General features: G+C 41.8%; 4 protein-coding genes across 4 annotated transcripts; all 4 read right to left on the minus strand.

Annotated features, from left to right (window-relative positions):
- Positions 1–531: 531 nt before the first annotated feature.
- Positions 532–20,116, minus strand: LOC104032096 (cytosolic phospholipase A2 epsilon). Its single transcript, XM_075713026.1, has 22 exons — positions 20,113–20,116; positions 18,960–19,048; positions 18,232–18,315; positions 15,434–15,506; positions 14,321–14,457; positions 13,802–13,933; positions 12,286–12,326; positions 11,111–11,153; positions 10,264–10,339; positions 9,907–10,076; positions 9,689–9,769; positions 8,892–8,929; positions 8,078–8,213; positions 7,276–7,412; positions 6,631–6,853; positions 5,815–5,929; positions 5,290–5,427; positions 3,934–4,041; positions 2,534–2,725; positions 1,817–1,983; positions 1,254–1,440; positions 532–740 (listed from the first exon to the last, which is right to left on the minus strand). The coding sequence occupies exons 1-22, from the start codon at positions 20,114–20,116 to the stop codon at positions 532–534; spliced, it is 2,580 nt and encodes an 859-aa protein (XP_075569141.1).
- A 2,653-nt stretch (positions 20,117–22,769) lies between these two features.
- On the minus strand, positions 22,770–60,444 carry LOC104032097 (cytosolic phospholipase A2 epsilon-like). Its single transcript, XM_075713147.1, has 21 exons — positions 60,349–60,444; positions 58,992–59,090; positions 50,614–50,686; positions 44,008–44,144; positions 43,381–43,512; positions 42,191–42,231; positions 41,020–41,062; positions 40,119–40,176; positions 39,502–39,668; positions 39,298–39,384; positions 38,116–38,153; positions 36,033–36,180; positions 35,017–35,153; positions 33,825–34,047; positions 32,255–32,369; positions 31,052–31,189; positions 29,511–29,618; positions 28,119–28,310; positions 27,161–27,327; positions 24,681–24,867; positions 22,770–22,978 (listed from the first exon to the last, which is right to left on the minus strand). The coding sequence occupies exons 1-21, from the start codon at positions 60,442–60,444 to the stop codon at positions 22,770–22,772; spliced, it is 2,595 nt and encodes an 864-aa protein (XP_075569262.1).
- An 8,361-nt stretch (positions 60,445–68,805) lies between these two features.
- Positions 68,806–106,295, minus strand: LOC104029347 (cytosolic phospholipase A2 epsilon). The gene is made up of 20 exons (XM_009480663.1): positions 106,269–106,295; positions 103,937–104,009; positions 88,899–89,035; positions 85,271–85,402; positions 84,121–84,161; positions 83,629–83,671; positions 82,245–82,308; positions 81,548–81,711; positions 81,183–81,275; positions 80,636–80,673; positions 79,838–79,973; positions 76,729–76,865; positions 76,029–76,251; positions 75,353–75,467; positions 74,681–74,818; positions 71,949–72,056; positions 71,190–71,384; positions 70,611–70,777; positions 69,233–69,419; positions 68,806–69,014 (listed from the first exon to the last, which is right to left on the minus strand). Exons 1-20 carry the CDS (start codon positions 106,293–106,295, stop codon positions 68,806–68,808), a joined length of 2,427 nt encoding a protein of 808 aa, XP_009478938.1.
- Positions 106,296–110,363: 4,068 nt separating this feature from the next.
- LOC104029348 (cytosolic phospholipase A2 epsilon) lies at positions 110,364–135,718 on the minus strand. Its single transcript, XM_009480664.2, has 20 exons — positions 135,692–135,718; positions 134,032–134,104; positions 125,825–125,961; positions 125,368–125,499; positions 124,103–124,143; positions 123,114–123,156; positions 122,460–122,523; positions 121,167–121,327; positions 120,872–120,964; positions 120,203–120,240; positions 119,364–119,520; positions 118,740–118,876; positions 118,028–118,250; positions 116,717–116,831; positions 115,930–116,067; positions 115,111–115,218; positions 113,765–113,956; positions 113,142–113,308; positions 111,472–111,655; positions 110,364–110,602 (listed from the first exon to the last, which is right to left on the minus strand). Exons 1-20 carry the CDS (start codon positions 135,716–135,718, stop codon positions 110,364–110,366), a joined length of 2,469 nt encoding a protein of 822 aa, XP_009478939.2.
- Positions 135,719–136,240: the final 522 nt, after the last annotated feature.

Genomic DNA, 136,240 nt, shown 5'->3' on the forward strand with positions numbered 1-136,240 from the left:
GGTCAAGCAATGGAGAACTTCACAACATTCTTGTGATTTCTTGGTTGATCTGGTACCCATGGCCTGTGTCTCCTATGCCTCTGTCCAAAATCTCCCTTGGACATGATCTGTTCCCACAGGATGCCATATGACATGTTCCTTTCTTTCTTTAAACACTTGCCCAGTCACAAACCTGGCCCACAGGCTGCTGCTTGCCTCAACACCACCTCGCAAACACAAAACACAAGGCAAGTTAATAAAATATGCTTTTAATATAGTCTGCCCTGAACATGTTAGACTTAAACATATCAAACTCTCAGGGCAACTAGCACCATGCTCATTATCATCTTAGCACCTTCTTCATGGCTGCCCATCCTCTGTACTCTGTGAAATTTATTGGATAAAAAAGTTTCTCTTCAATCTCTTCTTTGTTCATCTGAGATTGCCATTTAGTTGGGTTGAGCAGGCATCCTTTGAAGCCTGCTCACCAATTGTAAGGGAGCTTCAGTCTCTCAGCAGCTTAGGGGACACAAAAGCATCCTCCCTTGTCTGTCATTTCTTTTTCTGCCTTTTCCGTGCCACTGCTGCGTGCAAGGCCTGCATAATGAGGTCTTTGTTATTCAGTATGTTATATTCACCCAGCTGAACCAGACGGTCATATGCTTTCTCAGTGTATTGAACTGAATATGTTGAATAAGGGGAACAGCAGCCATAGAGATCAACTTTGCCATCTTCCATCTCAGACTCTGAACGCTTCTGACCTAGGAGGAAGGGGTGACAAATCACTGCTGAGACATATGAGTTACTCTGGTCATAAACAAGCAAACTCTTAACAGAGCTGGAAAAGGAGATATCTCTCCACAGAAAGAGTTCATAATCTGAATTACTCTTGTGGGTTTTAATTTTTTTAAAAAAATAATTCTTTTTCAAACTGACAGCTCAGTTCCTGGCTCAGGTGGATATCAGCTGCTTCACATGATGAGGGAAGAAAAATGGTGATTATTCCTCTTACATGGGTCTACACTGCAGTTCTGAGCTGTACCTGTGGCTCACATAGATACATCAAAGTTACCTGCAAACTAACTAGCTTAGGGTTTGAAACAGCATAGCCATGGCATCAAATCTGACATGGTAAAAAAAATAACTTTAAGCAACAGATAGGCTGATGTATTGAAATGAGCCATAGTGAAGTTCAAGGGTTGGAGTATTAAATATACTCCCTTTAATAGCCTAGCCATGATGTCAACCTTTTTTTAATATGTTTGATTATTTACCTGGTGCTTTGTATTTTTGGAAGGTATCATTAATTAGTGGGAAAAATAGCAGTACTGGTGCTCCTGGAGTCTCAGCACCATCAAAGAGGTAACACTCCTTCAGGTTTTTCCTGTCTTCTTCACTCAAGTCCACCGTGGGAAAAAGGATTCCCTGCTCCGAGCAGTACTTGCAGGTCTGGTCCAGAGCCTGGATCAATGAACAGAACAGTACTAAGACCTAAAGAGGATTTCAGGGCTCAGGATTTCTTGGAGTCCAGTAACAAAGTGGGTGTTTTCCAAGCTAGCTGTGTGAAAGCTCTGAAACCCCTATTGGAAAGCACTGAGTCACTGGAGAGAAGGTTTATGTTTTCCCTGAGTTCTTAGCACAAAACAGTTGTATCATACAAGAAAAACAAATGAGAATATCTACAGTCTATAAATGAAGTATCACACTGCAACATTAAGCTAAAAATGCTAGTGGTTAAGACTTTTAGTAGGAGCAATATAGAAAGCACGTAAGTGTTAAAAACTTCCAGGTATACAGCTATTGAAGAAGAAATAGAGACTGCTTCAATTCCTCTCACCTGTATCTGGGATCCTGCACTGTAATTTAAATGCAGGATGGCGTCCACCTTTCTCTCTGGTTTTAAAAGTGGCATGACGCTTGTATTGATGAAAAATCCCGTATCTACCAGAGACAGGAATTCCTCCGATTGTGTCAGCTGGTTGGGAAATGTGTCTAACACAGTATCTAAAAGGAAACATTTTTAGAATCATAGAATCGTTTAGGTTGGAAAAGACCTTTAAGATCATCCAGTCCAACCATTAACCTACACTAACCTTTCATGCTCTAAGTGCAATAGTGCAAAACTGGTTAGCCTGTTTTCCACTCTTACACCATGACCACAGAGTCCTAACTGGTTACCGTCTTTGGGGAAGGGAGATTCACCGTATCCCTTCTGCCCTCCCAACTCCAGCCACATGCAGTTTTGGACCTGCAGTGGCAACATTCATGAAGGGGGTTTCTTGTGCCTCCCCACCAAGTGTGTCTTCAGAGAAAGGGACAACCACCATCAGGACCTGGTGCCCCTGCTTCAGGAGGTGTGTGCCACCAGCAAACCATTGGCATGGAGCTCAGCACCACGCTATGCTACATCCCGGTGTGCCACAACTGGTTGATCTAATAGTGATTCTGCCTAAACATGGCCCTTAACCTTGGACAATGGGTTTAATACCAAATCTGGCTTTTCATTTTGTTCTGCTTGTTTATTCTCTCCCCAGGCACACAGGTCTTCTGTTACCTTTCCATCTGCAGAAGTGCTTGTTCTCCAGGTAGTCATTATGCATCTGGAAACCCTTTAAGAAGTTGTGCTCCTGGGCAATGCAGGGGCGGTCGGTGAGAGCGCTGCGAAGAGCGCTGCCAAGGGGGCCGGGAGGGGTGAACAGGCGAGTCCTCAGCTCATGCAGCTTCAGCGGTAGGTGGGGTTCCTCCTCTGCACAGGGAAAAGCTGTTAAATTTTACCTGCCTAGAGCAAGGACATCCCCCAAGATGTCAAGCTAAGTAATAAAAATCAGTGTTTTCTTTATTTAAAAGGCCTATGATGAAAAGACTTGATGAGCACAAATGACCAGATAAAAAAAGAAAATAAAATGCTACTCTTACCAGCCAAATATAATTTCCTTATACAGACCAGACTTGGACAAAAAACAAGGCTCAGTATCAGGCAGCAATAAAAATCTGCACCAGACAGATGCACACTTGTGGAACAGACTGAATGCAGGCTTTGGAAAAGGATAACTGTTGTACTTACTTGTATTATAGAAGCTCCTACTTAATATAGTCAAAATCATTTTGCTTTATTAATCATTCATAGATCAATCTTATTACTCCTGAACATTTTACTCATCTTCCAACATCAGTGTTGAGCCCTCAGTGAGCACATAGATCACGGGACTGGAGATTTTTAAATTATCCAGTTATGCTTTGCAGTATGAGACTTTGAATCCAATTCCTTCCAGAAAGACAATGTGGCTTTTGAAGAAACATTCAGAAAAATGCCAAATATACTGTGCACATCATAGAATCATAGAATCGTTTAGGTTAGAAAAGACCTTTAAGATCATCCAGTCCAACCATTAACCTAACATTACCAAGTCCACCGCTATACCAGTTAAGGGTAGAGTAGCAATTTCATGTTTCCTGGCTTGCTGGCTGGATCATTTATAATGAAAGTAAAAACTAGGAATCATTAAGATTGGAAAGGACCTCTGAGATCATCAGTCCAACCATCAACCCAACACCACCGTGCCCACTAAACCCTGTCCCAAAGGGCCACATCTACCTGTTTTTTGAACATTTCCAGGGATGGTGACTCCACCACCTCTCTGGGCAGCCTGTTCCAATGCTTGACTACCCTTTCCGTGAAGAAATTTTTTCTAATATCCAATCTAAATCTCCCCTGGCGCAGCTTGAGCCCATTTCCTCTCATGCTATTGCTAACTACTTGGGAGAAGAGACCAACACCCACCTCACTACAGCCTCCTTTCAGGTAGTTGTAGAGAGCGATAAGGTCTCCCCTCAGCCTCCTCTTCTCCAGACTAAACAACCCCACATCTCACATAGCAGATGGGTGTGATGGTTTATCTAACATTAACTCTATCTACAATAAATAAACAGTAACGAAGAAGTATGATAATTTACCTATATTGTCAATTTTGTCCCGGGTCCACCTGTGCCAGAAATCTTCTGATGAATGGGACAAATTCCATATATATAACACATTCAATGAATATAAACTACTCCATATGCCTGTAAAAGGAAAGAGCTTTCTAACTCAGACATTCACACATCATGAATCGCAAAACTGTTATCATGAGATGAAATTCGCGAGGGTTATGCTTTTCCTTAGTTTGTTTCAAATGGCAGATGTGTCACTTTTATTTGGCTGCTGGGTTTTATACCTTATTTTGGTATCCAGTTTTTGTCTTATGGTACTTAGGGTTGAATATATATTTTAACGAATGCTGAGATTTTGGTGAATTAATATGATTTAAGAAGCTTGGGTTTTCAGAAAAGAAAAACAGGTATCACAAGGCTTGTATAAAAAGAAAGGATGAAAGTTTGCAATCTGAGAGATTTTATGGGGAATTATATTGATAAGGGTCTAACTACAACATGATCTTACAGCCCCTGCATTGTAGGTTTCCCTTTTGGAGAATAAGCCTGTTAACACACTGAGGGATTGGTTTTGACCATGCATTTTTGAGCTTGAGAAACAATTTCTTTGGTTATCCTATAGGGCACAAGTTCTCACTCTTTTTTGGTTCAGGAAGTGCAAATGTATGCACATCCAGCATAGGCTTAGGCTAAAATAGTACAGTGTCTCCCTCACTCTAAGTGAAGTGGCCAGTTGAAAGGAAATTTGCATCTTGAACCAGTCACAAGTTAACAGCTTGTCTCTTTGTCTGGAAAACATGTGTCCATGCTCCACTTCAGTCAATAGCAGCAATGCTTCTGGATATGACTATGCTGTTTTCACCCCAGGATTGCCCAAGCAAGGTGGAAACTGGAGCCAGTGATCTGTGGCCAAAGCAGACTCTCTGGAGCAGCGGGGAGCTGGCATGCTTAAACGCACCCCAATGCAGTGCATCAGCATGAAGGCTCATGTAAACTGTCTATAGGAAGCACACAAATTACTGACTACCTGTAAGACCAGCAAGAGGCTCTGGAGATCACCCTTCTTGAGTAGCACGAGTAGAACTGTGGATTCCCAGGGACCTGAATTTTATTATTGGACTGGAAGCAATACTATATTTTTATTCAAAACTAGCTTTAAAAATGAAAATAACTATTTGTCTGTCACTTTGAATTTTCTTTTTTACAGTAAACTGAATCCATTATAGTAAGTATTAATTCAGCAATGAGATATTTATCATCTCTGGTGAAACTGCCCTGTCAGTCATGCACCAGTGCTTTATTAGTGCTTAGTTTATATGGCTCACAATTAAAAAAAAAAAAAAAATAAAAATAAAAAATCAGATCTTTTTAAGAGCTTACCTTCTAAGAAGCAGATCCGGGGTTCAGGGATCTTCTTCATCAACCGACCCATGAAGAACTCACTGCCAAAATCCTCAGCACGAACAAAAGCTCCATATTTTTGCAATCCCACCTCATAAGGGGTGAACTCCACCCATTCTGTCAAAAGGAACATAAAGAAGAGAACAATGTTTTACTACAGCCCCTTAGCTGTAGATAAAAATGATGTTGCTATCATGGGAATGAAAGGAACTAAAAATTGAAATAATTTCTGCAGTTAATTCTAATAGTTCAGACCAAGAGCAATGAGTTATAAGCATGGTACAAATGAAAACTAGTGAATGTGAAAAGTCTTTGGAATATTTTTGAGTCTGTTGCATAGACAGTCAAATTTTTACCTGACCACAAGGACATTATACGAATACACATCAGCTGAGGTTCTGGTCTTTAAATGAGAGGGCTTTTTTTAGGCTATCTAAAAAGACTGTCCCAGGATTTACCAACTTAAATATAAAGACAAATGACTCTCAGAAGTCTCATAATTACCTTTGAAATCCAGAGTGCTATAGTTGCTCTTGACATTGACTGCAGTATAGATAGGCAATGGGTTCTGACCACGATCAATGGCCCGTTGCTGATCAGAGAGTCTATGGTTGTCTTTCTGCGATTCCAGAAATACAGTTACACTGAGATGAAAATTATCACGGGAACGTTTTCCCTGCATCTAAGCTTGTAGATCAGAAAAAATTGTGCCTCTAATGTATAATGCGTGCTGGGCTTAAATTCTGTAATGTTCCAAATTTTTCAAAATTCCTGCAAGAGTTCTGTTACTGAAATATCTGCAGGCATCCAATCTGATGCCAGATTATTTGATGACCCATAAGGATGAAAATGGAAGGAAATGATGAAGAGCAGAAAGCAATACTTTTGGTATAAACCAGCTTAATATGTTATGCTGCAAGTTTATGCAAGACCTCTCACATATTTCAAAAGTTTGCAGATCCTTTGGTATTACCTCTCATGGGCATTAAGATAATGTCTGTAATTTTGTTATTTCTAAATAAAATACTTGCAGAATATGCAAAAAAAAATCTTAAAATATAATATTTTTTCAAAAACATTAATCTGGGATTTGTCTCAGAAAAAGATATCCAAAATCCCACAAGCAAGAATGCTGATTTCCACCATGGTTGGGTATCTAAAAGGCTGCCACCAAATGTTTTGGAAATGCCTGTGCATTTGCATACACACAGTCACGTAACAAACTACTTCTCTCAGAACAAACAGGAAAATATCTTCTCCAAAAATTAATTTTCAGAAAATTGTAAGCCACTGTAAATGCTGCTTTATGACATACTGTACCCCATCATGCAACAAAGATTCCAGGACAAGCCCCCAGAGATCTATAAAAGATGTTTTGCGGCCCTCTCTTTTCCGTTGACACAGCTGCTTTTTGTAATACTTCAAATACTCCAAGGAAAGGGAATTTATTTTGCATTTTGTCATATGTTTTCGAGCCTCACTGATTTGCTTGTCGAGATCCTTTTGTGACCAGTCAGCATCTCTGTACAAGTTTGACATGGTCCTAGGAAGAGGAAATATATATTGAGGAGAGAAAAAAAACACACCAAGGTTTGAAGCAGGCAATGGCTACTTTTTATGTTTCTATTTTAAGTTCTTGAGTTGAAATTAAGTAAAGGTTTCCTGTCTTCAGTTCCCTAAGAAACTAGCATGCTCCCTTTGAAGTCACAATCATTATCCCTGTCAATATGGCGTGAGCAATTTTCCATAAGCTGTTCTTAGAAAAACACCTGTTTTCATGCTGTTGCAAATAATGTGACTTGCCCCCATGGAAAGACTTTGATCTGTCAATTTCAGAAGACTATCAGAAAAACAGGACTGCTGAGAAGGCATTATAGGTAGACTACTGCATGTCAGCCCCAGCCTACTTCACTGCATCGGTGTCATCAGGAAGACTCCAGCCAAGAGCTGCCCAGTCCAACTTACCATGTAGTACCAGACAAGCCAGTCAGGTATGTGGCACAGTCCAAGACATTGAGTTTCTTGAGCCCCCGCAGACTGCCATACAGCGCAGTCAAAGATCTCATCCCTCCTCCCGTAGTCATAATGGCCACCACTGGGGTCTGTGCAACACACAAACAGAAAGGGCTGGTGTCAAACAGCAGACTGCAGCTGACTATAGCTCTCAGCAGAGACGTCCTACTACACAAAGCCTAACACCACCACACGTGCCCAAACAGACTTCTTTCCAAATTATTTCTACTGAAACATAAGCTACCATTTATTTTATAAAGGAGAACAGGAATAAAAGTAATGACAATTTTTGCTTAGATAACCGACGCTTGTCTCCAATGTGTTCAATTCAGATGTTTGGTGAAAAACAAATGAAAATGCATTAATTCAAAAGAAAAGAGACAGTAAGAGAGAAAAAAATCAGTTGTAAAGGCAGGAATTAAAAAGAAAGCTCACAGGTCAAAGAGAGGAAGAAGGATTATCAACAAAGATAAAAATCATAGGGTAAAGACTGTGGAAGAAGCCATTTCTGTACAAGCAATACCTAGCCTGGCTTGCAGAGAAGGAGGAGAGTTAAGCTCAGGACAGTAACTGCAAAGGACACAAACGGCAGGGTGAGATTAGAGGTACAGGGCAGTATTGGAAGTGTACATAAGTTTAAAGATGAGGAAAGACCAGAAAAAAATTTAGCTGGGAAGAAAAAGAGGTCATATTATGCTGTTATGCCCTGACTGCTAAACACTCGCTAGATATTTTGAATGTTTGCCCTACAGACCTCATGGTCCAGCAGATCCTGTTCCAGCTGCAGTACCTTCTTCAGAGCAGGAGCAACAAACTTCTGCCTTTTGCACAGAAAGTCTTGCTCCTGCATGCAGAGGTCAAACCCTAAACGCACATCAAGGTGGTCTGGGCTGGAGCAGAGATCAGAAAAAAAAGAATATTCTTTTTTATTATTGTAGACAAGCTCAGAGTTTCCAATAAAAGGAAATAAACCAGACCCACAAAGTACCGCATTTATAGGAGGAGCCTTTCCTATACTCCCAAGCAGGTATGCAATGCTGCATGAAAGAAAGGTAGAAAAGGGGACTGCTAAATTTCTAAGCAGTTATCAAAAGAAAACCTAAGGAAAGACATTCCTGCAGATAATTTCTGAGACATCTGCTGTCTGGATTCTCTCATACTTTAGCCTGCACTGAGAGCTGTAGGAAAAACTTCTCACATTTTTCTTGAAGTAGGCGGCAAAGTTTGCCTATTTCATGACCAACAGTACCAGGTGATCATCGTCACTCTTACACAGTGTTAAAGAAGAGGTTAAAGACTGCTGAGCATAACACCGACTAGCATAATTAGCTTGTAATATATTTCTTCTAGTTTATGCAACTTCTTCATTGTTCATGTCTCAGTATGGATTATCTACATGTATTGTTAATTTTACACACATAGTTTGCTTTCAGCTCATGTGAATTCCACATCCATTGGTCACACAACCTACTGTCCTACTGCGAATGCTTCCTCCCCAGTAAAGAGCCAAGGGTAAGATGAGTTCAGCTAAGAATGAGTTAGCCTCCAAGAGTGGCCAAGTCTCTTACCAGTCTTCTGCCTTTGCGTATAAATCAAATCCTTTATCCTGGAAAGCAAGAATACAAACTGTAAGCATGACAAAGTGCTTTAGCACTCCTCCCCTGCAGCCCCAGGAGGAATTTTAGCTTGTGCCATCCTAGCAATGTGGGTACAAAAAGGGAGCTCTGAATAATCCAGCCAGAGTATCTGAATTGACTACAGTGGTTTATTTTCGGGGAAGTTGTTCAGTAATTCCCAATGTTTTCTAGTGAATGTAACATCTGAGGAAAACTGCTGTTTACAGAGAAAAGTAATGACAATGTATACCTTACCCACCTCTACTAACATTACCTCTCTTAGGCAGCCAGCCAGGCTGCAGCCACACTACTATTCTACGCAGCAGCATTTGCTCCTCCCTTTTTGTGGCTTATACCCCACAACAGCTGTGATCCTTTCATTCCATATGGATTTTTTTAACCATGAATCTAAAAGTGCTTTGCAAAGCATGGTCAGCATCAACAAGAGATTGGTGTCACCTCAGCTAGTTCAGGTGCCCCACTGGTGCATGAGAAGGGGAAAAGCAGAGCCTCAAAATTTAGCATGAAGTAAGGTCAGGATGGAGTAACAAGATCCCCTGTATTCCCACACCAGTTCAAACAGAACAAGGCACAAACTGGCCTTATCACCTAAAGACCTACCACTCTTAGATTGTGGCATTTTTGTCTGCAGGCTTTCATTGTCAGAAAGTACCCTGGTAATCATCAGGGGGATGCAGACTTCCATGCTCAGGTTTCTCAACCTCTCCCACAAAAGAGGAGGCACTCACCTCTGCTAAGAGCATGTTTTTTCCACTTGGAAGGGAGTGAAGTTCCACGTTTGGAGAGCCTGTATCATACACACGGGAGTGCTGACAAAATACAAATATATCCAAGTTTATACTGTAAGGAACGTTACTCTCTTTCCACAATGCAAATTGTTACTATTTATGGTGCATGTTACTTTACATGCCATTATTATGTTTTATCAAGTCCAGTTACAACATACAAAGGAGGGAGGTCTTTTCTTCCCCGGTAGAGTAACATCCAGCGTTGGCTGCTTGTATCTGGCATAGTGGAATTTGGCAGGAGAGGAGGAGCTGAAGACCAGATCAGATCCCAGCATAATGTCTTGGGTGCCCTCGTAGGAGCCTTGTACTTTAAAGGAGAATTCTTTCTCTAAGGAAGCAACACAAAAGCAGACACAGAGTAGTTTTCTCATCAAAATTGGAAACAAAGGTTCTTACAGAGGCCATTCACATCTTTCAGATTTGTTGGGGTTTTTTTTCATTCTTACATAAGCCAATTGCCTTCATAATATTAGCACATTGTGATTTTAAAGTAGCTGATGGAGAAATAACCTCACTTGATAAAGATTTCTTCTCCTTTTTCGTCTTCTTCTTCTCAACCACCTGTACTTCCAAGCAGCAGATTTTGCGAGACTGTAAGAGACATGAACAGTAAAATTCCTCATGGCAGGGAATTTTCCAGTCTGAGATTCTGTTTCCTAGTCTAAGCTCCTACTGATGATTATATGAATGCTATACAGGCAGTGCACTTTGTCCCGAGGAAAACATTTTCTCTCAACCATGACCTCGATTTCAGATGCTGGCTGGAACAGGAGGCGTCTATGAGAAATTGGATGCAGCCAGGGCAAGGCTGGGGATGCAGCATGGATGAAAAGGGCTTGCAGGAGGGAGAAGGTAAGGGCAAAGTGAAAAACAGCACTCCCAGGATCCTGACAGAGATGCAGAGGACTGATTTAAACAAAAATAATGAGGAAACAAAGCTAATAAATAAGCAAATGGCATGGTCAGAAAGTCCCTGTGTAAAAAGCACAGTTATGAATGCAGGAAATTATGTGTGCCTGGGATGGGACAAACCCCATCACTTTTGCAACATGGGAATTTAGGAGGAGTGATGTCCAAGGGAGAGTTCACCACTGCACCAATGTCTCAAACCTAAACCACTTCCATGTGTTGCCTTTGCAACACCAGAGGGTTGCTAGCATAGGAGAACTCCCCGCTGTTCCAGCTGCAGTCTCTCCACAGGTGCCATCTACAAGGATGTGTCACGAGACAGACGATGAAGTGGGAAATCACAGTGTTTCAGTGCTGACTTTGCGCAGTCAAAGGGTATGCTGGCCTGATGACTGAGTCAAGTGAAATGCGTGTGGCAGCAGGGCAAGAAAGATGACAAAACATAACACTCACCACTAGTACTCCATTAGTAATGATGGTTTCAGGAGGGCCTGAACTAGGAAACAGAAAGAAAAATACATTTTTAATAACTCAGCATAATTACAGTATAATTCATGAGCCACACCCTTCTCCTGATTTCCTCTTGCTTATTTTTAGCTGCATATTGGATTTGAAAGAAAAGTCCCAGGAGACTTGTGGTACAAGTTTCCTCACTCTACTCTGTCAAGGCACAATCATCATCCTACTGGTTTGTCCAGTCCTGGAGCTCAGCAAAGAAAAAAAGGTACTGCAGAGCCAAACCATGTAGTGATTTTATGCTGAGCCCCAAGCTAAGGCTGCAGATGGTTTCACAGAGTCCAGTTTTTTTAAAAAATGCAGTTTGTCGGAGGATGGGACAGAAAGGGCTCTAGATCAGAAATCCAGTGTGTTATTCCATGCTGTGCTTTGAAGGGAGGCAAACACCCCTGCTGATCTCAAAGACAAACACGTTACAAAAGAGCAGTCCCAGTATTCCGGTCCTAAATAGTATTCATTACACTAGGTAAAGAAAAGGTTTTCGGGTGTTCTCCCTGTCTGCCTGAAGTTCATGGGAGGTCATCCTGGCACCCACCAATTCATCACACAGTTCATAGCAGGGATTCCTTGGGAAACCATGTTCATAGTCATAGAATGCTTTGGGTTGGAAGGGACCTTTAGAAGTCATCTAGCCCAACCCCCCTGCAGTGAGCAGGGACAGCTTTAACTAGATCAGGTTGCTCAGAGCCCCTCCAACCTGACCTTAAATGTTTCTAGGGATGGGGCCTCCACTACGTCTCTGAGCAACCCCTTCCAGTGCTTCACCACCTTCATCATAAAAATTCTTTTCCTTATGTCCAGTCTAAATCTATCCTCCTTTAGTTTAAAACCATTACTCCTTGTCCTGTCGCAACAGGCCTTGCTAAAAAGATTGTCCCCATCGTTCCTATAGGTCCCCTTTAAGTACTGAAAGGCCGCAATAAGGTCTCCTTGCAGCCTTCTCTTCTCCAGGGTGAACAACCCCAACTCCCTCAGCCTGTTCTTGTAGGAGAGGACATCACCAGCATCATCAAAGAATGATGCACTCCGGACAATTAAGACTAGATTATTTGATGCCTCTGAATTGTTATTTCTTTTTGCTGCAGATTATGTTGCATTTCTTGTTTACTCACATATTATCCAATGCAAATCCCACCTCTAGCTCCTCTTGTCTCTGGAAAATAAAGAAAGGAAAATGGTTTTGGCACTAGTCTACTGGCAGTTCTCATAATGCAAGTTCTCACACAATATAGGTAGGCATGCACTATTTGTGACTGGCAGAGCATTTAAAATAGAGGCACCCACCACCTCACATCTGTGTGTCTTGAGCCTCAAGATTCTTTATCAATAGGAAGTTTCTGGATGGCTGTGATAGCAGTTTTAAACAAAAAAAAAAGTAGTTGGCTTGCCTGCTTCTGCTGGGACACAAGGGACAGACCCAGGTGGAGATGCTGTCTCATACCGAGTCTGCCAGCAAAGAGAAAGAGGATCTGCTGAGGGGAGTGGCCAAAGCCTTCTGGTGTAAGGAGGGGAAATGGTGACATGCAAAGTGGCTGTGGAAGAGGACAACCACTTTGTTTGAGGGCATTGGGGCAGAGTTACATCTGACATTAAGGCCTGGTCTGTGGGGTGGTGGAGAAGAGTATAATCCCCAGGAGGAAGAAAGCACAGGAGAGAGGAAAACAAAGGTGGGGATAGAAGGGATGAAGAACAGAGAAGTGAGATCATGCTGTAGGTTACTTAGTTGCTCAAATTACCTATTGCATTAAAGACACCAGAAAGTTACTAATATGGGACAAAAAAAAATTTACAAAGGCCTGAAGAGTATGAGCTCTAACTACTGCAGCTGTGTAAACACAGTAATGAAAGGCTTGGATATGGCACCTCTAACCACCCAGACAGTAATGAGCTGGGTTACAACTAGCCAAATATTTCTATTCTACCAAGGGCTAGTGGAAGTCCACACACTGCTCCTCTGGTATTTTGCAGAGAAAAAAATGGTCAAATAAGGCACTTAAAGATAATGAACTGCAGAGTGGAGTTTGGGTGTGTGTAGGTAAGGTAATTAAGCAACTGAATAGTGCATTACAGATGCACAAGAGACAGGGACGGAACTGGAAGAGGAGAAGGATGGATAGAACATACTGGGAGGTAGGATGTGCGACTTTCAGAGCCTCCCTGGGCATTCAGAATAGGAATATTTCTTGTTGCCAAGCTGAGTGGCATGACTTAGACACCTTATTTAAACATCCATGCCACAGTGCATCATTAGTAACTAGTCTAGTTTGACAGTTGGTTCCAATCGCAGAGTTATTACTTCCTAATTACTAGGTTAAGTAACAAGTTATGACAAGAAGCATCATGTATGGGCGTGGACACGCTCCTTGATCACTCAGCAAAGTGACAATTTTGCAAAGACACCTGGAGTTTGTGAGCCTCTGTGGCCAACACTAAACTCTTCAGTGTGCCTACCGACCCAGGTGTGAAGAGGCTTTCCCATGTCAGAGTGAAAAACAACTCCCTTTTATGTGGCTGGGCAGTCCATACACAAGAAGGAAAAAAAGAAAGATTTTGCAAATAACATTTTAGACAGAAAAGCAGGCAAATGTGTTCTTGCCAACCTATTCCATTTCTTATTTCAGACCTCACCTGTGAATTGCACTTGAAGTGCATGAAAACTTGCTCTCCCAGGGAAAGTTTGGCTATATCAAAGTACACTGTGAAGAGGTGGTCATCTTGAGTAACCATGTCCTTATCATAGAGCGCCAGCTCCAGCACATTCTGGGAAGGGAAGGACATTAGAAATGTGTCAGGTTTCATTCAAAGCAGAAGATCTTGGGGACAGCTGTTTTAGTCAGTGGGAGGACGTAAAGAAAAAGAGCAGGAAGGGAAGGAGGTAGAGGGGAAATCAACTCCATGCAGGCATCTGCCTACGAGGAGGAATGAGAGAAAATCACAGACATCTCAAAGGTCATACTCTACCCATGGCTGAGAGAGATACTTGTCTTTCATGGCATGGAAAACCATTATAAGGATATGTGTTATTCTCACATCTTTCTGCATCTTTAATTGCCTCTTGAGAAAATTACTTATATCCCCTTCGCAAAAGGATAAAACCTGGCAGTTGCTCCCTAGGTCATGGTTAACAGGGAAGTCCCAGCTCAGTACCTTGACCTGACTCTGGATCCTGAAGTAGAATGTTTCATTCCAGACTGGATCTTTGCAGTTCTTGATGGTTTTAGTCTGAAATTTGTCAGCTGAAGCAGTTGGCAGCCACAGGCTCACGTAGCAATCAGTCTGGCTTACTGTATGTTAAAAAACACAAACACATCTAAAACTGGGATTTGCTCTAGAAGAAAGAATGAATTGAACAACATGAAGCTTTGCTCTCAAAAAGAGACACTATGATACATGATGACATATTTGTCCAACATAGACATTACAATTTAGATAATAGAAATGGAGAGAAAAGAAGGACACGATTCTTCTCTGAATAAATGTGATTAGAGATATAATAAATGTATTAAAAAATGGTTTTTCTCCTCCTCCTATGTCATCAAGCAACCAGTTTAGCCCCAGATAAAATAATTCGGGACAACCACAGTACCCTATATGTGCAAGGGTTAAGGAAACAAAGTGATAGCTTCTATTCTAGCCAGACAGAACATTAAAAAAAAGCCCAAAACACAGGAAAAGAATGCTTCTTGATTTCTGTGTAAGTAAAGCTATAATCTTCTATTATATTTCGGTTGCAGGCCATCAGAAGTGAACCTACAAAATATTACGATACCTAACGGGGTTTTATCTGTGAGAGCTGGTGCATGGGGTATGGTTATTTGGATTACTTGGCCTTGAGAAAGCTTTGAGAACAAGCTAAATTTGAGATAAGGCTACTCCACTTTCAGTATTTGCTCCATTATCCCAAGCAGTTTGTGTCCTTTGTTACATAAATATACTCCAAAGGAGTTTTTCCAGAGGAAAACACAGGAGATCTTTCTGCATTTCTTGCTTCCAACAGACTGCAGAGCTTTCCCTGCTCCCTTTGGGGATGCAGAGAAATATGTGCAATAGGTACCGCTCTGACCTTATAGAGTTACCTCTGCACAGAACAGGCTGATGCAAAGAAGAGCGACACACTATGTTCATTGCTCTAACCAGCATGCCAATGAAAGGACTTTCTCCATCCATGGAAGAAATCTAGAAAGCACTTTTTCTTGGAGCAGGACTAGCTAGTACCCCATGAAGGTAAAGGGGACTGTACAGAGCACTACAGATACTTACAGACATCTGCCTGGTGGATATTTCTTGCTCTTATGACTCTTACAGTCAGTAAGTAACACAGAGATGATTCTATCTGCAGAGGAAAAAAAAAAAAAAAAAACATACAGAAGACTGGAATGAATGCTAAAGGTAGATAGCATATTTCAAAGATAGAAATGATCAAGAGAGAGAAATATCCAAATCATTAACAACTTAGGTGTATTTTTCTATGTGACTATGAAATGGCCAATATGTTTATTTTCCTACTAATATCTAAATCAAGTACTAGACTGAAAGATGTCTCTACTTTTACAGCATGATATGTAGATTCGTATTATTATAGCAAGTTTATTTGCTTTCTAACTAAAATCTAGCTGTACGAAGTGGTAAGATTCAGACTCAGCTTGGGAGGAGATTTACTTGTTAAATTTCCAAGGTAGAAAATGAAAAGGTGCCTTAGGCTTTTTGCAAGTGATAAAATTAACACTGTGAGAATAACCTCCCATCCAGTCATTACACATGTTCAGTCTCCTGGGCTACAGGATATGATTTTCTTATGTTCCTGCTCTTTCAAATGTACAGTACTTCCCAGAGTTTAAATGCTGACCTCTTATCCCCACACTGTTTTTAATGTCAGAGGAAGAGATTGCTGCTTTGCACTTCCACCATGCTACTCACTGTGCATGTGTTTTTCATTTACAGGGACGTAAATGCCCCTCTTGAGCTGAGCTCACCTCTGACTTTTTCTTGTAAGAAGTTTTTCTCTGGTTTTGAACCATGTAAGCTCTTTGTGTCTGGAGTTTCTTTGCACTGCTTTGCATAAGAAATGCAAACAATATTTTATGCCTGATAAGAAACTCTTGTTGTTCCCTTTGGCTTCCCTCTTTCATATTAGCCCATGTCTCTGACACTAAGGCCTCATGCCTGACTTCTTGGCCTCTCATATTGCTGTTCTGGTCTCATGCTGGAGCCTGAACATCAGCCCATATCCCTTCTCCTTTTACCATAAAATAAACAAATAAATACCATTAATCTCCGTTTCCACCTAACCTTTTATATCTACAGTCATGGAAAGGGGGAAAAGACACAATATGTTGGGATATAAATCAGCAGGAAAATTTTGCTCCAAAAGTTCTAAAATGCAAAAGGCATTTAGTGCAACTACAGGGCCACAGACAGATAGTGACACCACCTGCTCACTCCACCTATACTGGAAAATGACTATAAAAAGACCATTGCCAGTCCTCAGACGGCATTAGCCTGACACTGACCTCATTAGTCCCACTGAGAAGGATGTGTGACACAGGTACTGTGGGAAAGGAGAGCAGGACTTTGGCTCTAGTTGGCCTGAGCAAAACAGTTTGGTATGTACTGTGTTAATAATGTGCCATGCTTACCGTCCATAAAAAGTGAAGTGCATTAGTATTCATAGACTCGAGGAATATGTGTCCATGTGATGTCTCTCATAATGTTTAACCTGAGTGTATTAATGCATGCAGCTGGGGCTAATGAATATATGTTGTTGAGATGGGGGGCAGTTAGCAAGTAAACTAATGAAGAAATAGGTAAAATTAGCCTCCAGGTAATCAAAGCACACCATCCTAGGAAAAGGCACCAATGACATTCATGCTGTTCAGCTGCACAGCAGGTGACCGGGTGTGCAAATCAAGGATGTCAAACCACTGCTAAGAGTCCAAAGAGTAGCTGTGGGTAAGACCATCAAAGGTGCTTGTATCTGTGTCTAAAAGCTAACTCCTAAGGCACAGAAATGAGGCAGGTACAGGTGGAAAGTGTTCAGTAATTACAGAGCCAGTAACTAGTGCTGCCAGCAGCTAGCTTTGGAACAAGCACTTTCCTGGAAGGGCTCAACTCAGTTTCAGGGATCAGCTTGTGGTGATCCCAAAGCACCAGGGAGTGGGTGCAGACTGAACGCAGTACTCAGGCATGTGGATCTGCCCAGTCATAACCAGGGAGCCTTGGCTTTGACATCACAGAGGTATAAACAACAAATGGCCAAAATCCCATCAGTGGTCTGAGTTTTGCCTAAAAAAATTGAGAGGTTTGGTTCATTCTTCTGAACCTGCCATGATCCCTGCAGTGTAGAGAGTTGCATTTTAGGGCATATTTTCTCGTCTTTGGGTTTTCCATTCAACTATCAACAGAAAGGGTTGGCTATTCCTTAAACTGTAAGTACAACACTTGTTGCTCAGCAACTTAACTCAGCTCAAAACAGAACAAGGAAGAGTTCCTAATAATTGCTAAATGGCCTCAAACTAGAGAGAACAAGGTCAAAAGTCTTTTTCAGCACATCTGGTCCTCCCATTTCCTAGAGTAAAGATTTAATATAACGTGTCTGAAGTCTCCTGGAAAACTATCAGTTTTTTGTAGAGGCCAGAAGAAAGATTAATCCAGGTAATCAGGTGTTGAAAATCCACTTCAAGATTGTGCCACAAAGAAAGTGGCAGGATTTCACAGCTATTACTACCTACACTGGCAGTAAATTTGCCCTTGTGCTTTAGTATGACATATGTAGCAGAAAGCCTATTCAAACCCACCCTTTTAAAGATATTAGTCTTGCTAAAACAGGGTTCATTTCCCATGTGCTGAGGATACAAAACAGCACTGGAACTTTAACATGAAGCAAGACTGTGTAAGTAAAGTGATCAAAATGATAAGCAGGACACTGTTTCACAGAGGGAGCTAGATGGTAGCTGATTAGACTGTTTGGCAGATGCTCAACCCTGTCTGTTCTCACCCAGGCTCCACCCAGCAGAAAAGTTTCTTTTACAGTTTTCTTTTGAAATTCGCCTTTGCAGTACCTTTGTAACAGGAGTCCACTGTTCCCCATCAGGATTCAGCTGCATAATTCCTTCTCCTAGCCGAGCAGTTTGAGTGACTAGCTCCTGCAACAAGAAGGGCCAACATTACCCCTGGGAAAACCATCCTGTCTCTTAAAAGCAATCGTCATTGGGAATTGAGAACAGCAGTGAAAGGGAGCCCACAGTCAGTGCTGGCCGTAGAGCCCTGGCAGCTACAGGTGTTTCCTGCTGTGCCAGGTGCCACCGCCTGCGCCGTGCTTGCCCCGGTAAGCCTGAGCAGAGGCGTAGCAGCCAGGTAAGGTCCACCCTTTGCATGACACATGGGTAGGGAAGGTAGCTCCTAGCCCTGGCTGTTAAAGGAACAGCAAACGTGTCTTCTGTAAACACACCCTGTCATTAATCTTTCACCTTGAAGCACATCTCCATGCTATTTAATACGTATTCTAAGGCTGCATATATCATATTTCTAAAAGGAAGAGAACCCCTAAATATACAGAATGCTCCCTTTGTAAATAAACTCTTACTCCGCAAGTAGTTTTCACTTCCTTCTTATAGTTTGCTATAATTTTTTAGGTTTTGATGATGAGTTCTTGAGGCACTGTCTGTCTTCATCCTGCAGAGTCATTTATAGTCAATGGAAGGTCAAGAAAGTAGTGCTATCTTTGCACTATGTGCAGCATAACCAGCTGAGATCCCAGATGCCTTGCTTTGCTCTGCGCCCTTCTTACCTGAGATAAAACGCCATCTTGCTCCATTGTGGTCACTGTTACGTACACGTCTAGTGTTATCTGTGGCGATGCAATTTCACATCTCCCAGCTTCCACAGACACCAATAGTTTAAATGTCTCATATGCAGGTGAGCAACTGCTTTATAAACTGACTCAGAGCCCCACCTCTGCTTGATTTCTTAAACCCAGTTATTCCCCTCCCATTTTCTTATGCTAGGAAGCTGAGTCCTGTGGCCAAGTAAGTAGGAAAAATACCTTTGCCTGTACAGTAGGTGGAAGTATGCTCTTTGAGCCACTTTGCCCAATACTGGCCAATGGCAGGTTTATACCTAAGGGTAAGAAAAGGATGCCCTTTTATCTGAGCACTGAACTTTCCACTTACCAAGACCTCAAAGCCTACAGAAATACATACTCTGCAAGAAGATATGGCAACAGTACATTAAGTGGATTGAGGTTATCCGTGACAGTAAGGAGATTGGATAAAACAGCTAATGGAAAAAAAAAAAAAAAAAGAGGGACAACACTATTGCTCTCAGACTAAACTGGTTCTTGCAAAAGCCAGTTTAAGGCTTTCTGTACCACGTGTCCCTGCAATCCCAGGTCTACGTGAGCATAGCAGACACACTCATATGGTGGTTTATACCTACTCAGCCTTGGTCCAGCAAGGCTGGGTCTCTCCTCAAATCATTGTATTCTTTCCTCCTTCTTTCCTATGGCTCGTTATTATTATTTTTGTTTTAGATGAAGAGTCCTGAAGTAATGACTTTCCTTAGCTTAGCTCCACCCCCTGTGAATATGTCTGCACCACTTTCCAGCTCAGACTGACTCTGGCCATAATCTAGCTGCATTTAAGTGCCTGTGTCTGACCGAATGAACCCTGCCAGCCAGAGGCAAAACTCAGCACCAACCACACACCACCCTCTGCACACCTGAGAAGCCACCACCACACCACCGGTGCCTGCCCGTGTGAGCACCCAGCTGACCCCTATGCCATTGAAACTGGCACAATTCCCAGCTCACTGGAGCAGGATTAAAAAGGGCAGCCAAAGACCATTGTATGTTCAGCAGGTCATAACAGATCAAAATCTCTGGGGGAAGGGAATCCTTTGGCTTCCCTGCTCTCTTGGTACATTGTCCATAAGCAAAAAGTTACCCATTCCCTGAGCATTCTTGAGCTTACCCAGTTAAATGTTGCTACCAGCTAGCACAGTTCTCCTTTGCGCATTCCTATGCAAAGCAATATCAACAGTCATCATGGTCAACTTGGTAGAATAAATTTTTGCCATAGGCTATATTATTTCACAACACCGTGAAGGGCTGTGTCTGCATACATGGCATGTTTCCTCCATGTGCCAGCTGCAATGACGTAGCTTGATGAAATGCATTTTTCATTAGGTCACAGAAAAGCCTTGGCAGCATCAGCATCTTTCAGTCATAGCTAAAGGCAGTGCTTTATTATGACATCTCCATGGAATGCTAAGCTATAAACCAGACTGTCCACCAGGACTGGGGCTCTGAGACTGTTGCTCCCACAGTGTCACCAGTGGCCAAAAAGCTCTTGTTTTCATGACTAACATTTGCAATCCATATCAGAGACAGCTCTTGCGGGAGGGAGGGACTGTGGCTCCCTTTGTACCCCTGCAATTGAGACATTCCTTTATCCACAATGCTCACAGCAAATATTTGGTATGCTCTTATGGTCTTTGCAGAGATAACAACAGTTTTGTTCTCCTGGAACAAGGAACACACTGTGAACCTGGAGCGTATTACTGAAATATCTGAATATGTGGAGCAAGTCAGAATTTTCATTTTGCAAACAAGCCTTTATTGTCCGGTATTGTATACACTAAATATTTGCATGTAAATAACATTTCTTCAGAGCTGGAGGTGGCATGAGTTTATGGCCAGAACCTGTGTTTATTTTTTCGCACCAGGGATTTCAGGTTCAAATGGAAGCAATTCCCAGGGTTATATGCAGAGCATATTTCTGATTATGACTAGTGAAACTACCATAGAACAAAAATACCCAGCAGAAGTGTGTATTTATTCAAAACCTAAAGAGTTTCAAATGTTAATATTTATGCTCAATCTTTAGGCTTGCAACATTAGGCTACGGTTGCACAAAAAAGTAAGGTTTAGTTTGACATCATAAATGACAGAAGTATTGGCAAAAGTCATTGTGAACCAATTTCTAGAGACAATTTGTCACTGTTCCTTGTCAAAATGAAAACCCTCAGAGTGTCATTTTGCACCAAGCCACACATATTATTTGACTGTGAACGAAACCTGTTATTTTCAGGTTGGGTTCCCTGGCCTGACAAGGTGGGCGTTCTATTAAAAATAAGCTAAGTTTCAAGGCAAAGACATTTTGTAAAATATTAACATGAAATGTTTCAACTTACCCAAGCATTTTCCCCGCTTTATTTTAGCTCCAGATTGACATCTAGTTGATAGATTTTTTTCACTGAATAGACTGTGTTAAAAATTTTCCCAGTTGTCTTAGGACACAAAACTTATTAATTAAAAAGTGTATTTTCAATTTGACTTGCTCTTGGAATGCAAAGGTTGTTATGGATTTATAATTTTTACAGCTCAACCTCAGCACTTTCAACAGTTCAGAAAAGACACTTTCCATAAAAGGGAAAATGAAGAAAGTTTAAAAATGCAAACCCACAACAGATGTTATTGGTGATTTTGTGCTAGATCCCATGAACGGTCTGTTCAGATTGTTTTAAGATGGTCTTAGTTGTTGCAGACTACTAACTCCTGCTTATCTGCACAGTTTGAACAGGCAGAACTAAACAAATAAGCATTTTTGTTGATGAGCATATATCCTAAACTGTTTAAACAAATTGCATTGAGTAAAACAACAAAGTTTTCATTGTCTAGTGGAAATAAAATATTTTCATTTCAAGCACCTTTTATTTTTAATCTAAGAAAGGAAGTTTAATATGAGAAGTAACTCAACTGGGAAAAAAATTCTGAGGTGTTTTATTTTGAAAGCTTCAAAATAAAATATTGGCTTTTTTATATACTGTCTCAACACAAAACAATCAAAACTGACATAAATTCACAGGAAATTTTGATGTGCCCAAATTACACCTTTCACTTTAAAAAATTTTTTTACATGAAAAATCTTACACCACTTCCTCTTAAGTTGCTCCTTCCCATCTACATATGATTCATTGACAGCCCAGGAGACCCCAGCAGGTGGATGAGATTCATGGGGCTGGCTGTGTGCACACACTTGTCCCTCTTACATTTCCAACCTCTGTAGCTGCTCTTCAGGACACTTGCAAAACAAAGTTGACCCAGGGATCCAATGCCAGCTTCCAGTTGTGTCTCAGGTTTTCTTCATTTTCCAGGGTTGGACGCACCTTGTGTTCCACGAAGAAGATTTGTGGGGAGCAGAAGTTTATACTCCCTTCTTACGGCCTGTAGGTATATTGGCTGGGTTGTATTATTGTAGCACTGTGGTGGTAAAAAATGATTTTCCTATATGTCATACATTATCATAAGTTAGGCTTAAAATAACACTATTTTTAAAATCTATCAAGGATTTTAGGTGAAGAGTGTTGTACAGACAACCTTAATTTAGGGAACAAAGCATATGTAAAAATTTCCCAGGCAATGTCTCTGCCTATAGAGGCCACTTCTTGGGAATGGAAAAAAACCCAACAAACCACTGAGCCACCTGGGGTAGTTTCTTTCTGTAGTGCAGAATGGCCAGTGTTTACAAAGATATGTCCCTTCTGTGTCCTAGAGCATAAAAAAACTCCTCTGAGAAGATAGGGGCAGCTGGATGGGTGATTAGCACATGTTTTGCCTTCTCCTTTGCATCGCTATCTGCAAGGCCTGCATAATCATCTGTGAGTTGTTCAGGATATTGTATTCACTGAGGTTCAGCAGCCGGCGGTAATTCTCATCGGTATACCTGACCGAGAACATGCAGTAGGGGGAAACGCGACTGGTCAAATCAAGCTGTCCTCCCTCCATCTCTGAGCAGCAGCGCTTGACACCTGGAGAGAAAGAGAAGTTGCTGTTGTGACATGGTGTTTATCTCAGTCAGTGACAAGCTGTCCACAGCAGCCCGAAGAGGGGGGCACATTTCTCCGGAAGAAAATTCATAGGGTTTTGTCCTGGTTTTGGCTGGGATAGAGTTAATTTTCTTCCTAGTAACTGGCATAGTGCTGTGTTTTGGATTTAGTTTTAGAAAAATGTTGATAACACACCGATGTTTTAGTTGTTGCTAAGTACTGCTTATGCTAGTCAAGAACTTTTTCAGCTTCCCATCTCTGCCAGGTGCACAAGAAACTGGGAGGGGGCACAGCCAGAATAGTTGATCCAAACTGACCAAAGGGCTATTCCATACCATATGACATCATGCTCAGTATATAAACTGGGGAGGGTTGGCTGGGGAGCAGTAATCGCCATTTGGGAACTGTCTGGGTATCTGTCAGCAGGTGGTGAGCAATTGCATTGTGCATCACTTGCTTTGTATATTATTATTATTATCATTACTATTTTACTTTCTTTCAATTATTAAACTGTTCTTATCTCAACCCAGGACTGTTTCTCACTCTTACTCCTCCGATTCTCTCCCCCATCCCATCGGGGCAGGAGTGAGCGAGTGGCTGCATGGTGCTTAGTTGCTGGCTGGGGTTAAACCACGACAGGTTCGAATGCACAAATCATACAGGTCATGTATCTTCACCCCTAGTCAAGAGAACATCATGTGCCTGAAGTGATGAGGGCAGAAGGGAGAAGTGAGGGACAACATTGTAATGGTCATCCACAGATTACTCGTAAACATCTGTCTCATTAAATCCATGGGTCAGTCAAGGATATCAGCCTGAAAGGGTACTCCAATAGCCACTGCCAGTGCACTGCAGGTCTTATCCTGAGTAGCTGGGACCTCTACGAACCTTAGCTGAGGGAAGAGAGTTGCTAGTAACAGAATAGACTTTAAGTGAGAAAGGAGTAATAGAAACATATGGGAACTTCAAGTTCCTGCAATCCCAAATGCAGTCTCAGGAAGCTTGCCACCAGGATCCATCTCTGCGTTTCCATTTCTCCCAAATTCCACAAAAGCAGAATTTTAAACTTTACTTCCCTGCTACCAAGGAATGAAGAAAATGCATACTAGTAACTGGCAGTAAAGGAGAGGAATAAAAGCAGGTGGCCTGGCAGAAAAAGAATGACAGACCCTTAGCACAGCACAGTCAGCAAAAGGACTTCTGAGCTGATGCTGTACCAAAAGGAGACACACTGATCTTGACATTGCAGGAGTTCAGCCTGAACGCCAGGTTCTTGCTCCCTCACCATTCATACATGACACTATGCCTCCTCAAGTGTAGAATGAAATCCCTGGACAACAGACAATATATGCAGAGGAAAACAATCTGAGCGCGCTAATACTTTCCCCAGGAAAAAACTTTTCCAATTAACTAGCAACACTTTATGTTACAAATGGGAGAGATGTGAAGGTAAACATCATCCAGAAGACAAGGGCTGTGTCTGTCCTCTTAAAGCCACAAGGATGACATAAATGAACCTAGTAGCTTTGGCAGGGATGGGGAAAACAAGTTTAATGAGCTAAAGTGCTCCCCCGTGAACACAACCAACAAAGATAGCCAGCAGCAGAGAAAAAGGCTCTGTCTGAGTCAGGGAAGCAGGTAGTGGTGTCTTTTCTTTAATGCTTTGCCACTGCTTGTAACTTACCAGGTGCTTTGTACTCCCGGAAGGTATCATTCACAAGGGGAAGAAAAATCACGATCGGACATCCTGGCAAATCTGAGTCTTGGAAGATGTAGCACTCCTTCAGATTTTTCTTATCTTCATCAGTCAAGGAAATTTTGGGGAATGGGATTTTCTGCTCTGAATAGTATTTGTACGCCTTATCTAGAGACTGGAGTATCACAGAAATGGTCAGCATTGGAATTCAACTTTGTTGTCTTAAAGCCCCTGAAATTGCTACCTAGTATTAAGGTTTAGTGACTCAGATCGATAGGGTGAGTTTCTTCTTATCAAGGGTTACTCTACACATAATTACCTCACATAGTAACCAGAATGCTAATCACAAGCTGTAAACACAATTTCAGAGTTAGAGAATTCATCCAGGACACTGCTTTTTAAAAAAATGGAAGCAATTTGCAGAAGTTTAGGGTAAAGCATGTAGTTTTAGTAAATGAAACAGTCTGTGTTTAATATATTGTATAGAATTAATTAGAAAAGAAAACAACAGCAAGAAAATGTTTAAGGTATCTGACTACATGCTTGGAAGCCAGGCGATAAGAAAGTTAAGTTTGAATGTGCAATTATGTCTCTGCCTGTGCAGGCATTATGGCACAGTGTTGAGAATGATATCGTACTGAGAAAGTCTGAAGTACTAGGCTATACAGGCTTTTCCCTGAAACGTTTAATACAATATCATGTCCTACTATGTACTGTGTTATTTAGTCTGCACCATCTAGTAGCGGACACTCTCAAATAGGAAACAGTTTCTACTGAAGTGCTTAAAATTGCAACAGCCTTTCTTCATAAAATTAATCCAGACAATGAGGCTGAAATTAATCTTCATTACATGTATGTCTCATGCATCATATAGCTTATTAACAGTAGCACAGCTGTTCTCATTCACAAAAAATAATTCTGCTTAATCGGGCCAAGATGCTTAATAGCGAGTTTTAAACTAACCTCAGTTTCTGAGATATAAAGACCCAAACTTCTTTTCTGCAAGGCCTTGCAGACAGCTGATTAACTTTATCTCCATGAAACTGGAGTTTCTGCAGGAAGAAGCTTGTCATTGAATTTTCCTAGTAGCATCTTATTTGTCAGCCCGGAAATGATCTGCCTCTGACTATTCACGTAACACGTTTTATATCCTAACTTGAGTCAGGAGAAATTGCTTCCTCATCTTTATGCATATTCCTGTGCAGGGTCTGGAAACCTGCTTGATTCAGCATAAAGCAGAAGAGGCTTTTCCCATCATTCTGGAATAGACTGTGCTGATGTCCTCTTAAATAATTCAATATATTCATAAACAAGCAAGAGAGATTCCAGGAGTGGCAGAAAGAAATAGGAACAATATTAATCATAGAATCATAGAATTGTTTAGGCTGGAAAAGACCTTTAAGATTACCAAGTCCAACCGTTAACCTAGCACTGCCAAGTCCACCACTAAACCATGTCCCTAAGCACCACATCTACAAGTCTTTTAAATACCTCCAGGGATGGTGACTCAACCACTTCCCTGGGCAGCCTGTTCCAATGCTTAACAACCCTTTTTTTTCCTGATATCCAATCTAAACCTCCCTTGATGCAACTTGAGGCCATTTCCTCTTGTCCTATCCATTGTTACTTGGGAAAAGAGACTGACATCCACCTTGCTACAACCTCTTTTCAGGCAGTTGTAGAGAGTGATAAGGTCTCCCCTCAGCCTCCTCTTCTCTAGGCTAAGCAACCCCAGTTCCCTCAGCCGCTCCTTATAAGACTTGTGCTCTAGACCCTTCACCAGCTTCGCTGCTCTTCTCTGGACACACTCTAGCATCTCAATGTCTTGTACTGAGGGGCCCAAAACTGAGCACAGTATTCCAGGTGCGGCCTCACCAGTGCTGAGTACAGGGGGACAATCACTTCCCTAGTCCTGTTGGCCACACTATTTCTGATACAAGCCAGGATGCTATTGGCCGCCTTGGCCACCTGGGCACATTGCTGGCTCATATTCAGCTGGCTGTTGACCAATACCCCCAGGTCCTTTTCAGCTGGGCACCTTTCCAGCCACTCTTCCCCAAGCCTGTAGCATTGCATGGGGTTGTTGTGACCGAAGTACAGGACCTGGCACTTGGCCTTGTTGAACCTCATACAGTTGGCCTCAGCCCATTGATCCAGCCTGTCCATATCCCTCTGTAGAGCCTTCCTATTTCAAACAGATCAACACTCCCACCAAATTTGGTGTTATCTGCAAACTTACTGAGGGTGCACTTGTTCCTCTCATCCAGATCATTGATAAAGATATTAAACAGAACTGGCCCCAATACTGAGCACTGGGGAACACTACTTGTGATCACTACAGTGAAAAACATAGGGGAATGTAGTAGTTAAAAACTGAACAGCTGAAATAACTAGCAGTTCTAGGCATTATAGGATAGACATTTACAAGAAAAAGGAGAGACAACACATGGTAACAAGATCCTCCTTACCGACGTATGTGATCCAGTAGTATAACTTAAATATATGATGACATCCACTTCCCTCTGTGGCCTTAAAAGTGGTGCACTGCTGGTATTGATGAAAAATCCAGCATCTATCATGCCCAGGTGGTCAGGATTTTGCATCAGCTGGTTGGGACGCGAGTCTAACACAGTGTCTAGAAGGAAAATATTTCTTGGAATAAGAAATGATCTGTAGTTATTTTGACTGGAAAAAGAAGTGCAAGGTGGAACTGACCATCCCAGAGGCCTGGTTTAATTTAATTGCCACACTACTGGATTGGCAAATAGGCATCGGAGGGACTGCAAAACACCACCTAAGTTCCCGTTCTGAAAAATCTCCCATGTTGAGATTCCAGGCAATATATTCCAGTAACTTTTCATATTCATTAGTGCCAGTAAGCTACTTCTAATATGTAACCTAAATCTGCCTTGCTTCATTTCAATCATTGTTTCATCTTTTATCCATCATTGATTCAGAGAACAAAATATTCCCATCCCTTTTTACATTCGGATTTATGCTTCCCTTTCAGTCCTTTCTGCTTTGGACTGCAAAGCCCCATTCCTTTTCAGCTTTCTCTCATAGGTCATATTTTCTGGGATATTCTAGTTGCATTTGAAGTTAGAGGCACAGTCTTGCCAAATTAAGATTTCTCCCATGTTCACTCTGCTATTTGCTACTTAAATTTGGTTCTGTCGGCTGCAAGCCTACCCTCTCAGTCTGGACCACAGAGATCTCAGCTAAAACACATAAACACATACTTATATTTAAAAACAGTCTTAAATAACTGGCAACACTGAAGTCTTAGTCTCTTCTCTCTGTTCAGAAAATAAATGTTCTTTCAGGAGATTTTTTTTTTCCCCTGCCAAACCTGACAGGGTTCTTCCCTAAATTCCGCACCCCAAAACCACCTGAAAATGATGCCTGTTAAATATTAGTCCCCATTACCTTTCCATCGACAGAAGTGTCCATTCTCCAGGTAGTTGTTATGTAGCTGGTAGCCCTTCAGGAAATTGTGGTGCTGGGCGACGGAGAAGCGGTCAGTCAATGCTCCCCGAAGGGCGCTGGACAGGGGGCCAGGAGGAGTGTACATGCGAGTTCTCAGCTCGTGGGGTCTTGTAGGCAACACGGGGTCTTCATCTAGACAAAAGAGAAAAATCAGTGAACTGTTCATTTTTGGTTGTCCTGGTGTGTAGGGGATCTCAGGGATCTTCTGGGATGAAATACGAAACACACAAAAACTATTCTGAAGGAGAGGAGTGGCTGCTGGACAAAGTTCTGCTGATGGCCTTAAGCTTTGGCCTGAAGACAATTCATCACAAGCAGTCTTTAGTCCTGGAAAAGGGACAACTTAACGGAACTAAGCAATTCAGAGAATGTCCTGTCAGAAAGTTATAAATCCTCACAGGAAGATATCATGAAACAGAGGCAAGCATGGAGAAAATGGGGCTGAAGCAGATGCTCCCACTCAATCAGATGGGCAACAACAGGGCACCACAGGGTCTGTTGCAACAGTGACAGCTTCTACCTGATAATCATCCATGGCTACATGAGCATATGCTTAATCAGTAGAATGAAAGCATCCCAGGAAAACCTGGGTCACACATTCATATTTTGAAACTACAGGTAGTTTTCAGGGTGACTATATGGCAGCATATGTGGGTGAAAAGTAGAAACGGCACAAGGTGTGGTTTCTTGAAATCACAACCTGCTTTGCTGGACCAAACGGCTGATGGTGCAGCAGGAGAGACTTGGTGGTTTCCATGATTGCACATCTGTATTTCTTTATTTTCAGGATGTCTGTAATTATAGTTACTATCATATTAAATGATTTAGCAATAAAACCATGGTTTCTGTATTGCTTCAGAAAATACCCTCTGGGCCTCATTTACCTTTGTGCCAGGATGAATCCAATGCAGTAATTACTGTACTGAGTAATAAAATAAAACCCCAGGAAATATTGATTAACCAATTGATATTCAGGTTTATTCTCTGCACAGGCAGTAAAAATTACTTTATTCTCTGCTGCTGGTTCTTGGTTCTGTATGACTGAGTGAGAATAGGCAATGCCAAAACACTTCCTGAGAAATGTGTGACCTCCTGTAAAACTTCCTTGTAAGGGCAAAGCATTCCTTTTAATCAGTAGGGTTTTAGTAAGTCTAGTAATGACAGCAGCATTTCCCTGATTACCCTCTTCCTCTTAGTCTTTACAGTGGGAGGGGAAGTCCCTATCTCTTAGGAGGATCCTGTGATGCTGGTTTCAACATAGTTGACAGGATGATGCCAAAAGGCATCCAGAAGACTAAGTGACCATAAATGAAAGGCTTAATAATTTCTTACCAACTTCTTCTATTCTGTCTTGTGTCCATCTCTTCCAGAAGTCCTCTGAACTGTGGGACAGTCCCCATATTTGTAATAGGTTCACAGAAAATATACTGCTCCACATACCTGTAAAAGGAATTAGTGAACACAAGAACATATTCTAACAAGAAACTGCCTTTTTGCTTCTGTTTTGACCTCCTGGATTGATTTTTGAATGGGCTTAATTTGAATATTTCTAAACTTCTTGGCTGTTAAATTCCTCTTAACTTTCTATGACATTGGTTCAGGTCATGCTGCCGTCAGTTCTGTGTCTAACCTATCAAATGGCTCTGCCTCACGGTAAAGAGAGAAAGAATGGGAGAGAAATAAAGGAGAAAAAAAACACTCGCTCAAGAAGTGAAATAAGCTCTCAGATAACGCAGACATCACAAACACATCCTTTCCATCCCTGTCTTCTTTACTCCAGCTTCCCTTTTTCCGCACACACTCTGGTCAGCTTTCAAGCACCCTGAATTGTTTCACAGCGGGATGAACTGGCTCTTCAGCTGTTTAGTTTGTAAGAGAAGGTATCACACAGCATGTGAAGGCTCATAGATGCAGTGGGCTCCTGCTCTACTGTGCACTCTTTTCTCCATCCAGGATTGCCCCCTCTGCCTCCCTACAGGGGCACTGGTGGCTTTGCTGACAAAACACAATGCCACCATTTCATCTGCCATTGTAAAGTTAAATATGTGTTCAAATTAGTCTTACCACAATTGGACTTCTTAATTTTCAGTGGGGCACAGAAACCAGTACAGCATACACAGTACGTAGAAAATTAATTTCCCAGTAGTGGAACAGGTAAAAAGGGCCAGCTCAAGAGGTAGTATTTTCAAGATACTCCTTGGGATTACGGACTGCTTAATATCACAGCATGTTTACTGAAACCAAGGAACTTCTCAGCAGCACAAGTGTAAGAAGACATGACTGAAGCCAAACTTGCACTGCTCTGTGTTCACCTGCCAGTGATTCTGACTCCTTGGTAAAGGGATATTATTACTTTTACATGCAACTCATCAGTACAAGTCAGGGACTGACCAGAGAGATTCAGAGACCCTTCGCTTCTGGTCTCATTTTTCGTCCTGGGCAGCCTGCATCTTTAGTAGATGGGATCCTCTCTACATGGAGTTGAAGTAAAATCTCACAGTGGAAGCACAGCTGTAGGTTTCCTGCTGTCTCAAATTTTTTATAAGTTGGGGTGCATTCAGAGAGGAATCAGAAGAGCAACCAAAGAAGTTGGAACTATTCCTTACAGTGAAAGAATTAAGGAGCTTTATCGATTTCATCTATAAGACACAATGTTAAAAAGTTTGTGCATACCAATACAGTGACAAGAAACTAAAAAAAAAGATGTGGGATTTTTTACTGTATTCTTTTGGACAAACTACCACACACACCAATTTCCCGGCAGGTCATATCATAGCAGCATTCAGTATGTTAGAACAGAAATATCCACCCTCTGGTTAACAGCATTGCACCCCTCCAAAGTGCCTCTGCGCCAGGACAATGCAATACATCACCTTGAAGGTAGCAGATCCGGGATTCCGGGAGCTTTTTTAACAAGCGTCCCATGAAGAACTCACTTCCAAAATGCTCTGTGCGAACGAATGCGCCGTACTTCAGAAGTCCCACCTCGTAGGGGGTGAACTCCACCCACTCTGCAATACAGCCACAATGGGACACTTAGGGGGGGTCTCAGCTGGGTGTGGAGAGAGAGGCAGCTAGGGCATACATTGGTCTGACTTCTGTTGGCCATGCTGCCTTTGCAAAGCCTTGCTTATAAATGACTGCCTGCAGGGCCAGGCAGCTGAGTTCAGACACTGTGACTACGGGTAGGCAGGAGCAGTTCATGGTAGAGCTCAAGGCTCCATCTCTTACACACCCTGTCTGCAAGCACCAGCCCAGGGTTCTCCAGTGCGTATGAGGTTTCACTCTGCCGTTGCATACATCACATCTACGAGAAAGTACTTTCACTGTTCTTAATACAGTTAACTTCCTTCGGTTATGTACAAAGACAGGTACTCAGCTCTTCAGAAATGAGTTTTTTGTAAGAAGCCAATTATACTCTTTATGTGTGGTACTAAGGAAGACAGAACTAGTCCTTGACTTTCTTGGATATCCTCTCCAAGTGAAGTGCAGTTGTTTGATTTAACTGCAGTGTGAGCAAAGACTGGAACAGAAAGGTCATGGACCATAATTTCCTTTTTGTTCAGAAGTTGTTCATTTTTTCACCTCAATCATAAAAAATTTGATCTGAATTTCTTCTCCACCTCTTCTCCTCCTCCAGCTGCTTCTCCTCATGGAAAAATATAACCAAAACAATGACCAAAGCAAAAGATTCAGCTGGGAGTAGGTTGGACGTTTTCCCAAACTTTGTCATAACTATGTGGTCTTTCTTCATATTGAAATTATAACTGGGCATTGACAAAAAGCAGTATTTAATTCTTGGAAAACTCCAATACTTCTTATTCTAGTTGGATCAGATAATATTTCAAAAATGGCCTTTCTGGCAGGATTTCAACTGTGTATGTCTAGACAGTGAAATGCTGATCTCAAAAAGCTCTTGTATTAAAATTGTAAGGCATGGAGGTGATGGTTATTTCTCCAAAAAGGAGCTAACACACCAGGACTGTTTTCTCCAAGGGCTACCAAGCAGAGAAGAGTGAATCACAGGAATTCAGTTGCCAGTTTTAGCCCCACAGCATCTGAAACATCATCCTTACCTTTGAAATCATTGGTGCTGTAGTTGTTCCGGACGCTGACTGACACATAGATGGGCAGTGGGTTCTGGCCATCACACAGTGCTTCTTGCTGCTCCGAAAGTTTGTGGGGGTCTTTCTGGTTTTGAAGAGAAACAGTTATGCAAGAAGAGATGCAAACGACGCATGGTGAATTCAACAGCCCCAGTGCTGGAGGAGCTGGACGACTCTGCCCCCAGCATGCAGGACATGCCACGGCAGCTTCATTGCACAAAGCACTGCAGGCACCCACCCACTGGTGACGGAGCGGTCTCCCAGGGTCTGGCCTGACTTTCTGCACAGGTTCACAAAAAGACGAGGAGAGGGAAAACTACTTCTGCATACATGTCTGTATGTATTAGAAAGTACTGCACTGGCAAGTAGGAGAAGGGGCAAGTCCTTGCTCTCCTGGGGCTGAAATAAACCCTTGAGCATATCAACATTGAGTTTCCTTTCTTAGTATACAACAGCTATCACAGTCCAGCCTTGCAAGGGAACTAGAATTTGGCAGGAAATTATTTGCATCCCACGCAGCTTCTTTTCTGGAAAAGCACATTCTCATTGAAGAGGTTTGTAAAAAACATAAAATCTCATGAACTGCTAACAAATTTAAGAGCAGCTAGTTCTGGCAGATTAGGGAGAGGTTAATGGCTACATAGCAATAGACAGCACTGCTCCAAGGGGAAGATGCTTGGCTAGATTGTGAGGGGGACCTCGTCTAGCTGAGATTTAAAGAGAGGCAGATATTCAGCTTATACCTTTGTTTAATATGTAGTATTCCTCTCTGTACGTATTTATTTTCTGTTTACATGTATATAATACTATATATGCACTTATATAAAAATAAATAAATAAAACCAAATGAATGGCTGAATGACTGCAGCATTTCTGCCCCCACTGGAGGACACTTCTTTTCAATCCTCAACAGCTCATCCCTTCCCACTTCCCAAATGCCAAAGCATACATCCTTGAACTATGGTCCAGCAGGAGAGAAGAGGGACTGGACTGCTGTACTGTAGGCGTAGAAGCCACTTCAAATAACAGAAAAGCAAATTTATTATTGCTTGTAAAAATTAATATCACTTAAACCTGCTTCTGTCTGCGCAGTCCTTCTCAGCAAAAGTAAAATATGCATTTGCCTCCAGTATACCTGCAGATCAAGTTACCTGCCAGTGGATGCAAATCACCAAGCACTCTAGCTGTTTCATGCTTGCTTTGGATAGTTTTCCCATTGTTGAAGCTACTCTGCTTTGCATCTTGAACTCTTTTTGCATGCATAATCTGCATCTTAGGCAGACTGCCCAAGATTGCCTGCACTTCTATTTAAATACCAGCCAGAGTTCAAATGGCTACATCCACAACCTAATTAATTAACATACAGGATGCATTTCTCCTTAGGCAGACTATTAAAGGAAATAAAAAAATCTGAGAGTTTGTTGACATGGAGAACTCCACTCTGTTTTGAGGTATGTTCTCTGAAATGATGGGCTAGTTTCCTCTCCATTCACTAAGAGAAAAATACGTGGTTCTCTAAGAAAGGGAATATACATCATACCCCATCATTTAGTAAGTACTCAATCATGAGCCCCCAAAGATCGATAAATGATGTCCTATATCCCTCTTCTTTCCGCTGACAAAGCTGCTTGTTGTAGTACTTCATGCGATCCATAGAGAAACAGCCCATCTTGCATTTGGTTGCTTGTTTCTGGGCTTCACCAATATGTGAGTCTAGGTCCTTCTGTGACCAGTAGGCATCTCTGTATAAGTTGGCCATGGTCCTGGAGAAAGATAATAAAGACAGCAAAAGTCAAAAGGAGCAAAAAAGTCTTGAAATTTTGTGCCTTTGGGGACAGAGGTTTACATTTAGGGATTCACTTCTGCTCATACATACTCTGATTTTGCTGCTTCATCTAGCAGAATGAACACTCTAGAGTTTCTATGACTGTTTTAAAGATGGCCCTGAAGGATAAGGTATTTTTTTATGTTCTTGACTGTTTTTTTAAAACAGAACTGGCAGCAGCTTAAAGGATAAAATTGCCAGGTGTGAACATGGGTACATTTCTGAAGCACAGATTAGGCAAAAAATTATAATAAATTTTCTTTGCTTGTTTTCTAGAACCATAAAGCAGTTCACTCCAGCTTCTCTCTTGGTTTTGTATCACTTAGTGTTAATCTTATGGTATCACTATGCTTTATTTTTACCCCATCCTCTACTTTACCAACCTTCCCTATGTGGGACCATCAGATGTTGGGCAGTTGTATGTCCTGTGAGCATGGAATAACGCTGCCTGGGGAACTCAGTCCTTTCCCAGACTGACAGGTTACAGGGGTAAGTGTGCACTGTCCTGCAGTTTTCTCTGCATGACCAATTAGAAAACAGATCCAGTCTGAGAAGTTATTGGGAACAACAACAACTGGGACATCAGCGGAGTGAGGAAGAGGCGTGATGCTATGGGCATCCACAGTTTCATCTACAGTAACTACTTAGAAACCATTTTGACAAGTGTAATTGTCATATACATATTCAACTGCTGCAAACGTGGAGTTGAAAAGCATGGTAAAGAATTGCTAATAAAAAAATCAGTGCCTCAGATCAAGCTAATATTTAATGGCCTGTTACAGAGAAACAGCTTGTTTCTATGATGTTTGAAGAAAATCTCCTGATCTTGTCCGCTTTCAGAAGCTTCTCTGTGCGGCAGCATCACCCTCAAAAGGCCTGGTCAAGCCTCCTGCATGAGGTGGCTTACCACGTGGTGCCGGACAGCCCGCTGATGTATGTTACGCAGTCCAGGAGGTTTAATTTCTTGAGTCCCATGAGGCTGCCATATAGTCCTGTCATTGACTTCAGTCCTCCACCTGTCGTGATGATAGCCACAACGGGGACCTGTTGGGCAAAGGAGGATGGGACATTCACACTGACAGCATTCAACATGGCATCCCAGACTGCAACAGGTCTGGCCACCACACCCAGCCCAGGTCCAGATCTCAGAGCCTGGGTCCCTTTTTGGAAGGAAAGGCTCCAAAACCAAGCAATGACTGCTACTGCTGCTTCCCTTTGGATAAACATGGGTTCAGAGATTAACCCAAACCTGGTTTCTTGCCCACCTCTAAGGCAAACAGGGGCACACATGAATAAGAAGAGACCTTTCTGTGGAGGCAACAATGTATTTTCTCTACATTTCCCACTCCTTTGCCACTTTTTTCTTATTTCACACATCTACTACGACTGTATGAAAATCCACATGACAATCCCATGAAGAAATACACTCAGTTCACAGCCAGTGTTGTTAAGCTACCCTTATCAATGCTGTTATTCTTCAGTATCGTGAAGTTACTTTAAAATTAATTATATTTATTTTAAGGAATTTCAAAACTGCAAGAAAGGGAAGATATTATAAATAGCACTCAGAGATGTTTAAACTCTCACAAAATTATGAAATCTGAACAAGGGAAGAAATCTTTGCTATGTAATCTATTTAATATGCACACTGTATTTCTGAACCAAGTCAGTTATAGCATAGGGTGGCAGGGATGAACACACCTCAAATCTGACAAATTCCAAATTGACAGTCATGAAGCATGCAATTACTGCAACTAGTGTTTCTTGCAGTAACAAACCTTGGCAGCAGAAGCAAATGTACTACGTGGACAAGCTGGTACCCACACAACAGATACATGTGGCCCATTTTGCTGACCACTCATCTAGAAAAGAACATGAAGGCACTAGAAATTCAAGATCTACCCCCCCCCAACACACACATACTTCATGATCCAGCAGATCCTGTTGTAGGTGAAAAACATTTTTAAGGGCACTTGCTACATATCTCTTTCTTTTCCCCAGGAAAGCCATCTCCTCTGAACATAAGTCAAACCCAAAGCGCATGTCCAGGTCTTCGTGGCACGAACAATTACTAAGATAAAAACAAGCACATATTTTACATTTTAACACACCCATATCAATCTTAGAACTTTGATTAAAGATAATCTACAACACCCTTCCCTTCAAACAGAGTGATGCAATGTGACAGGAGCAAGAGAGAATATTCTAACTAATTTTAAAAGTAAGAAAACTTATTTCAATTAGTAAGCTTAACCAGTGGCATTATACCCCATTATTACTAATTGATGGAGAAACAAGGTGCAATATTTACAAATGAAACAAAATATTTAAATGAATATTCTAAAACAAAAGGAATTACAAGTTTAGAAAATCTGTGCAAATGGTCAAAAGTCAGTGTATTGATTCCCATTTGACGGGTTATTTTCTCATTCTAAATCTAAAATAAAACCCAATTTTCAAATGTTGGCATTTCCAAAGTGAAGGAAAAAAAAAATCTCGTTCTGAGCAAGTTGAGTGGGAACGCAACCCCCTCTAGCGGTCAGCATCGCTGGGGAGGAAACCCATCCACCCGCCTGCCAGGCACGGGTCGCCGTGTAACCCTGCTCGCTGGAGGGATGACCTTGGTGACATCCAGCCCCTGGATGGATGGAGATGGGTCACTGAGTTTAGTGGGGCAGGATTTCACCCCCGCTGCTCTGATCTGTCTGCACTTGCACAAGCTGTCTCAAGGGTCAATGCTGGCAGTTGTATTTCATGTCAACCTTAACTCAAAAATTGTAAAGCATGATATTCCTCACAGGAAAATTTCATTTGCATCAATTTTGAATTTTAATAAGTCATTCCTTAAAACTTCACTGTTGTAACTTATTTCCCTGGGCATTTGTGCTCTTCTGCTCACTAACCTCCCTCCTGTCTCTTCCTGCCCTGTGCCTAGAAGACATCAATGTGCAAGAGATCTGGCATGGTATCTTCAGGCCAGAGCTACCTGTGGACTCCCTGGCTGGCCAGCTAGCCCTGGCCAGGCATGGTAAAATGGCAGCATTTTGTTTTTTCTTTCAGTGACAGAATTTCTGTCTTCTACTGAGTCCATAATTTCACTGAAACTAGTAATGAAATTTATGAGACTTCTCCACCATCAGATTTGGCTAAAATCAGCCAAATGATTACAACTGTATTTGTAAATGAAGACACACAAGGGGAATTGAGTTAGGTGGAGCTGCAAAAAACAGTTTCTGTTGTAAATCAAGACACAAACAAACTGCTTTTAAAGTTCTCTGAAAGTAAAATAAATAAGCGGGAAGCATTTTTCCTGTCTTGGAATAACACTGGTTTTCCTGTTGTCATTGATCACTTGCCTTTCTGAAATGAATGATAGAAAACTCTGTTTGAATTCAGAATTAAGTTATTTTTCACTTTTATTTCCTAGTCAGGCACACACACAAAAAGATCAGTTTGCCCAGTTCTGTGCGTTACATGTAGTTATGGATAACATGAAATATCTTTGTGTTTACTGATGAGTATTAATGAGCATATCTACAGATGTCAAATCACTAGCCACATTGTCTACTTAGTTTCTAGTTAATATACAGTATAACTGGGCTTAACAGAATACAAGGTTTATCACTACTGAATACTGAAAGTTAGGCAAAAAATAAATGTTCATAATTCCTGATTGAGTTTAATGTTTACTCCTGTCATTCTGTTTTTTTAGTCAGTTTTGGGTTTTTTGTGAATTTCAGAGATTGGCATTGATCAAAAATAACATTCTATGGTCAGAAGGGAAGGGATAATGCTAAAATAAATACATGTTTATCAACATTTATTAATTAAAGCCAAATCTTCCTAAGGCTAATTACGTATAATACACTGTGCATGTATTTTATGTTTGATTAAAAGCATGTTCTAGTTTTCAGACTGAGAATCCCTGCTTGTGTCATTTCCATATGGCTAAAACAATATCAAAATCAATAACCCAGGTCTTTAGGAATAGAATAAGATTTCTTACCAGCTTTGTGCTCTCACATTCAAGTCAAATCTCTTCTCCTGGAAAACAAGTATGTGTACTGTAATTTTTTAATTTTAATTTTAAAAATTCTTTTTTCCCTTTCTGTCCTGGGGTCAGAGCTTGATTTAGACCCCAGCAAGGTCTTGTAATCACAAAGTTAAATGTCTGAGATCTCAGCATATATTTCCAAAAACATTCACTTATCCTTAGTGGAACATCCCTACCCACAGATCCCAAATGCTTCCAGGCTGCAGAAACCATTAACCATCTTGGTATAGGAGGTTCCTGAGACTCATGCAGTAGGTCCCATTTCCTGTGTTATTCACAAGCTTTCTGCAGCATCCTGAAGTACCATGTTTGGCTGTTTCCCGTTCTTTATGCTCTAATACACAGCAGATCTTTGACATCCTGGCCACAGTCTCACAATGAAGAGACTGCAAGTCTGCATTTGCTTCTGCCAAGACTTCATCCTGTCTTGAAATTGTTATTGCAACCTTCATATTAACTGACAAAAAGTGCTCTGTTCTGAGAGGATGTTTTGATGGCCCTGAAATCTGATGTTCTCTTACTTCTTCACAACATAACAACTAATATTTGGACAAGATTGTCCCTAATAATCTGGACATCTGTAGATGTTTCTTAGCAGAAACACTTCTTTTTATAGTAAGGATCTTTTTCTTCTATTGTTGTCATTCAAAATTATCCAGCCCATACATCCATTTCAAGCAATATTGTCATTACGTTCTTTAAAATCCATACGCTATGTCTGATGTTTTCAATACATTTTAATATATTGTCCTTTGAAACACATGGTTTACTAAGGGCAGGTTTATTGACTTTTTCCAAGCTTGTGTCCAAGGAGCAACTTTCAGTTCGGACCCTAAGCAAAAGAGGGGTCAGTGAGTTTTGGGTAAACAGGGAGAGATATACTGAAGGAATCATCATATTTTCTGACATCCTTGTTGGTCTCTGTATGCACTACTGGCACATAATAGAGACTAAGGGAGGGATAACCTGCTTCTGTGGACAAAAGAGCTGGAGAAACAAAGCTCTTGTTTGTTCAAGGTCTGAGAAAAAATCAGAACATTTCTGACTCTCCTAGCAGCCATCTGGGACAATATTATGGGGAATGGTTTCTATCTGAGTGACCTTTTATTCCTAACAGTTGGAAGTGATGCTCACCTCTGCAATGGTCGTTTTCCTTCCCATAGGCAGCGAATTCAGCATCACGACTGGGGAGCCTGTCTCTGTACTGTACTTACAGCTCCACTGGGAAAACAACATGTTTTAGGACAAAAACAGTAATGGGTTTACCCTCTCCCCCTCCTCCCACTTTCTAGAGAGGCATTCATGGTCAGTTCATCATTAAGGTCACTTCCAACATACAGGGTGGTAGCGCCTCTTCTTTGGCAACATGACGTCCAGCGTTGGCTCTGCATACTTGATATAGTGGAACTTGGTGGGACCTGATGGGCTGGCCACTCCGTCCGGGCCCAGTGTGATATCCTGCGTCCCCTCAAAGGAGCCCTTCACAGTGAGGGAAAGCTCTTTCTCTAAAAAAGCAAAACAAAGGTAGTGAGAAATGTTACTATGATTTAACCGGAAAATTGTGCTGGCTTGATTAAAAGTGGGGTGCAGGTAGCAGAGCTGTAGAGTTTGGACCACAGTCTAGTGGAAAGCGCTCTGAAGGGAGCACTGGCAGCAAAGGGAAAGAAGCAAAGTGGATGCTATTTTCATAGAAAGGAGACTCCGAATATTCTCGCTGTTACATGGAACTGGGATTTCAACTTTAATGGAGGTCTAATAGACTTTATTTACATATACCTAAGGGAGTATGAGATGCAGTCATTGAAGTCTATAATTACCTAGTGTGTTTACCTGGTGTTAACTGCACTGAATACTGCAAATACTATTTATTCCACTAATACATTATATGAAAGGGGCATCCTCTCATCAGTAAGCATGCAATTATTGGTAAATTGATAACAAAACAATAACCTTACTTGATTTTTGCTGCATCTTCTCCGACACTTCAACTTCCAAGCAGCAAAGTTCACGGCACTGTAAAAGACAGAGAACAGGAATCCGTGAGGAAGACCATCACATCCCTACCTCATTACGGGGAGCTGTGAATCACTCAGCTTTTGGATATGTCTAGTTACCTGAAGTGCCTAATTCTCTGGCATTTCTGAGCTTTTGCCCAGTAGCCACTGACTAAGAAAAAGGAAAAGCTTTACAGGGAGTTGTAGAGCATCCTCCAGTGACAATGACATACAATTTGGCACAGTAAACGGAAGATACGAAGGAAGAAAATCAGGAGCATTTTCAGGATAGTAGCATAGATACAAAGGGTTAAACTGGGAAAAACATAAATGGAAGATATGCTGCTGAGAGATCAAGAGTCAGCAGTAGAAAAGGTTTTCTGAAGAAGCATTGCTATTAACATTTTGGGTTGTTATTTTTTTTATGGAACTCACTCTTCTTTCACATAATGTAATTACGACAGGTCAATACTTAGTGCTGAGCTTACCCACCAGGCATGGCTCATCTCCTAGGGGAGGAGAGGGCCGGGTAGTTTATCAGCAAGTGGCTTTACAGTCTTTTATACCATTGTGCTTTGATAGACAGCAGTACATTTAGTACATTTTTTGAAGGAGTCCTGGTACCAGAGGAAAGCTCTCTGTGCATGTGTGTGTGTGGTGTGTCAAAATACAGGACAAATGGAAAATAATGGGATATCACCAATGAACAGGACAATAAAATATTCCATTCTCAAAGTTTCCAAATAGGACAGAGGGAAAAAAGAGAAAGAACTGACCTACTGGCTTCCCTAACCCCCACCCTCCCTTCCCCTTTATATTAAGGAAACACTTATAGAAAATTTATTGGGAAAAAGACACATACCACCAGGACTCCATTAGTAGCAATGGCTTCATGAGGACCAGAACTGGGAAACAAAATTAAAAACATGGATTTTTTAGATCAAACAAATGCCCACTCATCCTTGCCCAGGGTGTTGCCCTTTCTCCCATTTAGAAGAATGACAGCCAGAGGGACCCCAGCAGGTATGTAACAAGCTCCTTTTCATGCTTGCTGGGACTGAGCACTGCTCTGAGGGAACTTGCCTCTGTACCAAAGCTGAGTAGTGTGTATCATGGCTACTTTGTTTGCAGTGCAATCTCATGATCATCTAAAATGGAATCTGTGGTTACGCAGTCATATTCTTCTCCTCACTATAACATGTGAAGTGCATGTGTTTCAGTGGTAACATGCTAATATGCCAGCATATCCCTGTTGGGGAGCCCAGTTCTATATATTTGCTAGTATGCAAATACAATCAAAGGGGTACAGGGCAGTGGGTACCAATTACATGGGGGAAAAAAAGCTTTCCAGATCATTCAGGTGAAGTCAGGAGATGGTGTGAAGTGACTTGAATTCTGGCCTTGGCTCCCCATTAGTATGAGGGCTGACCTTTGGCTGGTCACTTTATTTCTGCTGTGCCTTAGTTACCTGCTGGCAACACAGAGACAAAAATACTGATTCATATGGATGGATGGCTGATGATGCTGGAGGAAAAGCCCTGCACTGGAGCTTCCAACACATTATCATTGTGTTGGACAGAAAGAAAACAGAATTACAAGGACCAAAACAGTGCTGCAAGGGAAAATCGAAGGAGTCAGAGATACACTGGAAACCTAACCAGGAGGGTTCAACATTAGGAGTCTGTCCAATGCATAAGCTGAAACAGGCATGAAAAGATTGATAGATATGCATGCACATAGGCGCATGCACACAAGTGCATGCACACACACTCAGAAATTCTGAAATGTTCCCAGGTAGACAAATCTGACATTGTGGATAGAAGAGACAATGCTGGGAGGTGCGTCTTTTAAAACAACTAAACTACAGAACAAGCTGACTGGAGGGTTTAGCCAGGTGTCTGAGACTGCAGTAATGATGTAGAAGTCTGGCACTTTTTTTACAGAAACCCCGCAAAGTGTGACTTCTGATGTTGTTTCTTTGTTTTAGCATTTAATGATTTTTGTATTTTTAAAATAATCTGTATATGACTTACGCGGCCTCCAATTTGAATTCAACCTCTAGCTCCTCCTTGGCCTGAAAGCAAGAACAAGATATGAAATTAAGTAGCTACATAATGCTTTCTTCCTTGTCTAAACTCAGGTCCCTGGTATCCAATATTGAAGTAATTGGTTGCAATGCACAGCCTGTGATAAATATTTCAGACTGGAATGTCTGAAACAACATTTCAAACCAGATAGTTTAACAATTCCTTCCTCACCTCCTTCTTTCTTCAAGGTATCTTCAAAGCAACATGTACCTTTTTCTCTTAGTGTGAAGCTGCCGCAGAAAGACAATAAGCAGCTTGCTTTGTCTTCTGAATTCTACCTTTTTCTCCTAACTATTCCTGGCAGTGTCCTACCGTGACTTACTGTACTTGCTATTAGCTTGGAAGTTAAAGATACTTTCCACCCATCACTTTAACATAATAAACAGAGACTGGTATTATTGAGTGATTCAGAGTTACAGTTATGCAACCCCCTGTAAGGCAGTGTTGATATGTATGAGCTACTTGTGAGTGACCTAGTTTGTGTACCAGAAGCAATCTGCCCATGGTAGCAAGAAGTTGCATGTGAGATATTTCACTGATCTCATCCGTAGATCTCAAAGAGAATCAAAACTCTTTTTCCCATTTTATAGCTGGAAAACTGAGAAACAGAGTAAATCAGTCATTCAGAGATCCAAAACCTCACTAATTCTGATAGATGACTCAGCAGGCTCAGCCTTAGCTGAGGTATCACTGCAGAGGACAGTGCTGGGATACACACAGGGACAACTTCAGTTTTGCCTTTGAAAGTGATGAAAGGGGTGAAAGTAGATACAATTGAAGGGGCAGGGGGTAGTGGCTATGAATTACATGGAAAAAAAATTTACAGATTATTCACCCTGCAACAGCTGTGCAGCCTTGGTGTTGCTCAGACATAGCTCACAGTCAGATCCCTCACCTACCTACCGCACTGTTTCAGTCATGTGTTCTTTAATAATTTACAAAAATACTGGGAGGAGGGGCTCAGACTCTCAAACCCATTCTTTTAACCACATTTTTGTATTTATATTTTGAGTGGCAATTCATATACACATTATTGGGATGTCATCCATGGTGGATTCAGAAAGCTCACCCCAAGATTTTGAAAGTGTTGTATAACTTTCCACTGGTTCCTTAGTTGCTTTATTTTTTGCTCTCACCTTCGCACTGGGCTTAAAATACAGGAGCACTGTTCTTTCAATTGGAAGTTTAGCGGTATCAAAGAGCGCACAGAGGAGATGGTCATCTGGAGTAGCAAAATCCTCATCATACACTGTCAGCTCCAGCACATTCTAGAAAAAGAGAGAGAAGGGTTTTTTATAGTTCCTACAGACTGGACATCATTAGCTCTAGGGAAGGAGGAGTGTTGGGGATGTGGTTGAGAAGAAAAATGGAGAAATTAAGTATCATTCCCCTTTGGAAAAACATACTGTAACTCATATATTCATTCTTCCCTAGTTCAGTTTAATTGCTGTGGCATGAGTGATACATTGGCTATACCTACACTACAGCTTAGTTAACTCCCAAATTCTGTATCCATCTTGCACTCATTGATATGAGTCTCTAGTTTCCCTAAAACTTCAATACTGAGCTCAGTTTCTGGCCCTTGTAAACAGCACAATTGAACAGGCATTGGAACTCAGTCATCTCTGCTGTTAAAAAATTTGAACAGTCCCTTATGATGTGCCATCTCTTAAACAATTCTTGGGCACAGGTCAAGAGATAGATAGGACCCACCATACACAAAATCTTCCAGCTGCTTCAAGCAGACAACTTTGGCTCCTTACCTTGACCTGACTCTGGATCCTGAAGTAGAAGGTTTCATTCCACACTGGATTGTTGGAGTTTCTCACAGTTTTAGTGCGGGACTTTTCACATGTCGCCGTCGGCAGCCACAATGACACGTAGCAATCAGCCTGGCTTACTGGGTAGGGAAAGAGGCAAAACAGTTGTTAATGTGGCAAAGTCAGTGGTGCTGCATGACACTGGAAAGGTTACTGTGTGGTACCAACAGTAAGTATGAGTTATTTAAAGGAAGAAATGCCTGATGCAATGTAACACTTTTCAAGATATCCTTCTGAGAGGGGAAAAGCACAGACCATAAGATGACCTAGAACAGGAGGTGGTTTCTGTTCCTCCTTGCATGAGTTACAGACAACAGCGATGTTGTGTATAAAAGAAGAGGGTGAGAATTTCCTCTTCTAGTCAGCCACTTTCCTCAGTTTCTCAAACAACAAGCTTTCCTGTGCTCATGTGTGCATGCACACACACACACACTAACCCTCAGCTGCTGTCTGATGAGAGGGGCCTGGGAGCCTTCTTCACCTTTTGAGAACAACTGCAAAAGGTCTCCATCTCTGCCTTGCCATCAGTGATTTTCTTGGTGAGGGTTTGTGAAAACAGCTGCAGAACTACCCCTATTGTAGGAGATGGCAGAGGCTTCCTCCAGAAGGAGCTCAATGAATTAGACATTGGATCTCAACTAATTGCCATGTCCAGGAAGAGAGGGACCAAATCTGTCTCCAGAAATGCACTGGGAGAAGGTTAGTTAAGGATTTTCCATCCCATTTCTCAAAGGCACCTAAATTAAACTGTATCTCAAACAGCTACAGCCAAAACCACGATGTACTGTGTGCCAGGGGAATGCAATGCTTCTTCATGCAGGTTACACAAAATACTTTAGCGCCTTGAAACTCTCTCTTGCACAGTTCTTAACAATAAAATGATCAGGTATCATGTAATGCAAGAGGTAACTAACTTTGAGAATGGATGTCCTTTGTTATGGCACTTTTGAGAGAGACAAGTGATGGCAGCAGTAAATGGAAAGGACCCTTCAGCAGCAGGTAAGGACTCTGCAGGTAGGTCAGGAGAACAAGAGCTTGCACATCGACTTGTGGGGAAAGGCAAAAACTCGCCTGGTTGCAATATGAGCTTTTTCTTGTCTTCTCCTTTTCTTTCCTTCTCCACCAGGTTTTGCCAGGTATCGTGCTACAGCCATTGGCTCTGTCTCAAACTGGGCGGAGGTTGCATTTTGTGTTGTTGAAAGTGTATTTGTTCAAAAAAGCTTGCTGCTTTTCTGTCCAAGTCAGAATGAAGAACTGAAATTCAGAACTGCTTGAGAAATTACATAATGCATTGTGATACGTCAACTGACACCTTAATTATTGGTTTCCTACTTTTTAAAGTTATAATGCAGAAACAGAAAAACATTTTAAATTCTGTCAATTTTTTCCTAAAAAAATTGTGGAAAAATCATCACATTCCTGCGGAGTCAAAAAACCAATATTCCTCTAATGGAAAAATTTGTTTGGAAAATATTCAGCAGGCCCTAGCCCTCTCCCTCTCCTGCTCTTTTCTACCTTCCATATCATATTTTGGATTAAAAAAAAATTAATTAAGGTTCTGACAGCAGTTTAACTGTCCTTTTCTGGAGTAGTATCTTCTGCTTTAATTTACTTCTACCTTCCCATCACTCTTATGTCTTAGCCTCCTTCCCTGTACTTTCTTCCTGACTGTGTTAGTTGAGAGGACATTTTACCTCCAGCATTCAGGTTTCCTCCCCTCCCTTCCTCTCCTTTTGGAACAAAATCCTAAAGAGAAGGAAAAGGGCTGCTACAGGCTGCCTTCCTGCTCTGTGTTCAAGCCCACAGGTGGAAATAACAAAAATTACCAGTAACAGTAGCATCTTAGCATCTGTTTCCCTCACACAGATGGCCCGACAGGTTTTGCAGACTGATGACTGTGAGAATCGTGATTCCCACGAATGTCTTTTCACTTCAGACATCTTGGTTGCATGCTATATCCCTTTGCTTCCTGTTCTACTTACACCCATGCCCACTTTGCATTGAGGTCTGGGAGACGTATCTGGGTCTTCACCATTCCCATGGGTACAGGTAAACAATAAGCAGCATCAAAAGCCCCACAATTTAAGAAGGGTGTGAAGGCCCTTGAATGCGTCCAGAGGAGAGCAACAAAGCTGGTGAAAGGGCTGGAAGGAATGGCCTATGAGGAGCGGCGAAGGACTTTGGGCTTGTCTAGTTGGAGAAAAGGACACTGAGGGGCAACCTCATTGCTCTCTCCAGCTTCCTGAAGAGGGGAAGTGGAGAGGGAGGTGCTGATTTCTTCCTGGTATCCAGTGATAGGATGCGTGGGAATGGTTCAAAGCTGTGCTGGGGGAGGTTTAGACTGGACATTAGAAAGCATTTCTTTACAGAGAGGATAGTCAAACACTGGAACAGGCTTCCTAGAGAGGTGGTTAATGCCCCAAGCCTGTCAGTGTTTAAGAGGCATTTGGACAATGCACTTAATAACATGCTTCAACTTGGTCAGCCCTGAAGTGGTCAGGCAGTTGGACTAGATGGTCATTGCAGGTCTCTTCCAAGTGAAATAGTCTATTCTATTCTATTCATAAACAATGCAGAAACACATCAGAATCTCTCTGAAGGGGAAACAAAGTGTCTTATCCGCACCTTCTCTTTGTAGAGGAAGTTGCTTGTCTTTATGTCATTTGTAGACAGAGTTGATTTAAGAACTAGTTTTAAGGCTGCCCTCCTTCTGTCTTAAGACACCACTTTTAACTGCCTACTACTTGTCAAATTCCAGCATTCAGTCTATGCGTTTCCAGGAAGTATGTCTGTCTTCGACTGGACATTTTGAGAAAGTCTCATCTCGAAGAGTTTAACTTTTTTCCAAGGACGAGACAGAAGAAAAAACATTAGGCTTTTTCATGTTAAAAAAGAAATTCTTAATCCTTTCACTGACAGGTAATAGCCCTTCTACACCTTGCTCCAGAGTAGAAGAAACAAGCTAATCCTAGAGCAGTACTGCACCTGATACACCGTCCATCATTCAGGCAATGTCAGATAAGGGTCTCCCAAATCAGAGTTTGCATTGAGAGTACCGTGCTTAATAACCCTTGCTAGACTTATGTTCCATGAATAACTTATTTTTGAACAGATATATTTTAACATCTATACATTCCAGTGACAATGAGTTCCACAGTTCACTTGTATATTCCTTTTCTTCATTTTAAACTTCCTGTTTGATAGTTTTATTGGGTGCTGCTTTACTCTAACATTGTGAAAAATAGTGAAAAATTACTCCTCATTCACCTTCTCCCTCCTATTCCTTTTTGTAGAGACAGCTTCCATGTCCTCCTCAATAATTTCCCTTCCACTCTTAAGGCCTGTAGCCTATTTAGTCCCTCTGGATGTAAAAGTTATTTCAGACCTGTCATCATAATTGGTGCCTTTCTACAGCTTCTTTTGTTACTCCATTTCCTGAAGTGTCAGAGGCTTTTGCAGTGGACCTACTGAGTATATCCCCCTCAGAGAACTGTGTGAGCATTGATTTGATTCTGTATGACTGTTCTTTTCTTTTTTTTCTCTTTTTTTTTTTAATCTGGGAAATTCTATGCAGATAATAATGCTTTGAAGAATTTTGAACCTGCAAAAATAGGTATTTGAATACATTTGGAGATCCTAGAGGTAATGATACTGATTTTAAAATGTTTTAAAAGTAATTCTGTATGACTACTGCAGCTCAAGCTGTGCCAGGGGAGGTTGGATATTAGGAAAAATTTCTTCACGGAAAGGGTAGTCAAGCATTGGAACAGGCTGCCCAGAGAGGTGGTGGAGTCACCATCCCTGGAAGCATTCAAAAACCAGGTAGACGTAGCACTTTGGGACATGGTTTAGTCTAGTCTACCTTTAATTGCTTTAGTGTGGACTTAGTAATGTTAGGTTAATGGTTGGACTGGATGATCTTAAAGGTCTTTTCCAACCTAAACAATTCTATGATTCTATAATTCTATGACTTTAGGTTTATCACTGGAGATCAATGACTGTTGGCTCTTTGGCTGGCAAATTACTCTGTTCTGCTGATGTGATTTGTTGTATCTTAACTCTACTTTGAGATACAAAGCATATCAAACAATCCTTAATTATACAAGTAGATGCAGGCAAACTAGTCAGCTGTGTATTTAATGCAAAATATTGCTTCAGTTCTGCTTGCACAATCTCTTACTGCAACCTAGTTATTTGTGATTTTGTCTTGCCACCTGACACGCAGAAGATCTGAGATGAGTTCTTGATGAAATCTTTCTGTGTTATTGCATCATCACGTGTGTGCCACAGCCATGGACCAGGAGGGAGGTGCAGGTGCAGAGAGTGCAACCCAATGATATGACCTAAGATATGGCTAGTATATCCCTCACTTGGAGCTGTGACACAGGGAAGTCCTCTGATATACCTTCCAGAAAAACATGTGACAACCACAGGGTAAGATAGGAATGGTACTGCATGGTAAATCCAGATCTTCATCTTTCAGAGCATCTTTCCTGGCTCTTCCCGTGCAAGAGACTATAGTGCCGATTGCTGCCACTCACAATGAAACGGGAGAATCAAGAGAGATGGCAGGGGTACACCATTGGCTTTCTATGAAGGAGTGACTGCATCAGTGGACAAGGGAAAAGCAATGGATGTCATCTACTTGGACTTCTGTAAAGCCTTTGACACAGTCCCCCACAACATCCTTCTCTCTAAATTGGAGAGATATGGGTTTGATGGGTGGACTGTTCAATGGATAAGGAATTGGCTGGATGGTCACATCCAGAGGGTGGTGGTCAATGGTTCAATGTCCAAATGGAGACCGGTGACAAGTGGGGTCCCTCAGGGGTCCGTACTGGGACTGGCGCTATTTAACATCTTCATCAATGACATAGACAGTGGGATCGAGTGCACCCTCAGCAAGTTTGCAGATGACATTAAGCTGAGTGGTGCAGTTGACACACCAGGAGGACGAGATGTCATCCAAAGGGACCTGGACAAGCTGGAGAGGTGGGCCTGTGTGAACCTCATGAGGTTCAACAAGGCCAAGTGCAAGGTCCTGCACCTGGGACGGGGCAACCCCCGGTATCAGTACAGGTTGGGGGATGAAGAGATTGAGAGCAGCCCTGGGGAGAAGGACTTGGGGGTACTGGTGGATGAAAAGCTGGACATGAGCCGGCAATGTGTGCTTGCAGCCCAGAAAGCCAACCATATCCTGGGCTGCATCCAAAGAAGTGTGGCCAGCAAGTCGAGGGAGGTGATTCTGCCCCTCTATTCTGCTCTGGTGAGACCTCATCTGGAGTCCTGCGTCCAGCTCTGGAGCCCTCAGCACAAGAAGGACGTGGACCTGTTGGAGCGGGTCCAGAAGAGGGCCACAAAAATGATCCGAGGGCTGGAGCACCTCTTCTATGAGGCCAGGCTGAGAGTTGGAGTTGTTCAGCCTGGAGAAGAGAAGGCTGCGAGGAGACCTTATTGCGACCTTCCAGTACTTAAAGGGGGCCTACAGGAAGGATGGGGAGAATCTTTTTAACAAGGCCTGTTGTGACAGAACAAGGAGTAATGGATTTAAACTAAAGAAGAATAGATTTAGACTAGACATTAGAAAGCAATTTTTTACAATGAGGGTGGTGAAGCACTGGAACAGGTTGCCCAGAGAGGTGGTAGAGGCCCCATCCCTGGCAACATTCAAGGTCAGGCTGGATGGGGCTCTGAGCAACCTGATCGAGTTAAAGCTGTCCCTGCTCAGTGCGGGGGGGGTTGGGCTAGATGACCTCTAAAGGTCCGTTCCAACCCAAAGCATTCTATGATTCTATGATTCCCCTTCCATGCTCACCCTAGAGCTAGTTTCAGCATCCTTTCACAGGTGGTCACATAGCTGTATTGATTCAAACAAAACAAACTGTTAACTTGTCTATTTTGTGTGAAATGCCTCTCCTCACTGCACATGTGGGTAGTCCATGTCCTTTAACTAAACAGTGGTATTTTCTTTTCCTGCTCACTCATTTCCCACCACTTTCCTGCTGTGTGACTCACGCACAACTGCAAGACTGCTGCATGAGCGTTAGAAAGGACAAGGCATGCAGCCCTCAGTCAGCATGGTTTTTTGACAGTCAGGGTAATTAATAATGGCATTAGCCTGGTGGTAATGATTTTAGAAAGTTTTTTCTTGTTCATTTCATCTGTGTCAGAACCAAGATTGGGCGGGATGAAAAAGTTTGCTCCTCCCAGCCACAGTTCCTAAGGTGCTACAACCCAATGGTAAAATCACCCCTTCCTTTTGAAAACATGGGATGCAGTCTTTTTCATCTACCTGCGTCAGAAACTCTCCTTTCTTTGGGAGAAAGTACTTATCCTCAAAATCACATTCAAGTCTTGAAACCAACCAGAAAGCACAGGAATAACATTCAATGAAACAGCAGCAAGCAGCAAGGACTGACCCTGTTTATAACAATTAGTTTATATAAACACTGGGTTATTTCAGAAACACTTGGAAAAGTTTGCTATATAATTATAAAAGAAAATTTGCTGCCTGTACCCTGAGATACCACTAAGAATGGAGACACTTACAGGTGTCCACTCGCTGGAGATTTCTCATCCGGATGATCCTTACGGTCAGCAGGTAGCAGGGAGAGGATTCTATCTACAAAGCAGAGTATGAATAAGCCTTCAGTGGGAAAAAGTATCAAATGTGCAAGCTAACTGAGTGCTACAAGACAATAATAGTCAGTAAAAATTGTGTCAACCATCTCACTATTCTGCAACATAACCTTCTGCTATTAAACAATTCTTGTTTTAACATTTTATACATTTCACTGTCTTTTTGCTGGGTTATCTGAGAGTCTGGATTGCTCATCATAGCAGAAAAGAAAGGGATAAATCCCTGTCAACTGATACTGTCTGTGAGACGCTTGCAAAACCTCTTGCTCTGAAATTGCAGTTTAGCTCTACAACATAGCTACAATAAGTCTTTTAGAGTAAATGCACTGGTGCGCACACGGTGGAGCTGTCAAAATACCAGCAGTCTTACTCAAAGTTACAGTCAATCCCCTTAGTAACCACCCATGACATCTCATCACATTGAAAAAAGCACTGTTGTCACTGATTCTTATGGGATAAACCTGAAGTACAACTCTCAGAGAGGTGTTTTTGCCTTCTGCTTCAAAAACTTTTTTTTTTACAATTGTACAGGAAAAAGAATAACAATAATCTGAGCTTTTGTAAATCACAACTATGAGATAAACCAATGGCTGAGAATTGTTTCCAGAGGATTTAGGTGGTAAACAATTAGGTATTGGTTGCCTTTGAGGAAAAATAAAGAAAAATAACCCCCTCCAAAAAATCCTTAAGATTGAAAGTGCTTAACTTCCTTTGGTCCCTTTGAATGCCTCCACCATAACCTTCTATAAAACAAGTATCTCCAGTTTTTGTGACTGCAGGAACCTCTTCCTACTTGTTATTAGAGGATAATGTGATTTCCTTCTTCTGAGGAAGGTGATTTCCTGCTGGCTCATTCCATAAAGCTGCCTCTGGCTCAGACCTATCTGCAAAAGGCTACTCTAACAAAGTCAATAAATAAATCAGCATTTCCTGTGGCTGTGACACATGGTCACTTCCTCACACTCCTAGAAACATTTCCACCTGCATAAGTGGTTACAGCAGAACCCTCCAAATCATTCTTTTTGACAACTGCTATTTTTATCAACTGATTTCCTCTCATTTAGGAGCATCCTTCTATTTCTATAGCACTTCAGAGACTTCCTAGAATGACTGTAAACAAGCAGACAAAGTAAATGTTAAGGCAGATAAAGAGAACCTGGAAGAACCTCACTTAAAACAATATGTGTAATGTTGCCAATTATTTCTTTTTAAGAGAACAGAGCAAAAAGGACCTTATTTGCCGATGGGAAGACAATTAGGCTTCCTTTGTCACAAGAAGTTACTTTTTCAAGTTGTGTTTAAAACCCTCTCTTCTCTCTCCTAACACGTCATGTTATGTTAAAATGTTTTTGCTGAGATCTTAAAAAGGGTTCCTGCTTTCACCCCTCCTGTATATGCCTCAAGAATTCTTTATTTTCTTCCTTCTTCAGTACTTCTTAATGAAATTCACCCTTAGCAATCCATCCATCTTCTATTTCAAGTGTTCTCAAAGGAGAAAAAGCCTAACAGAAGCTGCAAAATTTGCAAACAACAACTGATGGAGAGGTATGTCCTCAGAGCTACCCTACGCAAGGACACTGGTTCACATTTCAGAAACAGTATAGCCGTACTAATACAGTTCTCCACCCAGTTAATTAACCCTTCTTCTCAGCTGGGTAATTAGCATAGGTGAATCACCACACTCACATGTTAGGAATGAGCTTGGGCACCTCAGCATATGCCCTAGAAGGCAGAAACTCCTTGCTCGGTAGGATCTGCATAAGCATGGGGCAATTCTTGCAGCCATTTATCTCCAGAGATTGCACAAGGTGCTGCCAGCTCCTGGATCAGCTCCAGCTATGCTTCCTCAGGCAAATGGCATTGCTTGAGTGAGAACCGATGGATTCAATATTTGCAAAGCAGTTTGAGATTTTTACATAGGAGGCATTAAGGAAGTGTGGTGGGTTGGGTTTTTTTTAATGATTATTACACCATTTCTGCCATCTGATTACCTGTCATCTGGTTCCCATGTAATGACTTTCTAATGTGTAAACCAAATTTCCCTACCTGGCATGGGGAAATAAATTCTCAGAGATATGGGTTTCACAAAAAGACTTACTGAAGTTTCACAAAAAAAAAAATCAGTGGCTTCACAGAAGCTACAGAAATCAGGACCTGTGCTTGCACTGGGGGAGAAGCAGATGCCACCAGCCAGTTACCCAAGGAAGAGGCAGCAGCCAGGAGTTAGCTATTCTGGCAGCCCTGGCACCTGCCAGTGGGGGTAGAGAAGACAACAGGGAGAGCAGAAATCACCTGGTAATCAGGCCTCACTAGTTCTACTGCTCCCAGGAGGATTTACTATTTTAATTAATTCCAGTAACATATTAAACAAAAGAAATATATTTACATAGCAACTGTGACAACCATAACATGATGTACTAGGGTCTAGTTATACAAACAAAGAAAATAGCAGCTATGCATGCATAAAGCAAAGGATAGAAGTTCTGTTATTCTGTTCACTTAAAACCTATTATGATCTCCTTAACAAAAAAAGGCTGCTGCTATGTCATGATGTTCCACATACAGAGAGGTTTCCACCACAGCCTTGAGTGGTGGAAGACCCCAAGCAGCCTCCAGGGCTAACAAGGACATAAAACAACCATTTAGCGCTGTCACATTGTAGCTTTGCTTTTGGTAAAATCAAGACTGATGTAGCCACTCTGCGACTGTTTCACTGATTGTCAATCTGTTGGCTTGTCTTCAGTGCGGTACTTCTCAAATTGTGCATGTGTGCTTCATGTACACATGTGTATAACACAGCTGCATGCAATATAGCATGCTGCGATGCCAGTGCACAAGCAGGGTGTACACTGCTAGTTTCTCTGTACTCCCAAGGCACCAAAGTTTTACTGGGATTTTCCAAACAACAGCTCCATCAAATGTAGCCCAGACCTCATAGACCCTTCTTCCAATTTTCTACCACATCTTGTAAAAAAGAATAACATGGTACAAACTTGGAACCGAGTTACTGTGTTGGTGGAAGTAAAGGATTCCTCTGTCATGTGAATGATTCCAACTTTCTCCCACCTGGGGTAAGTAAGAATTTGAAAACAGAAATTTCTCTGTCTTGAGCACTGTGAGGATGCAGGCTGCCTGCATTCCTGGCAGATTTGTGCCTCTGTAGGTCTATCCCAGCCCTCTTTAAAGTCACGCTTATGTTCAGAGGTAGGTATGTGTGGCATGCATCCATCTCGAGAAGCACTGCTGTAAATTCCTCCACTAGTTTAGCCGTATAATACATCCTGTCACATCACAAGTGGCTGTGGAGATCCAAAATGACAGTATTCCTTAATGAGACAAAAGTCCATGAGACCAGAGGACGGCTATTCTTCTTTACCTTTTTTAACTTGTTTTTGTCTCAGTACCTTTCTTCAGCCTCTAGGCTTCTTCATCTAACAGGCTCTTCCAGCATGGGCTGTTGCTAGCAGCATCTTCCCAGCTTGCAATATCAATGGTATGGACATTCACCACTCCACCATGCCTACTGTAGACTACCTCAGTCTCGGAATTCCACAACAGTACAATCAAGTGTGTGCTGGGTCAATGCATATTTTGGTTTTCAGTGCTAGCGCCCTGTTTTACCCTAGATGTTCAATGAGCTAGCAGAATATTGTAGTTGCCTTCCCAAAAGAGAGAGCAGTTATCCAACAACACTGATCCAGAGAGGAGAATTTACTCTTGAACCTCCAGGGGCAGCCAATGCACTCTTAGTCTTGACTGTTGCCCTTTTTAGATTGGTATTTGTTCCAAAGCAATCATAAACTAACAGAAAAATAATGCAGAGATCCTGAAATTAATTTTCAGTGTGTGTGATGAAAACTATATCATCACCAAAAAGCAGCTGTCCTCCAAGCAGGTGCCCAGATGTTGCTTTTCTACAAGAAACATGAAATGCCTTTCATCTGGTCTTGTGAGGTGGTCTTTGTCGTGCTGGGTGAAAAATTTTGACAAGGGAGCTGAGAAAACTATTTGCCACAGTGTGCTGGTACCATTACCTATTTCAATGCAACCTCACTGCATGCTATTCCACAAGCCATCCTGCAAAGATCAGATGAGATTTAAAAATACCTTGAGGACAATTAATTTATTTTTTCAACAGTTGAAAAAGGCCATTCCTACAGACCAACCTGAGAAAATTTGTGTTATCTATGACAACCACGAAAAGAGCTTCCTCTCCACCCACACATTTTTCCTGCAGTCACCCAATAATGCCTCTATCTGTTTCTATGTCATCTACTGGCACAGCAGCCTTTCCTGGCAGAGATAGCTTGCCTGCCTTGACTAAGGTTCCCCTGCATTCCTGGCTGGGAGAAGCATTCTGCTGAGATTAAATCACTCACAGGATGTCACCGGGGCACTCCTTTCTTCATCTCCAGGTGCTAATTTAACTAGATGGTAGCCAGGCACCAAACCAAAAGAACTAAAATACTTTGCTGCTGACGATGTATCTAGAGCTGGTGGTGTGTGAAGTGCCTACTTTGAGCTGTCTGAGTCAGGTCTCCTTAGAGAATATGCATCCTCAAGTTTTTTACAGTTGTAATCGGGATGTTTCAGGCTGTGAACATCGCTCAGCCAAGCCCTGCCCCAGCCTGCTGGAGCCTATCTCCCACTGCTGTGGGTCTCCACTGGACCCCCCGCCCGACATCAGCTGCCTGGGCTGAGCACGGTCGGCTACTGCATTTGGCCATGTCTTTGAAGCTCTTCCTCATTCTTGACAAACCCAGGCTCCACACTGGAAAAGCATCCGCTCTAATTGCTTCCTTCCTTCACTGCCTCCAGGTGCTGGGGCTGCAGCACCTCCATCGATGGCTGTAGGGCTGTGTGGGGGCTGGGAGAGTGTCGAGGACTGCTGCTGCTGCTGGCTGTTTTTCACAAGCTGTGTGTTTCATGGTTTTCATTAGTAACATAACTTCCAATCAGACTGCCTTTTCACCAGAATTAGCAGAAGTCTTGGTTAGATATTGGTGAATTAGAAACTCCCACAGCTGGATGGAAACACCCCTGTCATGCATATGGCCACAGTAACCCTGGTTTCAGCAGGGAAAATTTATCTGTGCCCACAGGATCATGACAGGTATATGCAAGGCCACAAGAATTGTATTCTTCAGGTCGTTGCTTCCTCATATGTCCATCATGGGACTCTGAACACTTTTGATGAATAAGACTGTGCACATCATACTGTGCTTGAAACACATTTTCAAAAAGCAGAACTTCAAATATTGATCAACACAACATGGATACTCTCAGTGCACAGTCATCCCGCCTTCTGCAGAGATCTATTATTTGACTGATAACTCAGGCTAGTTGCATAGCCCTTTCAGTACTGTTAACATTGTCCTCCATCTTTTAGTGTTCCCAGATGTTAACAACAGGATTTCTTCTGATTTTGAAAAATAGGTCAATTTGAAACATAGAGCATTCAACTGCGTGTTCAAAATTATTTCCATATGTAGTACTGTAGCCAGGGGAATAGGATAGTCCATCTATGAAGAGACAGAGCCCTCTTATACTGCTTTGCCCTCCCCAACCACAACAAATATGAGAGAAAGAAACTCGACTGAGCATTAACCATCTGAGGGTTGAGACTCATCACACCCAATTCCAGATAGCTGTAAAATAGGTGTTTACATCTGACAGCTGTTAGGCATTTCTGGAGTTTCATCCTAAGGTAGACATTACCACAGGACATGCATCACACCCTGAAAATCTCTATTTCTGACTACTGATTCTCAGAGGAATCTAGAGGTCTATCTCAGACACAGATGTTTTACATTTTTAATGTCAAATGTGGATAAGACAAACCATATTTCAAAGTTATGAGCTGATGGGAAGTGGCCTCCTTTGACTTTGTGAGGTTTATTTTTGAAGTGGGAGGCATGCTGGAGCATGCCATTTCAGCAGTCTGTAATTTAGGCATCCTTATACCACTACTCGGGGTGGAATGGTAGGGAGGCTCCTGGGCTCAGAACAGCTTCTGCAGCTGACCAGAGCCACTGCTGGTGCCATGCTCCTGCAAGCACCACGGGGCTGAGGGTGGCTCAGGAGTTGTTGCCTCCTGCCTTTCCAGTTGCTGCTGAGCCCAGGGCTGGAGATGCTCCTGACAGCAGGTTCTTTTCCTTGTGGGAGACAGGGACCCCATGCCTGGCACCTGCGGGGACCCAGTCCTCCTGCCTGCCTCCGCTCCTGGTTCCTATGATGGAGTCCCACTTGTATCAGAGGCGGCAGATGCAACCTCCTCCTAACCTCACCATGCAGTGTGGCAGCTCCCCACTCTTCCCATGATCTCAGGAGCTGCTTCCAGCTTCCAAAACCCAGCAGAAGCCAGAGTTCCTGCTTTGCACAAGGGCGAGAGTTTAACCTGCCCCATTTCTGGTAAAGGGCTGCTGTTCTCCCAGCTGCACAAACCCTGCAAGAACAAGGAGCCCCTGCCTGGCAGGGAAATGAGGTACCACTTGACCTGAGGTATGAGGCTTCTTACCCTTGTTAAGACATTGCTCATGCTGAATTCAGAACTATGCATCCAATTTTTCCCCTCCCCTTCCCTCACATTAATTACTGTATGAGACCTGCTGCAATCCTTACATACTTTAATATAAGCACCGATGTCTGAAATACTAGAGCTGGCTCTGCCTGCTGCTTTAGCATGGGGCAAAGTACCAGCCAAAGCCTGAATAAAATAATTTTCCTAATGCAGATAAAAATCAGCATGTTGGTGTAAAGGCATATGCAGTTGCTGGACTATGCTGTGCTATGTTTCTAACAGATGATCCCTCTTACCTGGCAGAGACCCTCATATTTAAGTCTTCTGGTATTTTCAGTGATGAAAACTTTACATTTGAAAAAAAACCTGAGCAGAATATAAGAGCATGTATGCATCCTTCACATAAACACATGATATGCTGCAGTAATTGTCATGATCATGCAAGTGCATGATAGAGTGCTATGTTCTGAACAAAGAAGAAAAACCAATGACTATGTAACCAGATGCAAGAACAACAACTCAGTCCATCACCAATGGATTGTTATGAATTTTTGGAATTTTGAAACATGAAAAATAATCCTTCAGTGAGAGACAGGGGCAATGGAGTGGTCTAGAAGAAAGTTATCGTCCCATACACATAAGATGATTCTTCTGATCCATTACTGTCACGCCTGCTCCCTCAAAATTTCACGACCCTTAAATGTCTTTGATCTAAGCTTATATCCTGCGCAGATAATGGAAAAACAAACACATCACTGTGTGGGATTAAGAAATGGAGACAAGAAGTTACCTGTCATATGTATAATTATCATAGATAATTATAACCCAGGAGTTGAAATCTTTTTGCTTTCTCTCATCATGATTTTAGGTTCCTTACCCCTTGTAAGGAGCAGACGTTATACCAAAGACTGATCAATTCTCAGTGCCTAAATTGTACCAGGACTACCTAGTAACTAGCTTATCACAAAGCTCACCTGTCTTCCTGTTTACAGTATTACTTCAGCTTCTAGATAAAGCTCCTTTTCAGCTTCATTTGGTCTCAGTATAACTGTCTGCATGGATTATAATGCAAATTTCTATAGAATTACCTGGCTCAGAAGCAGACACTTCTTGGGACAACATTGTTATGCAAGTCAAATTTAAAATTCTCTACTCTTGACAGATAGGAAACAATGCCTGTACTTACTCTACAGCTAGCAAAGTAGCAGAATGAGAACCCCTATCAAAATCAGTAATTTCTAACAAAAATAAACCTATGACTGATCTTGAAACACAAGAAATAGATTTAGCACTTTCAAGCCTCACTACTTTCACACAATCCCCTGTTACAGTTTTTTTCTGATGGAGCACAGAACTGGTGAAAAATCAGGGTTCAATAATCCAGGACTCCCCCAAAAATTACTACGATAGAGATTGCACTGCCGAAGTCATTACAGTAGAACATGCATCACTGTTACTTTTGTCCCTTTCAGTTACAAAAAGCACTGTGGAACAGAAAGTTCACCAATTAATTTCTTTCACAAGTAAGTGAGGGATTAAAACAGGAGATATTCTGCATGCTCCCAATAAAACATAAGAGAAATACAAGAAGCAATTCTGAAAATCATAAACGTAAGTGGAATAACATGATCCAAACAATAAACTTAAGGGTGTTTTCCTTGTAACACTCAAACTGCTGCCATCTTATTTATCTACCTGAGCCTTCTCCCCTTTTGAGAAAACAAAACCCTCAGCCCTGTTTGGTTTGAAATTCTCTTGTTCATAGTACCTTGAAATCACCTTTGTCTGGTACACTACTTTCATCATTTTCTTCATTTTCTTCTTGCGGTTCGCCATCTCCAAAAGAATCGATGTCTGAGTCTTCATCCTGAAGAAAGAAATAAATGATAAATGATAACATTAAAACAACAACAGCAGCATTATCAGGGTAGATAATTAATTCCTACTTGCAGTAACTTATGCTGAAACCCCAGTTAGAACGGCTGTTGGTTACACCCAGTTGTGTTACAGTGCTCAGCAAAATGAACAAACCACCATGTGGTTCAGCATGCGCTGGTACAAAATCCATGTGCGGGTTACCCTTTCAACGAGTCAGTGAAGGAAGACACATTTCAGCTGTGAGATACCCAAAAGGTGCCTCTGCATTTATTCTGTGAATAAAGGTTTGCTTTTTGTTTTGAATGTGATCATTTGTCAATCTGCCCCTGCTCTCAGGAATATTAAATCTCAATTTATAAAATCCCAGAATCTCTTCTCTGGGTTTGAACCCAGAGCATGAAACATGTTGCAATTGCAAAATTTTAAATCTAATATTTCAATTTTTTCAGGAAACAGAAGCTCCAAAATACTTCTACAGTGTAGGGTGCCCCCTTTTCAAATGCTTTGTAGGAAAACACCATTAAAGGACAGTTCCTATAAAAAAATGTCAGAAGTATTCTGTTTCTGTTTGCAGAGTACTTCCTGAAGTGGTGTGCCTTCATGCAGTCAAAAATCACACAGAAAAATGTATGTAATATACTACAGTTAAAATTAAATGTAAATCTTGAAATGACCCAGAAAATGCAAAGCAAAATGGAAAATTCAGAACACAAATGGAGTGCAGAAATAAAATTCGATTCCCTATCTCTAGTGTCTATCCTGTCCTTATCCCTTTTCCAATAACAAAAAATTGGGTTGTCACATTAATACACATGGCAAAATTTTGCTATTGATACAGAAATATTAAGGTTTTAATAAAAGTAACATTTAATTATGGAAGAAAAAAGATTTTTTTAATTCTGGGTCTGGATTCAGGCTGATAATTCAGTCCCCTAAAATTTGTTTCCTTCCCTGTTCATTTTTTCCACTTTCTCGTCTTCTTTTGTCCCCTTCTTACACTGACTTCTCTCATTTTGCCTATGAAGCTGAGATATTTGGCTCCAGTAGAGTCAGGAGGACTTTTGCCACTGATAGCCATGAAAAGAACATTTCACCTTAAACTCCTTCAGGCAGAGACATTGCCACCTAGTTCCCGTCAGACAGTAAGTTTGTACAGTAGCTTGTATATAAAAATGCTCACAAAGTAGGATTTTGGTTTCTGTCAAATGCAGTGGACCTTAAGCAAACTTTTAAAGCCGTTTTCTTACCTGTAGTGCTTTTGCATTTGATGGCATCATGGCCTTCCCTGGATTCATGTAATAGAATGTTTCTGGCACCTCCACGGGCAGCACTTCCTGAGACATGTTTGCAGGATTTACTCCTGTAGGAGTCAATGACAAGTTATTTTATAAAATGACCTGAGGCCCCACCCATCTCATCTCTATAAGTAAAGGACTCCCCTCCCATTGCCGAAGACGGTGGAGCGCCATGACTGCTCCAGGGAAGGATCTTACAGGACAAGCACAACAGCCAAAGAGATGCAGTACCTTCCTCTGGCTGGGCTGGGAACTTCTCCCAGCCTGTGCTTATCCCTTGGGTCCTACACTGCTGCCACCCTTTTTCCGTGATGAGCAGAGTCCCAGGCCGTCCTGCCAAGCAGAGGAGAAGCATGAAGGGCACTGCTGGAGCCTGCTCCTTCAAACCCAGCTCTTCCCCAGCTATGGCACAGGGACCCCCCGATCAGACAGCAATGGCAGGTCCTGTGTGGGGGAAACTGAGCCTGGAAAAATTCTGTGTGTAAATAACTACCAGTGATGTGCCTGCATGCAGGCACACATTTGTCGACTTTGGTCAAAGCCTCCATATAGGTGGGGAGACCCAAACATCACTGCCTGTAAAGAGGCGCTGCCCTGTACCATGCAGTAACCCCCCTGGAAAGGGCCACCTCCACCACCTCACAGGTTACTGCATGGACAAGTAGCTCCCAGCTCCTCCTGGGCTGCTCCTGTTTCTTCTTCCCGGGGGAGCAAGGCCAAGGCATGGGCACGGGGCTGGATCTTCCGTTTGCAGAGGTGAGCAGTAGGTGGGGGAGGTGAGTGAGGGGCATGGAGTAGCAATACCAGATTGTGTGCGATAGAATGGCAGGGGAGAAGGAGGTGGACACTGGCAAGGTTTAGCAGAGATCTTGAGGTCAATACCTATGGCTACAAGCATTATCCAGGACTACTACTGCACCTGGCAGTACCTCAAATTTGACAAAAAAAGCAAGGAAATATCTAATAGCTGTGCAAAGCAGATAAGAGTTATGTTTTTGTATATTTTCCAAAGAAAAGCAATTGAACTTTACACAGCAACTGCAGGAAACTCACGTGAAGATGAATGGAATATAGTGTCCGTGGTTTAGTTTTATTAGTTTTATTTTACAGAGATTTTGTTCAACCAAAGACATGAACAAAAGAGCACATTAACATCTCCAGGCATACCCAGTGGAAATTACCATCTTCAAACACAGAAAAACAAATGAATAACAAACTAGCAGCTCCAGTAACAGTAGGCTGTGTCATAACATCTGCATTTCCAGCATGAAAAGTAGCTCTGCCCACACTTAAAGTACAAGAGCATCGTTTGGCTTCAGGTCATGGACACTCTGAGCTGCATCCTGGAGAACTCCTCTTGCAGCTTAATTCAGAGAACAATCATTCATCTTTTTTTTTTTTTAGCCTCACCAGAAAAGAAGCCCTGCCTGACCTTGGAAGACCTGCCACAGGACACTAAAAATACCAGTATACTAGTTATTAGAGCAGGCCAGCTTTCCCAAGGCTGATTAGTTCAGAGGACCATTAGCATAAGTGATGATATTCACCTAGAAAACCCTCTAAAGGTGACAAATCTTAATAAAGCTGAGATTGCCTGTCCTCGAGGAAACCTGTGAGGAAGAACAGGCAGCTTCTGTGTACAGACTTCCACGTTTGCGGACTTAATTCCCCATTATATGCACACTCGGCCATCTGGACTGATCTGTATGGCCTTCGGCTAAATCAAGGTATTCTGCTCCCACCTGAGTGACTCCACAGGGAACGCCATAAAGAAAGAAAACTCCGAGGCTCTCATTAACAACTGAACTAGTGTTATCTAATTTAAAATCTGAATATACAAAGCCAGATGGTCTCAATTTATAAAATGAAAAGCAGAGGCTCCAAGTGGAATGATTTTATTTCTTTACATTCATATTTCAGTAATTTAAGGATAGATGAAGCAAAATAACCCATCTGCTTCAAAGATCTAACTGTAGTTGCTCTGGCAGCAAACAGCACACTACTCTCATCATTTAGTGCTTACTAGACCTCATACTCCTTCTAATACTTAGATTTCTTATTCACACTACAACCCAGTTTGTAGAAGCATCAATCACTTGGCTGATGCATATATGTGATGAATATAAAGTGCCATACTTTTCTCAGTATGATTGTCACATCCTAACAGGAATATATTCTAGTACTTTTAAAGTCTTTGGTTAAAGACTTGCTTTAAAATTAATTTTCCAGAAAATTCCTTCTTATCTGTGACAGGGGTAAGACAACAGACAGCAGTAGTGCCCCTGCCTCCTGTGAGTTTCCTCTCCTGCTCCACATCTCCTTCCTTCACTAACTGCACAAGTGATGGTTTAAGACTCCACTCCTCCTGCATGAAGAGGACGTAGCTGAGCCAGAATGCCCATCTGACTCTGCTCTCCAACGCTGTTTTTTGTATAGAAGTATCTATATGTCTGAGAGCAGTGAGGTGGTCACAGCCAGTCCTGGTTGTGTTTCCAGCTTGCCAGAATAACCCCAGGCTCATTTTGCCTGGCCTGTTCGAAGGCTAGGCAAGGATATACTGTTGGAAGGCATTTAGGGGGACACTGGCTATCAGCAGTTTCCGTCCAGTCCGAGACTGTGATAAAAGAAATCACAAAGCTATATTTGAACAAGTTGAAAAATGTTAAGCTTGTCATGGAGCTCCATTTCTCCACAGCCTGTCTCTGCAGTCAGATGTAAAACATTTAATCTGTAACAAATTCTAGGATATCGTATCATCTGTTAAATCTCAAAAATAAACTACATCATATGTTTACAAAGTAGATACCAAACCAAACCAACTGCAGCTCAAGGAGGAATTTGGAGCATGGCTTACTTTCAAGACTGGTTGGAACAATTTTGGATGTCAGCCAGCTGAGTAGCAGAAATTGCAAAATTGAAAAAACAACTATCAATTGCTCAAGATTTAAAAGTGTGTATTAATATACGTAGAAACTTGTGGATCCTTACCTGATAGTTATCAGCCTCTAAGGATGCCCCATTACCCCAGCAGAAGAAAGGAAATAGGAGGGAAGCTAACATTTCATATATTTACAACTAATTTACGGATTATTATGTGAGAGAGAGAAGGGTGCAATAAGCAGCAGCTGGCAGGAAAAGTCATACTGGGAGGGGCCAAGGGACCATCTTTTCCCAGTGTTTAAGGGCAGAGCAAAGAAGAGAGAGCTGGGAGCTAGAAAGCACTCTGTGGTAGGCTGACCCTGGCTGGATGCCAGCTGTGCACCAAATCCGCTCTCTCTCTTCCCCTCCTCAACTGGACGGGGGAGAGAAAATATAATGAAAAGCTCATGGGTCGAGATAAGGACAGGGGGAGATTGCTCACCAACTACTGTCATGGGCAAAACAGACTCGACTTGGGGAAATTAGTTTAATTTATTACCAGTCAAATCAGAGTAGGATAATGAGAAACAAATGCTAAATCTTAAAACACCTTCCCCCCACCCCTCCCTTCTTCCGAGGCATAACTTTACTCCCAATTTTCTGTACCTCCTCCCCACCAGTGGCTCAGGGGGATGAGGAGTGGGGGTTGCAGTTAGTTCATCAGATGTTCTGTCTGCTGCTCCTTCCTCCTCAGGGGAGGACTCCTCACACTCTTCCCCTACTCCAGTGTGGGGTCCCTCCCACAGGAGACAGTCCTCCATGAACTTCTCCAACATGAGTCCTTCCCATGGGCTACAGTTCTTCATGAACTGCTCCAGCGTGGGTCCCTTCCACGGGGTGCAGTCCTTCAGGAGCAGACTGCTCCAGCGTGGGTCCCCCACAGGGTCACAAGTCCTGCCAGCAAACCTGCCCCAGCGTGGGCTCCTCTCTCCATGGGTCCACAGGTCCTGCCAGGAACTGCTCCAGTGTGGGCTTCCCACGGGGTCACAACCTTCTTTGGGCATCCACCTGCTCCAACGTGGGGTCCTCCATGGGCTGTAGGTGGATATCTGCTTGACTGTTAACTTCCATGGGCTGCAGGGGCACAGCCTGCTTCACCATGGTCTTCACCATGTGTTGCAGGGGAATCTGCTCTGGTGCCTGGAGCACCTCCTCCTCTTCCTTCTTCGCCCACCTTGGTTTCTGCATAGATGTTCCTCTCACATATTCTCACGCCTCTCTCCGGCTGCAATTGCACAAATTTCCCCCCTGCCTTCTTAAATATGTTATCGCAGAGGCACTACCACTGTCATTGATGGGCTTGGCCTTGGCCAGCGGTGGGTCCATCTTGGAGTCGGCTGGCATTGGCTCTATCGGACATAGGGGAAGCTTCTAGCAGCTTCTCACAGAAGTCATGCCTGTAGCCCCCAAGTCGCAAAACCTTGCCATGCAAACCCAATACACACTCACAGGGTGCGTATCAGGCATCTGTAAGCCCAGAGTGGTCAGAATCTCAGCAGTAGGATTTAATGCCATCACATTTTCTGGATTATGGTTTTTTAGTTGCTATTCTTTTTAATGGAACAGCATATCAAGACTGCTTTAAAGAAACTAGAGGAGGGATATAGCTTTATCTCCATCTTAAATGTTTGTCTCTACCATCTCTTTGTTCCTGATTTCCTCTTTTCTTCTTTCCATTCCCTGTCATCTTTTGTTTCCCCGTTGACTTCTTGGTTTTACAAAATATCCGTTTCCTTCCTTTGTCCATCTCAATACCACATAGCTATAATTCCCTGTGTTAAAGGGAGTGCAAAGGAGACCTCAGGACCCAAGGAGGAGGAAACTGGAGGCATGAAAAGACATCCCAGGGTTTTGATATGAAGAGCTGGAGGGGTGGGAGGAGTGCTAGGAAAGTGCTTTATGAATGCTGCAGGTGTGCTGGGCTTCAGTGGGAACCCTGCAAGGGACAGACTTTCAGGAGAAGCTCAAAGGTACAAAAGCTCAATGGCACGAAAGACACACAGCTCTCATTCGTTGCTACCTGTTGACCAGCATACCATGATGAGGGCATGAGGAAACCAGCCCTGCTGGAAATGTGGCCCTGATAGCCTCCTCTGCAGCATTATCAGTCTAGCAAGACAGTGGGATATTGCACATGCACAGCAGAGTTCCACATGTTAACAGGTTTTGGCACAGGATTTCTCAGAAGGGAGTCCTCCTCTACCACCCACATTCTCCCATATCCGTTGTGACAGACACATTTCCCATCATTCACATGCTGCAACCTGTAGTCTCACAAACTAATAGCTCACTTCACTCAGACTGTTTGCGGTAATCTTTTGTTTGATCAGTCTTTGGGCCACAGAACAGCGTAAAATGGTGCTGCCAACCATCCCATTAGCTTCTGCTTCCTCAGCGGCACTCACCCAGCAGGACTGTCTGAGTACTCACAATGCCTTGCGAGGGGTTCAGAAGCCCCACTGCTGCTTTTCTTAGGTTCCTACGGGCTGACTCACCTCACTGAGCTGCCCAGTTCTCAATGCACCTTTGTGATAATCAGAAAGGCTGGGGCAAAGGTGCAATTGCATGCTAATCCCTCCCCTTACCTACAGATAATGAATAGGTAAGAAGGAAAAGCAAGACACAGAAAAGATGCAGAACATATTCATTACAATTAAGGAGGTCACTGTGTTAGTGGTTGTAGTTAATATTAGCACAATACCAAGAGTTCTGTCTTTTAAAACATTTAGGAAAAATCATGCTAACTCCTGTCAGTGCTAACACTGTGATACAGCGTGGGCCTGGATTTTTGCAGTGCTCCTCCACGCCTAGTTTGTTTCCTCCCTTGAATAGATAATACCTTGAAATTGATCCTATTTCCTGTAAAAAGGGACACTCCCAACCTGCAAAACCAAAAGGATTTTAAATGCCCACATCTGCAGCTGTTACCTACATTCTTTCAATGCCTCAGTACAGCCCAGAGGCTGAGCACAGGAAACATACCCCATTAACAGCTAAACCAGAACGAAAAATGCCAGAAGACAAAGCGACACAAAGCCTCCATGCTGGCCTGCAAGAGATGACAACCAGGATCTTCTGCAAGTGTTCTGTGCAATTAATTAATAAATTTAATGATAAAAAGCAAGCTGAGTCCAACAAATTAACCAACCCTCTAAGTCACAAAAAAAGCACCTCTACTAAACATGGACCAGGAGTGCTGACTAGATGGGAGTCAGGAGAACAGGCTGAGGAGCAGTCACCTGGAGACTACAATATCTCAGAGAGGAAGAAACCAACTGCAGATGGCATGATGGCGTTGGTGTCTTTCCCCTTCAACTCAAGAACATTACCTATGGGATTGCTACATCACCTATGGGTGAAGGCCCCCAGTACACCAGGAGAAGGACAGCTGGATGGAGGATTAAGCCAGACATTTTTCAGGGTCTACAGTAACACAGGACACATAGGTATTTTCAGGGTCACAGCAAGGACCTTGCTGTGGGACTCAGATGGCTGTGGGTGTATCTGAAAGAAGAAAGTCATGGATGTCTGAGGATTGCAAGGGAACAAGTGACAAGAAGATCCAGTTCTGTCCAAGAGGTTTGTCCACAATGAACGCACCATCAGGAGCTATCATGTGGGCCTGGCCGGACTGCCAGCAGGGGGAACAGGCTCAGCCCCTAGAGGGTACAGCAGAGCTAGGGATGCCTCAGTGGCACACCTGGAATAAATGGGGCTTCCCTCTGTTAAAAAGAAACCAAAAAAACCAAAAAGACAGCAAGGGAAGCAAAGGGGTATAGTCAAGGGCAGGGATGGAGAGAGAGAGGCAGGGTTCTTGAAACTTGGTGTCATTGAGAGCCTTGGATGCCAGCTCTTGAAGATGCCCGAAACCCCAGCGGGAAGATGGGCAGGTGGGAGAAGTAGCAAATGCATGTGTCACCCCAATTGGGTTTGCCATAATGATAAACAGGGAAGGCTGAGAGGCAGTTATAGCTGGGGCAGAGGAGAGGCAGTGCCGAAAGGGACTGCGTGACTCAGCAGCAGAGATCACAAAGAGGAGCCCTTGATGACCACTGGCAAGTAAATAGCCATTTCAGCACACTGTGGAGGTTTGAAACAGGGCTGCAAATTGGATGGAGGTTTGAGGGCCTGGAAAAGTAGCTGGGGCAAGGACATACCATCCCTAAGGGGGCTGAGGTCATCAGAGGTAAGTGTGGGAGACTAAAGACAACAAAGGCTTAAAGCCATCAAGGAATGCTTGAAGGAAGAGAGACAGACAAATGGTGATAGCAAGAGGGAAGGAAATTTTCAACCTTTTAGAGGCTCACATTTCATTTTGAATTAAGGATTTATTTTCTATTTTGGCTATGACTGGATTATGCATAGCTCTGTGTGTGCAAATACATGTTACTTCAGCACAGACAAGTTACTGCGTTTCATTTAAATTTGAAGTAATTAAGGGCAGCTGATACTGACTGAAGCATTATATCTTTTTTAGATTAGTATCTCTGTTGTAAAGAAACTGGTTTACAGAGTATTTGCATTATTAAAATCCTTCATAAAGCAAATAATTATTTTGGTCTCCATCTCAAAAATAAGCCATTTCAACAAATTGCCTTGTGCTATTTATAGTAGTTGCATAGGCTGTATGTTGATTGTATACAGTCAGGGACTAAGTTATGCAATTACCCATGAATTACGCATGGATATCAGTGTAAAGCACTTAGCTTGCCTTGTTACCCCAAAATCTGAATGTCTCCCAGTTTTTGATGTTTTTATTCTCACAGCATCCCATCCTATAATATCAAGAAATACTATTAAACTTGATGAAATTAATGGGACACAGATGCTGAGCTGGATCCTCTAAATACTGTGAGTGTTCAGTGATAAGCACAACCCCAGGTTAGGTACTTACACATGCACCAGAAGAACCAATCCTGACTAACAGGGTTTAGAACAGTCACTTCCAAGGGATTTTCCAAGCCTAAATATTGCTGGTATAATAAAACTTGTAAATTCAGAAGTATAGAAAATTTGTATTTCCCATGTGAAATCTCTTTTTTTTTTTTTGGAATGGTCCACATTTATTATGTATTTTTCTGTTGCACTAGATTTGGAATAAATTAAATATCTGTAGCTCATATGTCTTCACATATAACTTCTACTAGTATAGTAAATTTTGAAAGAATTGGTATTGCTGTCCCACATTCATGCATTTAAAAAACTTGTCAATAAGCCTCATAGTTCCTAAGCTTTGATTTATTGCATATACATCTATGTACGTGAAAGAAATGTTCACCAGCAGTGAAGTCCAATCTAAATAAAGCAAGAGACTAATCATTATTTTGTTTGATCAGTTTATCTAGGATCGCCACATGGTGGAGTGGAGCCACAGGCTGAGACAAGACTTTGTACTTTCCCAAGTCCATCATGTTCATTCACAAACAGGTCTTGATTCTTCTACAGGAAAAAAATATTATTTGGATATCTTTCTGAAACTCAGGACGGTGTTTATTTTTTGTGCTGTCTTTTCTGCTCTATAGCTGAATTCAAAGCTTGAAGAATCAGATGTTTGTTGTTCTGAATGTTGTAGCTGCTCAGTTCTATCAGCTTGTCGAACTCCTCCTCTGTGTAGGTAAAGCTGTTTAAGCAATATGGGGAAAAAACGCTGGAAACGTCCACGTTGCCCTGCGCCATCTCAACAGTGCTGCGCTCCACACCTGACAAATAAAGGTCATCAGTGGGGTAAAGATGTGGTCCCAAGTCCCACTTTCCAGATGGGGCACAATGTTTCTCCTCACTACCTGGGCACCCGCATTTCTCTCCCATGGGAGCCACAGCAGGGGAGGGAGGGGACCACACTAGACCATGCCTCACATCACAACACAGCCAAAGGGTGGCCAGGTGGTGGGAGGACTGTCTTTGTCCCATGGCTTACCAGGCGCTTTGTATTTTCTGAAGGTGTCATTCACCAGCGGGAAAAATACCACTATCGGCGCCTCTGGTGTCTCTGCATCTTCGAAGATGTAGCACTCCTTTAGATTTTTCTTTTCTTCTTCACTCAGGTGTATTTTGGGAAATGGGATTCCCTGCTTTAAGAAGTACTTAGAGGCTTCTTCCAAAGGCTGCATTCAGACAGAAAAAAAGAAAAGGTCAGAAATTCTGCCACCCACCCAACTTTTCATAATGCACAACATATCCATCAAAGGCCCTTCACAAAGATCCAGGAGCAGTGTTCACTGTCAGTATTTCTGCTGGCTTTTGTCTCTTGTGTGAGATATTAAGTACTAGTTGTTAACAGAACAACTGCTCAAGATGCTGCCCCCAACTTGCACTCCTGATTTTTGTCCTTCCTCCTCCTCCTCATCAGCCTTTATCTGCAAGATAAAGAAGATGTTCATGGCTGTGGGCAAGGGTGGCCTAGCTGCTTAGGACACAGAAACATGCCCCTTACTGGAGAAAATCCTGAAATGAGCAGAACGGAAAGCAATCTGAAATGGTATGTTTTTTAAATACAGATTCACAAAGGTACAAGCATTTTGTTGACTTGGCAAAAAATATTTAAAAGCCTCTAACTGTCCTAGATGCCTTAAGATGGTTGTGAAAAGTGATGTAGGCATCTGGGAGCCAACATCACCTTGACTGAAATGTTAATTTAATCTTGTGGGTGTGACAGTCATTTTTGAAAACAGGAATTTTTTTTCCTGAATCTGGGTTGGTGCATATGAAAATTTTAGTCTTCAAGAACTTTTGTCTTATCCATATCTAGTAACAGGAATTATTAGCTGGTATTTGAAACAACAGATGTATGATGTCAAAGGACAATTCTTCTCCACAATTTAGAACAACAAAAAAAAAAATCCAGTTACTGTTCTAAAGACAACTGGACAAATTACTTCTAATTCAACTGTATGTGAATATCTTTAGATGGATATCACAAGACAATGGAAATGAGTTCATCAGTGGTAGTACCAGTTCCAGAGAAACACTCCATATGGAGTGTAGCCTTGATAGCCATATCAAGATCCCAGGAGCATATAGGTCTAGGAAATAGCATTTACCTATCAAAGGGTTAATTAAAATAAAAGATTTAGGAAACTGATACGACTTCTGTTCTCCTTAGGGCATTTGCCATGGTATACCAGCATCACTGAGAGACCTAGGCATCTACAAAATGGGAGCTGTACACCAAGAATCCTTTTCTCCCAGAACCAGTTTCTTCTACACAAATTATTCTGACTCTGTAGGAGTTAAAAAGGACTAAAAGGGCTAAAATACAGCAGTCATTATCGAAGAAAATAGAGTGGTCATCGCACCAATGTCTGTGATCCAGAAGAATAGTTTAAGTGTAGGACAACATCCACTTTCCTCTCTGGCCTCAGGAGCGGTGGGTAGCTGATATCGATGTATCCTGCTGTGTCTGCCAGGCACAAGAACTCTGCTGTTTCTGTCAGCTGGTTGGGGAAATTCTCTAGTACAGTATCTAAAAGGAAATATTTCTTATGATGAGTGATTCACTGAAGAAGTAATATATCTGTGGTTTGGCTTGTAAGGGAGGAAAAAACACCTCTTGTCTCCCCATTACTTTTGCTTTCCAAGACCCTGCCACACTACGGAAGCTCAGCCTTGACACAGAAAAGAAAGACCTGTCCAAAGTAAAAAGCAGAGCTCCTTCACTTCTCATGCTGCTCTTCCGTCCCTGATGAGCAGTAGTTGCCATTCCCTGGAATCAAGGGACTTCTTGGAGCTGATTTGCCTGGATGATATTTAACTAGTTATCTTGAAATTTTTGTTTCCAAAGCGAAGAATGAAGCCTGTTCATCCTCTGCTTTCTCTTCACTGATGAAAACACTAACCATCTAAGCAGATAAAAATTAATATTCAGGGATGTTTACCTTTCCATATACAGAAGCTTTTGCTCTGAAGGTATTCATTGTGCACCTGGAACCCCTTCAGGAAGTTGCAGAACTTTGAAACCATCACCCTCTCAGTCAGGACCTGCCGAATGATGCCCATGATGTCACATTCAGGGGTGACTAAGTAAGTTTCCAACTCATGGCTCCTGGCTGGTGGGGAAGGCTTGTCTCCTTCTGAAGGGTAGAGAAGATGAACAAGTTGTTGTTTTCACACAGTTCTTTGCAATACTTGAAATACCAAAAAGCATCTAATATTAGCTAGAGGAAAGAAAATCCTAATAAGACATGGCAACATACAATCAAATAAATGTCAAAGTAGGAACAAGAAGAAAATCAATCTTCAGTAAAGCATATTCCATGAAAAAAAAAGTCAGAGTGGCAACAAACTTCCTAAAGCTGGAAAAAGTGATTTACTGCTTGGTAGAAGTCATAGGTGGATTCCCTCTGTGAAGGTCAGGGTCGGCTGAGAATCTGGACAAGTTTCTTTCAAAATTAGTCCAAACCAGCTTTGAAAAAAAGAAAAAAAAAAATCTGTCTGGAGGCTTAGACACCCAGAAAAGAGCAGAGAAAAAGGGTTGTGCTAAATGGCACCTCATGAGGGGAAGCAGTGCAACATTGGCCTCACTTTTAAGACTTAAAAAGCCTTCATAAAAATTTTGCACTATATGCATCTGAATGTAACATTCATTTAAAGATTCATAAGACAACAGGTAAAGTAGAAACAGAACCATAACCAACCAACGTCAACAGTCCTGTGTTGGGTACACCTCAGTGAGCACCTTTCTGTAGGATCCGATGAATGCCAGGCATCCAAGAGGTTGTAGGAAAAGACATTGCTCCACAGGCCTGTGCAATGGTAGAGAACAAGGAAACTGCTTTGGCAATACTTTAATGGAAAATATCCCTTAAAAAAAAAACCTTTCAGCTTTGTGAGGGGTATCAGAAAGTCTCAAGGTTTCGAAACTCTCACCAAAAACTGTATGAAGTTCTTTTGTGGCAACTCACATTCTGTCCTCAAAGAGGAACCTAAAGAGCTTTAAACATTGTGCCAGGCCTTCAGCCACTGTAATTCATTGTCACATACAGCTATTGCTGATACACTGCAAACCAACATTTTCTGTCCGATAAGCAACTCTCATAAGAGAGTAAAACCACGTCAAATAGAGTATACTCTATTAAAGGTTTCAAGGCTGCTCCTGAAGAGCCAACATTCAAGTGGTTGAGCACAATTTGGGATAGCCTGCAGAGCAGTCTTCTAAAACAAGACATCTTCACTGTCTTTTGTAAGATTTCTCTTGCCACAAGTTCTTTTGAGTGAGACTCCTCTCCCTCTCCTTGTTATTCTTATCCCTATAGTCCTTCTTCCACTTTTGCCCTCCCACTTAAAAGAACACCTAAAAATGTCTACCCAGTGCAGAAATCTCCAAAAGTGTCTTGGTTCTTGAAAAGTATTTCTTCCTCCACAGCTTCTGTCCAGGCCTGCTTTGAGAAGGCAATTCCTCTCATTTCTCCTGTCTTCACTTGGTGACTTCTCACTCCATAACTCCTCTGGCTTCCTGAGCCCCAGGAGTTACACTCTGCTCATGCATTTTAATATCTTCCAAATACTGTTGTCCCCCCCAAACTTTGTTCTAATTACATAGCAATGTTTCCGTAACCTCTTGCACTGAATGTTCATGGTACCTGTATTTGCTGAAGTAAGAACTATGAGGAGAGACAGTATCTTTTACTAGGCTGACAGGGTTGAAAACAGCATGAAAAAGCTTTCATGCACCCCAGCCTTTCTTCTGGAAACCTGAGGGTCTTGTATTCCCGTCTTTCCCGCTCTAGCCATTGCTCCTATAAAAGGCCTTACCTCTCCCTGCAAATGACACCTTGTTTTTATCCTTAAACTAGCACATTGTAACTAACAGCACATTTTAATTGCAACCCAAGAGGGCATTACATGTTGTATCACTAGATGGCCACATTGCTTTAACTCTCCACTCTGTCCTTTCTAAAGATACACCTATGGCTGTGGGGTCACCAGCCTAATTCAGGTGCTGAGGGTGAGAACACAGCTCAGCCCAGATTGGATATGTTGGGTGTGTTTGCTACCTGGCCACTTCGGGTATGAACACACTACACCACTGTTTTGCAAAACTGCAATGGAGGCATAACATTCTCAGAAGAAGGCTCTGTAATCCCACCTAGCTCTGTAACCTACCTCCTACCTCTGGCAGTCAGCACAGAGTGCTTAATGGAAGAATACAAGAAAATGGAAAGTATGAGAGGATCTCTTTTCCCATGTACTCTCCATCATCTCAAGGTTCTGGATTTGGTACTTCTAGTGCTGGAGGCTGCATGTGAACTCCTGTGTTTCAGAGCCACCAGTGGGACTACCTTCCATGAATTTGTCCTCCCCTTTTCAGACCTCTTTGTACTCTTGGATCCTGTGTTATCTTCTGAGCCTTTTCCCTCAGCCACCTCTTTTCTTAACTCATGACATCACTAAAAGCTTTAAGTATAGCCATTAAAGCTCTGACATTTAATGTCTGTGTGGCCAAGCACAGTCTTCTGTTCCTCATGCCCAGCTATTTTCTCATGATTGTACCAATATGACTCTGGACTCCTCCTGCATCATACATCAAGGTGCACAACTTCTCTGCACACCAAATAAGGAATACCACATGGTGTTCTGGTTGTATGGATTTTTCCGTTCATAAGTAAACCTTTCTTCCTGGTATCCTTGGCGTCCTGTTGTGTGTTGTGCTTATTTACATGTAACACATCTGTTGTTCAGGGTTTAAGAGCAGATGGACTCTTCTACAGACAACTTGACCTCAGTGTACCAGCACACAAAAGGGTCTGGTAAAGAATTCTAGCATTACACAAAATTAAAACAGGACTTGCATAAAAACTGCAAAGGTGTCTTTCATGCATTACTGGGAGCTACCCACTTTACTGAAGTAAGGATGACAAAACTCACTGATTTAATCATGCTAGCAAAATTACAAAGGATTTAGAATACTATGGAACTTGCAAAAATATCAGTAACAGTTCAGAAACAGCTCAAAAATGCCATATTTTATAACAAACTCAGTAACAACATTGCTTTTTGTTATAAAATCATGCCATTCATAGACAAATTTGGTTTTAAGATTTCAGTTTCAAAATACAAACATTTTCCATGTGGAACTCTGCTGCTGATTGGTTCAAAACAAACTTAACCTCTTTAAGCAGCCCTGAAACCTCAGGCATGGGAGTCACCATTCAAGACAAAAGCGACAGTAAATAATGTTATTTGAAATTTCCTCTAAGTATTTTTTAGCCTATCTCTGGTGTCTAAGGAATTCAGCCAGGGGTGAGAACAACACTTTGCTTTAGTCCCGCATGTTGTAGGGCACTGGTTGCAATATGCAGGATCTGTATTATATTAAAAATAAAGTACACTTTTATGCAATTCAAATTTTTGCAATCGAGCACATCACCTTTCATGAAACAGATGCGGGATTCGGGGAGTTTCTTCATCAGGCGACCCATGTAGAACTCGCTGCCAAAATCCTCTGCACGAATGAAGGCACCATATTTTAAGAACCCGACCTCATAAGGGGTGAACTCCACCCATTCTGCAGAGGCACAAAATGAACTTTTAAATCTCAATCCTATTCCTACCTCCCTTCAGGAAGGGCCCTGAAATTATGAAGAAGCAGCTGCAGGACAAACCCTATCAGCAGGGTGATCACAGATTGGCCTTCCTCAGTGTATCATTCAGCTGGTTTCAGCAGCTCACTCAGTAATATTTCCCAAACTTGTTCATTCAGAACTTCCTAGCAAGCCTCTCCAGATAGGACATAAGTGAAGTTTATACCAAAGGAGTCAGCCTAAGTTACCCCACATGGCAAGTTAAGGCTTTGATTTGTGAGTACCTCGGCTGTCCTTAAGCACCTCCCCTAGATTTCTCCTGTCTTGTAGAAGATGAGTTCCTCCCAGGAACTAGGAGGCACAAAGTCTAGAAATGGAAGAGGAAGTTAAGGAGGAAAAGGAACTGTTTATGAATGCTATGGTTCAGCAGTGGAAGGGGTTGCAGGACATGCAGTAACTGATAATACGGATCGTTTGAACATTAACTGAGTCCAGATACAGCTCAGTTTTGCCATCACCTTTGAACTCTGAAAGGCTGTAGTCTTCTTTGATGTTGAGGATCATGTAGATAGGTAGGGGATTCTGACCCTGATTCAATGCCTGTCGCTCATCTGAGAGTTTGTGGTTGTTTTTCTGTGAATTTAGCAGAAACAGAGAAAGAGCAAAACCAAGGGACCTTCTTGGCGTGGTGTATGGGCTTGCAAGATTACAGCAAAATAAATACCTATGTCCATCTTCATTTTCTTATTCTCTCCACTCATTTTGTGTCCAGACCTTTTTTAACCAAGGAGTGATTTAAACATTTACACACCCACGTAAGCTTATTTAATTACAGGTGAGCTGTAGGACACTGTGGTACAATGGTCTTTCGTTCTTCCCAGTAAATGCATCCACTTTACATGGATTGTTTAAGTTCTCAAAGGCAGGAACAGAGCAAAAGAAACCAAGAGCAGGACTCTGCTGTTAGATGCTCAGATACTCATACTGGTAGGAGGAGACATAGGTTTTTCCGCTCTACAGAATATGCCCTTAATACACTAATTATTTATTGAGATATGGGGGGACAAATCCCCTTTGCTAGTCAGCAGAAATAATCTGCTGGATAATGCTGACATGCTCTCAGGCTAGCATCTGGACCTTTCTTTTCCATACAAGACTATTCAGTAGCTGTTAGGGAAAAGACAGACACGTTACCCCATCACTTAATGCTTTTTCCAGCAGAAGCCCCCAAAAATCAATGCTAGAGATCTGGTATCCCTCTTGCTTCCTCAGTTTTAGCTCCTTGTCATAGTACTTCAAGCTCTCCAGGGAAAAGCAGCTTAGCTTGCACTTGGTCATATGTCTGCGGACTTCACCAATTGGTCTGGACAGATCCTTGTGTGACCAGTCAGCACTCTGGTACAAATGTGACAAGGTCCTGGAGAAAAGAAAGGAAGTATTTTGTCATATGCTCAAGATGCTTTCACTTTTTAGACTTGGATTTAAGGACATCAAATGAACATCTGAGGTTCATTAAAAACATCTTTTGAGCTCAGTTTATTACTGAAGGGAGAAGATTTTTTGATTTAGAGGATCCCCCCAAATCACTAGTGAAACCTGAGGACTTGCAAAAAGCCCCTTTGTGCTATGCACGTTTATGCACAAGGCTGCGATTTGCACCAGGGTCACTTACTAGGCAAGATCCTAGAGATGAAACAAAGGGTAAAGGAAAATGTCGTTCCCTGTATGCAGTGCCCAGGCCATATGCTGGCTCAGGCAATGTGTTCCCAATGCAGCAATAAAAAAGCTCAAGAATGAAGCAGTACACCTTCCTTTACCAAAATGAAGAGAATAAATCTCTCACATAGCAGACTGTAGAGGTGACGAATGATGTCTTTGTTCAGAATCTCCTTACCATGTTGAACCAGATGACCCAGTGATGTATGAAATAACATCTAAGAAGTCCAGCTTCTGAAGACCCAACAGGTTGCCTAATAAAGATGTCAGTGCCCGGGTGCCACCTCCTGTTGTCATGACTGCTACAACTGGTACCTGTTTAAACATCAGCAAAGCAGTGGTAAGCAACAACTTAGTCTACCAGCACATGTGATCAGAGCTGAGCAAATTACGGCATTTCTGTCCCACAAGAAATTCCAACTTTTCACCATTTCCCCAAGCAGGGGAGAAAAAGATGAAAACCTGGTATTATGCACAGAAAAATAATTTAAAAAAAAGAAGTCTGGCAACTTGTTAATTTTTACTTTTTTGATGAAATCAATAAATTCTGATTCTAAATTGGTACATGCTGGCTTACCAAAACAGCTCAAAACTTGTTTCAAGGCATTTCAATTTTAAACGGCATTTTCCTTAGTGGAACATCATCTCATGAGCGCACTGTTTTGAGAATCAGCAGAGCTCATCCTCTCTCGTAAATGAAGTATAATGACTAGATTACATTTCCTGTAAAGTACCTTGAGTATATAATTGCAGTGATGAACCACAAAGCCTAATGGAATGGAAATCTAAATTGTGTTACCGGAAGACAAATGCCTCCAAGAAAACCACTGAGAGGAGAGGAGCTGAATGACATTTCCCATACACATTTCCAGGCAATTGCATCAAGGAAATACTGAGCAGTGCTTCTTTGACCTCATTCAAGTCACGTATTTCAGTCACGTCTCTGGAAATCCTGTTGGCAGGAGCCTGATTTCTGAAGCTTCAGAGTGCCATCGCTACCTCAGTGCTGACTGGAAGGCAGGAGCCAAGAAATCCCATCAGGAAAAAAAAGCTGACTAAGGGTGCCTGGTAAGAGATGAGTGATCCAGCCGTGGTCTGGAAGCTGAGAGGAAGGACTCCTTGCAGAAGCAGTGAAACTAAACCTCCATACCTGTACAGGGATCCCACAGTGGTCTTGTGGTGGCCACAAGTAGATGTCTGGTGGATCTGGCTGGATGGCTCTCTATCTCTAAGTTCCTTCAAAGTGTCTAGTCAGGACACGAGCTTTGTCTGAGACAGAATGCAACCTTCAGCTCTGGGATCCTTCCTGGTAGGGTCTGTACCAGGATCTGTATTTTTCACAGGGCAAAACCCAGGTCCTGCCATGGCTGTGCCAAATCCATGTGTGACAAGTGAGCTCCGTGGATCTCTGTCAGCGCGCTGCTGCTTTCCTGCTGCTTGTCCTGACTGCATGTGAGCACCAGTTGCCTGTCCACTTGTAGCAGGACCGCTGTGCTCCTGTCTGAGCTGTGACTTGGGAGTGTGTCTGCACCTTCCTAAACTGTCCATGCTTCCTTAGGCTAGAAGTCCTGCCATGTATGCTTCAGCAGGAGCCACCCTCCAGCCCAAAGCGACATGCAGGCTTGTCTGCCGTATTGGGAAGAGCGCTGCAGGGCTGCCTGAGCGTGATCTGATGGTTCTCCTCCAGCCTTCCCAACCCAAACAGCTAGGTCTGCAGGCATGGCTTCAGTCCCCTGCAGTCTGAGGAGAGGTCTGCGAGCCTTTGCTTTGAAGCACCAGTCCTTCTTGTGCAACTTGTGGCCTGAGTCTCCTAATTCCTTGTATGGTGAGGAGATTCGCAGAACCCAGATCCACTCTTGGACAGAGTGCATGTTTCTTTGAGGAGTGAAATAGTCTGTAAATGACTTACTGTCATCTAGTGCACTTGCCTGTCAGGTGTGCCGTGCAACTTGGTAGGCTGGGCCTTGACCTCTGGAGGACTTCCTATTGTCTCAGAGTTACTTTTCAGGTGTATTTGGCCTGCAAACAACTTCAGGGTGGAGGAACTATGAGCTCCAAATGCTTGTTACAGCCTGCAGGTCCATAATCCAACACCAGAGGGCTATTTCAGATCAGCTATTTGTCTTGCTAAAGCACAGCAGCTGAAGTGGTCTTCTCTAACAGAGAAATCAAGCATGATTGAGGTCCTAAAATATGCAGCACAGAACACTGGGCAAAGCGGATGTATTTTTGAATGTTCTTAGTGACTACTGAGTGCTAAACTCCCTGCTTTTCCTGAAGTCCTTAGGTGTGGTGTTATTAAAGTCCTTGTCACATATGGGATGTTAAATATGTTTATGGGGACATGGTTTGGTGGTGGACTTGGCAGTGTTAGGTTTATGGTTGGACTGGATGATCTTAAAGGTCTTTTCCAACCTAAAAGACTCTATGAAAGCAAAGTATCCTGATTTGGGTTTACTTGACTATGAGGAAGCATTCTCTTGTTGAAAAATTAGTAGTTAGAAGTACTTCCCCTAAAAAATTAACTTAAGAAACTGCTTTTTTCCACTGAAACTAGTGTGCTAATGAGCAATAATATACTGGTGTGATCAGTTTGTGAGCAGGGACATAATTTATAGCATCCAAAGCCATTCTGTCATATGGTCCAGCTGTCTTGGACAAAGGGAAAATCACAGGTGAAAAAAAAAAACTCTCAAAATGAAAACTTCTTCATTTCTGAAGTGCCTGATCACAGACCATGTTCCCTCCCTAAAGCACCAACCACCTCCATGCCAGCATGGACATGAACAAATACAAACCATAACTCAGACAGAGAGAAAAATGTTGAATGCTTTTGTGCTGTTAGAGTGACAATACAGCTGAGATAATGAGCACCAGAGGAGAGAGTCTGTGATAAGAAACATCCTCATCAGTCAGTATTATATAGCACTTTAACTGTTAGGTTTTCCCCCTCCAAAATCTGATAGTATGAAATACCTTATGGAGCCTTGGTGACTGAATGCTCAGCTAAGAGAGTAGGACTATCCAGGTCTATAATTCACAGATGAAAAAGAAAAAAGGCAGGGAAAAAATGTTGATTTATGACATTCTGTTTTCTGACCAAACCTGTGTAGCAAGTGGGTTTGTTACTACCCATGCTCTCACATTGTTTCATCTAAACATTTCTCAATGCTTTGCATAGGGCACTGAATACATCAGGGCTGGTTAAGGAACAATATGCAAACGGCTACAAGCATAACACATTCCTGTTACACAGCATGGCCCAGTCCCTATGATGCTCTCCATACCTCATGGTCTTGTAGGTCTCGCTCTAAATGAAGTGCTTTTTTCAGAGCAGAAGCCACAAACTTCCTCCGTTTCTGTAGGAAATTTTTCTCCTCCATACACAGATCAAACTCCAAGCGAACATCTAAGTTTCTTGACCTCAAACAAAGTCCAGGGTTAAATAAGATGTGTATGATCACTTACAATTAATGTCTGGACCCATGCTTACAAGTCATAAACTCTACTATTAGGCTTAGAAAAGCTGCTATTGCAGCCCCACAAAAGCACATCACAGAAGGTATAGACTAAGAAGAGAAAAGGCTGAGAAAGTTAAAAAGTTGTGAAATCTTACAGAAAAAATCAGAAATACTGTGTATTGCTACACTGATTTTTCAAGAAGCTTCTAACGTAAATACTGCAATCCATATACAGATAATATAAACAGTGGAATATTTAGGATTGGTTGCCTGAAGACCTCCAGGTTTTATAAATACAAATACTCTGGATTCTTTACAAGTAAGGGAAGTGAAGTATAAACACATATTTTTCTAAACTTGTAGCTCCATGGATTTTGCAGCCAGAAAGGATTATTCTCCCCATCCAAACTGAACTCCTGCATAGTAGCGTAACAGGAAATTTCACCCAGCACAGTTAACAACGTTCACCTTCTGGACATGGGTAACTAACAAGGGGTAAATAGGGATAAATATAATCATTGACTAAATACTTTTTCCCTTAGTTACAGAAAAAGGTGAGAAGGCAAAAAAGCTAGGCAGCATCTTTTTTTCACAACCACAAAACCCAAAGACAGAATTTCTTACCAGTCATTTGACTTCACATGTAAATCTATTGTTTCATCCTAGAAAAAAGACCACAATATAAGCACTGGAGATGATTTTATGTCCTTTCCTTTCAGTCAGCTTTGAAGCCCTTCATTTTTTCTAAGAGCCATGTTGGAGCCACAAAACCATAACAATCTGAAAATCCATCCAATTTTTAAAACTTCTCCAAGGCCACTTTATTTTCTTTAAATTGTTTTATACTAAAGAGACACAGAGCAATTATACAGTAAAAACCAGCATGAGCTCTGCCAGTGTGCCCCGCCTTGCCTCATCATTTGCATTTGCTCTGACCTGCATTAGTCCCCCAGCTGGTCACAGAAATCCCTCTCTCAAACATTTGGCTGTGGTTTTTGGTTCTACTCGGTTCATATGAAAATGTACAGGTCCATAACCGTCTCTGTTAGGAATGTAAGGGCATTAGCAGTTATATATCTAAACCCCTACTTCACACTGATCTAGTTAAAGTATGCCCATTGATCTTTGGTCCATAGCTTCAGATTTGTTCTAAAAAGTTGGTATTGATCACCTTTGCTACTGCTACTTTCTCCTTGAAGGGAAGTGAATCCAGAGGAATAGTGAGGGATGCATGGCAGTCTTTTTTCTCTTCACCTGAGATACACTGAAAAATAAATTATAATGTAGAAAAATATTTAATGTATACACCACAAAAAAGTACTGTCACTAACTTATTTTTTCAAATGGGGTCACCATCCAGCAGTTTCCAAGTTGACATCTAATATTTAGGCATCTTAGGGGATACAGTGCTCTTCCAGAGCAGAAGATCACGGAAGATAGCTTTTAATTTTTTTTTTTTTTTTTTTTCCATTTGCCTCAGTCAAGTATAGAAAACCGTGAGTTTACTGTGCTTATTCAAGCTAACAATCACAATACCGAGCAGAAATGAGGCTTCTTCTCTGCTAGAGCCACGCACAGCTCTGACAGGCTGTACTTGATGTAATGGAAGTCCAGGGGCTCTGCGGGTTGCTGGGGAGAGCCCAGTGACAGGGTCTGGCTCTCTTCATAGGATCCCTTCACTGAAAATAAGAAGTCTTTTTCTAAAAAAAAAAAAAAAAGATGAAAAGCATACAGAGAGGTTAATGATTATGATGTCAGAAACAGAACATTAAATGGTCATTCAGAAGTTGTTGGTTTAATATACAAAACATTCAACAGTGATTAAAAGCTCTCAGACTCTATTTATCCAAACAGGGAACATGGGGGCGGCAGGGGAAGCACTTATAAGACAGCAGTAGCTGTTTTAAAAAATCAGACATACAGGCAAATTGGGCAAAATGTAAATTATTGAGATAGAAATACATATTTACTTCTATTTTACAGCACTAATAAAATCCGTTATCACTCTAATCATTCACTGTAATTTCAGCGTCCAGTTTTTACAGTTAATTTGCATAGACACACTACAATTGTTGGATCTATGAGCCTGTATATACTCCTAACCATCCACTTCCTGTGCTCTAATTGTAAGAACAAAGTAGGGAAATTACCGGATAAGAAAATGACAAAAAAAACCCATAAATTTTCAGTTTACCATAAAATAAGATTTTTTGCTTCTAATTTAAAGTCTAACCTGACGGTTCTTTCTTCATCCATCTATTGTCCACCAGGACATTCAAGCAGGAAATTTCACGAGACTGTAGCAGGGATGAACAATGAGAGAATTAAGTATGCAAAATATGCCATACCTGATTCACTTCACTGCTACCTATCTCTGGTCTCCTGGGTCCCTGGGGTCTGGAAAACTGTCCACCCTGTGTTTGTTAGGCTGATAAGAGAAAGGACCTTGGCACTTTGAAGATGTACCAGGTTTCACCTGAAAGAAAAATGGCTGTGGTGCTGTGGTCCATACACGGGGACAGGGCTGGGAAGGGAGGGGAAATAACAGGGGAGGGAATGGGAGTGTGCTGAGGCCTCCCAAGAGTAGACTGATGGGTTGGCCTTGCAGGCCTGCTTTGGTGAAGTTAGGACAGCCAACTGCTACCTCCTTTAAATAGCGAGTTAGAGGCATGTTGTGGTTTAGCCCTAGCCAGCAACTAAGCACCATGCAGCCACTCACTCACTCCCCCTACCCCAATGAGGTGGGGGAGAGAATCAGAGGAGTACGAGTGAGAAAAACTCCTGGGTTGAGATAAGAACAGTTTAATAATTGAAATAAAGCGAAATAGTAATGATAATGATAATAATGATAATAATGATGATGATAATAATAATAATAATAATAATATACAAAGCAAATTATGCACAATGCAATTGCCAACTGATACTCAGACAGTTCCCAAGCAGCAATTGCTGCCCCCTGGCCAATTTCCACCAGTTTATATACTGAGCATGATGTCATATGGTATGGAATAGCCCTTTGGCCAGTTTGGGTCAACTGTCCTGGCTGTGCCCCCTCCCAGTTTCTTGTGCACCTGGCAGAGCATGGGAAGCTGGAAAGTCCTTGACTAGCATAAGCAGCACTTAGCAACAACTAAAACATCAGTGTGTTATCAACATTATTCTCATCCTAAATCCAAAACACAGCACTATGCCTGCTACTAGGAAGAAAATTAACTCTATCCCAGCTGAAACCAGGACAGGGCAGTTGAGAAAGTAACTTCCATATCATCCTATGGAGATGGGGAAAACAGGATGGCCATGAGGGGTCCCAAGAGAAGTCCCCAGAGGGAATGACATGGAGGCAGTAAGACAATAAAAGAGCACTTCAGGCTTTGTCAAGAGGCTTGCTATCAGCTGGTGGTGGTGGACAGGTCTCTGGGTATCCCCAATATGTTTATTCTTTCCTAATACATCCTCCCACAGGGAGCAGCACAACAGGATGGCTGCCAGTGTCCAACCCCCCATCTCCATCCCCTTCAGCTCTACCTGCAGCAAGGTGTTGGGGCACCTGCCAGACTCACCACTCCCATCACCAGCATGAAAACAAACACAGAAGAGAAGTAGTTTAAAATTACCACTAGTACACCATTAGTGACAAGCTTTTCAGGAGGGACTGGACTGAAAGAGAGGGAAAAAAAATGCAATCAGAACTCATATGATCTAAATACATCCTTAAAAGAACACCAAGGAATAACATTTCCCCTAAAGGTTGCCTTGTCCAGCATAGTCTCAAATATGTCACTGATTTTTAATTTTGGGAGACATCTGAAATGTGGCTTCTTTATTTTTTTAATGATAATGATAAACAATAGTAGTATAAGCACAGTGGTTGCAGTTCTTACTATCCTTCTCCTTCTTCCAGCAAATAATGGGATAAATTAGTGTCCAGGATGATTCTTGGTACATAACGAACACAGTGTTTTAGCCAATATGCAAATAACTTGACAAACACTAGCCGTTGCTGTGATGCTGAGCATTTTAAACTATGTTATAGTAAACACTAGCATGTGTTTGACTGCATGCTTTTGCAAAGTGCAGTTCTTCAGTCCCGTATGGATTTTACTCACATGCTCTCTGATGCAAACTCAACCTCCAGGACCTCTTGTGTCTGTAAAAGATTAATTCATTATAAGCATTTGAATTCATTTTGTTTCTCTCTAGCTATGCTTGTCAATGATTATTCTGGCTCCTGAAACAGCTCTTAAAATCAAATTTCCCTCCTGCTCTAGGGTATGCTCAGATGAGTGAAAGTAATCGAGTTACAGTGATTTTGGAAAGTATTCTCCCTCCTTCGTTAACCATCAGTTCTCAGGCTGACTGCACTTGTCCATTTGGTTGTGAGGCAGAGTCAAATGGTCACATGGGCAATCCCCAGTCCTAAGCATGCAATACCTGTTGACTAGAAACTGTCTAAAGCCTTTGTTTTTCCTGTGTAACATTATGAGAAGACTCATACTGTTGGATAGCAGAGGGTATTCTCAGTTCCTCTAATTGAAAGGACTCCTATAACACAGACAATACATTGACCAGCCATCAGACAAGTTAATGTAGACTGCCTGCCAATACCACCATACAGCTGAATACCAGTACGTACCCTATAAGAAAAGTCAGTGAAACAGCATATCTATAAAAGTATCTAAATCTGACATCCAGATCCCATGTTGAAGTCATCATGTATGCATTCAGACACACTGAAGTAACGAGATAGTTACACTAATTGGCCATCAATGGGTTTTAGCACCTCAGCATGGATCTTTGTATTATATTCAGGTATACACAAAAGAATTACAGGGCAGTGTATCAGTTTTTAAGGAAATACTCCAACATCTGTGACAAAGTATGCTCAAACTCAACAAGTGCTGGTCCCAGAAGAAGAAATTCTAACAGAGGAACTTTGTGCAATGGTGATTGTTTTATCTCCAACAAAATCTATTTGAGCAAGAGTCAAGAAAGAGGAAAAAAGGAACTCTGGTGTCAGAAAAACCTTGCTAAGAGGTTTGAGGAGCTAGTAAAAACCTTCAGGATTATGTCCAAGGTAGGGAGGTAAACCTTGTCCACTTTGCTGAGCAAGGTTTGGAAGGTATTTTACAGGATAGATGAAGTGCAAGCCAATAGGAAATAAACCTTCCCAACTACAACTGCTTTACAAGAAGTTATTTATAAGATAATGCCAAAAATGTATTTCCTTCCTGTGGCTATGGCAGTTTTATTCCTCACCTTTGGATTTAGCTGAAAAGTCAAGTGAACGGTTTCTCCAAGCTGGATTTTAGCAACATCAAAGAGGACGGTGAAGAGGAGGTCATCTTTAGTGATTGCATTTTCATCATAGACTTTCAGCTCAAGAATATTCTGTGAACAGAGGTACAGGATTAGAAATATCTCTATTTTGAGACCTTGCAGAGGCACAAGATGATGTGCTCAGCATGTTAAGGAAGACAGAGAAAGGATAGGGAGAAGTGAGAGAGCATGCACAACCTTTTAATCCACACAGAGCTGAAGAAATGTATTCTGAACCTGAAGTAGCTGGGTTTGTTGCTGATTTTCCCCTGCAGAGTAATTTAAATGACATAGGCTAGTAGAATCATTGAATAGGTAGCTCCCATACCGAAAAACATGTCTGATGTCTAATTTGGTTTGAGGTCACCACTTTTCCCTGAATTGTAGGAAACCATCTAGTGGTCAGGACTTTATTGCTGTTGGTGAAAAAAAATAAATCCTTGGATATAAGCAGTGATTAAACTACATTAAGGAAGTGCCGTATAACTACTGCATGGTTGCATAATTATATCCTGTAAATTATTAAACAGATCACATGGAGATAATTACCATGGAATCTACAGAAACTGATCTGGTTTTGTTAAATTGGTGACAAAATGCACAGAAAGCAGCACAACAAAGGCCTATTTCCATTAGATTATATCCTACACCTCTCAATCTCCTCTTCCTTCCTCCCACCACACAAACCTCCTCTTCTGCCTCCTCTTCCACCTGCCTGTTTGGATGGACAGGCCCCTGCTGTGCCTGGTTGGTAGCTGTACATGGGCTGGCTCAGAGGTGCCTCCCAGAGTGCTGAGCAAATTAACATTAACGGCTGTTTTCTCAGTGCGGAAATAATTCAGGCCTCTCTCCATATATTCAGCAGCCTATTTTCATGTAAATTACAGGGACATCTTTGCTCAGAGATTGTTACTTATCCATCAGATTTAACTGAAACTTGCTAAGAGGTTTGATGCTTATTAAAGACACACAGATAAGCACATGGTCGCACACACAAACACATGCACAAAAAAAAAGTGAGCATGTGAGCTTTGTTGCCTTAAAAGCTCATAATGAAACACATGAAGGTCCATAACTAAATCTGATAAGTGACTGAATATACAAATATACTGAAAGGAAGATGATCCAGAATCCAAGTATTCAATTTTGACATCTATCATTTCTGTAAGAAACCAGCAAGTGAGAGATGGCAAGCTGTAGTGAATGTGAGTTTGCAGTTTGTTGTCAGAAGACAGAAAGGCTGCTGCCCTTTAAGGCCATATACGTAAATGCATCATGTTGTGCTTTAGACAGAAAAACAATTCTGTTTGGGGCTGACAGGGTCAGCAGTGGGTTCCTGCCCACCACTCTTGCTAAGAGAAACATAGCAACAAGAGGCAGAGAAAAGCAGTCGCAGTATCTTGGTTTACAGGCCAGCCATAAATAGCCTGTAAAGGATTATGGAAGGTGATAGAGGGGGTATGCTTAAAAGCAATAGTTTGCCATTTGTAGAAGGCAGGCTTACACTGAAGAGCAGATCAGTTTTCCTAGCTGTGATACTGCAACAGGCTGTCCTTATTCGGCTAAAATGGCTGACTTATTTTCTTAGTGACTGATTGATTTGAAGTCCCTCAGTTACTCCCAGCTAGCCAGGAGGGGCATGCACAGGGGGCTGGCTGACTAAGGGAGATGACTAGTTGCACTGCTGGGATGCTGTGTGGGAAGCAGCTGGGGCTCTCTGGGCAGTTCACCGTTTCTATCCACTCCTGACAGAGGATATGAGGGCAGCATCTCTGGGAGCCAGGTGCAGAGCAGAGCTAGCCTTCACTGGGGCTGCATGCCCCCAGGCCCAGGCAGGATGGCCCTCCTGCAGCCAGGGGAGCACTGCCCACAGCACCAGCCCAGGAAGCCATTTCTCACCAACTGTGCTTTGTCAGACATTCATCAAAATGGATGCCTTTCAGTAAACACTCCCGTTCCTGATGAGAACCAGCCCAACATACCCAAACAAGTTCTTCTCTTCCACAGTGACAGCATATTATATGATTTTACTGAGCTCTAGCTCCCATGATTTAGCAAGATGAATACCTCAATGATACACAAGACAGGCCAGGAGAAAATAACCAGACCAGCAGACTCTGGCTCTGCTCAGAGGGTAATGACCAGAGCAATTGCGGTGTATGCAGAGAAACCTGGGATAGCCTTACCTTACTCCATTGAGCCCAGACAGCAGTGAGGCAGCAGTGACACACATGCCAGAGCCCTTTGGTTGTCCCAAATCACCAGGACACATTTTGTGCAGCCCACACTAAAGCCACAGTGACCACTACTGCTGTTGCCACACACTGAAAATTATTTGGGCTAATGCCACATGTCTTGTCTTCTGCTGCAAACTTGCTGCAAACTTACTGCAAAGTAAACACAAGGTCTTCCCAGATACTACTCCTTGAAAGACTAGTTCAAGCAGCTTCCAGTGGCCAAGATATTTTTTTCAGCTGTTACGTGTGGTATTGCCATTTTGAAAGACCTGTCAGGCATGAACCATTGCAAGGAGCAGGTGTTCTGGTGCAAGAGTTGCAGATCTGTGGGTGTTTGTTGTCATGCTGCAATGTTTGTCCCTTGCTTTTTGCCTCCCTGACGAACCTGCAGGGCTCAGTGAAATTGTGCCTCACGGGTATTTTGAAAGAAGTTGGAATTTTTTTAGGTCTCCAGGGAAAGCACTGGATGTAGGCCACAGATGGGCAGACATGTTAAAGCTGAAAGCCATACAAAACAGGACTAGTACCACCTAACTCTGTGGAAGGAAGCCTGTGAACTTGTACCATGGGCAACTTCTGCAGACAAAGGCAAGAGGGATTGTTCACTGGAGACCCTGTGGTGTACCAACACTTTAGGCTATTCTGAATGCTCTTTTGGAGGAGTTTATCGACGCTCAAGAGAGCTGGGAGACTGGCCTGCTGATTTGGCACCTGGCAGAAGTGGTCTTGTCCTTCTCTGCCACCAGCACTAGGAAATGAAGGGTGCAAGTTGTAAAGCAGGGCTTGATTGCCCCAGGTCTGAAGTAAGCTTGGCTTACTTGGCCTATCGCTGATCTTTGTGGATTTCTGGACTCTGATGTTGATGCTATCTTTTGGAGGGAGTGGACAGTGGGACTTGCAAATCTTCTTAACCTCTAATATTTATCATCATGGTAAAAGCTGAGCTGGCCTTCTTTTCAAACTTTAACATGTTCTTTTGTGATTTTTTTTATTGCAGGTCATTCCAAAGAAATGGTAAAAAAGTACATCACTGTGATGCTTCCACTACTTAGCTCATACATGTCTTTTATGCTGTTCAATTTACTCTGAAATTCTCACCTTTACTCTTGAAAAGCAGTGATTTCAAAAAGCAAAAAAAAGAAGACATGAAAAGAGATAGAACATTAGATGAACAATTCTGAAATATCTTGGCTATCTTTTATGCTACTCCACATCCCCTTACCCACATCCTTGTAGTCCCTCACACATACTTATTTTTATGGTACCCTACATACCAATTACACAATGAGATCTCCACCCCAAAAGAAAAACAAATACACTCTGCATCTTACTTTTACTTGGCTCTGGATCCTGAAGCAAAATGTTTCATTCCACACTGGATCTTTGCAGTTCTTGATGGTTTTGGTCCGGACAGTCTCAGGGGAAGCAGTGGGCAAGGACAGGCTTACATAGCAATCAGTTTGATTAACTGTGTTTGAAAAGACATATTGTAACTAACAAATTACTATAAATATCTTAGAGCATAGCCTTATAGCACTGTATAGACAGCAAGCTGCAAAAAGGACATATTGTTTCTATTACTTTTCTTACAGATCCTTATTCAATAGCACTCACTATTATTTGTTCCCTCCTGCAGATGGGAGCTCTGGTCATTAATGGAGATTCAAAGAATAGAACCATAGAATCGTTTAAGTTGGAAAAGGCCTTTAAGATCATCCAGTCCAACCATTAACCTAACACTACCAAGTCCACCACTAAACCAGTTAAGGGTAGAGTAATAATTAATTTCATGTTTCCTGGCTTCGTGGCTGGGTTATTTTTTAATGAAAATGAAACTAGGAATCATTAAGATTGGAAAGGACCTCTGAGATCATCAGTCCAACTGTCTGCCCAACACCACCATGCCTACTAAACCATGTCCCAAAGGGACATGTCTACCTGTTTTTTGAACGCTTCCAGGGATGGTGACTCCACCACCTCTCTGGGCAGCCTGTTCCAATGCTTGACCACTCTTTCAGTAAAGAAATTTTTCCTAATATCCAATCTAAACCCCCCTGATGCAGCTTGAGGCCATTTCCTCTCATCCTATTGTTAACTACCTGGGAGAAGAGACCAACACCCACCTCCCTACAACCTCCTTTCAGGTAGTTGTAGAGAGTGATAAGGTCTCCCCTCAGCCTCCTCTTCTCCAGACTAAAAAATCCTAGTTCCCTCAACTGCTCCTCATAAGTTTTGTTCTCTAGACCTTTCACCAGCTTCGTTGCCCTTCTCTGGACACCCTCCAGCAACTCAATGTCTTTTTTGTAGTGAGGGGCCCAAAACTGGAAACAGTATTCCAGGTGCGGCCTCACCAGTGCCGAGTACAGGGGGACAATCACTTCCCTAGTCCTGTTGACCACACTATTCCTGATACAAGCCAGGATACTGTTGGCCTTCTTGGCCACCTGGGCACATGCTGGCTCATGTTCAGCTGGCTGTCTACCAACACCCCCAGGTCCTTTTCAGCCGGGCAGCTTTCCAGCCACTCTTCCCCAAGCCTGTAGCATTGCACGGGATTGTTGTGACCGAAGTGCAGGACCTGACACTTGGCCTTGTTGAACCTCATACAGTTGGCCTTGGCCCATCAATCCGGCCCATTCAGATCCCTCTGCAGGGCCTTCCTACCCTTGAGCAGATCAACACTCCCACCCAACTTGGTGTCATCTGCAAACTTACTGAGAGCACACTCAATCCCAGATTGTTGATGAAGATATTAAAAAAGACTGGCCCCAAAAACTGAGCCCTGGGGAACACTGCTTGTGACTCATCACGAACTGGATTTAACTCCATTCACAACTCTCTGGGCTCAGCCATCCAACCAGTTTTGTACCCAGCAAAGAGTACACCTGCCTCGGCCATGAGCCACCAGCTTCCTCAGGACTAAAGTCCAGGTAAATGACATCCACAAAGAATGAAACAAGCTACTGCAACAAAGACAACTGGTAAGAAAAAACTGGTAAGAAAAAATATGCAGAGCTAGTTTTACTTAACAAAACCCATTATTGGTATGTCCCCTGTTCGTTGCAAATCAGCAGATTTCTGTGATGGAGAAAAAAAGGGTTAATTTTAAGAGAACCTTTTTAAAGGGTAAAATACTTATTTAATGCTTTGAGCATTTAGACAAGGAGCTAACTTTGTCCTTTGCTCTTGAGACGGGAACAGAAGAGCTAAAGAGAGTCTGGGTATGAAGGATCTGCCCCCTCTGGTCTGCCGCCTCCACACAGATGTAGCCCAGTCCATGTAATGAGCTGACTGTCTCACCCAACAAGCGATCACATCCCTTCACCATCAACAAATACACAAAAACAGCAATGCACTTTTATCTTACAGACTTAAACTCTGAGCCTTGATAGCGAAGAAACTTCTAATTTCTGAGAAAGGTGTTAATGTAACACAAGGTTGCACAGTTAGCTACAAGTGTGGTATTAAATCTTCATAATACACAGGGGCTGCTTTGGGGTGGACTCCCAGGAACCACCCCCTGCCCCAAGCTGGGTCAAACAGCCTCCCGGCCAGGTGAGCTCAGCTATGCTGGGCACTGCCGCAGAGTGTTGACAAGCTGTATCTCGGGGATTGCCAGAGTTTTTGGGTGAGAGGCAGGTTGGGTACTTGTATGTCTGTGCAACTAACTTGCCTTTTGTGTGCTAACCTGATGTATGTAGATTGTTCGGTGGTTAGGATTCTCTCTGATACTGCCAGGAAGATGATGGGTTTTTAGCAGGGCACAGTGCTGGACATCTGCTCCTAAGTGCATAAGAGAGTTGATGTCTCACGAGCCTGTGGTAATAAACTGAGACCCTGAAAATACAGTGAAGATGGGTGGGACTCGCTCTCTCTACACTGTCGTTCACCCTTTCCAGACCTCCCATTTGGAGCAAATCTGCTGTCCTTCAGTCCTGTACACTGTTTGCACTTACTTTCAGACAACGGACATTTCTTTTGTCTGCTGGGCAACTACAGCTGCCTCTAATATCTCCAGCTCTAAGAACTTCTTTTGTAATCACAGTAACAGGTCAGGTTTGGGTGTAATAACAGGCAGTTTGGTACTGTGGGATACATGCTGAGAGGCAGCATGACCAAGTGGGTAACCTGCTGGAAAACGTCTCATGACATGTTGTCTCCAGTCCCAGCTCTGCTACAGGCTGCTAAGTCACTGGGCAATTGCTTCTATTTAAATTTATCTTGTTTCTCTATCTGCATTTTCCCATCAATAAAACAGCAATAACAATCTTTTCCTCTTTTGTAATCTGCTTTGACATCCCATGATTAAAAGCATTATACAAAAAGTAACTACTATTATTAATATTTCCACATGGCCCACAAGAAGAGTGCCTTATCAGTAATTATGTTATTCTTTCTCTATCAGTCTCTTGGTTCTCATTTCACACTTTCTTTAAACTTGTGGTGTAACCCATGTGGCAATGAATAGTTGCTGCTTAAAGCAATTTGTGCAATCAAGTTATGTATGATTTATCTTTCAAGTCTTCTGATACTGTCTGAACATGAAACATCTTCCCTTTTTTCAGCATGCATTTGATAGTTTCCCCCTTACTGTCCATAGCAGGGAAGAAATTACTTTAACATCACAAATGCAGATGTCTATAATTCTTGTAAGTAATATTAGGACATTTTTAGACTTATTACCACAATTTTAAAATGCAAGATATGTGCAATGTACCTGTAGATAACAATTTATTGGTAAAGGAGGTTATAAAATAATTTCTTTAGCTCTCCCCCCCTCCCCCCAATACTTTCTACAATTCTTCCATTGATGTTTAACATTTTAAAAAGATAATATTAACTTTGCATAATTACTTCCTCAGATGGTGCCAGAGAAGCAGGTAAGACTGAGAATACCTGTTTCTTCAGCAAGTGTATCTGTCAGTTACGGACTACCGATATACATGTGTTTTAGAGAATTTGTTCATTTATGGTCTGGGATATCTCTTTGTTGTACATACTAGCTATGAATCCTGATTTAGAAGACAGGCATTCAATATTTTCAGAGTATCAAAGAAGCTCAAAACTTGTGACATATAATCTTATATCTAGATAGAGCTGTGGTGGGATGTCTGTTCAGTCCTTCATCCTCTCTCAACACAATAGACCTATAGACAACTTGAGAAGTTATTCCAATCTTTAGCAAGGCTGTTCACCCTTAATAAGAGCAAAAGCAAACTCCCACAACCTGATGAGCCACATGTCACACCAGCTCAGTTAGCAAACAGCCAGACCTCAGTCTCAACATAGCCCAAGGCAAGAATGCAAATAGAATAGAACAGAACAGAACCATTTAGGTGGGAATGGACCTTTAAGATCATCGAGTCCAACCATAAACCTAACACTGCCAAGTCAACCGCTAAACCATGTCCCTAAGCACCACATCTACGCATCTTTTTAATTCCTCCAGGGATGGTGACTCCCCCACTTCCCTGGACAGCCTTTCCAATGTTTGACAACCCTTTCAGTGAAGAAATTTTTCCTAATATCCAATGTAAACATCCCCTGGCGCAACTTGGGGCCAATAGATGCAGATAGAGACAAAGATATCTGAATCTGAAAACAAACAATTACAGCCAGGCCACTGCATGAAGAATAACAAATTATGCACCAGAATTACAATGTTGCAGGACTTATCTGGTAACTTATATGTACAACACAGATTTAGATAAATTTTGGACCAGATCCCAAATACACAATATTAAACCTAAGTGCAGGTGGTAAGATTTATCACTGAGATCTCTTTGCATACACTCCCGGCCCTGGACAGGAACAAGTAGGTGCTCAGTGTCTTCCATGTTCCAGTTCTCTTCCACTTTCTTCCTCCTTCCACTGTAAAAGGCTTTAACTGTTACCAGCTGTTAAAATTAAACATGTCCAGATTGAAGAGGATGGACTTAGCCTGGTGTATGAGAAAGAGCTGAACGAATTGAGTTTGTTAATTCAACAACAACAACAAAAAGGCTGTCAAATAACATGGTAATAGTCAGTTTTGTAATGTCCAAATTATTGATACAAAGAAGACAATGATCAGTGGCTCTGTGTGGCCAGAGGGAAATAAACAAAGACAAATATTAGGAAAACTGCTCCAGCTCTAAGATGGTTAGCTCTAGAGATGGTTAGCTCTAGAAAGAGAGATTTTATAAATCTTCTAGGTAACTCATTTCTGGTACCCAGATACATGTCAAAGAGTGACAGACAAGGTAAACTTGATCCTGCTTTAGGACAAGAGAACCAGCCCAGGCGAACCTACAAGGTGTGATATGGAATTGCTGCCATATGACGCCCATGTTATGCTGGAAGGCAATAAACAGGATAATCATGTCATGTCAATTACATTGCCCGGAAACCAACTAACCAGTCTCCCTGCCAGCCTTGACTGTCAGGGAAGGAAGTCATAGGACATCTCACACTGTACACCAGCCCAAGAGATCAATTCCCAGATATCTGGGCGCTGTCTCCAAAACAATCACAAACCTCCTTCTTTGACACATATAAAGTAAGACTGTAAGTTCATTGGAAAAGTTGCCACCTTTCCTTTCCAAACACATGCAGGGTCCAAGTAACAAGGCCTAAATCCATACCTAGACCCTCCGTGTACCATCCCAATATAATCATCCAAAGGGAACACTACAAAAAGCAACACAATATGATGCAGAGACACCCACAGACAGTTGTGCTGCAACTTCTACCATCCACCCCAACTCTTCCATGAAGTGACAGGGGATAAATTATGTTACCTAAGTGGCATTTTGGGTATGTGTAGCTGTTCTTGGAAGATTTGTACTTGTTAACAGAGGCATAGATGTCATTAGATCATGCTTGTATATGCTCTTTTTTGGTAAAGTGGAACTAGAAATCATGTATTTCCACAGGTACACCTGGTTTTTTGGCTTTTCATAAGCATTGCCACTATTTCACTGTTCCCACTCTCAGAGTGTCAGCCAGTAGGAACCACATATTTTTGGCCAAGAGGTATTGTTAAGAGGTCAAACTGCCTTCGTTCCACCTCAGACCCTCTTGCAGTGATATGTGGTGCAATCTCACATCTATCACTCGAAAATATTTTTCGAAAAGTTCTTTCATTTCCATTTAAAAATAAACTAGCCGAACATTAGGTCTTGGCCAGACATCAACACTGTTGATGCAGACGCTGTGGGTAGTTAGAACTGCTGGGCATCTGAAGAAACCATTATCAGAGAGAAATGTCATGGAAACAGACTTGGAAACAGGAGGCAAGCAGTACACAGAAGTGCCTTGGATTTCAAAGAAAATGGGAGTGGGAACAAAATCAATACCAGAAGCAGCTGAACCAACTGATTAACACTGACAGGTTTTCTTCCTTCAGAAAATATTCCCAAGAATGTTATTCACCCAGTAAAGGAATAGAAACAAAAATGGTTTTAACTTGTAGCTAAAACATCAATATTTTGACTCAGAAATGCCTCTGACATGCTTTATAAAAACATGTAGTTATGGTACTTTTTCTCACATTCCCCTCCAGGAGCATTTTTCTGAAAAAGCAGGAGCAATACATCATGGGAGATGTAATCTTGTGCAGAAACTGAGGCTAAGCTGCAGCACCAGCAATGCACTGCAGCAGTAATTCCAATTTGATTTTTTTGATTGAGATTCAGAGTTTTGAAATCAAAACTTTGCTACTAAATAAACAAAGTTTATGGCAGGGACACTTCTCCTAGATACCTTTCTTTCAAGTAAAATTTGGTACTGAATATGAAGCTACAAAAAAGGTGTAGCTCAGTATGATAGTGAGGACAAGGTCAACTGACTGGCATGAGGTGTTCCTCTATTGCTGGGTTTGGATTTTCTGAAAACCAGAAAGTGTTTGCAAATATGATGAGTGAGGTTAAAAATATCCCAAAGTCTCACTTACAGGAAGCAGCTAGCACTGATAATCCGTAGGAGCTTACTGTAGATTCTGTACACAAAAATAAAAACAGATACCTGTAGATGTTCTTTGTTTTTTATGGTGGGGATGGAAGAGTTATGCTAAGGAAACAGTATAGAAATAATAAGGCAAATTATTATAACTAAGTAACAAAAGTAGGGTGCAATAAGTCACCTCATTCCCTCACATGATGTTTTGCAGCAGCCAATATGAAGGTAAAGACATCAATGCTGATGAGTTAATTTGGTAAGAAAAACTCCATCACATACCCAAACAACTCACTGGAAGCAAGAGTGTTTGCACCACAATGTAAACGGGTCTTCTTGTGCCTGAGAATTCAGCCCAAAGTCCGTAAGTGTCAGTCACCACTTTGTGAACTAAATTTTGGACCTACAGGGCATAATACAGAGGTGAAGATTACAGTTGGATTGTTTTGGTTTATTTGTTAAGGAGAGAGATCATTCAGCCTGGATGAAAAGCTTACATCGGAGCAAAGGTTCATCCTGATATAAATACTACAACTTGGATGCATTGCCAACATGCACTTTGCTTTTGGCAGCCAAGTCTTCATATTTTATACGTCTTTTCTACAAAGATGTCACCATCAGTTTCTTTCACATCAAAGTAGGCCACAGATAAACACACAGCCTCCAGGCTGTCTTTTATCACAAGACTACAACTAATCCTGTCTTCACAGTGAGATTAAATGAGTTCATATTCTGGCTGGAGTCCTCCAGGACTCCCAAATAATCTAGCAGTCTACAGCAACTTTCTTGCGAGTAAGAATGAATGAAAGCATTAAGAATAGATATATCTGGCTTACAAGGAACATTTAATACCCAAGACCCCTTTTATCTAGTTTTCATTCTTGAACTGAAAGGGAACTCTTTAAAAAAGGATAGTCAAGATTGGTCCTGAACAAATAGGAAAAGATGAATACCTTTGCCAGGCAGACATTCAAAAAGATTGCCAATTTAATAGCAGAAAACAATGCAAGCACCAGCACCAACATTTGTGAGTGAATCTTACTCTTAACCTTCACTGGCTACTACTGCAGCACTACTTCATTGGCTCCTGCTGAGGACACAGTCATACAAAGTGCCTGGGAGAGAAGCCATAGTCTCATGTGGGTACCCTCATGTGTCTTTTCAGCAATGTGGACTATCACAGCCATGTTAAATCTAGCATCTTTACTTTACATTGGCCTCCCTCATAATAGCAAATCACATCTAGGTCCTTATCTACGAGGTAATCATGTCCTTGGTTCAGCAAAACGTTGCCTGAAGCTCCTCTCTGGAGACCATCGCTGATAAAGGCCCTCAAGCTCTGTGAATCTTACCTGTGGGCAAGACCTTCCCTGGCACTGCTCTTGAGTCTTCAGAATGAACCTTCCTGGGGACTAAGATATACCACAGAATATTGTGCTTTTAGCATACAGCTCACCTCAGCAGCACTCATTTAGATGCGTGTGAAAGAGCACTAAGAGAGCACAGATGCATGAAACAAAACAGGTCTCTGCTCAGAGGGTACACGAAAGAATGAATCACTGATTACAGATATCAGTCACACTGCTTAATGCATAACTGGATAAACTGCAGATATTGCTGTCTTGATGAAACCAGAACAACCAGGAGAGAACCAGAACAGATTCTGCAGGTTCTTTAACAGTGTGTAAGAAACTCTACTGGAAATCAATGAACAAAAATGCATTTAAATGTATTTTTCACAATAAAATACCAAAGATGAGAAGTTGTACCTTCTTCTTGTCAGCAAAGGAATACCTTAAAAATCCTGAAGCAAGTCCTGCAATAGGTAAATATCTCTATCAATCCTCATATTCTTTATGAACTTCTTCGAATGTCCCACATAACCACTAATGGTCCTGTAAACACAGGTCTGCTGATATTCAATTTGTGGTTACTGTTCAGTGTCAAGCAAAGTATACTTTGGTCTTAAACTCAATACATCGTTGTGCTATAGTAAGTAGGATATAGAGTAAAATATGGTCCTTCTCAAGGATGATCAAAAACACCAAGGTACAATAACTTTTAAGAAGATGTGGGAGACTGTAAGCATGAGAAAAGGCAATGCTCAGCTTCATAAGTGGTGAGAAGGTGTTACACAGCTCAGCCCAAAGAAATTTGTAAATACAGAAAGCCTATTCAGAAATCAAAGCACATACTTCATCGTTGTTATCTGTTGACAACTGCTGAAGCTGCTTACATACGTTTGAAAGAAACTGCATGCTAGTCTTGTGTAATCTGTGTTATTTATTAGCACAGCACTTCATGAACTGTGTCTCAGCTCTTGCAGAAACATCCATCCAGGTCTGCTGGAACTTTCCGAGTGCAAACTAGAAAGTCACGTCCTGAGCAAAGTCTGCCACTGCCTTTTAACCCTGCAAGCCAAATGGCAGAAGAGAAGTGAAGGGTCATGAAACACTGCATGGACCTGTGTCCTCTCAAAGCACCATGTGGTTCTACATTGCTGCCATCGTCATCTACTCATTCCAGCCTCTCTTCTCCACCCAAGCTTCTCCCTTGCTCATTTCCATTGCCTCCACCCCTTTCAAACCTGTTTTAAAACAGGTTTTGACTTTTTAAAAAATTGTAAAACATTTTAAAACCTGTTTCAAACACTTGTTAACTAGAAGTCTCCTGTGAACAAGAGGATAATGAAGTCTAGTAGGAATGTGTAGTACCATCACAAAAGGCTTTCAAGATCGTCCCTGTTCAATGAAGGACAACAGCTGCAATACCACCTGTGTTGGTACAGTATTAGAGCATGGTAGCTGCTCTCAACCTTTGCCTTTGAGACAGAGATGAGCCTAACATTTATCTAAGGTTGTTTACTCCTTTTACCAGTCCTTCAGCCAGTCATCAGTTCATCTTCATAATTCCCCTGTGGGGCTTCTAATGCCCTTGCTGCATCCCTTGCTTTAGAGATGAGGAAGTAAGGTTTTGAGGAAACGTCTTCTCCAAGGTTACACAAAGAGTCTGGAGGAAGTCATGAGGGAGCATCACACATCATACCTTAACCACCGGAATGGCTTTCTGTTCTTGCACACAGAAGTACACAGAAGCCAGCATGGCTGCAAGAAAATGCATGTGTTCCTATACAAAAACAATTGATACCTAGCAGCAGAGATGCAGTTATTTCCACAGCTGTAAGGAGGTGCCCTGACCAAGATCCTTAAACAAATAACATATTAATGAGCTCCTTGATTATGCATAGCATTGTCCTTTTTAGTGGCAGTTTATGATACTATGAAGGCATGGCACAGGCTTTTTGTCTCCACGCTTCTTACCGTGTATAAAATACAATACAACTGCATACAGAATCTCTAAAGAATACACTCCATCATGGTGTTTCTGCCAATAATACATTAAAGACTTGAGAACAGGAAATACCTCAAAATAATCTCTTAGACTAGAGAACACAAAATGGGTGATCTGAGGGAAACTAGGTTTTTCCATATGTTTAGATGGTAGCAATGAAGAGAGGAAGAGTGGGAGCAGAGTTGGGTAGTGAGAATGGATAAAACCAAACAGAAGATAGAATGGAAAGGAGTAGAGGCTGTTAACAACTGCAACCGTGAAGTTGATTCACATGATGTTGATTGAGGTTATCTATTAATTTGTTACTCATATTGTTAATTGTGGTTATGACTTTGTTATTATAAACATTAGGCAGGACCAGGGCTCCATTTTGACAGGTACCTTAGTAGTTATGCAATTAGCTCTTGATATTGATCTAAACAGCTTACAATTATGGTAAGAAAAGCCCCGCATCGGGGTGCGACATCACAGGGAGGAGCTTCTGGTGATTAACAGTTGCTTTTATATCTGTTTGTTTCAGTTTCTTAACCAGTGAGGAAATGCTTGTTTACAGGCCTTGTTGCAACTTGGCAGATATCCGTGTAACTACTTCTCCGTCCTTGTGCAGATTCCTATTGCCAAGTGTTTGTCCTGGGCTGCTTTTAGGATTTCTTTCCATTAATGTAACTGCAGCCTGTCTGAGCTGCCAGCAGCATCAGGAACTTAGATGATATGCCTTGCAAAGACACCGGTGCTCTTTTTCAAAGGGCCGTGTCCCAGGATTTCTCTCAACCATGGCAAAAGTCAGTGACCACATCCATTTTGACAGGGGAGCGATTTCACCCTAAAAGCAAACATGCCATTAGCGCTGCCCAGGCCAGGCAGCTGCCAGCTGGTACTGCCCATGCTACCTGCCTGCCCTTTTTGCTGCTGCCCCCTCACATCAAGACCATGGGCAATCAAACACTTCTCTCCAAAATCTCTCATACCATCCTGGACAGTTGCAGAAAACAGCACTGTTCAGGCAGTGAATCCAGATTTTGCAGGAATGGTGGATGCATTTATGAAGGTTTGTGACAGCCACAAAGCTTCTGCAGTTTTAAAGCAAGAGACAGCTGCAGTCATGCAGCTGTTAATGATAAGTTTTCTGCCATTTTTGGAATAAATGCAAGGGGGCAGTTGTCTTTGTGTAATTGCTTACCCTAACGAATGTGCAGAAAAGGCCTTCTCAAGGCCAGCCTGAAAAAGGTCAGCTTTTCTCAAGCAGGCATTTCTACTGCTCATGGAAGGCAAAGAAGAGAAAAAAGAAATATCTGTAACTATTTAAGTAGCAATATAAGTATATAGACCTCTGTGAAGAGTAACACCCTAAAATTGGGCTTGGTGTTTTCCTGTGACACTGAGAACGAGCATCTGGGTTTCTGTCCAGTGCAAAGTGAGCTGAAAGATATAAAAGTAAAATCCCTTAGTGGCCTCCAAGTGCCAAGAATTTTGGGTACGGTGATAAAATGCGAACACTACCTTAGTCTCAGGAGCCAGATCTCAGAGCCACAGACCACATGAATCGCAGATCTCTTGGGAGAGTGGGGCAGGGAAAAGCATGCCTTGGTGTCTTCCCTTCCCAAAAGCATTTATTATAGGTCAGTTCTGGGGACATACTGTTGATCTGGATGAACCTTTGGACCAGTCTGGTATCACTATTCTTATGACTCTTGACAGGGAAAATTTAGCCAAACTCAAACTTGCCCAGAAATTGCAACAGCAGTGCCTTAGGAATGGTATGTACCACTTGATTGTAGTTGCCTGATAACCTACATAATGTAGGAGCAAATCCTTCTGATTCATGAGTAAGCCTTATTCGTATCAGATTTCAACACATATTAGTAGCCTAATTCTTGTTATTATGCTCACACCGTGTACAAATACAATCTTTTGTCTGACACAAGCTTACAATCATGATCTCCTTTTGGTCAGGAGATCATGATCATAGATGATTGCCACAGCTATCCTATAATAAAAACACCAAGTCCTATATTATATGACATGTGCAAGATCTAAGGAGGCATGGATGCTGTGGTTTGTGGGTAACAGTCCCTCTGCACAAGGAGGACACTTTAGCTGCACAGTGCCGCAGCTGAAGAAAAGCAATGCATACTCGTCTTTGGCAGGCAGTCTTCCCAAAACCACAGCTTGGTCTAATCAGACTCTGACTCCAGCAAAGCACTGATGGCCCTTTACAGTTTGAACTATTTCTGTGACATCTTTCAGCTCTCCATCCTCATCTCTGTTTCTCTTAACAGCTTTAAGTTGTACAGAAATAGTGACTAAAACAAATAACTGTGAGTGGGAAATACAACTGATTCTGCTTCTCCTAAAACATATTTTGAGCTAAATATATTTCAAATATTTACAAATATTTTAATAAATACATGAATTACATGACAAAAATAATTTTTCAGCAAAGACTGATTTTAGGAAAGTGAAATACAGTTATGTAGGCTTAACTAGTTATCTTTACTTTCTTCTTAAATCATTGTTGCTGCATTCAAGCGACTCTATTCATGTGCAATGAAATGCATAGATTAAGATTCTCCCATTTGCTTTCAAAATCTCCACTTGCCTCAATGTCCATAAATGCACTTCAGCCTAAACCACTCTGAACTTGGTAAAAACCACAAAGTGAACTTTAGTGTGCATGCCAACGCCTCTCTCTTCCATGACAGAGGTTTTTAATGGGTGCCTGTGGATGTTTTCCTCTGAGGAATTCTCTTATTGTTTAGGTATTAAAACCTCTCCGCACAACATTTTTGTCAAGAATGGAAGGGCTGCCCCATAAAGGTTCCTACTACACTCTCAAACTGTTTTTCTAATTCAATTTAATGCTTTTTAACATATTCTCATTTCTTGTGATGTGTATCACACCACCTGGAATGGATCCATTAATAAAATTAAGTGCTCTCAGAGAGCATACAGGTATGCTATGGACAAAATCTCACTGGCTCTCTGCTGTGCCACAGGTAACTTGCTTCTGATTCTCAGAGGGAAAATAAAAGGCCAACAGTATCCTGACTTGTGTCAGGAATAGTGTGGCCAGCAGGAGCAGGGAGGTGATTGTCCCCCTGTACTCAGCACTGGTGAGGCCGCACCTGGAATACTGTGTCCAGTTTTGGGCCCCTCAATACAGGACAGACATTGAGGTGCTGGAGCGTGTCCAGAGTAGGGCAACAAAGCTGGTGAAAGGTCTGGAGCACAGGCCTTATGAGGAGCGGCTGAGGGAACTGGGGTTGTTTAGTCTGGAGAAGAGGAGGCTGAGGGGAGACCTTATCACTCTCTACAACTACCTGAAAGGAGGTTGTAGTGAGGTGGGTGTTGGTCTCTTCTCCCATGTAGTTAGTGATAGAATGAGAGGAAATGGGCTCAAGCTGCGCCAGGGGAGGTTTAGGTTGGATATTAGGAAAAATTTCTTCATGGAAAAGATAGTCAAGCATTGGAACAGGCTGCCCAGAGAGGTGGTGGAGTCACCGTCCCTGGAAGCATTCAAAAAATGGGTGGATGTGGCACTCTGGGACATGGTTTAGTCTAGTCTACCCATGATCAGTTTAGTGTGGACTTGGTAGTGTAGGTTAATGGTTGGACTGGATGATCTTAAAGGTCTTTTCCAACCTAAACGATTCTATGAAAATGTGGTGCTCTGCTGCACTATAATGAAAGGCAACTAAGATGGGGAATAGACAAGACTGCTTCTCTCAGAGCCTGACACCCGGCTCTGCTTCTTTTGGCTCTTGCTGGCAAAGACCTTCCTCCACACATCTGGCTTTGGAAGCAAATCTAGTGATATAGCTTCATACTTGCAATCAGGCAGTCAAACCTCTGCTCAAAATGAAGATACAGGATAAAGACTAATAAAAGATAAAGAGCTAAGATAAATAGCTATGGATTTCTGGAAGTTCTTTTGTCCTTAAGAATGTAAAGGCTGTCCTTTCTAATCATTATAAAATGCTGAGAAAGAAATAAACATCCCTGATTTTAAGGCCAAAAGCAGATTATCAGGTTATCAATTCTGTAGGTAGTTATGTTGATGCTATTGGCTGTCAGGGCAATTTAGGCATTCCTTTGGGCTGGTATCATTTATGCCAGGAAACAGCTCAGCTGAGATTAAAAAGACAGAGAGGGAACTGAACCATCTTTTCATTCTTCTCTGAAGATGCGCTGTTTTCAAGAAAAGGCAATATTCTTGTGCTACGCTCAACAGTAGAAAAGCAAGAATTGAACAGTAATCTCTATGGAGGCAACTACTCTTGCTGAGTTCACTTGATCTTACTTAATATGAAATGGTACATATTCGCATCCTTTCCATTATGTTCCTGCCTTGTTCCTTCTCTCTGAGGCAGATATTTGAGTTGAACTTTAGCTCGCTTTCTCCTACCTAAGTAACCACTGAGATCCCCTGTCTTCAGTTCCATTTCCACCCATTCCACCAAGTCCCCAGACACATTTCAATAGTGCAGGTTTTGCCTTGAAAGCCTGGTATTTCAAATACATTTCAGTAAACACTTAACAGGAAAAAAAAATTGTTTGGCAAAAAGCTATATAACGGTCTTTTTTTTTTTTTTTTTTCTTAAGCAAAGAGAAATTCAGAGGTGCCTGTATGGATTTCCACTGTCTGCAAAAAACAGACAGGTACAGAAGATGATACCAAAGCTCCCATGTTACCCTACAGGCTCTGGAAGCCACTCAACATCCATGCTGGCATTTTTGTCAGAAGCAGATGTGCAGCCTGCATCACAACACATCAAAAACTGCAACTGAGAATTAACAGATGAAATTGTTCAGCAAAACTGGCTCTGAAGCTTGTTAGCAGTTAAGATACTTTACAGTATAAGGCAGTAGACATTTGATATTTCCACTAATGGTAACATTCTGTAAACTGGAAGATATTGTTTATACAAAAGTGTATTCTAAGAATAGTCTGACTTCAAATATGCATCAGTATTTGAAACCATGGTGACACTTCATGCACAGATACAAGTTACAGTGCCTGTTTATACTCTCTGCTTTCAGAACTGAACTACTGGCAACTGCAAGAAAAGACTGTGATACTCACACAGATCAGCCTTTCTCAGATTTCTCATTCTTATGATTTTTACAGAGAGTGAGCAGCATGGGCATTCTTCACTCTGCAGGAAAATGACAAAGTTATTACCTGCATGAATATTAAATAGCTTATGCTTTATAAAACATGCCCTCTCATAAATGCGTGTTGCAATTTTCAAAGCCATGCAGCAAAATTGGAAAAAGAACTACTTGCATTGCTTCAGAAGTTAAAACCATGTCTATATAGACTTAAAAAAAAGGCATAAAAAGAGGAAATATTCCTCTGTCTATGTAGGCTATTAATGGGAGAAATAACAGTAGAGTAGATAGCACAGTAAAATGGTTTTAAACAAAATTAATGATTGCATTACATGACACGACATTTTAATTTAAAAGAAATCTTTATCAATAATTAAGCTGGAAAAATAAGCTAGCAAAGAATGAGTGTGCATGAGAAACCTCTCCATTAAACATCTGCAGACAAAAACAAAATAAGTTTTCAATTCTCTTGAACAGTTGAAATTTCACATGGAAAGCAGATAATTTTATTTAGCAAAAATTCCAACTTTCCATTTAAAATCTTTATGAGGAACTGCTGCCAGAAATGGTGAAGAGCAAACACATGAAAGTTTGTGAGGTATTCAGCTATTGTGGTCACGCAGAGGAGAATGAGGGGATACAAAGAACTGTTAGGAAACAGAAACAATCCATGGTAAAAATGTATAAGCATGATGCTGCAGGTTTCAATGCCTTAGTTATGTTCAAAACAATCATGACCCCAGAGGAAAATGAAAGTGTTTGGTGAGGCACCACAAGCCCAAATGCAGCAGAATCTGCACAGAAGAAAACAACTTAGGAAAAGATGTTAACAAAACTTCCCCACCCAAACCAGATGCTGGATATTTGCAAAAAGGATCATTACCTGAAATGTCAAGCACAGAAGGAAAGACAAATAACTAGACACAACCCAAACAAATTATTAATTCTTGTAGATTTTAGTATCTGAAACTTTATAGATTGCTTTACTAGAAGTCATTACCTAATCCCTCTCCCACTCTCTGCTAGCAAAAAGACTCCATTAAATCCTTTGGGGTGATTTTGTCATTCCTTTTTCCAGTGAGGAACTGACCCAGCTGAGAAGTCAGATGCAAACTCCCCTATCACTCTTGAATTACTATAAGCCAACCTTAGTCTGTATTTTATGTCTCACTCCAAAACAGGAGCGCATGTTTTAATGACTGTCTTCTAGATTCAGGTTCTGGCTGGAACAATTATCCTGCCCCCTGTCACCAAGAAGCCTCTGCTTTTAGTCTTTCTCATGAGGCTGCTTCAGTGGTTAAGGGCAGGGGGACAAGGAGAGAGGACAGTCCCATTCCTTGCTTTGTACACAGTTTCCTCACAGAGACCATTGCCAGGCTCTGTTCATTACTCTCCCCTCCTTTCAAAAAAATGAACCTACAAAAAATGAATCTACAAAAAAATGTAGATCCCTAGTGTTTCTTTAACCAGTTTGGTTAGACATTCAGCCTTTTTATTTGTTAAGCCATGGGGATCCCACATTTGACGTCTCCAAACATCAATGCACACTTAAGCTAACACACATCCATGTTATGGACAGAAGCTCTACAATCTCCATTTTACAGCAGGGGAAGCAGGGCACAGAATGATTTAATAACTTGCTCGTAGTCAAACAGCAGGTTAATTTCAGAGCTGAGGAGAGGACAGAGTATGTGATTCCCTGGAGCCCAACAGGCAGTTTTAGGGCTTTCTCCACCTGGTTATGTTCCACAAAAAAAGTAATAATAAAAAAAAATAGTCTCAGAGATTATGGACAAAGGCAGATCAAGATTTTCTTGGGTGCAAGCCATGCACGAATGTCAAACTAGGACCATCTTTGTGTCCATGACTAATTACTGGTTTTAGTCAGTGACTTTCCTGTGTACACCACTACCAGGTGGCTGGTAGCACAGCTACGTAGCCACAGTGTGTGACAATACTCATAGCTGGTAGATGCTGTGCTGTGGAAGAGCCCAACTTACACAACATTTGCATCAAACCACAGATTCAGCCCAAATCCACAGCAAGCTCCTTTGAGGCACCTCAGACTGCTTCCCAGCCTCCATGTGGATCACTCACTGCAGCTGAACCAGCAAAAGTGCCTCTACAGGGCAGACAATATCAGCAAAGCTATCAGTCAGCCTGACATAAATATGTAAACACATACATGAATTTGGACTAACAGTTCCCAACTCCTCTTCTAGGCATCAGAATCCCAATCACAAAGCCACCTCGACTCATCTTCAGTTTCTAATGAATTATGGTCTGAATTTCTTCACTCTTACCTCACAAGCACTCCAGTATGATCCCATCGTGCTCCCAGCTGCATACAAGTAAGATACGGATGTCAGTTCAGCATTAGAGGCAACACCGGCCAGTGACTCATGAAGTACCTCTGCAAACTTTAAGGAAGCATCTGCTGAGGAGCAAGTGGCTTATCCATGCCCCACCTTCCTCATTGTCTGAAAGGGAAAGTAGGAAGAGAGAAGGGGAGGGATATTTGATAGTTAAACACCAGAGGTGTGTTGGGGGAAGGCTGTACACACAAAGGTGCCAAAAGTTATTAGTGATTTAAGATAAGGGAGTGATAACACACAGCACTTATGCATGGATACATATGACCTGGCAGCCTAAGCAGTGCACAAATCAGAGAAAATAGCAGCTACCTGTAGGCTGGAGGAAAAGAGAGCTCTACAGCACCCCAATCAACAACCAAAAGTATTGTGGACAAAATAACTTTGAAAGACCTTCTATTTCAACAAAATTTTATTTATTTTCCTTTTCTTGGAGGTAGGGGGGATTAAGTTGCTTGCTGGTAGATGTTTCCCCACTTTCACACCGCACAAGTGTCGGGTGGATATACGTTTCCCTGCTTTCAGAACCCTTCCACAAACACAAAACTTCTGTGACTAAACCAAGATAAAGAGAACAAGTTCTCCTCCAAATTAGGGTATACATTGATTCATCTTAAATGCTAACATCTAGATGTTTTGAACACAAAGCAGTGTCATCAAATTATGATATAAAAATGATGCAAAACTTTTCCATTTTCTGGCAGAAAACTGTGCAGCAGCAGATATGCAGGTGAATAGCTCTTGCACAGGTCCAGCTGCTAACACACCCAGGTATCTGGTATGAAATGACCACTTAAGAACTGCAGGAGGTGACACTATACACTCACAGTACTTTTTCTTCCCCTTCTATGCGCACATATCAGGAAAATGCACAATAGAGTCAGTTCTGGCGTCACAACTTCTCATTCACTGAATGAAAATTACTTTTTTCATCAACAATTTTAGGATTAGGAATCTACCCTCAATACTCTTCTGATTGAAGATGTGAAGTGACACAAGATAACATTCCCATTAACGTCTTATCTGGCAAAAAAAGACCCTGAATCAGACAAGGAGCCTTGGCTATTTGTCCCAAAACAGAAAAAACTGGTCTGAAAGTGGCTAAACCTGGACTGTTTTGTTAGCTTCTGCAGAGGCTGAACTGTTGTTTCCTGAGCTATTCCCCTGGGAAAATCTGACTTGGGATGAAGGGCTATGGTAGCACCAAGACTATGGAAGATGATGACTGCCCACAGGGAAAAAAACCCCACAAAACTCAACTCTAACTAAACAACACTGAGGAGTGTCTAGTTGAGGTAGAGAAAGAGATATGAAATGGCTGGATCCCCCGAAAACACCGGAGAAACAACTACTTGAATAACTCTAGGAAAGAAAAAGGGAGGACCAATCTCCAGGCCTCTATCATCTCACCTACCCAAGGGGAACTCTTATGGGAGTTTCCTGCACAGTAAGTGCTGTAGAGCATGGCGCTGGAGGGAGCCTGTCCCAGACATTGGCTGTCAAGTGCCTCTGCTAGAAGAGGACCTAGTAGTAGTCCTAGCACAGGCACCTGGAACAGGACATCTAGTGTGAACATACAGCAAATGGAGAACTCAGTAACCCAAAACATTGTGCCAGTGTCTGAGAAACTTCTATTTCTGGTTTGGTTCGGATTGTCTGAGATTTTAGGGTGCCTCACAAATTCTGACAAGGGACATCAATGCAAAATACAGACTTGAATAAACTTCAGAAGGTGGAGCAGGTTGTAGGAGGGATCCTCAGAGAAGTGTTTCCCTTGCCTCAAGGAATACGTGTTTTCTGACCATTCTGAGGCTGGTAAAACCAGGAAGGAGCAAGTGCTCACCATTTACTATCAAAAAGTCCACAGGTGAAGTCAAGCAGAGTAGATAAACCTGACAAAAAAAAAAATCACCAAAGAGGACCAACAGCTGAAAAGTGAAACCGCACTAGAGTACCTCAGGGAGCCCACAGACTTTGCAAAGATGATGCAATACCCAGATCTTTGCAATAACAGGAGAACTCTGGCAAACATGATGACACCCTCCCTGGCAGATATTAAGGATTCAGTCACAATGCCCATTTTGAATGTTTGGGTAGCTTATTTTAAGCTTATCAGTGGCTTCTCTGATAAAAGAGTGGGCAGAATTTTAGAAGATAAGGTTGAAATTGTCTATGTAGCTTTTGGGGAAATTTGTGGAGACAAAAGACTCTTCTATGGCTCTTGCCTAGTTCTTTTAGGCCAGGCTACACAAGGATGGGAGGGGCTCCTGTGAGTCTCATACTGGTTCGCCTTTGACAAAACTTCCAGCTGATAGCACCTGCCTGCCTTTCACAATGCTTCTGTGGGACTGTGACCAAAAAGACAGGGAAAAACCCTTTTTAACCAGCTCCAGTTCTAGAAAAGTGTATCTGCCTTTCTCCAGTAACTCGCCTCTGAGGAAGAATCCACACTAGAAACAGAAGCTACATGTGTCTCTCTGCTGGACCTTTCTTGGCCTTTAGTGTGTTTGAGTAGATTTCCTTCTCCTCAAAACACCTGGGGTTCTGGTTGTGGTTTTTTTTAATCCAAACAGTTAATATTTTTTCATGACATCTGAAAAACTGTCGAAAGGGGTAAAGGATTTACTTATGAAATGTCTCATTAGCTGAAGAGGAAGAAATATAAGGTATTTATTCTGCTATATATCCACGTTTAGGTATACATTGATGGTTGATCAACATCCATGCTTTGGTGGAGAAGAACCCTGCTTCTTGGGAATGACACGATTGTTTCCTGCATTACAAACCAGTCTCCTGTACAGCTTGAAGAGGAGTGCTGCTTTTTGTTAATGGGTCACTCATCAGGTCCTTTATCAGGTGTGTGCACGCATCATGTAGTGCATTCCTAGGATGGACATTTCTCCTTCTGTTCTTTGGCAACTGCACTGGTGTTTGAGAGCTGTTATGTTTTTGTGCTCTGTGTGTGTAAATTAGCTGTTTCCCCTCAGCCACTGCACTTCAATGTACTTGTCGAATAACTAATTAGACTGTGGCAATCATATAATTTTAATTTGTACTATCATACCTAGCAGCCGTATTTTACATTTTATGGTTGTTTAAAAACTGTGATGCAGTGAACAGAATATTCGTGTCTTACTCAATTTGTCCAGTGTGATTCTGTGTGTGCAATTACCATACATTCTGCAATCCCCTTCACATGCTGTTTCAGTAATATTTAAATTCACTACATTGAACAAACTCCAGATGATGCTGAAGCAAAACTGCATTTCAGGGAGACAAATGCAGCACATGCACATGATCAGAGACAGAAACACAGTTGATTGTGAGAGGAAATGGCAATGGCCCTTCAAAATAAATTCATAAGTTTGATTTAATTTGTAAAATAGATGTCATCAAAGACCTAAAAGGCCACTATCCATGCATCCATCATCCAACACAAGTTTGAAAAATTAAATATCCTTCATAAGATATATATATTTCATGACAGTTCATGACAAAAAAGCACCTGGGAAACAAAACTGTTAAAAGGTAGAACGCCATTTAATTCAAGTTAATTTTTAATTTAATTCAAGTAAAATGATTTAAATTGATACTGCATGTTTGCGACCTTCTGTGTTTGAAGAGGGCTTTATGGATTTGCTACCAAAGGTCCCAACAAAATGCCAGGATATTTTGCAGGTGAAGAAATACTAGCAACTAGCCACCAAGACAATAAGAAATTTCAGAGAGAGTGCTAAAACTATTTCCCTAACATACACAGTGAATCTTTGCCTCTTGAGCATCACAGTGAGACGGTGTTAACAACATAAACTGCTGTGTTTGATATCACAGCTCCTGATCAAAAAGCAACTGCTGCTTAGTAAACTGAACCATGTGGCTTTGAAACAAATACTTCATGTTTTCCTTTTTGAGAAGGCTACTTAGAAAGAGATGGCACCTGCCAAGAACAGTGAAGTAGCTATTGCATGTGATACATAATTCTGTGCTGTCATGATAAATACTTAGTAAGAGAGAGTAAAATGCTGTTCAAGCAGAGGACTGTGCTTGTGACACTGGCTGGCTCGGAGCTTGTTTCTTCCGTGCCACAGCCATGCGCAAGGCCTGAAGAATCATGTTCTCATTATTCATGATGTTGTAATTAGTCAGCTTCAGGAGCTTGTTGAAATCTTCTGCTTTTAGCGAGACCTCCCTCGTTGAGTATGGAGAGCAGAAACTGGAGATATCAACTTTGCCCAGTTCCATTTCCGCAGCACTACGTGACATGCCTGTCAAGGGAAAAGAAGGTGGTGTTTGTATAGTCCCAGGGAATTACAGTACTCTGACAGACTACATCAAGAATAATTTGAGGAGGTCACAGATGCGATTGCTATGAAGACAAGTGTAGTGCTATGATCTCTGAAAAATCTACTTCTGAGCAAAGCCTGCTGGAATTAAAAAAAAAAATAGTGTCACTAAACATCATTCCATTGCAGCCAGCGCCTTCTACTGGCCAGCTCATGGCATGCCGGTTTATGCAGTCACGGGTGCTTGTCTTACCCTGCAGGTTCTTGAGTAGAACATGTACTAATGGTAAAAGGAATAAAGCGATGTATAGGACAGGAGGAAGCAGAATATTAATAGCCTTGGAAATCATAACAAAAACCAACCCTGCATCTCAAATATTGGTCCAAAAGGACACTGTGACTGTAAGACTTTATGTACTATTTTTTTGATTTTCCAGCATATACAACCAACACATTAAACAGCCCAAATAGAAAGCACAGTGGCCCTCCATCAAACCATTCTATACTGTGCAGGTAATTCTGCCTTAGATCTGACTGTCATAAAAATACATAATCTGAAAACTATGCTTTGTTCTACACCCTAAAGTAAACTTTTGGAGATCACACAAAGAAATTAGTTCCTCTACTTCAGGAACATGTTTCCTCTTTCACTGAATTGCACCAAGCCTCAAACTAAAATTATGCACAAGATTTCACCTGTTTTTGCAAATAGTTTATGTCATCCCAGTTTGCAATGTATTTGCTAGTAGAAACAAGCAAACAAAGGATTTTTGTTTTGGGATGAGGAAAAAACACCCAGGGAGTAAGAAAGTTCATTGGTCAATAAAATTAGCTGGGCACTGTTAACTTACCAGGTGCTACATATCTTTGGAAGGTGTCATTCACTAGAGGAAAATAGAGCAGCAGAGGAGCTCCCGGGGTGTCTGCACCATCAAACATGTAGCACTCTTTCAGATTCTTCTCGTCATCCTTCAGCCCAATGCTGGGAAACGGAATTCCCTGCTCCGAGAAGTATCTGCAAGCCTGCTCCAGGGGCTGGTCATCAACCAACAGCAGCAGAGTAAGGAATGGAAAAGATACCCAAGATCAGGCTGCTGCCAAAGCCCAGTAATTCATGCCAAGTTGCACAAAATGGACTGATAGCACTGGACATCTGGCAATAATGTGAGTACCTGCAACCCCAGGGACTGTTCTTCTGTTGCCTGAGGACCTATTTGAAAATAGTCTTACAGGAAAACATCCAATATCAAGATCATAAAGAGGGCTTAAACATCTACCAAGGCACATCTCTAAAACAGGAATATGATTTAGGTACAGAACAGATTAATTCAAAGAGTTTTATAAAGCATCATTAATTAAAGGAGAAATAAGTCAGAAAAATTTAGATCTAAACAAAACTAAATCTGTGGCCCAAGACAGTGAGATTCACAGTCAAGTTATAGCAATTTATTTAGCAGTATAATTCTATCAAGTTTATATAGCAGTATAACTTGTGAGTTGACCTCAATAGACTTTAGCAGGGTTTTGAGACTAACTTACCCATTTCTACAACTTTGAATTTTAGAAATAATATGAGATTTCAAGCTAACATATTTTAAGGTCTTAAAATACAGCACTAAAAGCATTCATCAGAAAGCTCATTTGTGATGACCAATTTTATTAAATTATCGAACAAAACACTGAAGTACCACCTCAGTTTGTTCAAATTAAATATTTCCAAAAGACTTCCGATTACAAGAAATAAATGTAGTGAAAGTTATTACATATGCTCTTTCTCAGCTACAGTACAGAGACAATTTTTGTTTTAACGTGGCATCAGAGTGTAAGAACAGCAACCACTTGAGAAAATGACAGAAACTTTGTGTTTTCTGTGGTTCCCTTCAGGGACATGTTTACAATTACAAGTATATATTTGGAAGTCTAAATCTGTATTTTTATGTGGTATTTTTACACTTTTAAAATATATATAACCATTTTAACCAAATGAGATTTCTGAAAACATAGCAAATGCATTTGACAGCTTGCTTCAAGCCCACTATAAAAAGAGAAAAATTGTATTTACTAAAAGAGACAAAAATAAAGATGAAGAAATTCTTCACTTGCTTGGTTGTTCTTGGACAGTTAGAAAATCACATATTAAAATATAAAAACAAATAAAATTTTATATGTTTAAGGAAAATTCAGATTAAATTCAACATCTGAGTCAGAGACAAAGTTTTTCCAGCTATATTTGTGCTATAAAAATCTTACATATAATTGTAATGGAAGTTGTAGCTCAGCCATCATAACTTCACTGTGCCACTCTGTATGTCACTAGTGAAGCACTTAGGACTATTTCAAAAGTGTTTTGAGAAAAATAGATATATTTTCGCCTCTGGGAATTTCTATTCTTCTTCTAAGGTTTGGAAACTCCATGTTACTAAATTCCACTAAGTTTCACGTTTTACAGACACCGGTCTGAAAGTTGTGGAAAGCAAAGGAAAAGCCATTACTAAACAAAGACAGTTTTGCGACTTCTCACCAAGGTCTGCGATCCACCGGTGTAATTTAAGTGTATGATGACATCCACTTTTCTCTCTGGTCTCATAAGTGGTGGGCAGCTGGTTTCAAAGAAGAAAGCTGCATCCACAAACTCCAGGTGCTCTGAGTTGACTCTCAGGTCATTAGGAGAGGTGTCTAGCAAAGTGTCTAAAGAGAAAAAGATTCAGAGCTATTGGCAAACTGCAGAAAGACATCTGTCAAGTTAGAAAGCAAAAGGAAGACAAGCTACCCTCCCATCCAGGATTTTCCCTTTGCTTTAGGATAGTATGCAGCAATTCTAAAGCTCCCTTCAACCTTTCCACTCATTTTGTTTGTCTTTCCAAACCCATGAACTGCACCAAACCTGTGGCAGGTTTTCCATATGGGCAAAGCCCCATCCCAGTGAGGACTTCCAGTACCAAACAACCCAAAGATTGAACAGTTGTGTTACTGGAAGTGAAAGATGTGAGGAGTTACTTTGTTCTCCCTCCTCTCCTCTCAGCAAGCACTAACAACAAAACCCACTCATTCCCCTTCAGGATGTATAAACACCCCTTGTTATAGCCTAGCCCCTGTGCCTGCCCAATGACTGCTGAGACACACAGGCAGGAGTGCTGCCCACACCTTTCCATTTTGCGAAATGCTCCTGCTGGATGTACTCGTTGTGCATCTGGAAGCCCCTCAGGAAGTTGTGGTACTTGGAGACTGCAGGGCGGTCTGTCAGAATATCCCGGAGAGCCGTGGAGAGGCCACTCGTAGGAGTGAACATGCATGTAGCCATCTCGTATGGCTTCTCAGGCAAGTCCGGTTGTTCCTCTGGAGATACATGGCATAAATGACATGCAATTGAATTATAACCACAGTTGAGAGGAGGCTAGGCACAAAGAGGAAAAAGGGTCAGCAACTTTTCTATACCGACAGTAATCATGTGTTCACAGCACTTGAGCATTGCATTATTTTTCCCTATGGTCTGCAGTGAGTTCCTGTCAATCTCTTGACAAAAAATAAAATTACTTTTGTTTTCTAAACCTTGGTTGGCCATGTCTGACTAAAGGAGCATTTTTCTCATAAAACAATGCAATCTTGGTACGCATTGAATTAATTTTTCCAAGCAAACAAAAACAGGGAAAATAATTTTATTTATGTAATTGAGGGGATTACTGCTTTTAGATTCCATGTAGGTTAAAACTGAAATTCAAAGCTTATTTATAAAATAAAAAGAAACATTTGGATGTTTTATTTTTAAATTAAATAGTTTTACCTTTAAAAAACAATTTGTTCAGTTTGGTTTGGGTTTGGCCAGCTGAATTCAACACAAACTTGCAAATTATTTATATAAAAACAAACATAAGGGTTTTTTTTCCCAAAAACATAGCCTACAGAATCCTGACCCAAGTCTGTTCACTATGAAATCACTGGCTTTTCTTGAATTTTTACATGAAGATGCTCATGAGTGTTTTCAAGGAATGGTGTTTCAGTACACAGCTGCCTCCCTCTGCTCATGTAATAGAGCTCCAGTCCATTGACTTCCTTTGACCTCTACTAAATCTTTCAATTTAGTCAGATTTTGAGGGAGGGATGCGCTATGCAGGACAAACAGATATTGGACGAAGAAGTGCTCAAGCTTCTGTCTGGCTGACAAATAGTTGACATGAGGCTTTGACAGTTCTTTCCAAGTGTTTTAACAGAACAGTTTAGGGACCACCTATGTATCCATCCCTATCTCCTTTCCATCATGATCTGTCTGATGGTGTCTTTCCTTCTAGTAACAATCTCACTATTTTACTGAATAGCCAGTGCTTCGCTTACATCAAATCACTTTATTTTATTTTCCCTGTGCTTCCCACACCCAGAGGCTGAGAGTACTAGGCTGACAGAAAAACTCAAAACGTGAGAAATGTGAGCACACCTACCATATCAGAGGGGCCTAGAGGAAGGAGGCAATAAGTCATAGGGTACTTGAGACTTACCTATTTCAGTCACTTTGTCTTGGGTCCACCTGTGCCAGAAGTCCTCTGAATTGTCAGCTGCATGCCAGGCATCCAAGAGGTTTTTAGAGAAGATACTACTCCACATTCCTAGGAAGTGGGAAAGGTATAATAAGTAGTACTGAGATAAACACAAGGAAAAGTTAAAAACTGCCTTCTCTTCCTGCCACAGCTCTTCTCTACATTTTCACATTTCTATCCAATTTTTGCATAAGCCCAGACACCTATTTCGGTGGTAGAGTTGAGTTAGAAGGCAAACTTATTTCAGAAGAAATTTCAAATTATTTTTACTTCCACCATGTTTTACCTGGGACAATTTTTTTTTTGTTTTTGAGAAATTTTGCATTGTCATTTTCCTATTTCCATTTCCTTTTTCCTTTGATAGAGAAATATTCTCAGCCAGTTCCTTCCCTGATTCCCCTGTTTCTTGCTGTATTTATCGCTTCTCAACATTTCCTTCAGCCTCCACAAAGTCTCATAGATTTCCAACTTTCAAAATGTTTCGCAAGCTACAGGAAATGGTCATGCTTCAAAAGCACTCACAAAGGTACATAACAACTTATTTGTCATTTTAGTTTCATTTTATCTTAGTCCAAATGATAACACCACCTCTGCTAGCTGGGCAGTTGAGTGAGTTTCAGGAGACATGCTTTATTTCAGCTGGCTGAGATACTGAACCGTTTCTGACATGACCCAGTACCTCTGCTGCCACATGCAGAACAACAGGTTGCTGGGGACTAATTTCCAGACTCATTAGCATTTGTATTAAATTCTTGTCACTCCCCCAGGCAGGTGAGTCACCTTGCATGAAACAGATCCGGGACTCAGGGAGCTTCTTCATCAGGCGACCCATGAAGAACTCACTGCCAAAATCCTCCGCACGAATGAAGGCACCATACTTCAGGAAGCCCACCTCGTATGGCGTGAACTCCACCCACTCTGCCAAAACACACACCAACAATGTTAGCTCTGCTGCTAAAAATGGTCAAGTCACCAGACATGTAAAAGATCTTTCAGGCATCAGCCCTCACAGGTGAGCTGGCTTAGCAGCCAGCTTAGTGCCCTGAGCAAACCCTGCTGACAGACACCTCTGAATCAACTATCGCACTGTCTACAGTTTTGTGAAAGAACAATGGCAGGGCTAAGGGAAAATTTAAATTCCTCTTTTTTTTTTTATCTAGCAAGTGGGAAGTTTTCTCATGGAAGGTGGACTAAAACACAGATTGACTTCTATTGCTTTTACTGCCTTTAGCCAACCATGAAAAACATACATTAAGCAAACTTAAAGCTCCTATGAATCACTTCCTTTAAGAATTCATAACATTTCTGAGATATTGTCACAGATCTGTGTTGGTTTATTAGTCTGAAGTTAATGTCTGAATATGCATACTTACATGCCAGGAGATCTTACAAAACACTAAACTGTTGCTGTCTATCCTGTGGCTGCCCAGTTACTCTTTCTAGCTCTGAACAGGACTTCTCCTGGCTTGGAGTGAGAATTTAAAACAATTCGTCATTATTTACAGTATCCCCACGGTGTATATCCTGAAATAACAACATAGGTCTTTTTCCAGAAATGAAACATTACCTCTAAAATCTTTCGTGGCAACTTTGTCCTTGACATTGAGGGCAAGGTAGATGGGCAGCGGGTTCTGACCCTGATTCACTGCCCAACGTTGATCAGAAAGTCTGTGGTGGCATTTCTGGATTTGGGGGGTGGAAAAATAAGTTAACGGTTAATCAGTTCCTTAAAGACATCAGCTTATAAATTCTGAATATGGGATATAATTGTCCTGAATTTCCTTCTAAATTTACTTCCATGTGCTTGAATGACAGAAGGCAAGAAAATCGTGGGAACAGGAATAATTGTTGTTAAGATAACTGGGCGTGTTCTACATTCAATACGCAATGACAGTAATGAGTTGCTTCACATGCTATTCTAATTTTGCATTGCTACATGTAAGTGAAAAATAGGGCAGATCTGGGTAATTCAGCTTTTATCACACACTTCATTTGTTAAACATATGAGTTCATCAAGGCAGCATGTAATGACCCTTCTAGTCAAGATTTTTTTTGAAAACCATATTGAAAGTTAACATCCACAGGGGAAAAATCCTTGAACTGTCCAATACTAACAACTCACCTTATACATGAAATGGAGATTTTGAATGTACTTCAGCCAAATTAAATTGTAGCAAATTTTGCTCTGTAGCATTGAGGCCAGAAACACAATGTGAAATATGATATGAAATGAGAATATTTAATTTTATCTGTTTCACCTAGACAAAATATAAACCACGTTTACAGGATTTAAAATAAAATAGCTTTTTCTCCAGCTATCATCACTCTGCTAGTTTACATGGAAAGTTTTGCTTGTGTCATTACAACAAAATTAGGAACAGGAGGCCCTGAGAGATCAAAGTAGCTGAAAGGCACTTGGAAAATCACAGCTTCTGTAGCTAAGATGCCTCAGAGCTCTGGATCTATATACTTTCTCATCACCAAATCACAAAATGCAGTAACTACATCTGGGGTACATCTGCAGTACATTCAAGGTATCACTGCCGCTTGTGTAAATATTGCAGCAGCGGAGACAGAAAAGCACGGGACCATAAAAAACACCTAAGAATCTCCAAAGTTTCTTGGTCAGCTACAATGTTAATTAGCATGATGGTTACTGTAGAGCTAGTCTGAGCATTTCTATGTTACATTCAAACACACTTTAGGCTTCAGTGTAGACATACACTATATCTCCAAGTCTTTAATGTAAATAAGTGGTGTTCTGCCTACACACCAAGTACATTGTTATTGGCCAGGTGTCTCTTCCTAGGGTTTTAATTTCTCATACTGGTCATAAAGATCAAGTCACCAACTTTATGAGAAGATGTATAGACATTACCCCATCATTTAACATGGATTCAATCATGAGCCCCCACAGATCAATAAAAGATGTCTTGTGTCCTGCTTGGGTCCTTTGGCTCAGCTCTCTGTAATAATTCCTCAGACTTCTCAAGCAAAAAGCCCCCATCTTGCACTTGGCTGCTTGCTTCCGAGCTTCGATAATTTTTTCTCCAAGATCCTTACGTGACCAATCAGCATCTTCATACAGTTTTGTCATGGTCCTGCAGGCAGGAAACATGATGGAAAGCAGAAAGAAATTAAGACAATGCATTTGAAACTCAGAGGATATACTTTACAGAGCTTTGGGCACTTATTGTTTTATCTTTAGGTTACTCTCATCTTTGAGCTTACTGTGAACAGAAATGCAAGTCTAAAGGCAATCAGTCAAAAATCCCTTAATCTGGATCCAACAGAAGTAGCTACACCAGCTGTCTGTGCTGTTTCTGTCCAACAGTAAATAACCATAAAGGTTCATTTTGCATAGGATTAAGGATGTTTGCACTTCCAATAACGTCTCCTCTTTTGGTTAGGGATAAGTTACTTCAGTGATACTAAATGTATGATGCACAATAGGCCTTTCATAGACCAAAGATGGAAGCGGTAACTCAGTAGACCCCTTTTACCCTTGCAGAGATCTAAAACCCTAGACAAAGTGTGGGTTTTGCTTAACACAACAAGATCCAAACAACAGTATCAAAATGACTCCTCACCATGTTGTGCCAGATGAGCCACTGATGTATGAAACGCAATCCAGAACACGCAACTTCTGAAGACCCAGAATGCTGCCATACATGGCAGTGAGTGCTCTTATCCCACATCCTGCTGTGGTCACAGCCACTATAGGCACCTGTTCAACACAAAAAAGGGCAGAAAGCATAGGTGGAGAAGTGTCACTAAGGCACATCGTGTCAAAAGAAGACAGGCATGAAAAAGCAACATCTAGACAATAGTAAAATAAATGCATAGATTAGAGATAAAGCAACATAGCTCTATGAGTTATAAATAATACAAGTTGCTGGACATCCCTGTGGGGTATACTAAAAGATTTTGGCACTTCAGGAAGGATTTTTAAGAAACACAGGCCAAACTCATTGGTTTGCAGTTCCTCCAAATGATTCACTTGAAATCCAAGTGGAAATAGAGACTTTGCTTATACAGACAGACTGTTGAGCTCTCCAGCTGAGATCACCCTGGCTACAAACAGCGCCCTGGAGGAGGAGCTGCTGACAGAGGTCCTCAGTCCTCATCCAGATGGAAATGAGAAATCACTCCTCATCTCCAGGCTTGAGGAAAAGGAGAGAGAAACATCCCCCAGCAGTGCCTTTCCTGGTTACCTCATGCTCCTGCAGATCTTCCTCCAGATGAAGAACTTCCTTCAGTGCAGCAGCAACCACCTTCTTACGGTTTTGCAGGAAATCCTGTTCGTCAGTGCACAGGTCAAACCCCAGGCGGGCATCTAGGTTTCTTGGCCTGAAACACAGACCCTGAGTCCTGAGACCAGGGTGCAAATATTATTATATTATTATTCACTGTGGCCAACTCCAGCTATGCTTGTGCATGTTTACAGACCAGTTTGTGGACAGTATAATGTAATAAATGAGAAAGAGCAACACCACAGACAGGCCTCTGCTAATTGCGGTAGCTGCTGACAAGAATGCAAATGGGAAGGCAGAGCAGAACATGACATACTGTCCTGGTATGGTAACAATGTTTCTACAACACACTTCTGGTTTTATTTGCTCATAAAATTCGTTTTTCAAGTTTCAGTAGTGCCTGCCATATGTGCCTGTAACTAGATAACCGCTGTCAACAGGCGCTGCAGTTGATTAGGGAAACAGCTACCATGCCTTGGTGTTATTTTGTTTGTATAATACAGAAATATTATTTCTTTGTGGAGCTGCTCTCTCCATTTGTGGGCATAATAGTGCACACAAACTGAGAGCTATTTACTGAGCTGCACTAACAGCTTGGAAACTTGGAGGAAAGGGGACCGATGATTTAATTCTTTATCACTAAAAAGGAGAACCTGGCAAACAAAAGCCTGCAACCCAAAGTTGAACAAACTTCTGCTTACAACTGAGCCTGCATGGAACCCTGATGATTTCAAATGAGCTTTGTGTAGGTGCAAATGTCTCCCAGTTACACGATCAGGTCTTGCTGGAGACTCACTTACCAGTCATTTGCCTTTGTGTACAAGTCAATTGTCCTGTCCTGAAAATCGCAATACAAACAGTGTAAGCATGCTCAGGTCATTAATCCTACACCTTCCTCCCCCACTACATCTATGGGCTGAGTTTCACTATCTTTGCAGTCAGCAACGCAGCTGCAGAATCTGGCCAGTAATGGTCTGCATTGTGAGGGATATAACGAGCTCCAGTACAGTCTGGGTTGCATAGGAGTGGGCCATTCACCCAAGCCAGGTGGGCTTAGGGCCCCTCAGCTTTTCATAGCTGAACACCTAGTTTAACCTTCATTTTCTGGGAAGGTCAATGAAAGCTGGGCTTCTGAACCACAGGCATATGGATGTTCTCTGTTTTATCTTCTGCTTCAGGCTTTCCCTATCCACCACTGTTAGCTTGCATACTGTGTTGATCAACATAGTAGATATGTCCTGAGGAAATTATTTTAAACTCAGAACAGGGTTGAACGGCATGCCTGGAACCATACGCAGAACAAAAGAAAAAAAAATATTGCATGGTTGCAGAGTGACTGTAATTCACACCTTACACTGTAGCATGTGTCATGTCTGACAGGAACTGAATCACTGAACTATAAGACTCCTATCACCCACCAAACTGCATGTGAGTTGGGCTGGTTTTTATTGAGAAAGACTTGTTCTCACCTCTGCTATTGTTATTTTCTCTTGTATAGGAAGCAAGTTCAGAGCTAGAGTCACAGACTCATTCATATCCCTTTCATTTTGACTTGATATAGACTAGAAAAAAGGGTAAAAAAAAATGACAGTTAGCTGTTATACAAAAAGGGGGAAACAAGAGGTAAAAGCAATCTCCCCTGCCTCACTTACATGCACTTACCAATTCCCTGCATACACAGACCTGCACACACACTCATGACTTAGAGGTCCCCAAAGAAATACACAGCAAAGAGCCAGCTACATGTTAGTGGTAATCACGTACCCTGCTGAGCCGCCTCCTCCGCGGTAGAGCCACGGTGAGCGCCGACTGATTATACTTGATGTAGTGGAACCTGGCCGGGGAGGTCGCGCAGAGGCAGGAGCTCAGCGTGTGGGTCTGGGTTCCTTCATACGACCCATCCACAGTTAATGCAAACTTTCTCTCTGAAGCAAAGGGGTTTCAAACTTAAGTTCTTAAAAAATGTAGTTTGTTTCTTTGCACAGTAACGTAATATATGTTTTTCTTAAGTAATGACTTCATTTTGATACCCAAATTTCGGATTTAGAGCTCGTGTACAGAACATGCCATATAGTAACTGCTGCTGTATTACCACTGCACTTCCATATATACTATGATTGCTGAGACTACCACTATTCATTAGATAATGATTCACAGCTGATAACAGGTTTTTGGGAAAAAAACGGTCTCTACTAAAATTCTGACATTTTCAAAGTACCTCAGCAATAAGACAGTATGTGGTACTAAAATATTATTCTGGTATAATAATAAGGTATTTCGAAAATTTCAGGCTTTTGGGAGAAAGATTTTTTTTTTTTTCATAGCAGAGCACAGTTCTCTCTGGAACCAGTAAAATGTCAGTCCCTCTATCAGGTTTCCCTTTACTTCAACCTGTAATATTTCTTTTGAAAGAATTTCTAACACTTACAAAAATAATGTCTGGTGGTTTTGGCCTTCAGGTAATAAGCCCCAGATATGTCTCTTCAAGTAATTGACAAATGGTCTTTATATAGAATGGTATAAACCCAGGTTCAAGGTGAAACACACTCTGTAAACTCAAACACTCAAAGGTATATAGTCAGCCTTCAAAAGAATTATCCCACTCAAGCATTTTCAACCCCATCTAGCAAACTCCTTCACTGTGACAATTGAGTTCAATTGGATTATCCACGTGCTAAAGCAGTTTGCTGGATTGGGGCCTTCAGGAGATGTCAGAGTGTGATGTTTTAAAAATTGCATAGGAGATACATAGGTCCACAAGCATGGACTCAACACGGTAGTGATGCACTGCTTAAAATGTGCAATAAATGTCTTTGGTAATATACCGTGTGTCTCATGTTTCACCTAGTGGCATGTTTTATATTGTTACTCCTAAAAAAAACTTGTAAGAAGTATATTTTTTACCAACTACAGCCCCCTCCAGAGGCCACTAACATCTGTGGGGCTTTGTCTTGCATCTTAAATAACTTTAAACCAGGGCGTTCAAGCATAAAACACTGAGCACTTTTGCCATAAAGTGGCATCCAGATTTGCTCCGTAAGTCAGCAAAAGGCTCACCTGTACTGTCCTTCCTCAGCTTCCCACCGTTCACCTGCACCTCCAAACACGAAACCTCACGGGACTGTAAGAGACAACCAGGGAAAATGAAAAAGGCATTCGCTGTCAGCAGGCTTCTGCCTCAGCCTGTCCCTCAGGCAAGTGCGGGGCGCAGGGGCTCGGGGCGCACACCTTGGCGGCTAGATGGTGCCAGCCTATAACCCCTCTACCAGGTCTAAGGAGGTGGCATTGGGTTTCCACATGGGAAATAACAGCTCATGCAGAGACGAGGAAAGAGAAGGGATCTGCTCGCTCCTGCCTAGGGAAGCAGTCCTGCAAGGGCATGGGGGAGGATCAGCCACAGGGGAAGGGGTGCAGGGCAGGATGCTCAGCCCGGTTCTCCCTGGCCAGGAGGGACGTTGTCCGCCTAAGCCCAACTCAGTTTGTGCAGAGACGAGCGCTGGCAGCAGCTCACAGCTTTCACAGCTGCAGCCTCTCCCAGTGTGAGTCACTAGTGGGGACCGCGTGGGAAAGCCAACGCCGACACCAGCTTTAGCCTGCCTCTCAGCCGATGCCTTCGTGCCACCATATGGAGCAACTTCCCAGTACCTTTAACACTAGCTTTGCAATAAGCATTGTTGTATGGCAGGGAAAGGATTATGAAATAAAACTTACCACTAGAACTCCATTAGTAACAATGTTTTCAGGAGGATCTGGACTAAAAGACAAAATGGAAAACAATCAATTCAAAACCAGCACTCTCCTTTTTTTGTTTTTTTCATTGGTTGGTTGATTGGGGTTTTTTTTAAACTCTTCTTTAATAATTATTTCATTATCTTTATCTTTAAAGTCCATCTTTGGACAGGAAGCATGGGCAAACAACATCAGAAATTCTAACTGGACATTCAATCCAATTTGCCTCTCACAGGCTCGAGTCTGAACTTTGAACTATTTACAGAGATATGCTGAGCAGAGGAGCTCCTCACTGTGTCAGACAGGATTGTTTTCTGATACACTGAAGCAAATTTATAGAGGGATGGCATAATTACACTATTGCTCCTTATTGCTCAGTTCAAACCTGGGGGATCAGAGCTGGTGAATTCATCCAACATACCATAACAAAAAAAGGAAAAAATATTACCTTTTACCTTAAAAATCAACTAACAGCACTAGGACTGATTTACATGCCCATTCTCTCCATTAACTGCACAGTCAGCTTAGAAACACAGCAAAAAAATTTTTTTTAACCTAGTCCCACAATTAAAACAAATTCCAAGTATAATTTTCCCACATTCTTATGACAAAGCAAATATCTGGGATCCCACAGTAAGGAGCAAGAGGGGTTTGAAACTTAAAACTTCCTCCTGTGCAGAATGCCCTTTGCAGCCTGGTGAGCAGCAGCATTCAAGGGCATCTCTATGCTCCTCCCATCAGCATCTGTGCTAGCTTCTCTGTGTGTCTGGATGCATGTACATCATGCACTGCCTTGCACCCCTTCTCCATTAAATGCCCTACACAAGCATTTCATGAACACCAAAGTTCCCTTCTGCTTTATTCTGATGGTGACACTGTTAGGGGGCTGCAAGTGTAAATTGATATTTTATGTCAGTAACATTTTGTCTCTGGTTTACGTTTCTATTGATTGCCTATTTGACCTTACGCACCTGCTCTCCATTGTGAATTCAACCTCCAGCTCCTCTTTTCCCTGAAAAAATAAATGAAGGCAGTCACTGCAGGTTGATTCTCCTGTGAAGAGAGAAACCCTATAGGAATCTGTGCTCTTCAGGAGATTCTATAAGCCCGTGTCCACCTTTTGTTACTGCGCATGCAACAGATTTGATTTTCTTCATGTCCTATCCACCATACTTCTAGCGTTGCATCCTTCTAATGTCATATCTGTTATTTTAGCAGACTCCTACTTTAGACCTTGCAGGCCAACTGTAGTATACACTGCAGGGCCTCTTGGTGGTTTCTCCCACTTTCTGCAATCATAGGTTCACCCCTCACTGTTTCACAGGCCACCTTCAATTCCCCTTTCCCTTCCTCCACCACAAGCTCTCAGCGCTCCCCACTAATCCTCAGCATGAGCAAAGCTGGATTTCTCTGGGGTGTCCAAATCACCCTGCCCCTCTCCCAGCCCTTACCCACAGCCTGTGCAGATGGGCCTGGTGGCACATTAATATGGTGGCACACTTGGGTATATGAAGTCCAGGGTGTTCTGGAGGGTGTACTTTGGTTTGGTGGAGTCTGCAGGTGTAGACTCATTGCATGCTTAGTCTTCATTTTTGTCTTTTGTAATTCCCTTCCCCTGAGATTTCCTTCCTCCTTCACAGGTTTTGGTGCAACTCCCGTTATCTTGTTGGCCCCTAGTGTGAGCACTAATGAAAATACAGCATGGAGAGCCAGCCTTTCCAAAACAGATATCAAATCAAAGCAGCATTCACTGAAGTAAAGTATTTCTAGGCCTAAACACTGTCCTTAAAGCTTCAGTATAAAGTTGTCTCAACCTTATGAAATCAAGACCTGCTGAAAAACTCACTTATGAAAATTGGATGTGCAAGCTTATGACTGTAGATCATTACTTTTATATTAGCAGAACATAATGTACAGCTCAGAACCACCAGCTCCAACTGCAAAGGGACGCCCAAGACTGTTGGGGTAAACTCTCAATATTTTGACATCAAGGACAGCAACCAGACAATCAAGTCCAATAATGTTGGCCAGCTCTGTCTGTAGAAACAACACCCAAAAATTGCAGTAATTACAGAAGCAACAGTGGATATCAACCCCTGAAACAGATGGACATACTCAGATGGCTAAATGGGCAGTAAGAAAGGTTTGTATATGGGATACACAAGAGGAAAGATGAGATAGCCACATTCTTACCTGACCTCATCCCCTTAGCTTTGTCCTTGAATTTTGTCCATACCTGTGGATTCAGCTGGAAACACAGCTGAATGTTTTCTCCAAGCTGGATTTTGGAGACGTCAAAGAATACAGTGAGGAGATGGTCATCTTGAGTTACATTGTCCTCATCACAAACTTTCAGCTCCAGAATGTTCTGGAATCAAAAACAAAAAATAGATTGTATAAGGTTTGACAAACATAGATGCCACAGATATTTCAATTTAGCTAAAGGAATTTGGGAAAGAAGTTCGAGAATGAAAGCAAATGAAAGGCAAGAGTAAAATAGAAATTTTGCAGTTGCACTCTACAGTCAGTTGACTGTTCGGGAAGATACAGTTCTGTCCAACCATTGAAAGCTAAATAACTACAGTAAGAGAGTGTGAATACTTCATAAGGGAACTCAGAGACCCACAGTGTGGGAGGTCTATACAGTAGGTTTGATATCTGGTAAGAATACCTGTTGGGGATAGCCACCGTACCTTAACCTGGCTCTGAATCGTGAAGTGGAAGGTTTCATTCCACGTTGGGTTCTTGCTATTCTGGATCGTTTTGGTGCGGAAATGCTGCACTGAAGCTGTCGGCAGGCTTAAGCTCACGTAGCAGTCCGACTGGGTTACTGTTGAAGAGAGGGAAAGTGTGAAAGTAATGGACCAGTGAAACACATCTAGTACCCCATAAGGTGTTGCACTGTATGAATTTTTAAGCTCTGTACACAGGACAGTATGCAGAACACAAGCCAGGATGCTAGCTAGCTAAAGTGCCATGAAGCCAGTGCTAGACAACCAGCTTGCTTTACTCTTTGTGAAAGCCTGGAAGTTTGCTCTTCTTGAGAATTACTTCTTTAATTGCTGGGAAAACAATAAACATTCAAAATATGCAGTTATATTGCATTCCTTTTCAAAGAGATACATAGACTATCTATATATATCAGACTTCAAAGGTTTTAACACTGACGAGCCACCCATATGGACAGGGGCATGCGCGCGCGCGCACACACACACGCGCGCACGTGCCTCACAGGGCGGAGCACTACTGATGATTCAGCTGCCTGTCAGGAACACAGAGCAGATAACATTTATTGATGGGGGCTGCTGGACAGACAGAGCCCAGCTCATACACAGTGGGCTTCCACAGTTAGGCATGGACATGCCTTAACCTTTCTGGGGTAGCTCTAGCTGTAAGTTCCATCTTGTCTACTTTTTGGAGCATCCTTTCTTTTCTGTAGCACATCTGGCTGCCAACACCGTGCCAACAGGAGCTTGCTTCACTGAAGGTTCCCATGAAGCCCCATTGCTGTCACAGAAGGCAGGTCTTCCACCAAGGCACTTGATCTCAGTATGCTTTCTTCCCTTTTGGAAAGTTAAAGGAGGCAACACACACATGTACACCATAAAGCTCAACAACAGAGCTTTTCAAGAAAAAAAAGTTAAGAAAAAACTTTTCAAGAAAAATAAATTTATCATCTGTGTAGAAGATTAATTGCATTTAATCTTCTATGAAGTGGATTAAAATGAGCACATACAAGAAAAGTGTTGAAATGTTGAACAGTCTGATGGTGTAACATTCGGCTTCAGAAGCAGCTGTCCTGAGGGAGAGTTTTCACCAGTAAAGCTGTATAAAAAATATTGCTTAATGCCACTATTTTCACCTGTATCTCTGTGCCTCAGCCAGAGAGGAATAAAGGTATTTGCAACACTTGATGGGCAGGTGAAAGCTTGTCTGTGCTTCCCAGCACAGAGGAAGATGACATTGCTTCTTTGCACAAGATTGCATTGCTTTGGCTTTGCTGTTTCAATTAGAGGTGTGTTCAGGTCATAAAGTTCACCTATGAATTTTAGTATTTTCATTTTCCTTTCCCAGATGAAGAGGCCAGTTGTAAAGTTTGGCTTCCCACCTGAGCCCCATCGTAGGTGAAGGATGTTCAGAAACAAAGCTTCAGTATGAAACAGTGGTTAGCAGCAGCCTGCAGTGCTTACATCTTCAACAAGCACTTTCATTCTGAGGTCAGAATAATCTGCCTGCAAATACATTTTGTCATAGTTATTAAGAAATAAAAGGCAAACGTGAATCATGAGATTAATAATCCTGTGGACCCACAATCAAAAGTCAGGGATGATGACCCTACAGAATACAATCTGTTAGTTAAGTACAACAACCCATACAAGTGCCAAAGATAGCATGGGGGAGTATTGCCCCTAAATGACAATCCCATCATTAGCATTGTATTTCCTCTATTTGTAACACCACCTACTTGATCATTCCTGCCATTGCATAGCAGACACACCTTCATCTGACTAGACTTAGCCTTGTCCCACTTAGTGTTACTGGTAGACCTGACTTTGGGAAAGAGAATAATTGACTCGGCCCTTCATCGCACTCTATGTGTAACTGAAGAATTAACAAAGCCACCACATTTTTTTCCTGACTCCCCTGAAACTTAAGTCATCTTCGAGTAACTCTGAACAAAAAAAAGAGTAACTTTGACTGATGAAGGTAGTTGTGGTATATGCAAAGATATATAAATGCTAAAAAAAAACAACAAAAAAAATCAAAATGCATAGAAATTGCCTGACTTTCTAACACTCCCAATCACTCCCAAATTTTTGTGTGTATACAGGAAATGTCTATATGAAAATCCTTTTTGGCTCTTGGGAAGTCCAAATTTGTGTTAGCACAGACTGCTGTCAGCTCTTGTCCCTACTAGGAGGCGGATCAGAAGGACCAAAGTCCATAAATTTGTGAGCAATCCAAAGTTTATTTCATTTCCCAAATAGCAATACATGCCTGACTAGGTCTGCTGTGAAGAATAAAGTATTACTTCGAAAGTCCACCAATATTTTTCTTTTCTGCAAGCTATCACTGTCTGTTACTGCACTATATCATATGCCTTTAAGAAATAACTACTTGTCAGACAGCAGAGCTCTGACTTCTCATTTCAGATCTCTGACTTTCTCTGGGGCACTACTGGCACAGCCACTAAACAAGTGTGCTTCCCTCTTCCCATCTGCAAAACATGTTTGGTGACGCCTTTTGTACTTCAGAGGTGTCCTCTGAAACCTAATTGCCTCTTGTTCATTAAGTATTTTCCAGGTGTTATAACAGAGGCACTTACAACACCCAGGAACCTTTTTTACCCATCTCAGATACCTCAGGCCCATATTCTGCCCGACCAGCTCCAGGCACAAGCAGATGTGAGAACTGGAACTCCACAGCATATCCTGTGCCCAAGCTGGTCGGTCATGCTGCAATATCCCATTGCCTTGTATCACATGCCTCTTCACATACACATACGAGGCTCCCATTGCCTACCACGTGCAAGCAAATTATTATTACCCTTGTACGTAAGCCTAACCACCACCTAACTGCAGCGATTATGCTCACACATGGTACGCACAGCAGAGCTTCACAGCAGCAACCTGTTGTGTTCCTCCCCTGGACCATGACACGTGAGCAGCCGTCAAACATGTTTGGGGTGGCAGCTGTAGTATCACTGTGGGGCAATATCCTGCCAAAAGCAGGTGTGGCGGGTATTTATGACAGCATGGTCTCTTCGTCCAGTTATTACACTAAGTTCCTAATTATCTTCCAGGACAGCAGCAGGACTGGATCTTAATTGTGTTTTACCATTAAAAGCATTACAGTGACATGATCCATGCTCAGAAACACCATAGCCCCAGCACCACACTGCACCCCGGACAAGAGCAGTGCACCAGCTGTTCTGGCTCGAGCTAAAGATCTCACCTGTCTCATAGACAGCTCAAATTCAAACGGGGCTAAACCAAAAATTTTTAATCTTAATTCTGCCTCCTTTTTGGATGCTAAGATGCAACCTCCAGCCCACATGTAACCCGGGCAGAAACCTGAACATCCTCCTGCTCTTGGACTGCCTTTAAGCACTCACATTGAGGCTATTTCTGGGGGGTAGGGTTTTTTCATGACTGTTAGGGTATAGTTTTTCTTATTGTGCTGAAGGGATCCAAACCAAGAATGTGGTCTCAAACACTGTTTGCCCAGATCATGTCTTTGATCATGTCTCCCCTCACTTGGACCCATCCATGTCACAAAATAAAAACTATCACCACCAGCTGAAAAAAGCATTTTTCTTCTTCCTCCCACACTGTGGAGCTGAGCAGATACCTGGCTCAGGGTGGGTGGCAGGCAGGCATTGCTGTTTTCTAGAGTGCAGAATATTAGATAATTTAGATCATTGGAACTATTTATATTCTTTTTTTAAACAAGCATGTGGGTTACTTCTGTGAAAGTAAACATCTTCCTTCTCAATGCCCTTCACAGTCAGACTATCAGAATTCACTCAGTCCTGGGAGATCAGTTCCTGCCTCCAGGGAGCATTCAACATTAATCTCCTAATAGCTAGACTTCAATAAAAAGCTTTCACACTTTCTCACACCCTGCTCTTCACATTGGGTGGAGCACCCTACAAGTATCCCTAAAACAGTAACACTAGTATCATTTACATCCCTCCTTAAAACAGCCATTTGCTGCAATGTTGCTAAATAACCTTGCTTTTTTTCCCTGTTTTCTCCCTTCTTGTCCTTTACCAGTCCACATCTTCTTATTTTATAACGAGATTTCAAGCAGCACCTAGAACAATAGGCTGTTGGTACGTGATTGCAACTGCTTAAACACAGTGAAGTAAGTAATAAATAACAATGAAACAATAACAAAAGTGCAAGAACAAAACACCAGAGGAAGTCTGCGGGTTCCTGCAATAAGTATCACATTGGACCATAGTTCCTCAAACAATAATGTATTTCACTGGCTATATTTCTTTTCAGGATCTCAAGGGCCTTTCCATGAATTGGTCTCATATATGGCAGAACTGCTACTGCAATGCCATAAAATGCATTTTTTTATAAAACTGTAAAACATACTTAATAATTTTATAAAATATTGTACCCAAAGTAATATATCTTCTATAAAAGAAGTCCAAAACTTGGAAGTTTCAAAAATTAACAAGCCTAATTAAAAAACAAACAAACAAACAAAAACACCAAACCCCCCACAACCTCCATAAAAGCTTCAAAACTACTAAGAGAATATTGAAGAATATTTTAACTCTACACCAATCAAGGTCCATTTAACCCAGGACCCACAGGCAATGTCTACTGAGGGCTCTTGGATGTTTTCAGGAAACAGGGGATGATGGCTTAAAATTGCTCAGCTCAATGTCCCCATCCACTTGCCTATTTTTACCTTTTGTTTAACCCTTAACAGTCTGCTTTGTTTTCTTTTTCATTTGTTAATTCCACTTAATGATTTTGTTTCTCTCCAATATCTTGTTCTTTAGCCCCTTCACCTTTTTTTGGTAAGGATCTTCAGTCCTGTTAGGGATGAACATCAGCGCCAGAGGAGAATATGTCCCACATTCTGTGGCGGTTGTCTAAGGAAGAGTGTAGGAGGACAAGCATCATATAATGCACTCTCAGCCCTCACAATTTAATATTAAGATACTTCCTAAGACAACCTTCACCAGATTTTTCTTCTATGAACTTGTCCAGTCTCTGCCTGGAACCCAAATAAACTTTTGGCATCCATGATCTCCTGCTGTGGCGAGTTCCTGAGATGAACCACATGCTGTGAAAAGTCAGCTCCTTATATTTGTTCTGGAGCTATGGTGGTTGCCAAAGGACTGTGAGAGACTGAGTTTCAAATTTTAAATTCTCTGCAGAGAAAGCCCTGTTTTTAAGGGTGGGTTGGATTGGTGCACATCCAAGTCTCACCCCATTAAGGAGTCAGGATGCAGATGGGACACGCAAATCTGGGAACTGTCGAGTGTTCACAGGTCCAGGAATATCAAGAGCCCCAATGAGCCTGATGGGGATGTGGGTGTGCTCAGCAGGAAGGGGTAATGTGGAGAACACAATCAAGGCACTAAATTCACAGGTGGTATCAATGATAACAGATATGCATCAAAACAAGTGGAAATTAGTGTTATAATTTACACACTGATGGATCAGAGAGAAGAAGAGACAGAGTAGCACAAGGGTGCATTAAAAAGATTCAGGGTGTAAAAAGCAGAATGGAACAATTTAAATTGTCTTAGATAAAAATACTATCTTATGCACTGAACTTCCACTAAAGGTCTTGTATTACCTATTCCATGGGAGATGTTAGTGAGGTTTTGACAGTCTATTGTTATGGATTAGTTTTCCCATCTCCATTACCTGGAAAATGGAGCAGATAGACCAATAATTAAGTTAACCTGGGGCACCAGGTTGGGAGACCTTCTGAACACTAGATAACTATTAAGCAAAGTGATCCAAAAACCTCTACAGCAACCTAGTGCAAGAAAGGATCTTGAGAGGAGAAAGTAAGAAAATGGTATTTACTTTGGAAACAAAAGGATGGGCACAACTGGTGAGAGATAGAAGGAGCTGATTTAAAATGTTAAAAATATATAAGATGATTGAGAAATAGGTGACACGCCAACTTAATTCTATCTAGAAAAGACTGCAGGAAAAGGGGAGTGATAAAAACAGCTGGGAAAAGGAAGAATGAGGGGAAAAAAATCAGTGTTAGGAAAATGGTACTGTAAAGAAGTCTACATCACTGGTGATGGAGGTCCACATGCTTCTGGGTTTGCTAAGGCTGTGTCAAGCTAATCTCTAGGGAACTGTAAAGATGACTGAAACAACTCAACAATATTCCCCCAGTTTTACACACAAACCAGCAAAATTTTGTACAAATGGTACATTTTTATCTTAAGCCTCCCATTTTGCTGCTTCTCGGTGAAAGTCACATACAGTTACCAACATGCAATTTGCACTGGCTTTTACATTGCCAGTGAGTTTAACCAGAGGCTAAATTAACTTATTAAAACATTTTAAATATGAGTTTATTTTATATGATAAAGAGTGTGTCATTGAAATATGTGACTTCTACAGGTCTGGCTACATAGAAAACTACCTCCTGAAATGGTTTAAAAGCAGATCTTTCTGATAAATGCAACTGACATATTTTATGCTCAGCAAAATCAAATGTTACTGGAATTAAACAGCTGCCAATCAAAACCAGATTCAACAATTAAGCGTAAGCAAGTCAGTGCCATGACTAGTATGATTTTCTTTCCTGTGATGGAAGTACACACCAAGCAAAGCATTCACCTTTTGCAAGTATTGGTTTTGTTTTGCTTGTGCAGATTTTTTTCCCTGAATATCTTGACTGATACTACCATTTCAAACATGATAGCTTGGCAATGTTGGTGGTATCATTCTGTTTTGCAGGCAACATCCAGTATACGCTTCATGGCATAAGTCCGAACAACCACAGCCTGGAAAGCCTGTGCTGTGGCTTTACTGCTGCTCCAGACCGTGTGCCACGCTCCAAAAGCACCTCCATCATTCAAACTGCTCCTGTAAGCAGCTTTACGGGCTGGTGGGATGTGTCTTGGATTGGGAAGCAGAAATGCCTGAGCATTTCAGTACCTGTCTCACGCCCTAGAAACTTTCTAGTATTGGGAAGGACAGCATCAAAACATAGGAAACTCCCTTCAGGATGAAAATAGTTTCGAGACAAAAAATAAAAAGCATTGATCTAGATGAGAAAAAGGTGGAGAGGAAGTTTGGTAATGTCATTATCATGCAGATGGTTTAATAGAATGTTATTATGTGGGGAGATATCTAAGGGCTGTAGTTTTCCACACCTCTTTCCTCCAGTTCAGAGTGCACGTCTGTACCTTGAAATAGGTTTTAGCTGTAGCAAGGGATTTCTCTCCAGCCTATAACTGAGCTTCAAATCTGCTTTCTGCACTTTAGAAGTAGTCCAGTGGGAAGTCTCATACGGACATTCAGCAACAACAAACATCTTCAATAAAAATCAGAATGAGAAACTCTTCTTCACATACCTTTGGTCTTTAGAGAAACTATAGCAGAACTCAAAGCAAATCACTTTAGAAAGGCCCAAACAAATGTCTTGTCTTGCATCATTTTAAGTGAACAAATTTATCTTGGTCTGGTTCCTGTAGAAACTTGCTGGACTTGCTGGATTCAGACCTTCTTATTTGTATAAATGAATAAATGCAAGACACTCAGCCATCTCCTCAGATTGGAAGTGGTTGTCATTCATACCTTTTTTTCTAGTGCTTTGCAGTTCAGATATTTATTTATTTATTAATAAACTTTTATGTAACTATCATTCCTGGGGATTTTATAAAAAATAATTAAGAATTGAAAAAGCTAACAGCCCTCAACTAAGTTTTGAAACATAGCTGTTCCTATAGCTGAATCAAATTTGACAGTCCATGAGAGATGTCAAGTATTCAGTCCTGAGCTCACATAAAATATTCTGTGATAGGCCCAGGGATGCACAGGGTGGACATTACAGTAAGAAGGAACCACAGAAGGAAGTGCCCCATCTAAACTTCTGATTGCAGCCTTCCCTGTGAATAAAAAACCCCTTTCTTTGTAGATTCAGATGTGAAACATTTTATGCATTCTGTGCAAACGTCTTCTGAACTACAACTGGTGGCTTGACTTCAGCATTACACTGGCAAAGATGTAAGAATAAATAACAGCTGCTGACTATGCTACCTCATCTTCAGCATACCACAGTCACACGTCTTCTCTTTTTTTTTTGTAAATACTCTGTAGCATTTGTGATACTTCATTATATTCCGAGTAGTTTTACAAGCATGTAGATGCTCCAGGGGTATAGCAAAGATACTCACACAAGTCTGCTTTCCTGGCATTTTTCATCCGTATGATTTTTACGGTGAGCAAGTTGCATGGAGACGCTTCTGTCTGTTGAACATCATACAAAATGCGTGGGATGAGCATGCAGAGAGAAAAAACGGAAGCATAGTCAGAGATAACATTGAATTAAGTGTTTCAATTCCAACCATCCAAAACATTTCTAAACTGGGTTTCTTCCTTGTGCCTTGTCTTCTCCTTCTTCCCAGAAGGTTTGCAGCCAGGTGTGGCCAGAGACTCAAAATGTACATTCAATCACAGACCAAACCTCTGATATCCTTCATTTTCCATTCTGAGAAAACTTGTGGTAACCCTCAACTTGAGGTGCCTGGCTCTTATAACCCAATTAAAGAGAAACGTATGATAGTGAGCCTTGCTGCGTTATTAATACAGCTGACACACATCTTGATCTGTGCAAATTCAAAGGATGTCATATATATCCACTGTATTTCACAACAAACAGCAGACAATCTAGCAGGGCAGGAATTAGTAACAATATCATGGTGTAACGATGCTGCTCGTCAGCTGGTTTACAGCCATATAACTCCATTGTTATGTTTGACGTAGAGCAGTGCTGGCTCTCAGATAATGAGGACCTGAAAAGTGTCTTCCAGAGGCCTATCCCAAACTTCTCAGAAGGGGGGGAGTGAAAGCAACAACTCTGTAATTATTTCTCTCTGAATAATCCAGCTCATCCAATCTTCCTTTAAGCAAAGGTCTCAGGAAAGTACCAATGGAAATCTTGGGAAACCACATAAACCTAAGTGGTTATCAAAATAACATTTAACAAACCTGCCAGGAAACTGGTTTGATTTTGTCATCATCTCTCATCCTAAGCAAGGATCAGACAAACATGGTACTTCATCAAAACTATGGGGTCTGAAGGTGAGGTACTTTGTTCCCTAGATAATTGTCTTTTTTAAAGGAATAAAAAGAGAAAAACTGTACATTTAATGCTCTAAATGACACCACCCCCCCCCAACCTAACAAAAAAAAACCCTCAAAAAAGCCTGAAAACCACAAAGAAAAAAAAAAAAAAAACAACAACCAAGAGGATCAAAAAAGAAAAAGCAAAACTATGTAGTGATGCAACAAACACACATAAGAGACTGTTCATGCACGCTATCTATAGAGCAAGGAATATCACTGCAACAAATCAGTAGATCAATATATAACAATGTGTCACCATTCATTCCCTTATGCCCAAAACCTCCCACAATTTTTGAGAGCTATATTTAACACCTCACATGATATTAGTTTCCTGGCTTTCCCCATGCACTCATTGACATTAGTGATACCTCCTTATTTTTCCTCCGTGGGTTGTTTTGCCTAGCCCAATTAGATGGAAGCAAAGACAACAGCAATGTACAAAAAAACCCAACTTTTTTTTTTTTAATTGGAGATTTTCAAAATAATTAAATTACTGCAGCATTAAACTTGCATTCCTGAAGGCCAAAACACTAATTAGGCACAAAATCTGGGCAGAAGACCCACTTTGCTCTCAGCCTTGGTGCTGAAGAAGAAATCTCAGAGGTGAAGATACAGGAGATGGAACACCATCTCCCACAGCAGGTCCCCTCCACCGCCAAGTGGCTGCCTGCACAGTTCATTGCAGAGCCTCCTCTTTCCTTTTCTTACCTGGCTCTTACTGTAGAACAGCCCCATCGTGGTCCTTTCCACGTCCGAGCCAGGTGCGAAACGTGGCAGTGGATGGGTACAGAGGAGTCTCAGCCAGGCAGCTTCTCGTGCTTTAAGCTGCCGAGAGCAGGCAGGCAGGTGTGTTAGTGCCTGACTCAGCACCACCTCACCCCGCCACCACCACTTGAGCAATCCCCAACTCCTCCTCCTCCTCCTCCTCATTGCCCAGGAGGTAAATGCATGCTGCACACCTGCACAGAGGCACAGACACGCACGCTCTGGCAGTGCAGAAGGATGGTCTTTGCAGAGGGGCATTGGGACCTCAAAAGGATCTTCCCTTCACAGTTATGGGTACTGAGCAAATGTCTTATACTTTTAAGCATCCCCATCCCTTCTTGAGGAGGCTACAGTGCTTTTACACACAGCAGGGCAGTCAAACTGCAGTCTGTTGTGTGGAGGTGGCTGATGCCAGCCAGGGTCCAGCTGGCTGCCCAGGAGTGGGCAACAAGGACTTCTTTGGCCAAGGACATCTGAACAAACCAATGTGCA

The sequence above is a fragment of the Pelecanus crispus genome, chromosome 6 (assembly GCF_030463565.1).
Source record: "Pelecanus crispus isolate bPelCri1 chromosome 6, bPelCri1.pri, whole genome shotgun sequence".
Lineage (NCBI taxonomy): Eukaryota > Metazoa > Chordata > Aves > Pelecaniformes > Pelecanidae > Pelecanus > Pelecanus crispus.

Bases quoted from the DNA above. Each gene is read 5' to 3' on its own strand.
- LOC104032097 (XM_075713147.1), bottom strand. From the start codon at position 60,444: ATGTCTCAGGAAGTGCTGCCCGTGGAGGTGCCAGAAACATTCTATTAC. The intron at 50,687-58,991 runs GTACTATGAACA...TCTGCTTTGTAG, and splicing joins CAGACAAAGGTGATTTCAAG to ATAGAATCCTCTCCCTGCTA. The intron at 31,190-32,254 runs GTAAGGATGATG...GCTGTATTGCAG, and splicing joins CAGCACCAATGATTTCAAAG to AGTGGGTGGAGTTCACCCCC.
- LOC104032096 (XM_075713026.1), bottom strand. The intron at 13,934-14,320 runs GTACTGAGCTGG...TTCCCTTCCCAG, and splicing joins GGATCCAGAGTCAGGTCAAG to AATGTGCTGGAGCTGGCGCT. The intron at 7,413-8,077 runs GTCTGTAGGGCA...TGTGTTGCACAG, and splicing joins AGGATCTGCTGGACCATGAG to ACCCCAGTGGTGGCCATTAT.
- LOC104029348 (XM_009480664.2), bottom strand. From the start codon at position 135,718: ATGGGGCTGTTCTACAGTAAGAGCCAG. The intron at 134,105-135,691 runs GTAAGAAAAGGA...GATGTTCAACAG, and splicing joins TGTTCTACAGTAAGAGCCAG to ACAGAAGCGTCTCCATGCAA. The intron at 125,962-134,031 runs GTGAGTATCTTT...TCTCTTCAACAG, and splicing joins TGCCAGGAAAGCAGACTTGT to TAACCCAGTCGGACTGCTAC.
- LOC104029347 (XM_009480663.1), bottom strand. From the start codon at position 106,295: ATGGGATCATACTGGAGTGCTTGTGAG. The intron at 75,468-76,028 runs GTAACGTGTCTG...CTAAATTCACAG, and splicing joins AAAAAGCATTAAGTGATGGG to AAAAACAACCACAAACTCTC. The intron at 70,778-71,189 runs GTAAACATCCCT...ATTTCCTTTTAG, and splicing joins AAGCTTCTGTATATGGAAAG to ATACTGTACTAGAGAATTTC.